The following is a 142502-nucleotide window of genomic DNA, read 5'->3' as shown; positions in this document are numbered from 1 at the left end:
CGGTGACACCAGCAAGGACCGTATAAAATCGGAGGAAGCTCACTTCTCCCTCTCTCGATCCGGCGTATTGTGAGCTTCCTAACCCTGGCACCGTCACATCCTGTCTGCAAAGGTGGTTGCCTCTCTCTAGCTGTGTGGAGCGTTAACTGTGCCTCTCTCTCTCTCTGTGCTCACCTGTAGCATGAGGGCCTCCCGGGGTTGCAGACACTGGCACTTAGTACTCAATACTGACCGTCTCTAAAGCTCCCGTTTGCATGGTATGAAGATTCTACACCGTGTGGAGCCAACCTTTCTTAGTGATGCTCCACACTAGCTGGGGTGTGGGCTAAGCCCACGAGCTACGTCTGTGGGAGGCCTGGGAGTCCCTCCGGTTTCCCGCTCTGTCTTCGGCACTGTCTCTCTCTCTATCACTCTGAGACACACGTCTTGGCTGAGAGTGACAATTCTGAGTGGGGTTGTGAGCAGCAGGTCCACCTGGGGATATCTGGTGAGAGTCACCAGGGGGAGGTTCTTTCGTGGACCCCGGATAATGTGGGGCCGGCCGAGCAAGCAGGCAGGGTCTGAAGAGGTCCAGTCAGGACCTGCACAGTTGGGCCTCCCAGCCCAGCCCACGGCGCTGCCAAGCCTGGTGTCCAGTGGTACAGCAAAGTGTAGAGGCCCCAGGCAGCGGAGACTACCAGGAGCATGTGACACACCCTATAACACCAAAACATCTCTGAACTGAGGACTTCCAGGTACCAAATCAAGACAGCTTGAGTTATGACAAGTGATGTGGGACCGTGCCCTCAATCCATTAGCACAAGTACTATGAAAACAAAGCAAAGCAGAAGGACATAAAGCCGCGAGCGCCGTGAAGACATGGGGGACTATAACCTCAGACACAGCGGATGAAGAAAAATGATGCGACCTCTGAACAGTATATTGGTTCCTCAGAATCAAGCCTCAAATGGCCATTTACTCCAGCTATGGGTCCAGAAGGTATACATGTTCACAGCTGAGTTATCACAAAATGTCTACCAACAGACAAGGGGACAAAGACGAAGTGTCTTGCCTACTAAGTGGCATAGTACTCAGCCTCATAAAGGAGAATAGGGGACAACATTAGCCTGTGCCCATTTCACAGATGGAGGAAACTGATGCTCAGAGGTGTGATGCCCTGTACCACATATCCTGTGAGAGGAAGTGCTTGGACTTGAACTCAGTGTTCACCTCATCCCAGAGACCCATTGTGTCTCATTTTGTAGGCTGATGTGGCCTGGTTCTGGAAAAACAGATGCCTATCTCAGGTCATAATGGTCCTGGGGTTTCCAGGCTCAGTGCGTATCCTTCACCAGAGCTCTGGGCATGGGGGCAACTGTCATATGACCAGATGTCTCAGGCACAGGCCACTGGCCAGGGTCTTCCATGCCCACCACCATGGTGGGAGAACACAGCATTCCACAGGCACCGTCCCTCCCGTTAGCAAGATGAGTTCCCCCCCCCAGCTGATGTTTTCCCCTAGTCCCATTTTCTCTGCTTTGCTGTGTCTCTTTACATACCCCCCCTCCCGTGTCACCTTATGATTAGAATGTGGAAGGCTCTTTGTCCTATATAAATTTGTGACCAGGAACACACAAGAGAAGCTTCATTCAGTGCGGGGAAAGCACGCCCCCTTGTGGAGAGTGTCTATAATGGGCTCCAGCCTCAGCTGGCCCAGGATGAATGAAGGGCAAAGGCTTTGCCAGAGTGAGCCAGACTTTTATGTTGCCTTTCCACCAGAGCTGGGAAGAGCCACAGGGCATTCATCTGGAGCCAGAACTCCTGGGAAATACGTCCCAGCAGCCCACTCCACTTAGCTGCCTAGATCTGGATCCTGGGTGGTTATTAGTGCCCGCTGGAGATATTTAAATATGACACCACAGGCCGTGGAATGGGCTTGATGAGAATTCTAGCTCTGCATACATGTGTTTGAATTCCCAGTGACCGTGTGAAATGCCAAACATCATCGTGGGTGCCTGTAACCTCAGCATGCAGGGAGACATAGGGCAGAGACACCGGGAGAGTCCTAGGTCAGGAAGACGATTCTGAATAATTTGGGCTTGATGGATCCATGCCCTTGAGCTTCTGTGGAACACAGTGTGTCAACATCAGCCCCTCAGGAGGAGTAAGTGTGCTCACTATTGCAAGATGTCAATAACTAAGAAGGCTGAAGGTGCATGGTTTATGGGAGACTGGACTCTTCCTGCTTATTTTTCTGTAAACTTAAATCGCCCCCCTCCAAATACCTAAATAAATAAAATAGGATGTGTGGGACACGGAAAAACAGGTAAGAGAGCTGCCACTCTTGGGGGATTCCCCACCCCATCTCACGGTTTTCTCGCTGTTCTGGGGGAACTCAATGAGCCAGGAACTTGCTTCCATGGAGCCCAGGAGGTCCGGACACAGGGTTTGTGTGGTGAGATCGCCACCTTCTGGCCAGGAAAGGAATAGCCGCTTGTGCCCAGTGTCCTTAGCTGGGAGTTCGATTGGGGGAGGGGGTGGCGCTCAGGGTGCTTCCACCTCCTGTATACGCCCTGTGTGTCACATCTGATTCTGTCACCAGTAAAGACCTGGAAAAAGATAAGACTCTCGTGGCTTTATTATAGAAAAGTCTCAAAGTGTGGGGCACAGCCAGGCCTGGGCTACCTGGAGGATTGGTCCCTGGGTCTGGAGCAGACGGGGAGGCACTTGCTGGTGAGGCTCTGAAGGTCAGAGATGTAGGAGCTCTGGCTGCCTGCCACCAGACACCTCTGTGTTACGACAGCCTTACACTGTCCGTCACTAACAGTTCAGACTCAGCTCTCAGCACCCTCCCCGTCCCGAACACAATTGGAGGTAAGTTATAATACAATCCTTGCTTGTTTTACATTCAAGGAATAGTAGACACAGAGTAGCTAGGTCACTTTCCCAAAGACACACAGCCAGTGCAGTGCAGACCAAGGCTCTGCCCCGACAGTCCATGCCCTACTGTGAAGCCACCTTTGTCTCCTGGTTCCTTCATCTGAAAAGTAGACATGCTGTCCTACTCTGACTTTGCTGCCTGTCTGGTCTAGAAGAAGAGCCAGGTATGACCGTATTGACTCAAAGTAAGCATCTAGCAGGAGGCTCAGACAGGGACTCCCCGCAGAGCCATGTGTGACTAGGGCTGCAGCTCATACTGGCCCTCTGTGGCTGTGTAGAAGTCCTCCAGCACCGACTGCAGAAACTCGAAGGTGGGTCTCTCCTCTGGCCGGCCTCGCCAGCACTCAGTGATGATGTCATGGTACAACTCCGGTGGACATGTCTCTGGGCACGGCATACGATAGCCATGCTCTAGGCTGCGGATGACCTCAGGGTTGCTCATTCCTGCAGGAGGGTGGACAGGGTGCTTCAGAGCAGATGGTACCCCAGGGGGGCAGTCACTGGCCCTGGGGGCAGTAAACCAGCACTAGATGGGAGAGAGCAGGCTCTGATACACTATGGCCAGTCTAACTCTGGAAGGTCACATAGATGTTGGGGTTGCACCACTTTGTTTTTGTAGACAGGGTTTTCTCATATAGCCCAGGTTAGCCTTGAACTCAGGATCTATCTGTCTCAGCCTCCCAAGTGCTGGGATCACAAGCTTGAGCCATTATGTCCAGCTGTGGGGCCATCTAATTTCTTTTTCCTAATCTGTGTGTGTGAGTGAGAGCAGAAAATGGGCAGAGGGCAAACTTGCAATGTCAATCGTTGCTTTCATTCCTGTTTGAGACGGGGTCTCTTCATGTTATTTACCACTGCAAACTCCAGGCTAGGTGACCCTTGAGCTTCTGGGGCCTCTTCCATTTCCCCCCCATCTCACTGTATGAGTGCCAGGATTGCAGACCTGCTCTGCTGAGCCCAGCGCTACCCCTGGGTTCAGGGAAACCAGGATTAGGTCCTCCATGCTTGCCTAGCGCTTGCCTAGCAAGTGTTTTACACACACACACACACACACACACACGTGCGCACACGCACACACACACACACACACACACACACACACACACCTGAGCCATCTCTTCAGCCTTGGTGGCTGGAAAGATGTGGTGACCTATTTAAGGTTGACTTTTGCTTTCCACTGTTTGGGGAAGAGCTGGGAGGGAGCTGTGGGATTTCCAGTGATCATTTCAGCTTCTCCTGGGTGTGACCTAGGTAAATATTCACTGGAGGGGATGCTGTGGAAAACACCCATCCACAGCTGCTGCCTGGGCTCTCCTGACTTGGGCAGGAGTCTAGGCAGGTCCTCACCTCAGGACAGAGCTTTGGAGATCCCACCCTGAGGGCTGGGGGAAGCTGAAAATCTCGTCCTCAACCTACCAGCTGTCTCCTTGCATTTACTGTGCTTGCTCCTGGGGATCTATATGAGCTCTGTGGGAGGAAAGGATGAAGCCCCATGGTCCTGAGCAATGCTAGCAAGGAGACGGAAGCCCACAACCAAAATGCAGGTCTGGGCCTCGGTCCCTGTGACAGGACCCGGCCCTGACCAGTACATGGTACCTGGAGGCACTGAGCCTGGGGAGTTGCCATCAGGAGGTTCCAGAAGGGTGGTGAGAAATCCAGGCACAGTACCTACCTGGGTAGGGAACGCGCCCATATGTGATGATCTCCATCAGCAGGACTCCGAAGGACCATACATCAGCCTTGATGGTGAACACACCGAAGTGGATGGCCTCTGGGGCAGTCCACTTGATGGGGAACTTGGCCCCTGCCAGGAAAGGGCATTAGTTCCAGGGACGTCGGACTCTCCACCCTCATCCCACAGCAGCCCGGCTGTGTGGGATATTTGTACACTGTGTGTAAATGCATTGATTGCTGTGACTTGGTGTAATAGATGAACGGCCAATAGTTAGGCAGAAGGTACAGGTGCGACTTCCGGACAGAGAGAGGAAGCAGGAGGAAATAATCGAGGAGCAGAGGAGACACCAACAAGACATGGAGGGAGTTGGACATCCGGAATGAAAGAAGGGTAACAAGCTACATGGTAAAATGTGCGTTAATAAAAGCAGGTTAATGCAAGTTATAAGAGCTGGTGGGACAAGCCTAAGCTAAGGCTGAGCTTTCATAAGTTAATAAGTCTCTGTGTCATTATTTGTGAGTTGGCTGCCCAAAGAAAAATCTGATTACACCGGGCACCTTCCTATATTCCCCCTGGGGATCTTTCAGGATCTGGTTACACAAGGATATAGGAAGACACAGTTGCTTGCCACTATCCTAGGAATCTTTAAAACCAGTGTCAACCCTCTGGATTACCAACACATGCTTCCATCAGGTTTTGTTTTGTTTGGTTTGGTGTTTTGGACATAGGGTCTTGTGTATCCCAGGCTGGCTTCAAACTTGATAGTAGCCAAAGATAACCTTGAACTCCTGATTCTCCTACTGCCACCTTCTGAGAGCTGGGATTACAGCTATGCACCACCATGCCCTGTTTCTACCGTGCTGGACATGATACCAAGGGCTCTGTACATGCCGGGGCAGTATCCTGCTAACCAAGCTATGAGTGCAGCCCTGAGCATCTCCATCTGGGAGGGAAGGGTCCTTTCCTATCTCACATGGCCTTGTTTAGTGGCAGGGACCATGGCATGGGTGAGCCATTTTAACCGGTCTGTGCTTCTGTCAGTCCTTTCCTGGAAAGGAAAACCTGACACACAGATGCACCTCTGAGGGTCACTGGGGTCTCCAGGCCATTGTGAATGAAGACTCCCAAGGTGCTCCTGTGTCTGAGGTGCTTCTCTGCCTACCCCATCCCATCCAGGGAAAGAAGTGCTGAACTAGCCGGAAAAGGGCCAGCATTGCAGCATACACAAGGCCTTGGGTCTCTCTACTCATATCCAGCGCCCAGGAGCCGTTCAGGGGGCCAGGGATTTGAGAAAGTGAAAGGCCTTCCCGTGTGTCAGGGGAGAGTCTGCTCACCCTCTTGAGCAGTGTATTCACTGTCGATGATCCTGGCCAAGCCAAAGTCGGCGATTTTGCAGCACAAGGTCTCAGACACCAGGATGTTGGCTGCCCGCAGGTCACGGTGGATGGAATTCATACGCTCTATGTAAGCCATGCCTTCTGCAATCTGAGGGGACAGGCCACACGGTGAAAGGCAGCAAGGATACAGCCCAGCAACCTGCACGAGGGGCCAGCCTCTCATCCCCCAGGCGATGAGGGACAAGGCTGGATGGGGGGAGAGAAAGCACCCCTCTTCCCCATGAGACCCGCCCAGAGACCAGGGCAACAGAGAAGGTGTCATCAAACAGCTAGGCTGACATCCCCACCCCTGTCCTCCCTTTCCAGGCAATGTCTCCAAGGTTCTGCAGGCCAGGAATAGCAGAAGAAGCCTGGAGCTATGGGAGAGGGAGAAGAGGGGATGGGCAGTGTGTAGATCAGTGGACACTTCTCTCAGAGGAGCCAAGCATGCTTGGAGTCACTAATGTCCAAGAGGGTGTGTCACTTCCTTGGGAGCAGGTGTCACAGTTCTGACTTGGAACTTGACAAGTCATCTCTTGGACACAGAGTTTGGATCAGTGCTGGATGAGCTGATTGTGACAGAGGCCCTGAACCTGCACCTACCCCAGGTGAGCACTTGGGGGCAGGTAAAGAGTGGAATCCAGGAATGGAGGTTCTCATAGAGGAGCACCCTTGTCTGCCCCAGGCACCTGCACCCAGTCATTAAGGCTTTAGTTCTCACTGATGACGGACCAAGTGACCTCAGCTCTCATCCATTCCCGCAGGCTGCTGGCCTCAGAACGGATCCTCTTTGTCCAGGAACTCAGCTGCATACACTCACAACTTCTCTGCTACTGAGCCACACCCCAGCCCCCGGCCCACATCTTCCGTTTTCACATGCTTCATGCACGAGTCTCCTCGTTTACTCCCTTGGGAAGCCACTCAGTCAGTCAGTATGTATGTGCTGGCGTGAGGCCGTGAGGGCTGGGAAGCCAGAGACCAAGCAGCTTCTATCAAGTCAGCACTGGTGGTGCTCACATTGTTAACTAACCCTGATTGGTCGTTTAAAATAAAAACCACTTGAGCACAGAAGACAGTAGGCCAATCTGCTTCTGTGGAAAAGAAGTTACAGGAGAGGGGGAGCCAGGGTTCTCTGGTAGCCCTCTTCTCTGGTGTTTTGTACCCAAGGGCACTAAAAAGGCTCCTTTATCCGTTAATGAGCCCAGGAGCAGAGTCAATGACCCCTCTTGTCCAGGAAAGCCTTGGCAGACACGACCTCTGACAAGGGCGGGTCCTAGGCACTGAATGGGAATCTTCAGACAGGCAGAGTCCAGGGCAGTCTGCACAGAATAGACGGGGGGATGACTGGGTGCTGAACAGACACTGTCCTTGTGGAAGCAGAGCCACATGGAGAGGGCCATTTTTCCTCGGGGGCGTGGCTTTATGCAGTGGGGTTAAAAGAGAATGGGCAAGGAGAAACAAGGGAGAGGAATGACAGGCTGCCAAGCATGAAGTGCCTGCCTCAAAGCCAGTGCCAGGGTTCACTCTCTGCGCCCATCCTACCGGCTGCCTCAGTAGGTCTCTGCTACCCCAGTGGAAAAAAAAAGGCACCGTGACCTCAGTTCCTGAGTTTGATACCAGGTGCGGAAAACACGGGGCAGTGTAGGAAGTCAGAGTGGGCAAGCGGGCATGTGGGTTAAAGCATGGGCAAGAAGGCTCCCTTCACAGCTCCGTATGTGTTGACAGTGTGTCGCACGGGCTGACCACAGACCACAGCCTTCTTGCTGAGAGCTCCAGTTTTAACTGCGGCACTCGGAGCCACCAGATGTGTCTTCCTGCCAGTTAGACCCCCCAGCTAGAATCCCCAGGGGAGGAAGATACTGCCCCCATCTTGATTCTGCCCTCACCTACGGAAGCTGAAGAGTTCTATACAAGAACCCAGAGGGAACCAAAGACCAGGACAGCTGAGGTCTGGAATTCCCTGCTCTCTCTCTCTCTCTCTCTCTCTCTCTCTCTCTCTCTCTCTCTCTCTCTCTCTCTCTCTCTCTCTCTCTCTCTCTCTGTGTGTGTGTGTAGTCAGTTATGTCTTTTGTACTCTGAGTGCCTCATGCCTGCCCATCAGGCTAGGGCCAGTTACAGGGCTGCATTAAGACTTATGGGCTCTGGGACAGGATGTATTGAGGGACAAAGTCATAGCAAAGCATATGTCCCTATTTACTAAACAGAATTCTTGCCTATTCCCTGGCTTTCCAACATCGCTTGCCATTTCTACCTTCCTAATATCCCATCATGGCTGCCCAGAATTGGAACTACATTTCCCAGACCACCTTGCAGCCAAGTAGTCATTGAGGCAAGTGGAGTGGGGAGGCAAGTATGTCCCTAGAAGGAAGAAGGTGGGATTTTATCCCATCCCCATCTTGCTAGCTAAGAAGAGACAGGGCTGGGTGGTAAAGCCAGCAAGCCACCTGGCATAGAAGACACCAGTGGGCAGAGCCTCTCATCGCCCACCTCTAGGTGCTTATACATTTAGTACTTCAGGGTCCTGTCCTTCACAACCCAGCCCACATCTGACCATCAGTCTCTCACCAGGGAATTCAGTGTAGTCAGAAAGCACAGAGGGTGTCATTGCTCCAGGCTGCCCCTGCTTCATAGCTCACCCACCTGGGCTGACATGTCAATCAGTCTGGGAAGGGACAATCTGTTACCTTCCTCCGTCTTCAGAAAATCCAGCAAGCATCCTAGGAAAAGAGAGACAGTAACTGCACAGTGACTAGACTCTGGCTCTGCTGTCCTGGTTTATGCAGCGTCTGCCTATGGCTGAAGAGCCTCATACTTCATGGAAACACTCTTCCCTAGACTTCCAAAAGTTAGTTCTCCATCAAGCTCAGGGGCTTGTCTGGAGTCTCTTGGATCAGCAGAGCTGGAGTTGAATGCCAGCTCTGGGCCCAAGGTCCTTTCCAAGCATGATGTCCCCACGTGCCTTCTTCCTTGATGGAGACTTCCCTGAGGGAAGCATTATCAAGAAGACACCAGAAGGGAGGGCTGGGGGCAGGTTAAAAAACGCGACTCCTCCCTGCCTGGTAGTTGGTCTTGAAAACTCAGCCTGGAGTCAGGCACCCAGAACAGTCTCTGATGCCGTCTCCCTTGGTGACAATTATTATAATAATATGGTCACAGAGGACCCACAGGAAGCAAGGTGATATCAGGGCCATAGGAGGGGCAAGATTCCTTAAGTAGAAGTCAGAGACAGGTCTGATCCCTGGCCAACTGTCCCCTGAGGAGACACTGCAGAGCTGCCAGGCCCCATCATCCTTGTCACCCCTACTGTGAAATGCTCACAGGCTTGCCCAAGTTCCCGTAGCTGGGAAGAGGTGGAGCTGGGTTATTAGATCCACTTTTAGATGCCCAGCTGACAGCTCTTCCTACTGTGCAAGGCTCTGTCCATCATACTGGTGACCACAGCATGACGTGTGTGCTGCAGAAACAAAACCAAGGCTCTCGAAACAGGGCCTGCTCTGGGCATGGAGAACACACTCCTGAAGCAAAACCCATGCTCTGGAAGGCTGAGCTTCCCCTCATCTGAGAACACAGCTCCGTGAAAATGATTCAACCTTGTTTCTCAGCCTCCCCTCTAAGATAAAGCTTACAGATTCCCCTAGAAACTCCCAGACCAGACAAACCCACCGCCATGTTCCACTGTTGTTTCCGCCCTCTAATCTCTGTCCTGCGGAGAGAGGGAGGGCCCCACCTCTGGCCATGTACTCAGTGACAATGTAGATGGGCTCTCTGGTGACCACAGCATAGAGACGGACCAGCCTCTCGTGCTGCAGGGTTTTCATCACATTGGCCTCGCCCAGGAAAGCTTCTGGAGACATAGTTCCCTCCTTCAGGGTCTTGACGGCCACCTTCACATTGTTTTTGTAATAACCTGATGGGGCAGGAGAATGAAGAAACCACCCAGACGTTGAGGAAAGACCTTCGCCACAGATTCAAGCCCTACTCTATGTGGGTCCAAGGTCCAAGCTGGGACATACAGTCCCTGAGCACACGTCTTGTGTAAGACGCCAGTCTGTCTGTGCAAAACCCACGATGGATCCTCAGAGGCTGTGGTCAGATTCATGCAGTCTGAGGGACTCGGACGACACCCACCAAAGGGTATAAAGCAATGGCTGGGCCTTGCTCTACCCAGGGTACTGAGTCTTTTGAGGGCCAGGTCTGTAGCTCCCACTAGAGGTGCCTCAGTTCTGGGTGGGAGACTTGGAGGCATCAGAATGGGACTTTGAAGTTGTGCCCTGGAGACATGGGCCAGGGCAGAATAAGACAAAGAGTCTGTGCTATGCTGGGACACTGATGTAAGTAAGCAGCCATGCGCAGCAATTACGATGGAATGGAGTGGGCACGGGGGCCTGAGCTACCACAGTCACACACCAGCAAGGGTGGCTTCTGCACAGACCCTGGAGCGCCTGCCTCCTGGCTCTTGGCTCCCAGTGTCTGATGGATGGCTTCTGTCTGGAGAGTTGGAGTAAAGAAGACCCAGCAAAATGGTCGAGTACACGTAAGTCAGCCACAAAGTAGCATCCAGCTGAGAATGAATAGTAATTGTCTTCAAATTAGGGAGAGCTGGATTCAATTCTCTTCTACTACAAGGATAGAGCAACGATGTGAGTCCTTTGGCATCCGGGTCTTATTATCTGTAAAGGTCCACAGCTGTGCCTCTGTCCCTCAAGGCATCTCAGGGAAGGGGGTGTGCTGCCCACATGGCATTGTCCGCCTCCAAGGCCACTTCAGGCTCAGAACACAGAATAGAGAGAGGGAACCTGGGATACCACAACTCACCCATCCAGACTTCTCCAAACTGCCCAGACCCAAGCTTCCGGACCAGCTTGAGAGACTGTCTGGGAATTTCCCATTCATCTTGTGCCCAGGGATTCTTTGGGGCTGGGCTCACACAGGGTAGGGTCAACTTCTGGCACAAACCATCCCCTTTCTCTGTATCAGGGAAGAAAAGAGGAGCTAGAGGCCATCAGAGCAAACTTCCCTTAGGTACCACACTGTCTCCTCCCTCCCAATGTGGCTGGCAGGACATGGTATCTGGAACCCATACTCTCTGAGACTTCAGGTCCCTGCTACTTTTCAAGCAGCCCCATGTCAAGCATTAGGCCACTGACCTTGAATCATCAAGTCAAAACTTGGCAGTTCCTTAAGTCTGACTTGTTGGACCTCCACCCAACTGATTCATATGGTTTGGGATCATACAATAGAGAACCCAAGAGTTCCTCCGGGACCCTCCTGCCCCAAAACCTCTTACTGGAATAGTGCTGCACCAGGGCCTGGAGGGTGGGGAAGGTGATCCGAGGGGAGATGTAACAGCCGCCGTCATCTAGTGAGCGGATCTTATAGTGCTTGACCATTTCCCCCTGGGTGGTGACATCCTTCACTGACAGGGAAAAGGCACCTAGAGGGTTAATAGACGCGTGAGAAGTGAGGCAGGAATGTAAGCCCAGGACTGGGGGGGGGTCCTGTGATCTGAAAAAGGCACCTCCAATTCAACAAGAATTTCCTTTCCTTTTGTCTTTACTCTCCTATAACACACCCTATTGGCTGTCTGACCCAGACTTCCCCTCAAGTCCCCAAACTGCCAGGGAACGAGGAACTCTGGGGAAGACAGGACCATTTCTCAACTGTACATGGGCCTTCCGCTGAGGTGCCTTAGGTACTGAGAAATGGAGGGTTGCTAGGGGCTTGGAGTTTTAATATCTTTGACTTGAGGGCTGATGACTCCTTCCCCAGAGAAATGGCCAGTCAGGGCCTCCAGTTCCATGCCCTTCCCAGAAGCATAGCAAGCTATTCCCCAGAGGTCTTTCCAAATTAGCGCTGTCTTTTATAGTCCATGTTGACTTTTTTTTTTTTTTTTTTTTTGGTCTTTCCAGACAGGGTTTCTCTGTGGCTTTGGAGACTGTCCTGGAACTAGCTCTTGTGGACCAGGCTGGTCTTGAACTCACAGAGATCCACCTGCATCTGCCTCCCGAGTGCTGGGATTAAAGTCGTGGGCCACCACTGCCTGGCCTATGTTGACATTTTTTGTATAGACAAAGAACAGGTGGCCAGGGGTCAGTACACAAGAAGAGAGAATCTTCAGCTAAGAAACTTTTTCCTTGAGCCTTTATAAAATTCCTTGTCCTGTGGCTGCCGCCGAATCTCCCACTTTCAAACTCTTTATTCAGAGGTGGGGACAATGAATGGACGTCACTTGAACAGTTATCAGCAGGCTTGGGAGTGCAGGGGCACCCCGCCCTCCCTGTGTATACACCTTTGGGAAGCAGTCCCACCTTCCACCACAAGGGGTCAGGCCTGGACACCTCTCTGCACGAGGACCTAGATATTGTGCAGGGCTGATTGTTTTGGGTACTTTTCTGTCTCAAGCCCCTTCCCTGCTTGGGTCTTCCTTGGCCATTGTGTCCCTCACAGCCTACTTGTGACAGAAAGCCAAGAGGCTGCACTCCTATCCAACACACCCTGAGGTTGCCACAGCCCTTGCCCCTGGACCTTAGCCCTCCATCGGATACTGCAGACTTCCCCGCTCCATCTGGCTCGTGACAACCATGCCTCAGTCTCTAAGGCTCCAGAGCAGGCACTATTGAGTTCATTGTCTTCACACCAGCACAGTGAGGTCAAGAGCTTTTCTCACCGGGATGCTGCACCTGTGTGGGCACCTGGCTCTACGCTGCAGTATTCCTTTCTTTTCCTTCACTAGATGCAGCTTCTGAAGCTTGACGTCCTCCAAGGTCCTGCCTACCTTATGGTCCTGCCTACCTTATGACAACAAGATATTCTTAAAGAGCACCCCAATACTGTCAGCTCCATGTCCATGGGACCACCTGCCTTTGGGAATGTCTGGACTGCCTGGGGCATATGGAGAAGTATGGGTTTGTTTTTGTTTTTTTCCAAAGCAGGGTTTCTCTGTGTTTCCCTGGCTGTCCTGAAAATCACTCTATAGACCAGGCTGGCCTCGAGCTCAGAGCTCCATCTGCCTCTGCATGCTGGGATTAAAGGTATGCACCATTACACCTGACTTAGAATGGGTGCTTAAACATTTATTTTTATTGTATGTATATGAGTGTTTTGCCTTCTTGTATATTTGTGTACCAGGTGTGTGCAGGGCTCAGAGACCAGAAGAAGGTGTCAAATTTCCTGGGATTGGAGTTACAGACAGTTGTAAACTGCCACGTGGATGCTGGGAATTGAACCTGGTCCTCTGGAAGAGCAGCCAGTGCTCTTAACCACTGAGCTATCTCTGTAGCCCCACCGTTTCTTTTAAGACGTATTATTTCTATTCTTTTGACAGTTTTGACATTGTATAATGAGTCATAGTCATTTTCCCTCACCGCCACCCTCTCTCGTCTCTTACCCTCCCCCACAGAACCCTTTCCTTATAGACTCCTTAACGCTGAATACTCCATCTACCTTCAGCAAGACATTAGTGGGTCCTCACATAGAAACCAGATGCGTGAGAAGCTGAGGGGCATCCCAAGGGTCACACAGGACTCTGAGGCAGCTTCTTGCTTGGTTTGCAAATGAAGGCTGTGGCTTTGCAATGCAGGGTGGGATTCTGCTTCGGAATTATAAGGAGCATGGGTTTGCACCTGGAGCATCCCATGGTGCTGAATGAAAAACAGCTGTAGAAGGCTAATGGGGAACTAAAGCTTAAAGGAAAAGAAGGACTCCAGGTTGGAATTGACATGTGAAGCAACCTTGTTTCTAATTTAAATTTAAATTTAAAAATAAATAAAGAAAGAAAGGAAGAAAGAAAGAAAGAAAGAAAGAAAAAAAGGAAGGACTCCAGGCAAGCCAACCACCTCTCAGGGAAGAGGCCAGTGGAGGAGTGAGGGGCTCTTCTACATCTAGAATGTTCTGCCTTCTGGCTGTGGTTGCATGAGGGTTTTCTTAATTGCTCTGCATAATTTATAATCACTCACAGTTTTTGCATGCATTGTATATGCTTCCTATTTTATAATAAGAAGGGTATTAAGGAGCTGGGGGTGTAGTTCAGTTGGTGTAGTTCAGAGGGCTGGACTAGTGCTTAAGGGCCTGAGTTTGAGTCCCAGAACAACAAAAACACGTGAGACTTCCTAGTCTCTAAAATAAAAGATATTAGAAAGCAATGTCAGTTGGATGTGGTGTCACATGCCTGTAATCCCAGCTCCCAGCAGAGGCAAGTGGAGCAATGTAAGGTTAAGGTCAGCCTGTTCTACATGGCATGACTGTCTAAAAGTGCAAGAAATAAACAAGGAGAGGGATGGGGAGAATATTATTTAGAAAATGGCAGGGAGGAGGGCAGAAGGAAAAACAGTGACCTGAGGCTGGTGGCAGCAACTTAATCAGTCAGGCAGATTTGAATCTCCGAGTCTTGGGTGTTGGCACTGATTTTGTTGTTGTTGTTGTTGTTTGTTTATTTTTCAAGACCAGGTTTCTTTGTGTAACAGTCCTGGCTGTCCTGGAATTCATTTTGTAGACCAGCTGGCCTCCAGCCCACAGAGATCCACCTGTCTGTTCTGAGTGCTGGGATTAAAGGTGTGCACCACCACACTTCTAATTCACCAGCCACTGCCTCATCTACATGGAGACACAGGTCACTTCCCAACCTCCCGAGACCTGCCAGCCTCTGCCCCAGATGCCGGCTAAAGATTTGCTGAGCTTCTTGACTCTTTTTTATTACTATTATTATTTAAATTAGAAACAAGCTTGTTTCACATGTCAATCCCAGCTCCCTCTCTCTCTCCTCCAACCCCCTCCAACCTCTCCAATCCCCCACCCAATCCCCACTCCACTCTCCAGGGAGGGTGAGACCCTTCATGAGGGATCTCCAATGTCTGTCATATCATCCAGGGCAGGACCTAGGCCCTCCCCCAAGGAAACCTTCTAGTAGGGCTTCTACACAGCTAATGTGTGCGCATGTCCATCTGACTGAGGATTTTACACATGCCTGTAAACTCTGTTTGCAACAAAGCTGTGGCTTTGCATTAGCACCAAAACCAAGAGGATTTGATAACAGCGACTGCATCTGAAGTCTGGAACCTTACACACCACATGTCTTCCTGGTACATATTCCACATAACCTAGCTCTGAGTATTGAAAATTCATCAGGATTCTGGGAGGCTCTTTCAGCCCTTCCGTCATTGGTGAAAGCTACTTCCCAGACAGGCTGTTTCAATCTTGCTCCTATGTGTCTTTCTGTTTCTCCTTGCCTAGGTTCTTCATACACACACACACACACACACACACACACACACACACACACACACACACACACACACACGCCCTATCCTTCTTCTGTGTCCCCCACACTGCTCTTGACCCCCAAGATCCAGTCCAGACCCCAAGTAACAGCACTGTGTTCCTGAGAAGGTTGTATCCTAAGCAGTTTGAATGCTATAGCAATCATATCATGAACTAGACAGCTTACAGACAATAAGCATTTATTTCTCACTGTTCTGGAAGCTAACAGCCTAAACTCAGCATGACTCTTTTTTTAATATTATTATTTTTTATTTATTTTACATACCAACCACAGTCTCTCCCCCTCCCCTCCTCCTTCTACCCCCCACCCCTTCTTGACTCTTTGTTCTGGGGACAGAGAGCTATAATGTACACTCTTTTCTCAGCCCCCCCCCCCCACTGCACTAGTTTATGACCTCGGTGGCTTAGGGCTTTCCGCTACCCCTGCCATCCAGGTCCCAGTGAGTCTTGGGGCCAGGGAACAGTGGGTATGGACAGCCTCAAGGCCAGCTCCCAGGCAGGAACACAGGACAGAAGCCATCAGGATCCCTGCCCACTCCGGACTGAGGCCTCAGGGAGGGCTTCCCAGGGTCACACACAGCACGTGGGGCGGTGAGGCCGTCGGACTCACCTTTATTGCTCTCACTCTCTCTGATGAGAAAGGCACCAGCCTTGTTCATCGGAGCCAGCAGCTGCCTCTCAGCATCCTTTCGGCTGATGGTCCTGAAGAACCATCTGGAAAGCAGAGGGAGTGGGTAAGCCTCAGAGTTAGTGACACCTCCCGTCCAAGTCAATCCTGAGGTGGTCCTCACATCTCCTTCAGTTAGATGCCCCCAAGTCCCCGCAACCCCATTCCATCCCACCTCCCATCAACTTCTAGACTCACGTTTCCCATGACTGAAAGGAGAACCTGGGCTAGGTAGCCTCTATTAGTGTCGGCCTACAAAACCACACCCAATGCACTGCCTTCCCCCTGCACCAGATGTTGCCATTTTCTTGCCATTTGAGTGAATAACGGTACTGCCAGAGGTTTTCTGGATTCCTTCCAAGTCCCCTCTCTTCAGCATGGGGCTTTTGACATTTGTGGTTGGATGTAGAATATTCCCTACAGGCTCCTATGTTTGAGTATGAAGTCCCAAGCTAATGGTGCCATTTGGGGAGGTAGTGGAACCTTTGGGATATGAGGTCTAATCGGAGGCCGTGGGGGCTGACACTTGTGGCAACAAGCCAGCTCAGCTTCCCTGCTGGAGAGTCAGCTTCTTCCTGGTCCACTGAGATGTGAGAGGTCCCCGGTTGAACATTCCTACCACCAAGAATTCTATTAAGACTTCCCCATCATGATGGACTGTACTCTCTCAAACCATGACAAAAGACATAACAGACACAGCATGGTTCTGGAGAAACCCAGGGCCCACAGTGTGTGGGAAGAGAAGGAGGCAAGAGTCACCACTAGGAAGGGGTGGGTGCCCATGTCTCTGCACCATGTGAGGGAGTAGGTGAGTGGCCCAGGTGGGCCTTCCTGGTGTGTGGAAGCGGGAGAGGAGGATGCTGAAGAAGCCTCTGGAGACCATCCCTGGAGGTGGTGGGAGTAGGACATAGAACCTTGCTATGGATTCTGGAGGGGACCAGATGCTGGGGACAATCTCATCCAGAGAAGCCAGGAAGCAGGTGGCTCTGCTTTCAGATGGGAAGACAGGCTCCCTTGGCATCCCTGAGAGTTAGAAGAGATCCAGAACCTCTGATTCCCAACCCCTCATCAACAGTCACTATTAACTCACTTCCTGACCCTGCCATCCTCAGAGTGGCTAGAGCTTCCCTGGCAACACGACTTGAAGTAATTTATCCACCTACTTTTCTACTTCCAGGGTCTCCACTGGGGCCACAAAGTTGCTGGGCACATAGCCTTCTCTTCCAGTGATGAGTGATCTGGCCAACCACCAGTCTCCAGCGCTGGTGGGAAGACAGGGAGACAGGAAAATGACAGAGACCCACCCAAGACGTTTTGGTCAGCTCCCAGTACCCCACAACAGATCCCATTCTGGTAGGAGACCAGATGGCAGAGATGTCTAGGCAGCCTGGTGATCAGGAGGAACTGTGTGGGTGTCCATCCACTATGTGGAGCATGTGACAGACAGACGGGGTCATGGTGCAGAGTAGGAAAGGAAAATTTGTCCATACAGTCGACTGACCCAAGGACCATGTCCTCTACTAAGCAGGCCCTGTCTCAAAGGATGGGACATGTACTAAATTTATGGAATGAGTTGGGACTAGCTAAGGAAACAAAACCCAGAGGATTGCTGACAAGGGAAGTGAAAACCTATGTAGGGTCAAAGGTCAGGGCACGTACCGGTTCAGCTCAAACCCACTACAAGACTTTAGGAACAAAATCAGACCTTGGGGTTCTGTGGTGTAGGCTTAAAGGGTGGAGAGAGGGAGAGGGGGAGGGGAGAACACAAGCAGACACTGGAGGGTGTCCCGAGAAAGAACACAGGAAATAAGCCCGACGGAGGAGAAGACTGGAAGCAGAAATGACCTGGCCAGAAAGCTGTCGGGGGTGGGGTGGGGGGGCAGTAGAGAGGGGCGTGGCAATAGAGAAGAGCCTAAGGGTGCCCCAGGGATGGGGTGGGTGAATGAGGGGCGTGGACGATGGGGAGGGGTCCTTTCCTGACAGGGGACTGTAGTCTACAGATTTATGGCATGGGTGAACGAGGGGCGTGGATGATGGGGAGGGGTCCTTTCCTGACAGGGGACCGTAGTCTACGGATTTACCTCTTCACAACCTGGAGCTTCTCTCCCTTTAACACCTGCAGGTCCCTGTCATTCACCGCCGCATAGTCAAACAGGGCCACCACAAAACGTTCCTCTGAAAAGAACAAGGAAAAGATGGCTACCACTGGGGTCTGCAACAGGGGTGGAGGTCTGGGGGATTGTGTGGTGCAAGCCTTCTTCCAACTCCTAAGATAAATAGTGACAGGAAAGCCACACGAGGCTACTCCTCGGACAATGAAGGAGGAATTCTCGGGAAGTGACACCCAGACACATGCCCACTCTATAGGCTGGCCCTCACGACCTAGCTCGTTTTCCTTTCAGACCTAAGGCCGGGACAAAGATTTGAGAGGACAGTTACATGGAAGCAGCGATTGGCAGCTCTCAGAGGGCTGTAGGACCAAGTCTGGGAGCCAGTAGCTAACTGATCCTGCATCCTCTGAAGCATCCCCTCAGCATCCTTCCCCAGCCTCTATCCCGGAAGTCATGTGACCACTCTTGCCCTGTCCTCTCCATGGTGTTTGTGCCCAGAGCTCCCCAGTGACTCTCAATCACCTGTCCTTCTTGGAGGACTGTTGACATGCTGGAGGTCCTGAAGCAGCTTGGGAACACGGTAGACCACATTTCAAATGGTCACTGTTTGGCACCAGGGATCCCTGAGTACCTGGCAGAATCTCTTGGAGACTTGTAGATTGCAGACGACCTAACATTGTCTTGGATGAGTGATATGGCCAGAGGCTGGGACCTTCCCTTGGTGAGAGGAGGTTTGGCATGGATTACAGTTATCCCTCCCCAGCCTCCATTCTAAAGATGAGACGCCCCCTGCTAGAAAGTGAAAGATCACCTATCTGATGGGAAACATGGTGTCCCTAGTCGGGTAAGGGATACCAGGTGGCAACACTGACCAGTTCCAGCACTTTGCCCATAAAGATAACAAGCTGATCTCTCCCAGGGCAGGAGAAGTGTGTTCCCCACTGTGGCATCTTCCCCTGTCCTGGAATACGGTGGTCGGTGTGCTGCATGCTCCATATTCCCAGGGAGTGAGTGAGTGAGCGAGCGAGCGAGCGAGTGAGTGGAGTGAGTGGAGTGAGTGAGTGAGTGAGTGAGTGAGTGAGTGAGTGAGTGAAGGGATGGCTGGTGTGATTGGGGGATTGGGGATGTTATGGAGGTCAGTTCCATGGAGGCCTTCAAAGCCAGAGTCACAACCCAAGAGGAGGCTTGCTCAGTATGTGACCACCATAGAGCAGAGTGGAGCCTGGGATGGAGGACTTCCAGCACGTGGTCAGAAGGTTCCCAGTGGAGACTGGACATAGGCGGAAAGAGGGAGGTAAGAAGTTGTCCTCCACATGGACCAGGCCTCTCTCTGAGAGGGAAGGACACAGCAGCAGTCCTGCTGCCCTTTTGAGTCTGGGAGCTAGAGTCTCCAAGTCAGGCCTCGACGGTGCCAAATCCACTCCTGTAACTCCTTCCTTTGCCTCCTTTGTAGCATGCAGAGTGTTTTCTAAGCTCCCAGCTTCCCCTGCTCCTCTCAAGTCCTATAAGGCCCAACTGCTCTGGTTCTAACACAAGACGTTTCCTGGAGAGAAGCTTCAGTGCCCCATTCTTACCTTGACCTGGGTGCTGCTTAGGAGACGGAGGAGCAAGGTGGTTGAAGACAACCTTGGGCAGAAGTACACTGAGTTAGTGAACCGTCTGTAGGGAAGGGAGACTAAAGGTGGCTAGATTACCTGTGGGGACCCACTCTGAGGAAGGCGGGTGGCCACCACACGGGGGGTACTTAGATAAATTCTGTATACACTATCAACTCCTTGGAGTACCGTCGTCACCCCCAGGCCACCTGCCATCCTTGCTTTGACCATGCACAGAGATGCTGCAGCTTCAAAGGGGAAAAAGCCCGGTCACCTTGGTTAAAATTCTGGCTCTACCATTAAAGAAGTTGCAGACAGGCATTTACTGGTAAAGAAAAGTATCCTAAAATTTTGTTTCCCTAGAACTCGTTCAATATTCACTGATGTCTATCCAAAGGGTAGACTCCTGAACATTTGTGCCAGGACACAACACAAGGATATGCCTAGTTTAATAATAGTTACACGTAGAGCATTTTTTCATTATGGGAATAGCCCTTACAACCCGTGGCAGAACAATGAAATGATGCGCTATTATCTACAAATATCACAAACACCGTGCTGGGCATGGACTTTATCCTCCTGAAATGGGAGCCAGAGTAAACTCTTCTTGAAGCTGCCCCAGTCACAGTGTTTTACTGTGGCAACAGAGATGTAGCTAAGGCAGGTACAATAAGACCAGATGCCTCACACTCCTGATGCTGTGACTTGGCTATGATGGACTGTAACCTTGAGCCATGAACTAAATGGTTGAAGAAAGGGCCTTGGGGCAGGAGCTCAGGAGAGACGATTCTAAGTGTCTCTGGCAAGTGGGATTGTAAGGGACTGTCATCTTTCTAAAGTTAGTGTGCATTACACAGCCTTTAAATGTTAGGGTCTGAGGCCGGGCGGTGGTGGCCCACGCCTTTAATCCCAGCACTCAGGAGGCAGAGGCAGGCAGATTTCTGTGAGTTAGAGGCCGGGCTGGACCGACAGCCTCCAAAACAATACAGAGAAACCCTGTCTCGTAAAACCAAAAAAAAAATTCCTGATAGTGAACTTGATGTCTATAACCATCCTGGAGCCTTCATCCAGTGACTGATGGAAGCAGAGGCAAACACCCACAGTTAAACACTGAACTGAACCCAAGGAACCCAACGACAGAGAGAGAGAGGAGTGAAGAGCAAATTGGCAAAGAATGGGCTGGCAAAACCAGCAGAGACAGCTGATCCGAACAGGGGAGAGCTCTTGGACCCCAGACCAACAGCTGGGAGGTCCCAGCATGGGACCGATCCAGACCCCCCTGAATGTGAGAGTCAATGAGGAGGCCTGGGCTACCTATGGGGTCCTGAGCAGCGGATCAGTGTTTATCCCTCGAATACTAACAGACATCGTGTGTCCATAGCACAAAGAGCGATGCTCTCTCAGCCTGGACTCTTAGGGAAGTGCCTGGACCCTACCCTGAATGAAATGATAGACTCTAGATATCCCCTATGCGGAAGGAATTGGCAATAGGGTGGGAGGATGGGGGGTATGGCGGGGGGGTTGCGGGAGGAGGAGAAGGAGAGGGAACTGGGATTGACATGTAAAACAAGTTATTTAAAATAAAAAATATATATAAAAAACAAAAAAAGTTAGGGTCTGGGTTTCTGCTGGTTAGTATGTCACTTCAGGGAAATAACCTGACCTGTCTAAAAGTTTGAAGTTGTCTATATTCATTCATTTATCCATCCATCCATCCATCCATCCATCCATCCATCCATCCATCCATCCAATAAACATCTTACTGTGTGCACTTGGACACAGCTAGCAGAGAGGCCAGGGTTCATCTATAAAAGAGAGCCAGCAGTCTCTGCTAGAATCTTGGTAATCCCCACAGTGACAGACAGGGCAGGACATCAGACCAGGCATGGTTCCAGTTGCCCCTAAACTAGTAGACTGTGACCCAGCAGGAAATGGAATTAAACAGCCATCTAGACACCAAAGGGGCTGGTTCAGGGAGTCCCGCATGCCTTAAACCCTCTCCTGGAAGGGGCTGATCACTTACCAGGGGTGGCAGGGGTGGGGGGGCCTTGCTCTGGGCCTGGGCCTTCACGGGGCTCCATCCTTTTCCCTTCTCATTGCCAACCTGCCTCTTGCTGCTCAGGAGCCCCATCCTATAGGAGAGTACATGTCAGACAGTAACAAGAGACCCCAAGCCCCTGGGTCCCTGCACCCAACCTTCTTTTGGTTAGAAATAGAGCGTGGGAGAAGAGGCTGAAAGAGCTAAGCTGGTATCCATCTTTTTCCCAGTGACCCAGAGAGGGAAAATGGCTGTTTAGGACACAGACATCACCTGGCATGGGTTCCAGTTTCTCAGGGACAGGGGCCTGGGCAGAGGAGTCATCTTGATCCCACAGGAGCCTGACCCCGTTGTCTGGCGGTCTGGGTTTTAGTCTTATTTTGCCAGTGGGTCACTATGTCACTGGGAAGTCCCTCTTCTTCCCTGGGCTCGTGGGCCCTCTGCCAGTGCTGGGATTTCATTTGAGCATGTCTAATAGGGTGCTCTGTAGCTGGGGTTTTCAGGTGAGACGCCAAATGCAGAGGACAGACTGACAGCTAGCATGGCAGGCACTGAAGTCCAACCATAGTTGCCCAGTGACATTGGAAATGTTGTGAGATTACGATCAACATTGTAGCAGATGTGGAAAAGATTCAAATCCAGACAGCAAAATAATACATAATGTTTTCTCTGTTATTTTGATTACTGATGGGGTAAGGATGCAGATTTAAAAAAAACTAGAAAACAGAGGTATAAAAAAACAGAAAATTTTAAGACTGTGTATGTGTGGCTGTTAATGCAAAGCAATGCCCAGAAGAAGATATTTCTAGAATGTTAATAGTGTTACTGCAGACAGTAGGGCTTCATATGACTTTTGTTTTCTCCCATATAATTTCCTATATTCCCTGAACACTTCAAAAGTAAGTATACACTCTTGAAGAAGAAAAGTTAAGAGAACATCTTAATAATTTGCCTAGCAACAGTAGTACTTAGGACCTGGGAAAGAACAGTATTTGAATAGACAGCAAGAGACTGGGTCTCAAGCCTTTCCTAGCCTCCCCATCTCCCAGGCTCAATGACAAGTCAGTGGGCAGCAGGTTCTAGAACCTTCTCTGCCCTTGGAGATCTGCCCCTGTTCAGATGAACTCATTGTTGCTTTCCTCCAGCTAGGCAGCCACCAAATCTGAACTTTCTGGGACAACTTAACCAGCAAAATTGAATATTTAAAGACCCTGACAGAAAGTTCAGCTCATAACCCATTACTTACATTCTATGAACAACTGACTTTCCAGGGCTTCAGGGAATTCACCGGTTCTCAATGAAGACTAACTACAAACTAGTCACTCAGAAGACTGTGTGACAACTTTCTTTGTGACTGCAGATTCAGGGTAGTTGGAGACAGGAAGTGTGTAAGTCCACCTGAGCAGAGGGAGCACATGTAACTCTGGTGTTATTGGTTTCATCCAGTAGACAATGGCCTCCCATCCAAGAAAAGATGGGAGGACGGTGTGAGTCTACGTGTGTGTGTGTGTGTGTGTGTGTGTGTGTGCTTTGTGGGTTACCCAAAAGAGAACAGGAGACTTTTGCTGCTTAGAAACATACTTGACCACCATGCAGACTCTCACAAGAGCCAGGAGGTCCCTGCTTGCCCCTGGGGAAGTGCTCAAAGCTCGAAACCCAGCCTCAGCCCAACGGGATGTGGCGAAGGCAGCAGTTAAAATCAGAGAGCAGACACCACTTATTTACACCTGTGGTGTGTGTCATGGTTGAAAAGCATTCGACAGGTCTAGTTTTGATATTTGTGATAGCACCGGGGGCCGGGCTGCAATAGTCCTTGCATCTGAAGCCAGAGATCTAGGGAGGCTTTAAGGCAACATGGAAGGTGGCATCTCTGACCTGAGACCAGCTCACACAGGAAACAAGTGGACAGGTAACCCACCAGGACAGTTCCAGTCCAGATCCCTGCCTTCTCCCCTGCAAGGGATGCCACCTGCCCACAAAGCTTTCAAGGCCACTGCTTTCTCCCCATTGTTCCAGCAACACTAGCCAGGGGTTGGGTGACCAGAGCTCAGGACAGCCTGTTTTTGTGAACATGGGCAAACCATTTCAATTCTTTGAGTCTGTCTCCTTGTCAGTGGGAAGGTATGAGTCCATTCCTAGCACCACAGACAAAGCCTTCTGAAGGAGGTGCCCTTGAATGTGGCTGAGAAAGTTGAATAATTGACCTCTCATCTGGGATGGGGTCCAAGAGCTCTCTTTCTGCAGAATTAAACCAAGTACAAAATTCTCAATTCCATCTTGTCCATTTGGCTTGTCTCTGCAATCCATTTCCCAGCTGGTCACAAATACATTTTAATTATGCTTTCCTGTGACAGTTGGGTATGTCTATTTGTGTAAAATAAGGGGAAAGGGTACCAAAAACATTGAAACAATTGTGGGAAGACTGTTGCCTGGGTAAGAGCAGTTGTCTGGACATCACTGGCTGCAGTCCCAGGGCGGTTGTGACTACTCAGTCACTCCCTGACTGCTCCTGTCTGGGCTCAGGGCGCAGATGATTGGGCAAGCTGATGCATAAAGGGCAGATATGTAGGTTTAAAATTAAAGGCCAACAACTTATACATCATTAACAAATGCTGTTGCCCAGTGCACCCTATTCTCCTGCCCCAGCTTTGACTAGTTGCATTTCATTGGTTCGTAAAATACAAGTCCTATAGAATGTTCTGTATTTTGGACTTTGCTTCCTTGTTATGGTTTGTAGCTCCCCTTCCTCCATGCACCACTTTCTGTCTTTCTTATACAAAACCACAGGCTCTGTTTGATTCAGAAGCATCTTTTCCTAGCAGGGATGTTCCCTAAGGGTGACGTATGCTATATAGGAGGAACACATTGTAATGATGCTAAGATGGATCAAAGTTCAGGTGGTCTGTCCCCAACAATGTTCTCACCAACATTTCATCCGATTTTTCGTTGATAGATTAAAAAAAAACTAGCACTCAGATTTCATCATGGGTTTCACGTCTGTTATTCAGGAGTTGAGAGAAGAAATGGCCAGAACATGGGAACCCCAGAAAGACTGCCAATCATAATCCTACCACAGGCAGGTATTTTCCCAAGGACATTTGAGGCAGAAATGTGTTCAGAAATGAAGATCTTTCATTAACTGGATTGTAGAGTGTATATCAGAACTATTTACGGGAACACAGTACAAGTTGTATGCAATACTTTTTAAAGACTGCTAACTGCTAATTTGTGACTAGCAAGATCGCTCAACAGTTAAGAGTGCTGGCTGCACCTTTCAGAGAACTGTGGGTCAATTCTCAGTACCTAAATAGCAGCTCACAACAACCTGTAACTTTAGTCCCAGGGGATCTGATTCCCTCACCTGTGGTGCACAGACATACCTGCAGGCAGGGCACAGACAAACAAACAAACAAATATTTATTTTTAGAGAGCTGAATACTTCAGCTAGTTCAAAGTCATTTCCCATCAAGGGATTAACCACATGCACCGGTTAATTTTATGTCAACTTGACACAAGCTAAAGTCATCCAAAATGAGGGAACTTCAATTCAGAAAATGCCTCCATAAGACCAGGCTGTAGGGGCTGGAGAGATGGCTCAGAGGTTAAGAGCACTGACTGCTCTTCCAGAGGTCTTGAGTTCAATTCCCAGCAACCACATGGTGGCTCACAACCATCTACAATTCAATCTGGTGTATATGTAATAAATAAATAAATCTTAAAAAAAAAGACCAGGCTGTAGGTAAGCCTGAAGGGCATTTTCTTATTTAGTGATTGATGGATGAGGGTCTAGTCCATTGTGTGTGGTGGTGCCACCTAAGGGTGGGTGATCTTGAGTTCTGTAAGAAAGTAGGCTGGGCAAGGCATGGGTTGCAAGCCAGTAAGCAGCCCCCTCCATGGTCTCTGCATCAGGTTCCTGCCCTGTCTGAGCTCCTGTCCTGACTTCCTTCAGTGATGAACAATGATGGGGAAGTATAAGTGGAACACACCCTTTCCTCCCCAGCTTGCTTTTCGGGCATGATGTTTCGTCACAGCAATAGGAACCCCAACTAAGACACTGTATCTGACCCTACTTAGCTCCCAGTAGTTTATTTTCCCAACATGCGCCATGGGCTTGACAGAAGCATGTGGCTGAGTGAGTGAGGACCTCTGGGGCGTGTGTGGCTCCGTGTAAAGGGACAGGCTTACACGTGACTGAGGCACAGTGAGGAGGAGGCACTCCTGTTGCCACTTCCATTTCATAACACCCAATCATTTCTGCGGTGGAAATCCTCCCACCCCCTACTGTAGTAAATCTGCTAGAGAAGGTTTTCTGATGATAAACAATTTGAGGGTTCCGAGCAGAGCTTCAGGAGGGAAGCTGACCTTCTCATGAGGCTGCCTGGAATACGAGACATTCCTGCGATGCATCACCTATGTGACACTCTGACATATTGTGTGATTATGCGAATAAATAAAATCCCTTTGTGTGAATCAAAATTCTTCTTGGAGGGAAATCACATGCAAATTTATGTTAAAAATCCCCCATGGGTGATCATGGGAACATGTTAGTGATCTGTTCTTGTGTCAACGTAGCTTCGCTCGTATCTTGCATTAGTCGCATAAGGGTCATAATCTACTCTTCAGTGTTTAGTTCTTTGTAACTTTTAACAATTCAATGAAATATTAACTCTCAAGCTCATCACTTCTTAATGGAGTTCATTCTTTGGCTGGCAAAGGATTCTGGAAACCGGTTTTGTGCACTAAGCAGTTGACCTGAGCCCCCCAACAGTTCTGCCTCAAAGGTGGGGGTGGGCTCCAGGATCTGCATTTTAAGATCAGTGATCAGACTCATGCTACTTCACACAGATGCTCTTACCTGCTTTCACTTCCGGAGTATGATTGTAACAGGGACCGGTAGTCCCATAACCCTTCCTTTGATTTTGCCACAAAAAATGCTAATTGTCCTCTTGTCTGTCAGTGAAATGCCTCTTTTCTGTGGCATCCATACACATATTTCTTACATGGCACTGTGCTTCCTGCGTAGTTTGTGGCTGGGGAAACAGTTTTCCTTTCTGTACTTGCTCGGACCTCTGTGGTACTTTCTGGCTTGCAGAATGTTTTCCCTCTTACTTCTCCTCTTACCCCTTCTCAGCTGCTGACCTTTCTCTGAAATCACCCTGAGAAGGACATTCTTGAAAACAGAAAGTAAATGACTGAAAAACAAGATAGATACTGATGGTATGGATGGAGTTTGAATTCGTGATCTGAAACAGAAATCAGGCGAAAGCTAATCTAGACGACCAGACAGGCAGCAAGGGTGTCTACACTCACCAGTCTGATTCAGCATCATCTAAGAGTCCTAGCAATCAGACAAGAAAGGAAAGGAAACAGCATAAGGTCAGAAAGGAAAAAATAAAGATTGTCTTCATTCATGAGCAACTTGGTTCTCTGCATAAAGAAATTCCTAAGAATAACCAAAAAATGTCAATGTCTGGAGAGATGGCTCAGTGGGTGAGAGCACTTACCAAGACAGTGCCAAGAGCACGGTGGAAGGAGAGGACCGACTCCTGCAAGTTGTCCTCTGCCCCCCACGTGAGTGCTATGGCCCTTGTGAGTGTGTGTGCACACGTGTGCACTTGTGCATGCACACATACTAAACAAATGTCAATAAACATAAATAAGTAAATGTGAAAGCCTAAAAAATCCCCCCTAACTAATACATGTGTGTTTTCTATGTACTTGCAATGAACAATCTAAATTGAAATTAAACGAAGAGCACTCTCTACATTTACACTAAAATATCTACATGTGAGTATAAATCTAAGGAAATGTGTACTAAGTGTATATGAAGGAGTCTACACATCTCTGATAGCACACCTAAGGGCTGGAACTCTATTCGGCTCATGACTACCAAGGGTCAGTCTCTAACAACCGTTTCTTGAACATGGATGGAGTGCAACAAGGAGCGCAGCCAGCAAGTTACGGCTGTTAACAATGTGATTCTCAAATTGCCCTGGAGAGACAGGATCAGAAGAGCCAACATTACCTTAAAGGAAAAAAACAAAGTTGAGGGCCAATCCTTTCTGAGTGTGAACCTTACTCTCAAGACACAAAGTGGCATTATGAAAGAATGGACACCCGGGCCTGGGAACACCATAGAGAGCCTAGAAATACACTCTTACAAATACAGTCTGCTGCTCTTTGACAAATAACCAAGGAAATTCACCAGACCAAAGGGTGTTCTCTTTATATGTGGGAGCATTAACACCGCATGACAAAGGGAAAAAAACTCACTGCACATGGACAGAGAACATCTCTTTAAAAAGTAACCTAAAGCAGGCCGTGAAACTAACTATAAAATGCAAATCTATAAAACTCCTAGAAGACAACATGGGAGAAATTAGGGGACCTTGTGTTTGGTAATGTCTTTAAATTTTAAAAATTACATTTATTATTTATGTTGCCTGTATGTGTGTGAGTGCATGTACCTGTGTATGTACCTATGTGCATGTGTATGTGTGCACATCTGTGTGTATGTATGTATGCATACACATGCATATGCCTCTGTGTGTGTGAGTGTGCATGTGTGTATGAATGCATGTGCTTCTGTGTGTGCTGTATGTGTGCTCACGCACCTATGACACTTGTGTAAAGGTCAGAGGATGACCTGTGGGAGTCAGTTCTCTCCTTCAACCATGAGGGTCCCAGGAATAGAACTCAGGTCATCAGTGAACACCTTTACCTACTGAGCCATCTCTCCTGGCTTGTTAATGCCTTTTTAAAAGCAAATTTTTAAAATTAGTATTTTTAGTGTACAAAATAGTGAGTTTCACTGTGACATCTTCATTCATGCATATCATATTCTTATATTTACCTCCAACTGGCATTATCTATTTATTTGTCTATCTTATTCATGATGAGACAGGGTCTCATGAGAATCAATCAGTCATAGAACTCCTGACTGTCTTGCCTCCACTTCCCAAGTTCTGGGATTTGCAACCATGAGCTGTACCATCGAGCTTAGCGATGTCTTTTTAGATGGGACACTGACAGCAGGATTCATGAAGTAAGAAATTTGGTGTTGGATTTCCAGTTATCAAAGAGAAATGAAAAACAATGAATACAGAGAGCCTTGCACAAGCAGCATTACTCAAATTAGCTTTCAATAAAAACAAGGATATCCATTAACTATAAATGGATAAAAATTTTGGATGTAATGAGCCACTGACATCTCCAACAACACGAGTGAGTCTTCATGTTTTTTTTGTTTTGTTTTGTCTTTTTTTTGAGACAGGGTTTCTCTGTATTGTCTTGGAGGCTGCTCTGTAGACCAGGCTAACCTCTGCCTCCCGAGTGCTGGGATTAAAGGTGTGTGCCAACAACGCCCGGCTAACACAAGTGAGTCTTAAGAGCATTGTGCTGTGAGACAGAGGCTGAATATACAAAAACCCATATTCTCCCCCATGTATGAAGTGCTGGGTGTGACAGATCCATAACTGCCCAGGACAGGGGCAGTGAGAGGGACTAAGTGGAAAAGAGCTAAGGGAAACTTTTGGGGGTGATGGAAGTATTATGTGAGGAATGTTGCAGTGTGTTCGTCTTTACATTTTTTTGTATTTTAATTTTTGTTGTGTTTTTTTTGAGACAGATTCTCACTCAGTATCCCAATATCCTAGACAACAACTCTCCTGCTCAGCCTTCTAAATCCTGGGATTACAGACGTGGGCTCACATGCCTGATGAAGTGAATTTATTTTTCACTAGAAGTCATAACTGTACACGTAAGTGTGCTCATTTGTCTCTATGGAGACATCCCAAATAATACCAAGAAGTCAGGGGGAGAAAACTGCAAAGGGATGTAGCGAGGAAGACGGAGAATGCCACGTTCAGGACCAGTGTGAGATGGGAGAGATACTGGCCGTGGAATGAACCCTGAACACAGAAAGGGAAACAAAGATGCTTCATTAGAGCTCAACACTTGGTCGACTGTCCATCAGCTGAAAACTAAGATGTGCAGCTCAGAGTGGAGACTGGAGGTAGACGAGGTTGGAAGCTGAGACGTCAAGCCATCCACATTTAAATGTGTTACTTTAAACCATAAAATCAATCCTGAGAATAAGCAGTAACCAATGGAGATGGGAGATCGGGAGGGGAGAGACACAGCAGGGCAGAGGCCTCCATGCCTTTATGAATGGCTGCCACTGAGGCGTTGGGATTCACACTGATTTGCTTATTCACGTGCATGAGTATAGAGCATAGACTAGCTGCCATTCCTCAGCGGTATCCACTTTGTACAGCCTGGGTCCACTCACCAATCAGCTGAGGGGGACTGCCCAGCAAGCCCAGGGGATCCACCTGTTTGTCTTCCCAGGCCTAGGATTAAAAGCATTGTCGCTGCACCTAACTGATTTGGATGGTTCTGGGGATCGAACTCAGGTCCTCATGCTTATACACCACTTTATGGACTAAGCAATCTCCCCAGCCCCTCAGACTTACTGCAGTTCTAATTGTAGCAAAAGCAGGTTTAAAAACACATCTATCATCAATTTCTTCTGGGAGAGAACCCTAATGGTTACCTGGGAGGCACATGTTAAAAATGTTTTTAAAAAACCACGTATTCATGGATAATATATGCAATCACAATATATAGCTAAGTAACTAATGCACAGGTAAAAATTATCAAGCAAGATAGAGTTGAGTTATAAAGGTAAAACATCCAGAATATACTACTGCTAAGCAGAGGGAATTCCCAGGTGGTGTTTATTACACAATTGAGATGTGTGAAAGGAGATAAGAGGGCAGTCTGTAAGTATCTGAAGGTGCAAAGGAAAATATGTGGAAATCTACGGAGTAAAATCAAACTGCTAACATAGAAAGGGTTCAGGCCTCTGCCAGGGCCGTTAAAACCTGCCTAAACACCTTTTACACAGAGAAGCAAAACAAGGAAAAACAGGCAATCACTCAATTTTTAAAAGCAGAGTGTGTGTCCTGAACCCCATTTAAGAAAGGCGGAGGGACAGAAGGGAGGGAGGTGACATCCTGCCTCGGGCTAGTTCCATCCACTCTGGCACAATGAGGCCTATTACATATCAAATCAGTGTCCTTTCTCTTTTACACAGTGATTTGTTTTTACCACAGGAAATTCAGAAAATAACATGGGAGATAAAAATTATCCCCAACACTATCATTCAGAGACAGCCATTGTGAACACTCTGGTATGCAATTTTCCAAGACCATTTTATTTTTAAAAAGCAAAAATGGGATCATTATCTGCATCCTGTTTTGCGACCTGCTTTTGAAAGTGCGCATCCCAGTTGTCTTTCCCTGCTGCTATCTGCTTCGTCTTTCTTATTGCTCATTGGTCTATCACGCCTCTTACTAGAACTTCGTATTTTCTGTCTCTTCTATTACACACAGGTTTACTTCCAATGCCTTTTGCACTCCAGACTTCTTTGTTAAGCTGGCAATATATGCAGAAAATCTGAATATCTGGGGATTACACACATTAAAAAGTCCCTTAGAGCCCCAGCAGCAGACCGGAGACGTGGTCCCGGAGGTAGTTCTTGACTACCATGTTGAGCTCCACTGCCAGCAGCACACAAAGCCAAATAGTCCAGGCTCGTGACACGGCCGGTTGGGAGGTCAAGTCAGAGTGATCAGAAATGCAAAGCCATCCTCTGCTACATCAAGAGTTTAAGGCCAACCTGAGCTACATGAACCCTAGTCTCAAAATCCAGAAATAACCCCCCCAAAGACACTAAAACTGAGATCACAGTAAATAAAAATAGCTACACCAACGGAAAGACATTATAAATAGTTACCGTTAACATTACCAGGGCTTTTACACAGACATGCATACTTAAAATATCCAGACCACTTATCCTGTTTAATGAGTTGGTTATTTCCGTGAACATTATGCTGCGAATTATATTTATAAGTAAATACAATTTATTTATATTTAAGTAATTAAAAGTTAGGTAATTAAAAAATATAATCTGTAAGTAAGTAAATATAATTTTGACAAAAGATTATTAACTGCCATTCTACATATTTACCATTAATTTATATATTGGCCAAATATGCTATTTTCAATTTTTAGTAATTACAAATATATCTATTGTAAACAAACTTGTAAAATATATATTGAGTTGCATGTGCATTTAGAAGAATTGCAATTACATTTATTGATTAATAGATTGGTTGATCGTGTGTGTGTGTGTGTGTGTGTGTGTGTGTGTGTGTGTGTGTGTAGCACCTACCATGGCACATGTGTGGAGGTCAGAGGACAACTTGTAGGAGTTGGTTCTCTGCTTTCACCATGTGGGTCCCAGAGATCAAACTCAGATGGTCACACCTTTTGACAAGCTCCTTTACCCACTTGTCATCCTATCTGCCCTTGTGAATTTTCAAAGCTGTGATTCTATAAGTGAGATTCTGTGACAAAATTAGGCACAATTTTTAGGTTTCTGATCTGTGATGGCGAGACTGATTTACATTCTCAGCATTGAAGAAAAAGTTATTTTTTTTACTTCCTCATCAATGGGGAAAAAAGGATGGGAGGAAGCCAGTCTTGCCTACCTGTTAAATGAAAAGTGATAAATAAGACAGCTGTAACTTATATCTATTAAAATCTATCACATTTATTAACCACAGCTTCTGATGCTATGGTTTGGTTTCCTCAAAACACGCTAGAGATTTTTATATAAGACACATATTTTTAATACACACATCATTGTGTTGTATGTTGTTTATGGTTCTTCAATTTCGCTTTTGTATTTTTCCTTGGTTTGTGGTACACTACACACAGAGGCTGATTATTGTATCTGATCAGTTTATTGAAACTTGCTCACGATTAATGGTAAATTTAAAAAGGTTTTAATTTCATTTGCTATTATTGTGTATGAGCATGATGTGTGTGTAGAAGCAGGTGTTCAGAGATCTGAGGACAACTTTGTGGAGTTGGTTCTCGCCCTTTACTGTGTGGGTCCAGAATTCAGGTTGCTGGGCTTACACTGCAAGTACCTTTACCTGCTGGCCCATCTCACATACCACAGAGATTTAATTAGGATAACTATGGTACAGAGGTGAGCCTTCTCCTTTCAAAAGCCAAATGGATTTCCCATCAGTATTCCAACAGACATTTTACAAGATGTTTCTAAAACTTGGTGGATGAGAAAAACGCTCAAGAATAGAAAAATAAATAAATAAATAAAGATAGAAAAAGATAAAAAACTAAGATGGCAAAGAGGCCTCAGTAAAAGCTGCAGTGACTATGAGATGGCAAAGGAGTACACGGGTACACACAGGAAGAGACACAGACACAGAGACAGACAGACACAGACACAGACAGACTCAGACACAGACATAGACACAGACAGACACAGATAGACTCAGACACAGACACAGACAGACTCAGACACAGACACAGACACAGACAGACTCAGACAGACACAGACACAGACATAGACACAGACAGACACAGACACAGACAGACTCAGACAGACACAGACACAGACAGACACAGAAACAGACACAGACACAGACAGACAGACTCAGACACAGACAGACACAGACACAGACACAGACAGACACAGACACAGACACAGACAGACACAGACACAGACAGACACAGACAGACACAGACACAGACAGACACAGACACAGACAGACTCAGACAGACACAGACAGACACAGACACAGACAGACACAGACACAGACACAGACAGACTCAGACAGACACAGACAGACACAGACACAGACAGACACAGACAGACACAGACAGACACAGACACAGACAGACACAGACACAGACAGACACAGACACAGACAGACACAGACAGACACAGACAGACACAGACAGACTCAGACAGACACAGACAGACACAGACACAGACACAGACACAGACAGACTCAGACAGACACAGACAGACACAGACACAGACAGACTCACACACAGACACAGACACCACAAACACCATGCACCACACATACAGAAGCACACTAGATACCAGGTAGATATCTGCGGATCACCAGAAAGAAAGCCACTCAGTGGATGTCACCGTGACATCTGATTTTTCCAGAAAAATGTAAACTGTTCCCTCTCCTCACAACCATGTACAAATCTAAGTTGATGAGAGATTTACAATTAAAAGCAGACTTTAAAACTGTTAGAGGGGACAATAGACAACTAAATAAAGGTGATTATTGAATTGGAAAGTCAAGTATTATATAATAAAAGTTTTAAATACTGCATGTTTCTCATGCATGAAATTCTATCACACATTCTCAAGTCTATTCCTGGAGGCCCTGCACAGAACCACACATAGAAACTACCCCTCCACAGAAACCACGCAACTCCTTACCAAGACTTTATACCTCATTCCTTCTAATTTGGCTTTCAAAAATAATTTAACAATAATTTTGAGAAAAAAATCTGTGTCAATTATATTAGCATTACATTTATAATCATGCATTATGTTTGAAGAAGTGGCAAGGTTTGAATCATATTTATTTATGCGTGTATGTCATGTGCATGTACACACCCCAGCACAAGTATGGATATCAAGGACGATCTGTGGGTGTACATTCTATCCTTCCACCATGTGGGGTGGGGTTCAGGGATTGAACTCTGGTAATCAGGCTTGACCATAGGTGCCTTTACTCAGTGAGTCATCTTCCTGGCCCAACCTTTCTCTGGGTCACAAGAACCCTGTGCAGGACGTCTCCAGACCCTGTCTTTTCTCCTTTTGACTTGTTGATGACACAAATTAGTGGGCTTCTCTTTTCATTATGGGGGTGGGTCTCGGTGTGTGTGTGTGTGTGTGTGTGTGTGTGTGTGTGTGCGCGCGTGTGTGCACACATAGACACTAATAATAAATAAAAAGACATAGTCCCTTCTAAATTAACAGGGTAAGTTTATATAGAACCTCTCACTGTCTCTCAGTTTTAGACAGGCCCTTACTATGTAGGACACATTGGCTTCAAACTCACAATCCATCTGCCTCAGCTTTCTGAATGCTGGGATTACAGGCATGACCTCCCCATGTCTGGCTTGACAGCTGATTTCTTATACACAACTCAAAATTTCATCTGAAACAATACGCACTTAGTACAAAGAAGAATGCTAGCACTGGAAAATTATACAGAAAAGCATCGCCATGATTTTTACTATCCAGAGGCAGCCTCTTGATTATTTGAATTTTACTTATTCTACTTTGGGGGAAATGTGCAGGTTTTTAAATGGAATATGAATTAAGTGGAGTCTGTGAGAGGAGAGGTACTGATCCTTGTCCTGACATTACAGTTTGCAAGGTTTGCAAACTGTAGCCTGTTTGCCGGTGTCCTTATCTCCCAAAAGTCTCCTTCACTGCTTGGTGAAGTGCAGGTGACAATGACTAGTAGTTCACAGTGTCTCACAGAAGACTAGCTAACGGAGCTAAGTCTGACACAGACTCTAGTGGAGCACTGACTTACACTTCGCCTGTGAGACTTTGTTTCATCACTCAGTATTTTATCATAAGCTTCTTTCTTATCTTGCAGACTTGAACACACTTTTACAACTCTCTTTACTATGCATGTGTGTACAAGTATGAGTATTTGCATGTGTGAACTTACCTTCATCTGACACATGCATGTGAGTTGGTTACTATATCTCCCTGCACTTCAGAATATCTAGGTTTTCAGAAGGAAAACCAGTTTGGACTAGTTTCTGGAAGCTGTTTCAGGATCCCTGACACAAGCCTCCATGTTGCTTGCTAGAAATGCTGTGAAGGTGCCAGCTGCCTCCTGTGATGGCAGCATGGTCTCTACCACCCAAGACCATCCTGGAGGGAGATGCTCTGACCCCCCGGGAAAATCCCATCATCTCTCAACAAGTGCTTCCCTAACCCTGCATGTGGGTGAGTACTGGGCCTCAGAGATCTTGTGTTCAGAGTGACGAGGGAGGAGAGCCAACGCAAGGCAGTAGCAAACAAACAAATCACTGAGCAGGAATTCCCAGCAGAGGCCGGTGCTGTGGACAAAGTCTACCAACCATAGCATAGGGGCTGGACTGTTCAGATAAACCTCTTCCAAGGTTGGGTGAAAGTCATCATGCTTGGGTATGAATGGCAAGGAAGCATTGCTGGGGCAGGAGGCAGCAAGAGGCAAAGCCTGAGTGTGGGCTCAGCATCACCCAGGAGCATAAGGAACACTGGAATGCAAAGACGCAGGGATGGCGGAGGAAATGGGCATGAGCCTAGCAGGAGCTGGGATTCCATTGCTAATACCGGGATGGCCCATTGCATGCTTTTAAGAGCCAACATACCTTTTACAAAGATCACTGCAGCTGCTGCATGGAGAAGAGATTGGGGATGAGGCAGGGGTCCTAGGCAGGAGGAGAAGCAAGAGGCTATGGCTGGGCCATGGGTGCTGTCAGCACATATGGGGGCTTGGATGGAAACAGTGAGATGCCACCAACAGCTACAATGTGTGATGACTTTGTTGGAGGGGCGGGCTATCTGCAGTGGGAAGAACCCCACCTCAACCCTTCCGAAGGAGATTAGGATCTGTGCTCAGAATCAGAGTCCCATCTCCGGCAAACATCTGAAACCCCAACCACATTATGTAAACTCATGAAGGCGAATGTCCATCTAGGCAGCGTGAGCTCATATGCAAGCCATGTCTGAAGTGCAATTGAGTCAACATCTGGTCCCTGCAGGAAGCTGAGCTTAAGAATTTGTGCCTTGTGGATAAAGGTGGCTAGTGCCCCTGTGAGACTGAAGGCTGGGCTCTGAGCTCACCTGGGACCCAGGGCCCCAGTTCTATGCCAAATTAATGAAGCGATGGTTGGTACCTGAGTACTCCTCCTCCCAGCTTCTGTTTCTACATCTGCCGAGGGAACCCTCCTTGCAGTGGCTAGGTCATAGGGCTAGCCCAGCCCAAATTATCCTCTGATGACTCCTGAAGCCCTGACCTGCTTCAGACAGCAGATGCACTCTCTTCTCTGGCTTGACTCAAGCTCAACTGATTAGGGGTTTGGGTAACAGTGCTATCTGTACACAATGGGGCCAGAAGTCCTCATTGCAGGACTGAGGCTGGCAGGGCTTTCCAGACAGCTACTTGGCTGTGTCCTGAAGATCCAAGTTTGGCTAGGAAGGCTGTGTGGTCTTCAGAAGTATGGTCCCTGTTTGTCATGGCCCAGGCGGTCACCCCTTACATCCTAGAGGCTGCTATGTGAGAGGCTGGAAGGCCACAACACTCTTGAGGGGGAAAGGACCAGAGATGGGCCGTAGGACTCAGAGACCAGCTTAAAGTGTCAACCAGACTATTGATTCTGGTACTTCATGTGTGTGTGTGTGTGTGTGTGTGTGTGTGTGTGTGTGTGTGTGTTTTCACCTGTGTGTGGGTGCACATGTGTGCATGTCTGTGGAGACCAGAGGTCCACCTGAGTGTCATTCCTTAGAAACTGTCCACTTTTGTTTCTTGAGACAGGATTTCTCACTGGCCTAAGGCTCATTGATTCAGCTTGGCTGGCTGGCAGGCTACAGGAATTTGCCTGTCTCTGCCTCCCTGGTGCTGGCATGACAAGAATGTAGCATGAAATTTGGCTTTTAAAACATGAGTTCTGGGAGTCAAACTCAGGTCATCATGCTTGTTCAACAGGCACTTTACTATCTGGGCTCTCTCCTCAGCCCCACCTCTGAAACTTCTAGAAGATGACTCAGGCAGAAAATGGCCAGAACTACACTTCTGACATACTCATCACCCTGCTAGGCCCAGACCTTTCCCAATGCTATATCACCTTAGACAGTCACTCCATCTTCCTCCCTATAGCCATGCACAACTAATTTCTATTGGTATCATAGCGGCATAATTGGATGTCTTGTGTCCTCCATTCCTGGTTTTTTACTTGAGCTGAATTGTCTTACCCTCACTAAGACACCTGCAGGTGCCCCTCCCATGTACTCCAATCAGGCCTTCCCAAAGGGAACAAGTTATCCCCTGTACACAGACTTCATTCTGACCCAAGGTAGTTCCTAGCCTGACTGCCCCATTTTATAAGCAAGAAAACAGTGTAGACATATTGTCAAGGTCTTCCAGAGTTCCTTTAACTGAATGGGGGTGGGAGAGGACAAACACAGGTTTCCATAGTTCCAGGGTGACCTTTGGGACCTCAGGCCTCCATAGTCTCTATCCAGTGTTCCCAGTTATGTTTGTACAGGTACAGAGGGACGTGAGTGCCTCTTTCACGAGCAGACAGCTGCACTTCCCAAGTTGACCTCAAGGACAGATGGCAGCTCTCACTTTGGATGTGTGTTTCAGTGAGCTGGAATGGCTACCTGACTCAGCCATGGATGGCATGTGGTCAAGGTGATGAGGGACAGAGAACCTGAGAGCTTACACAGGCCCCATTCATTTAAAACCGGAGTTGACCCATAAGTTGTTGCCGGAGGTGCTGAAGTAAAATGGTCCTTGTAGCAGAAAGAGAAAGTGTGATTCTCGGTAGAGCCTCCCTCTTGCTCAACAGAACATGATGCTAGACTTGCTGTGACTCAGAACAGCCCTCAATATTTTTCTCCCTAAAGGAGGGCAGTGATCTGGAGTCTCTGCAAGGCAGACTTCTCCTGTTGCAGTGAACCTCCGAACCCACTGAGGCCAGCCCAGATCAGCCTTGCTGATCACATTCTCCTCATACAGTGCCCACTCAGAGTCCAGGATTTGAGGCTTGCTGGTAGAACATACTTAAATAGCATGCAATTGAACAATTCTCCGCCGTGGGTGCCAAAAACATGCTACATTGATCTTTCTGACCATTCTGAAGGTTCCGTGGGATGGTGAGACCTCCCTGGGCCACCTGGTATGAACCACTTCACCTTGGGGCTCTGTCTCCTCATCAGTGTAATAGGGGCTTTGACAGGTGAGCCCAAAGTAGCACCAACCCCACAGTTAGCAGTCCTATGCATTAAGTCTACTGCAGCTTAATGGAGGTGCCGAGGAGCAGTATAGTGTAAAGGGAACCTACATTATGCTCAGACCTGTCGAGACATGGGGTAAAACAACTCCATACTGCCAAAGTTTGGGGGTCCTATTCCTGGACTAACAACAGTGTGATCACGAGCCTACTCCTGAAACGGTGAGGGCCACATTGAAGATGAGCCTGGAGCCTTGTGTGCTCTACCAAGACTCAACACCAGAGAGCACACAGGTACCTGGTGTGGAAGAGAAGGATGGGGCATGAGGATAAAATGGCAAGAGTAAATATTTTTATTAGGCATGTGGAATTCAAGAGAATCTTGGTCTAGCCTTTGTTGTTTAAGTGACTGTTCTTAAAGACAATCATATTATGTTGCCCCAAACACCTTAAAGGTAGATTTGGACTCATGTATCCTAAGATAAGGCAAAGAACCAGCCTCGCTTTGAGCCCAAGAGAAAGCTAACATCTGTTTTCACCTTTGCATCTCAGAGCTCCTAGTGCTAGGAACATGGTACACACGGCACATCTTTCTCTTTTTTGAATGGATGAGGGAATCAGTCGATCAATTGGTCAATCAAAAAAAAACCCCAAGGATCAAAAACAGACACTCCCTCACCTCCCAAACACCCTGCTGCCACACAGAATGTGTACTTTAACTTACAAAGGTACAAAGACGTTGTTCCTCTCCAGTAGCATCTGTCTGTACACTGGCGGGGTCATTCGCTATTACTTGAGACGGACACGTTGACTCGGTATTCAGTGTTGCTCTACATGACCACATCGCAGACCCCCAAGATGCAAATACAACCTGCTACCTTGACAACAGGACTGCTTGCTGTATCTCAAGAAGTCTTTTCCCTTCAGTGAGGACTGCCTGATTTCAGTAGTAGCAACTGGGGAACTTAGCACAGACTTCTGGAGGGGCAAGAAGGGAAACTGAGTGTGTCTGTGCTTGGTGCCCCATTCACACACACTGTAAGGAGATCCAGGGTCCAGGACAAGATTACCGAGGAAGGAGGTCAGACACAGTTAAGAAGTCACTGGGTTTGAGGGTTTGCATACCTTTGTGGTTGCAAAAAAAAAAAAAAAAAAAAGTCTCCTGGCTACAGAATGGGACCGCAGAGTTTTTGTTAATAAAAACAGCTGTTTTAAAAGGAAGGAACTTACTGTTGCCTCAGGAAGTCAACAAACAAGCAGGCTGACATCTTCCACTGGGGCATTTGGTCTCTTGCATTTCAAAAGACCTCTTCAGCTGTAACTAAAAACATTGAACATGGGTGTATACAGCTCCCAGTGGGAAGAGCCATCATCCACAAGGCTGTTGAGCTGTTCTAACTCTCAGGAGGAAAATGTAAATGAAGCTGCTGTAATCTACTAGTCTAGAAACAACAGAATGTTTGCCTTAACTAAGAACCACACATATGGAGCTGCGGATGTAGTTCAGTCGATAGAATATTTGCATAAACACAAAACCCTGGGTTTGATCATCAGTATCTCATAAACTGGATATGGTGGCACACACTTGCAATCCCAGCACTCAGGAGTTGGAGGATCAGGAGTTCAAGTTCATCCTTAGCCTCATAGCAAGTTTTAGGCTATCCTGAGCTACCTGAGACTTTGGCTCCAAAAAATATTTTGGGGTTCATAGACTCCTTAGTGACTATGATGAACTTGAAAATATTGTCCCCAGAAAATATGCTTACCATAAACATGCTAGTTCTAAAAAGTGACTGCTTTTTATTTTTGAAATATAATGAGAGCTTACTTTTATTACCATTAAAATAACAATATTAAAACATTTTTTAAAATAGAAATTTAGAGTCAAGTGTGGTAGCACATGCCTTTAATCCCAGCACTCAGGAGGCAGAGGCAGGCAGATCTCTGAGTTCAAGACCAGCCTGGTCTACAGAGTAAGTTCCAGGACAGCCAGGGCTACACAGAGAAACTCTGTCTCAAAAAGCAACACACACACACACACACACACACAAATAGGGACTGAAAAAATGGCTTAGTAGTTAAGAGTACTTGCTGCTCTTGCAGAGAACTGAGTTCAGTTCCCATCATTCACATGGCAGCTCTCTACTTTCTGTAACTCTAGCTCTGGTCTGATGCCCTCTTCTAGCCTCTAAGGGCACACAAGTGGCATAGACCCCCACTGCACACTTGAGAGAGAGACAGAGACAGACAGAGACAGACAGAGACAGACACACACAGAGACAGAGACAGACGAGAGAGAGAGAGAGAGAGAGTTTATATATGCTAAATCTGGCACCCACTTTCAGGAACCCTTTTCCTGGCAGAGCCTACAACAGATTCACAGACTTGTGATTAAGAACAAACTAGCCTTAAGCTCTGGGGATTGTTTCCTTATGAGTCACTTCATTTCCCAGGCAGGAAAGTCTGTTCTCTGGCCAAAGACCACAACACAGCACTGGCCAGCAAATATGGTTGTCAAGGAGCCAGATGACAGAGGATAAAACTCTCAGCCACCATCGTCACCATTTACAATGCGGCTTGATGCCAACCCCATTCTGCCCCCCAATAAGCATCTTGTGTTCCCAATTAATTGCCATCCCTTGGAGGGATTAGAAAAAGACAGCCTTCAGTTACATGATGCAGTTCAGAATAGCTTTGCCTGTGTGCTATTTTGTTTTTGAATCACAGCTCTCTGTGTAATCATTTAAAAAGAATCAAAGCAAACTAGAAGTCTAGTATTTATGCAGGCATAAGGATGGTCATTGTGCCATAGAGTCACAAGGAGATCCTTAGATTTTGATGGAAAGAGAAAGAAAAAACAGAACCAAAGCAATGTCTCCCATGTGTCAGTGACAAACTGTGTCCAGGATAAACCAAAGCGAGCAGGTCTTAGGACCAAGGTCGGCAAAGTCAGCCTAATAGAATCTTGGTTCACGTCTGTTTTCAGCATTACCTTTGGGGTTACATAACGTTTACAGATTTGAAGTTAGGAGACAAATGATACATGTGTGTTAAATTAGCCTACCCTCCCAGTGGCTCTTCCTCTCTGGACCCAGAAGTCCTCTCCTGTGGCTTCCTTTGTGACTGGTTGGGGGTGCAAGGCCAGGGCAAAGCTAGCAGAGCCTCAGACGACCACAAACCCCAACCCTGGCATTTGGAAGAGCAGGGAAGACGGCATCAGCATTTCCAGCATCCATCCTGTTTCCCTTCAGACCCTTCCCTCCTAGTTTACGTCCTCAGAAAAGACTGGCTTCTGTGTACGGGGCTATGGGAGGAGGACTTCATGTTTAAATTCACGGGGTTTGTGGGGGTAGACATGTTGTTTTGTTTTTTTCATGCCATCGGAGACCATGTTCACATTCACATCACCCACAAATAGACTGACGTTTGGAGTCAGATGTAAATGGCTTGTCTGTGGTGACCAATTAGTGGTGAGAAACATTACAGCCCCTCAGCTGCCAAGACCCTGGCCTGGTCCAGCGTCTGCCTGGCATCTGCAGTCCTCATGTCGTCCCCATGAGAGTATGAAGTCAGCTACTCCCACGGCAGTTACCGAGAAGACTGTGGATAGTTTCCCACTGCAGAATCTGAGGGAAAGAGACAGCTCCAACATAAAAAGTCTCCATAAACTGATTATGGATCAAGTTCAGATCCGAGTGAACTGCCTACAGGTCTGCCCTCGGAGCCCTGCTGAACTCCTCTGGCGGGGCTCCCAGGAGACTCTAGTCACGGTCAGCCCTTCTTGAGGCTAGGAGAAGTGAGCAAGAGCCTAAGGGCCCTTCCTGCTTTCTGACCCCAGTGCTCTCTGGAGTCTGGACACACAAATGACCTGGCTTCCTTTTCTGCTTGATCAAAGCACTCTGCAGGACCGTGGGGACAGTTCCACAGTCCGATCACTTGGACTCCTGTTGGAATGAATGATTGACATGCAAGACTGACTTCCATAACCACGATCACTCACTTCTGTGCTCCTCAAGCCTGACACAGTGTCTTGACCTCTGACTGACCCAACATATAACTACTGAGGGGTGACAGAGGGTTGCAGAGCTGAGAGCCAAAGAGGAAGAGGAGTGTGGGGAGAACTTGACCGGAAATGTGGCAGGGTAGAAGGAGGGACCGATGCAGGGAAAGATCTAGCCAGGGAAGGTTACCACACTAACAGCCCACAGGGCACAGAAGCAGGCTTAACAGGATCATGTCCCCAGGCAAGCAGGCGCCAGCGTCTCTTGGGGGGTAGGAACTCCCTCAGTCAGAGATTGTAGGTCACTGCTTGTGGTCTTCTATGAGCATAGCTCAGAGTTCATTACATTCCAACCCCTGACCTCTCAGACTCTGTATACAGGTCATGTTCCCGCCTGTCCTCAGTCTTCACCTTCATAACCGTCTACCCCAGTCCTCCCCACAAGGACAAGAGCCTGAGTGTGCATCTCAACCCTATTCCTTCCCAGCTCTGGGCTCCTGGGCAGGTTCTGATGCTAAGACAGTGCTGCTGGGGAACCAGCTGAGACCAGAGCTTCCCGGTAGATTTGTAGGGACCTGAGACCTATCACTGTTTGACCTGGGTGAATCCTGTACCTATAGAGCCATCAAGGTCTGATGTAGTGTTAGAGAGGTAGCTTATCCTCACCCGCCCCCATCCCAAAAATCACAGTTGGAAACAGAGCTCAGAAAGAGGACTGCACCCAGCCAAGGTACCAGGCCAGGATTCCAGTCTAGAAATGCAGTCTCAGAAACAAATGAGCCTGGTAGGGCACCTTCCACGTCCCTTCTGGCTTTTCCTCCAGTATTAACCCCAGGCCACCACTTTGTCCTGTTCATATTATCAGCACCCTATGTTTGGCAGATCCTAGACTGTGGCTCTACTATCCGTCAACATGGACTTTGAAACCCCCCACTCTCATCCTAGGTCAGCTTCTAGAAAGTGCCTAACTTGTAAGTGTGCAGCTGCCTCTGATCTGAGCCTTGTAGTCCATTGGGGACAGTGGGCCTCTCACCTCCAGAGTCCCCTTACCCTAAACCTTTGCCGGACTTCTGACATTGGAACATGACTTTGTCATCTACAGAATTCATGCTCCAGAACTGTGAAACGAAGTTACAATAGATAGATAGATAGATAGATAGATAGATAGATAGATAGATAGATAGATAGAAAGAAGACCCCACTTCGGAATGCTTTAATTACATTTACGATTTTGTTTTGGGGATGCATTCATTTGGCCACAGGCTGAACATGCCTACTTTAGAACATTGATTTCCTCTAAAACTCGCACCTGAGGCAAGGTGGTGCCTTTACCTGCAGCCAGAGTGACCACACCTGCCCTTATCAGGGACAGTTACAGGTTCTTCACTCAACAATATCCATCAGCACCCATCTGTGTCTCGGCACTCTCGCAGGACCCAGCTAGATGCCACATATCTAAGACGGATCCCAGGGGCAAAACTGGAGCTAGGCGGGGGCATCAGACATTCTATCATCTATCTATCATATGTCTGTCTCTCTGTCTGTCTATCTGTCTGCCTATCCACCTTTCTATCTAATCTCTATATCTCTATCTCTTTTGAGATAAGAGTCTCACTATATTTCCTTGGCTGACTTGGAATTCTCTGACCATGAGCTCACAGAGCTCTGCCTTCCTCTGCTTCCTGAATGGTGGTATTAAGATGTGTGCTGCTGTGTCTGACTGCTTTCAGCTTTTAAAGATCCTACCCATCCTCCAGCTCTAACCATCTTATCAGTTATCCCTCCTCCACAGCCTGCCCATATCCTTCGTCCTGTTATGCCCCCATTCCAAGCCTGCACATGGGAATGGATTGCCAGGCCTGAGTTTCAGAGAGCGAGTGTCTCTGCCCATCTCAGATGTGAATGACACTCTTTTCCCTTCCAACAGAGCCATGCCATGCCAGAAATCCACCTGGACTCCTGCCTCCTACTGGCAGATGAACAAAGATCTTTGCAGAGAAGGTCTTCCTACAAGACCAGTGCAGGACAGAGCTAAGAACGGTCTCCCTCTGACCCAGAAACAAGTAGCAGGGCTGCACCCTGACCGTGGGAATTAAGCAGAAGTCATCCATTCCCCGATCACGTCAGCAGCCCAAACCTTGCTGCTTAAGAGTAGCCTACGCAAGCCCTATGGTTCTCTGTGCAAAAGTGCACACTGTAGCATAGATGACAACAGCCCCTAGAGGCCTCTCTCCTCATCCCTCATAGGCCCTTTCCTTCACTCAGAGCACTCAGTGGCTCCAGTAGACACACCAGGAACCCTGGTCTTGAAGGTCAGAAATGATTTACTCCAGGAAGCACAGACCATCTAAAGCCCTGTGGATACCACGGTGAATCTGGGGATGTAAGCATTCCTGTATTTGTTGTGCCAACCAGATGTATGTGTTTCTCCTGTTGGTCCTGGGGCATCATCCCAGGTGTCAGGTATACAGAGGCCAACAAGGTGGAGATGACAAGGTCTCCCAAGAACGTCTTGCCCCAGGGTTGGGGGATTAGCATCTTTTGGTGAGTGAGGGCTAGGGGCCCCAGTGTCACCTTGACATTGCAGTAGAAACTGCATTCCCTGTTGCAGTTCTGTTTAGCACCCGGATCTCTGCTTGGAGGGGCTGTGGCTACTGTTTGACACGGCCAGAAGCAGAATGCAGAGCCATTAGGCTACTGGCTCACTTCCCCTCATCTGGAAGGTTCCACAGCCATGTGTCTGTTCAGACCTCTGCACCCCACCACCTCAAGGGGAGTAGAATTTAGGGATGCCCCTTCTGAATGTACTGCTCCAGAGCCCACAGCACAGGCCATGTAGGCCATCATGGAGTTCACATGGTTAGTGATGACTGGAGCCCAGCCCTTCCTCCTCCTCCTCTCTTCCTCACAGCCTAACTTTCCATTGCACCCAGCATCTCATTGTTGCTTCTTTCACTCAAGAATGGCTTGTAAGCCTAGTGGTTAAGGCCTGGGATCCCAGTTACTCAGGAGGCTGAGGCTGGAGGGCTGAGTTTAGGTTCTGTCCCAAGTCAGGGAAAGGAAAGGGAATGAAGGGAAGGGAAGAGAGGGGAGAGAAGGGGAGAGAAGGGAGGGAAGGGAAGGGAGGGGAGGGGAAGGGAGGTAAGGGAGGAGAGGGAAAGGGAGGGAAGAGAAGGGAGGAGAGGGGAGGGAAAGGGAAGGGAAGGGAGGAGAGGGGAGAGAAGGGGAGAGAAGGGAGGGAAGGAAAGGGAAAGGGGAGAGAAGGGAGGGAAGGGAAGGGAAAGGGAAGAGAGGGGAGGGGAAGGGAGGTAAGGGAGGAGAGGGGAAAGGAGGGAAGAGAAGGGAGGAGAGGGGAGGGAAAGGGAAGGGAAAGGGAAGAGAGGGGAGGGGAAGGGAGGTAAGGGAGGAGAGGGGAAAGGAGGGAAGAGAAGGGAGGAGAGGGGAGGGAAAGGGAAGGGAAGGGAGGGAAGGGAAGGGAAAGGGAAGGGAGGGGAGGGGAAGAGAGGGAAGGGAGGAGAGGGGAAGGGAAAGGAGGGGAGGGGAAGGGGAGAAGAAGGGAGGGGAAGGGAAGGGAGGGGAGGAGAGGGGAAAGGAGGGGAGGGGAAGGGGGGCTTCTTCATGAGAAGGTATGGGGGGACTCATGGGTAACACAGCACAGCACAGCATAATGTAAGCCATGCTGGTGGGAAACGTCCTGAGGCTATGTTGCAACCACAGCTCTCTGTTTTGATTTTCATCTTGGTGCCATGATTCACATCTAGGCATCATCTTCCTGCAACATTATCAGCCTTTTTCTTCCTCCCCAGCTTCTGAGGCATCACTAAACTGACGGAGGCATCACTTTTGAGAAAAGTTCATCTGCTCGGCCAGGCCTGCTGAGGAAAAGCTGGGCTGCCCTGTCCTACAGCTCCACTCTGTACACCTGAACCTCAGCAGCAGGCCCCTGACTGCCGAGGGCAGCCTCTGTTCCCCGTGTTCAGCCATGGACTCCTGAGGGATAGTGGAACCCAAACACTGACTGACTCCATTTGGTAGAAAGGTACTCTGTGCAGGTCTGGGTGCCCCCTTGCCTCCTTCTAGAAGAATAGTTGGGCTTGAGAGGCTGAGTCTACCCTAGATAGTGAGCCACACAGAGCAGGGCAGGCTGAACTCAACACCACAGCCCCTGACAGCAGGGAGAGCTCAAAAATGTAAACCCAACAAAAAATAAACAGACAGAAGAAAAAATACAGCAAGGAGCAGGAAATACAATGTGGTCCTCTAATAAATGGGGGAGCAGAGAGAGTGGCCAAGGCCTCCTGTGTTCCAAAACTCCAAAGACAAGTTTCCCCAGGAGTACTCATCAAGTGACCACTTCTGCTCTGAGGCAAGATGAGTGCCATTCTTTTCTTCTTCTTCTTCTTCTTCTTCTTCTTCTTCTTCTTCTTCTTCTTCTTCTTCTTCTTCTTCTTCTTCTTCTTCTTTTTCTTGAACTTTTTATTTTGAAAAAAATCAAGGATTATAGAAAAATGGTGGTCACCATAGCTAAGATACTAACACTGGTAGTGGCACCAGGGGGACGCTGACCTGTAACTTTACCACCCATGCTTGTTTTTTGTGACCCTGGCAGTCTTAAAGACTGATACATTGGAGAATGCCCCTAGGTTTAGACCTCTATGGGCTTTTCTGTAATCGGGCTGTGTTGCAGGTTTGGGGAAGGAAGTGCATGGAGGCAAGAGTTCACAGCAACAACATGTCTTATCTCCGGTGCAGTGGATCTTGGTAACTTGGCTAAGAGGCAGTCTGTAAAGCCATCCTACAGTTACTGTTTCTGCCTCCCATACTCTAGGCCCCATCCCCCTCAGGGTCAGGGGAACCAGCCTTCCACCTGCAGACATGCCAAGAGAAATCCCCCCACAGTTCCAGCTCATGGTAACACTGGTTCTTCGCTGGTATGTACCAGTGAGTATGAAATCAATGACCAACTACAAAGTGAATAGAGATGCTTTGAAAGGTTTTAAAATTGTGTGTACACATGTTTGGGTGTTGTTCCTCAGGAGCTAACCACCTTGGGGTTTTTGTTTGTTTGTTTATTTTGACAGGATCACTGGAGTAAAGGTCATGGAGTAGGAGAGACTAGCTGGCCAATGAGCCTCAGGGATGCTTCTGTCTCCACCTTCCCAGGACTGAGATTACAAACTGGTGACACTATGCCCAAGTTTTCACATGTCTGCCAGGGTCAAGCTGTGCTTAGGCTTTCAAACAAGCACTTTACTGATTGAGTTATCTCACTAGCTCAGTCAAGACCATTGAAGTACAAGACCATTAAAACAATCCTTTCAAGAAAGCCTGACATGAGGATCCAATGAAAAAGTGGGCTACAGAACTAAATAGAGAATTCTCAATAGAGGACACTAAATCGGCTGAGAAACACTCACCATCCCTAGCAATCAGGGAAATGCAAATCAAAACAACTCTGAGATACTATCTTACTCCTGTCAGAATGGCTAAAATCAAAAACACCAATGACAGTTTATGATGGAGATAATGTGGTGAAAGGGGAACACTCCTCCACTGCTGGTGGGAGTGCTGACTCCACTATGACAGCCACTATGGAGATTCCTCAGGAAAATGGGAATCAGTCTACCACAAGACCCAGCAATTCCACTGTTAGGCATATACCCAAAACATGCACATTCATACAACAAGGACATCTGTTCCACTATGTTTATAACGGCACTATTTGTAATAGCCAGAACCTGGAAGCAACCTAGATGCTCCTCAACTGAAGAGTGGATAGAGAAAATGTGGTACATTTACACAATGGAATACTATTCAGCAGAAAAAAAACAATCGGATCTTGAAATTTTGCAGGCAAATGAATGGCATTAGAAGAAACCATCCTGAGTGAGGTAACCCAGTCACAAAAAGACAAACATGGTATGTACTCACTCATATATGGATTTTAGACATGAATCATGGGAGTCCTAGTCTACAATCCCACTGCCAGAGAGACAGAGAAACAGGAAGGACCCTAAGAGAAGGTACCCCAGAGAAGGTGGAATGAGGCAAGATCTTCTGAGCAGATTGGGAGTACAGGGTGGGGGAGGGGAAAGGGAGCCAGGAAAAAGAGATGGAGAGAAGAGGAAGGGAGAGGAGGACATGGGGGAGCAGGATAGTTGAGTTGGGGGAAGAATAGAGCAGGATGAGAGATACCATAATAGAGGGAGCCATTCTAGGTATGAGGGGAGATCTGGCACTAGTGAGAACTCCAGAGATCTACAAGGCTGACACCAACTGGCAAACTAAGCAGTAATGGAGAGGAGAGACTACACTAAATGCCCCTCCCTAATAATGATTTTGACGACTATCTTACATACCATCCTAGAACCTCCATCCAGTGACAGACGGAAGCAGAGGCAGACACCCACAGCTAAACACTGATCTGAACTCCTGGAACCCAGTGACAGAGAGGGAGGAATGATGAGCAAAGGGGTCAAGACTGGGCTGGTGAATTCCAGGGAAACAGCTGACCTGAACAAAGGGGATATCTTGGACCCCAGACTGATGGCTGAGAGGCCAGCATGGGACTGATCCAGACCCCCTGAATGTGGGTGTCGGTGAGGAGACTCAGGCAATCTATGGGGTTTTGGGGTAGTAGATCAGTATTTATCCCTGGCACACAAATGAACTTTGGGGACCCATCCCACAATGAGGCATGCTTTCTCAATCTGGACACTTTGGGGAAGGCCTGGGCCCTCCCCCAGAACAAAATGACACTCTAGATATCCCCCATGGAGGGCCTTACCCTCCCTGGGGAATGGAGTGAGGATTGGGTGGTGGGTTGGGGGAGCTGGGGGGAGGGAATGGGCATGGAGGGGAGGGAGAGGGAGCTGGGACTGACATGGGAAGCAAGCTTGGTTCTAATTTAAATATATAATAAAAAAGTATTAAAAAAAAGCCTGACATGGTGGCACAGGCCTTTAATCCCAGAACTCTGGAGGCAGAGGCAGGCAGATCTTTGAGTTCAAAGTCAGCATGGCCTCCAAAGTGAGTTCCAGGACGGCCAGGGCTACACAGAGAAACCTACTTGGAAAACCGAAAGCCAAACAAAACAAAATAAAAGAGTTCTCCTAAAACATACTATCAACTACTTACTCTTTCCTCAGTTTGCCTTTACTAACAAAACACTATCTTGGCCAAAAAGATCATTATGAAATCAGTTCTGTTGTATCCCCACCCCTGAATACCTGAAAAGCTGGACAAACTCATTCAAAAACAAAGTAAGAGACAGCAACAAGCAGGTACTGACCTTGAGCCAGATGGAGCACATATTACTGCCATTCTCACTGGGCTCTGCATAGTGGCTCCAGCTGCGTCCTTTCTGGGGCACTTGCCTCTACCTCCACATCTGGTCTGCATGTCCCCATCCACCTCCTCCCACAGCCCAGGCCCTCTGTGGGACCATCACTAACCTTCCCATCATGGAGCCTCAGACACATGATCTACCCTGGATAGATGAACTTTTATAAATCCAATGGCTTCTCAGCGGGGTGCCTTATCCATGGCCACAGCACGGAGCACGAGAATTCCGTCGGTAACACCCACAACAGCATCCCTGCCCATTCGATTATCCCGGAGGCCTCAGAGCACTGCCCACACCGCGTAGAGAATGAACTACTCAGAACACAGCAGACAGACCTACCTTTCAGGGTTTCAACAGCTTCTTACCATGGCTCTTCAGATCCCAGGGTGCATGCGATTGAGGAACCTTCTAGCAGTAACCAGAAGCTCTGGAGCCAGCTAAGAGAAGTCAATCCCATCCCCAGAGAGATGCTTCTCATCTCAGTCAGCTTTGGTTGCTCGTGGCTTCCTGCCAGCAGCACAGAGAGGTGACTGTGTGCCCCTGTTGTGACCAGACTTCTATCAGCTGCCCCAAGGAGCAGCTCAATGTGGGCTCCACCCTCCAGCCAAGTCTACTGGGCACCTCTGGCTCCTCAGTCCCAGAGGTGCTCCTGAGGACGTTCCCTGCACACCTAGCCTTCAGCCATGCCGGTCATGATGTCCCTCTGCCTCCCCAAAGTTTTCTCATGGCGTGTGGTTTCACCACGTGGCGGGTGTTTTCCCTCAGATGGTACGGCATGGTTAACCCACCTCCAGCTAACTCTAGGAAGTATTTTTTTCAGTGGACTCTGTCTGGGCCACCTGTGGGAACTAGGGTGGTGTCCTCTCGGTCCATTGGTTTTGCTTTGCTTTTAAATGGTGAGGTCACAGGATGCTGTGGCCGGTCAGTGGCAGAATGGGTGTGACTAGAGTGTATGGAATCGATGCTCAGTAAGTACAAATGCCCCACGTTTGACAGTGCTGCCACCTGTTCGTGACTCTGACCTCAAAGGTTCTTCAGCTGACCACGCTGCTTGACAATGAAGCCCAGAGAACAGAGAGTGAGGTAACACCATGGTTGGGCATATCCTTCCCCACATCAGGCAAACTGAACCAAGAAGGTTGCTGAGAGGACCTGCTGGCCCAGCAGACGTCATGAGTCGATGATCACCTGCTCATCCAGGCATCAAAGGGAGCCAGTGGGCAGATCTTTGCTTCTCTTTATGGTCTGGGAGCTTTGATGAAGTGTGTTATCAATCTGCCACTTTCTACACCACAGCCCATGGTCTGTCTCCATGTGGAGCTTCCTTCCTAGGGGTTTCGGGCTACGACAGTGTTCACTGCAGGCCCTTGTAGGAAAGAGCTAGCAAAAGTTCTTTGCAGCAGTGTCAGAGTTCCAAGCACCGCTGCTTGTCCCCAAAGGTTTGAGTGGGGGGGACGCTGACTTCAGGTCTAAATGTTCCTATCACAGTATTTAGGACAGAGTGAACAGCTGGAGTGTTCAGCTGCAACAAATAGCACATGTGTGTGGAAGCCAGGGGAACAGCTGAGAAATCACTCCTCAGGTGTCTTTTTTTTTCTTTTTAAGGCAAGGTTTCTCATTGGCTTTAAACTTGATAAACAGGATAAGATGGCTGGCCACTGAGCCCCAGGAATCATCCTGTCTCCGCTTTCTTCAGGCGGGGATCATAACCACACACCAGCTTTTGTTTTAAAGTGGGTTCTAAGGACTAGCCTTGAATTCTTCATGTTGCAAAGAAAGCACTTTACCAACTGGACAGAGTATGTTTGGACAGCTTTTGAACCTGAGGTTAGAATACAAAGGGAAGTCAGGATCTCCCTACCTCTAACACTGTTCATCTACCCAGAGACAGAGTGGGGAGAGTTTGCTGAGAGATTCCAATTATGGCCCTTGCTTTGGTTTAGCCTGAGAAAAACCCACCCTCTGCCACAAAAAGAGGTTGGACACACACACAAACACACACACACACACACACACACACACTCCAGCAGCCACTCAGAAAAGAACAAGGAAATGATGTTGGTGCTGGCTTTAGATGTCTGAGCAGAAGTGAAAGCTGACTAAGAACGCCGGTGGGGAGAGTTCTCGGAGGAGAGATGGTGGTAAAGGGTTAGGGTTAGACGGGCTGTCCTTTGTCAGACACTGTAGGAAATCAGGGAGACTCTGAGAGGTCTTTCCGGGCCAGGACTGAGACCAGACCCTAACTCTGACTCTCCCAGCTCTGTGCTCTGTCTGACTGTCTCCCTCGGTCACTATCCCCCATTTATTTTTATGAATTTGAGGTGACTTATGCAAAACACAGAGCTCTCTTTCCATGACCACATCAACCTCCTGGTAAGCTCAAAAGATGTGAGCAGTAGAATAGTCGAGTGGAAAATACATTAAGATAATCTAACCCAAGAGTCACCTCGGAGGTGGTGGTGTGAGACCTTAGATAGTTCCCCTTTAATGGCAACAAGTATAATATCAGACAAAAATCGTCAACAGAATATGAAAAACAGCCACTCAGATCACTGGGAAGTGACCCATCATTAAGAACTTCTATTGTGCCCGGATGGCCACTAGTCTGTGGCCTTATTGTGCATTCTTTCATACAATGTGCTATCTTAGATAAGGAAAATCATAGATTTGCTACTACCTGTGGTGGGTTTGGTCCAAAGGCCAATGGAAACCAGTGGCTGTGGCAGTTAGAGGGAGATTTGGTCTGGCGGGTGGGTGGAGAAGAAAATCTGAAGTTTGTAGGTTAAAGGTTATATATTCAGTTGTAGAGAAGTGGGAAAGACTACCGTTTTCCCAGCTTAAGTTCTAGCTTTGGTCCAGGGTAGAAACTCAGCCCGATTTAGAAGATCCTTCAGGAAACATGGTGATGATGAAGTCCAGATAATAAAATCTCTACACACACCCAGTGGATTGCTAACACGAGCCTGAGTGAGGTGGTGGTGGTGGTGAGACCGAAGAGAGTTCAGCCAAAAGTAAGATCAAAAGGAGATGGGGGAGGTTGCTGTACAGCTGTTTCTCCAGCCACACCCAGCTTGGGCAGCAGAGTGTGGAGGGCTTCTTGTTCAAGATATTTGAGCATGCTCTCTGTTCAAATGATTATCTTGCAGTGTAGAAAAAGACCAGACCCTTGGAGAATTCTGACTAATAAGCAGAGTAAACGGGCTGGAAAGATGGCTCAGTGCCTATGTGTACTTGCTGCTCTCGCAGAGGACCCAAGTTTGGTTCCCAGCACCCATGTCCGGTGGCTCCCAACTGCCTGTAACTACAGCTCCAGAGGGATTCAAGACTTCGGGCCTCCGCAGGCACCTGCATACACACATACATACAGACACACATAAAGATAATTGAAAACAATAAAAATAAATCTTAAAAATTTAAAGCAAATGCTAACACTACCCTGTGCAGGGATGCATCATGTAGGAGGCTCATTTTGTAAACCAAGTTCAGATAAATTCCTAAAAGCAAACACCAAACTTTCAGGAGAATCAAGAAAAACCAGAACCATTGGAACACAATGACCAGTTTTCAACAAAAGTTACCAGACGTGAGGAAAAAACAAAACAAGAAAGTGACCAGAAAACAAGACAAAGCCATAAAAAAGTGTAAGAATACTTCAAAGCAGTTACTATAGACATGTTCAAGGAATTAAAGGAAGATAGTCTCAAAGACATAAAATTATATTTTATGTTAAGAATCAGAAAACAGGTAGTCAACACATAAATGGAAATTATAATAAATAAATAATAAATAGGCTGAGGATATAGCTCAATGGTTAAAGAATTTTCCTAGCATACACAGGCCCTGGGCTTGACTCCCAGTACTATAAAAAAGAACAAATAATACAGAGATTTTCTGGTGCTGTGAATTGCCAAAACTAAACTGGGAAGCCATGAGGGAAGCCTGTGCCTACACCTGAAAGATTGAAAACTGACATAAAATCCCATTATCTGTAGAAATACAGGTCAGTCTCAGAGACACAGCTCAGGGTGTGCACCTCAGGGACCAGGAATGGTAACGGGTGGAAAGTTAAGAGGATTCTTAGCTGCAGTGTGCTTTCCAAGAGAAAGAACAGCAGGGCCCCCCCCCCACTGTAGCAAGGGCACTCCTGGTGTCACAGAGACAAGGCAAGTCGGGGACACGACCTGAGGAAATCTCCATACTACCGAGCCTAACTTCAACAGCCATCCTTGAGTCTTGTTCCTAGGCCTTGGAACCTCCACCAGGGAGCAAACATGTTTCTCAGAATTCCCTGAGTTCAAAACCGGGAGGGCACGGAGGACTGCCACTCCCTAAGATTCACAGTGAGGAAAGGCTAACGCTTTGGGCGCATGGTTTTGGCATGGTGGTGGTGGGAGTGGTCTAGTCTATGGTGATGTCAGCATGTGTGCTATAGACCAAAATGCTGAGAGAGCAAGGCACAATCATGACAGGGAGTAGGGTTGCTGAGTCAGAAGCAAAAGGGCTGGACAGAAGGCTCAGTAGATGAAAGTGCTTTCCACGGAGCCAGAGGATCTGAGACTGATCCCTGGGACCCAACTCCTGCATGTTGTTTTCTGACCTCCACACATGATGTAGCAGGAACTCCCCGCCACATACATGCATGTGCACGCACCAGAAAAATGAATACGTGTATATAAAGACAAAAGTTAGTTCAAGGGACATTGTTTAGTTTCATGCATTTGTGAAATTTCTGTTTTTGTACAGACTTCCGGTTCTAGTCCATTGTTTTCAGATGGTACTTGGCACTGTTTTGAATTTTATTAAGCTTATTTAACTTTCTGAGACCTAACAAATGATCCATTCTGAAGCTTTTCTGTGTGCTCCTGTCATTGCTCAGCAAACCCTGAATATATGTCTTCGAAGGCTCAAAAATATGTTTACAAATTTCCCATCTGATGCTCTAGCCGATTTTGAGGGTAGGCTATCAAGGCCTTCAACTAGTACTATATTGCTTTCCATTTCCTTCTCCAGTACTATGCATATGTCCTTTATACATTTAGATGCTCTGATCTTAGATACAGATACAGTCATATTCCTTACATTTTCCTGTCATTATGTATGACTTTGTTTTATCTAAAACCACTTTCATTTTACATACACTGACACCTGCTTTCTCTTGGTTACTTCTTGCCTGGGTTTTTTTTTGCCCCCATTTCTATTCCTTCATTCCATCCTATAAATAATCCTTCAGTTTGAAGTATTTAACAGTCATGCTTGGTCCTTTGACTGTGTCATCTCAGTCTCCTAGGCTGAAAAGTTTCTACTAAGAAGTATGCTTATAGCATCACAAGGCTCCTAGGCTGCTAAGTTTCTACTAAGAATTATGTTTAGAGTGCCACAGGGCTCCCAGAAGGGACAGTGAGAGCTTCACTTCTAAGGAACCACAATGAGGTGGGTTCTGGGCAACCCTATCAGCTTGGGGTTAACATTGACCTTCAGTGGCAAAAGCTGTGAGTGACCATGACAGTACAAGGGTGATAGGGATCCCCAGTGGATCCCAGCACATCTTCTTCAACTATGGGAGAAAGCCACAGCCAAGGAGAAGCCTCTCAGCACTGAGCGGCTTTACTGGTCTGGGACTGGGACAATGACCCAGAATGCAGCCAGTCCCAAGTCACGCGCTCCACTGCGGGTCTGCAGCCTCCTAATTGCACTCCAGAGCTCTCCAGGACCTATTTTCATCTGTGGTTGTTGTGAAATCACTGTTTTTGTGGATAAACAAAGGGTGGGAACTCCCAGCCTGCCATCTTGTTGACATCATCCCCCCTCTGTTTCATTTCCTAAATGTCAGCTTTGCCAAATAAGCTGATTTTCAATACTTTTCAAGCCACGGCCCCCATGGAGCAAAACCTCCATCCCCGTGTGGAGTTTCTGGAAAAACTCAGGAGGCAGCTGACTCCAAGGGGGAGGCAACAGGCCTCAGTGCCGTGCATGCAGGTTAAAGCTGGGGTCCCAGTTTATAAACTGGCCAGCTGTGAGAGTCCCACTGTGTCTTCAATTTCTCCATCTTTAGCATTAAGAGAACAAAACCCAGGTCTTGGGGTTCTTGTGACAACATATCTATTAAGTAGCTGGTCCCTAAATGCACCCGGAAAATGTTCATTACTTCTTTTTTGAATAACACAAACCCTTACACATGAGACCTGATGCGCTTCTTGGTGCCTAATACCTTGGAGATGCCTAGTCTGCTTGAAGCACATTTCCTTGCCTTAAGATGTGGATGATGTTAACATCTATCTTCTAAGGTTTTCAGGTCCCTAACATGGTGTCCCCTCAATGTCCCCTCACCTGGGTCCCATCTCTCTGCGGCTGCAGGCTCTGGTAAGACTGCTTTCTTGCAGAGTTCTGCCAGTCTGCTCTCTGCGGCTGCAGGCTCTGGTAAGACTGCTTTCTTGCAGAGTTCTGCCAGTCTGCTCTCTGCGGCTGCAGGCTCTGGTAAGACTGCTTTCTTGCAGAGTTCTGCCAGTCTGCTCTCTGCGGCTGCAGGCTCTGGTAAGACTGCTTTCTTGCAGAGTTCTGCCAGTCTGCTCTCTGCGGCTGCAGGCTCTGGTAAGACTGCTTTCTTGCAGAGTTCTGCCAGTCTGCTCTCTGCGGCTGCAGGCTCTGGTAAGACTGCTTTCTTGCAGAGTTCTGCCAGTCTGCTCTCTGCGGCTGCAGGCTCTGGTAAGACTGCTTTCTTGCAGAGTTCTGCCAGTCTGCTCTCTGCGGCTGCAGGCTCTGGTAAGACTGCTTTCTTGCAGAGTTCTGCCAGTCTGCTCTCTGCGGCTGCAGGCTCTGGTAAGACTGCTTTCTTGCAGAGTTCTGCCAGTCTGCTCTCTGCGGCTGCAGGCTCTGGTAAGACTGCTTTCTTGCAGAGTTCTGCCAGTCTGCTCTCTGCGGCTGCAGGCTCTGGTAAGACTGCTTTCTTGCAGAGTTCTGCCAGTCTGCTCTCTGCGGCTGCAGGCTCTGGTAAGACTGCTTTCTTGCAGAGTTCTGCCAGTCTGCTCTCTGCGGCTGCAGGCTCTGGTAAGACTGCTTTCTTGCAGAGTTCTGCCAGTCTGCTCTCTGCGGCTGCAGGCTCTGGTAAGACTGCTTTCTTGCAGAGTTCTGCCAGTCTGCTCTCTGCGGCTGCAGGCTCTGGTAAGACTGCTTTCTTGCAGAGTTCTGCCAGTCTGCTCTCTGCGGCTGCAGGCTCTGGTAAGACTGCTTTCTTGCAGAGCTCTGCCAGTCTGCTCTCTGCGGCTGCAGGCTCTGGTAAGACTGCTTTCTTGCAGAGTTCTGCCAGTCTGCTCTCTGCGGCTGCAGGCTCTGGTAAGACTGCTTTCTTGCAGAGTTCTGCCAGTCTGCTCTCTGCGGCTGCAGGCTCTGGTAAGACTGCTTTCTTGCAGAGTTCTGCCAGTCTGCTCTCTGCGGCTGCAGGCTCTGGTAAGACTGCTTTCTTGCAGAGTTCTGCCAGTCTGCTCTCTGCGGCTGCAGGCTCTGGTAAGACTGCTTTCTTGCAGAGTTCTGCCAGTCTGCTCTCTGCGGCTGCAGGCTCTGGTAAGACTGCTTTCTTGCAGAGTTCTGCCAGTCTGCTCTCTGCGGCTGCAGCAGGCTCTGGTAAGACTGCTTTCTTGCAGAGTTCTGCCAGTCTGCTCTCTGCGGCTGCAGGCTCTGGTAAGACTGCTTTCTTGCAGAGTTCTGCCAGTCTGCTCTCTGCGGCTGCAGGCTCTGGTAAGACTGCTTTCTTGCAGAGTTCTGCCAGTCTGCTCTCTGCGGCTGCAGGCTCTGGTAAGACTGCTTTCTTGCAGAGTTCTGCCAGTCTGCTCTCTGCGGCTGCAGGCTCTGGTAAGACTGCTTTCTTGCAGAGTTCTGCCAGTCTGCTCTCTGCGGCTGCAGGCTCTGGTAAGACTGCTTTCTTGCAGAGCTCTGCCAGTCTGCTCTCTGCGGCTGCAGGCTCTGGTAAGACTGCTTTCTTGCAGAGTTCTGCCAGTCTGCTCTCTGCGGCTGCAGGCTCTGGTAAGACTGCTTTCTTGCAGAGTTCTGCCAGTCTGCTCTCTGCGGCTGCAGGCTCTGGTAAGACTGCTTTCTTGCAGAGTTCTGCCAGTCTGCTCTCTGCGGCTGCAGGCTCTGGTAAGACTGCTTTCTTGCAGAGTTCTGCCAGTCTGCTCTCTGCGGCTGCAGGCTCTGGTAAGACTGCTTTCTTGCAGAGTTCTGCCAGTCTGCTCTCTGCGGCTGCAGGCTCTGGTAAGACTGCTTTCTTGCAGAGCTCTGCCAGTCTGCTCTCTGCGGCTGCAGGCTCTGGTAAGACTGCTTTCTTGCAGAGTTCTGCCAGTCTGCTCTCTGCGGCTGCAGGCTCTGGTAAGACTGCTTTCTTGCAGAGTTCTGCCAGTCTGCTCTCTGCGGCTGCAGGCTCTGGTAAGACTGCTTTCTTGCAGAGTTCTGCCAGTCTGCTCTCTGCGGCTGCAGGCTCTGGTAAGACTGCTTTCTTGCAGAGTTCTGCCAGTCTGCTCTCTGCGGCTGCAGGCTCTGGTAAGACTGCTTTCTTGCAGAGTTCTGCCAGTCTGCTCTCTGCGGCTGCAGCAGGCTCTGGTAAGACTGCTTTCTTGCAGAGTTCTGCCAGTCTGCTCTCTGCGGCTGCAGGCTCTGGTAAGACTGCTTTCTTGCAGAGTTCTGCCAGTCTGCTCTCTGCGGCTGCAGGCTCTGGTAAGACTGCTTTCTTGCAGAGTTCTGCCAGTCTGCTCTCTTTCAGCTGCCATTAGTCACCAAGCAGAGGCTCTTCCTGGCCAGGACAACTGTCTGTCCTCACATAGAACTCCAACTGAGTAGTAAAGGTCTCAGAATCTATATTTTGTCCTCCCACCTTACCTCAAGTCTTCCCAGGGAATTTCCTGTGTGTATACTACTCCAGACCTCAGGCTCCATCACCAACCTCACTTGGGAGGACCAGCCTATATCCTGAAGGACAATCACAGCATCAGAACAGTGTGAGTCCTCTCCACTCCTTCCCCTAGGCAACAGAACCCATGAGTCCCTCTGTAACAAGATATGTGTGGACCCATTTCTAGGTCGGGGCATTGGTGGCCTAGACAGTCACCTCTGACCAATTCCAATGCTCTTCTTGTCTCCTGTGACCGCTATTTTGTTTTCTTGATTGTCCTTGTCAGTCCCTAGAAGCTCATTGGCTTGTTTGATTGCTGTTACCTGCCTTCACACACTAGAATAAAGGGCAGTAGCCTCCAAGAGTCACAATTGTCAGTGATGGAAGGAGTTGTCATATCTGGGTCTCATCATCCCATTTTACAGGGTAAAGGAAGGGACTGCTTTTGCTTCAAGTTAAAAGCCAGGGAACAGTTGCAAGAGACTGAATTCCAGGTTTTCCCATCTGCAGTCCACTCTTCTTTCCTTTCCAACATGTGCTTCTTGGAAAACCCTTCCCAGAACTTCATTCCATGATCCCGCTAATGATGGGTTTTAGAGCAGCGGTGCTGGGTGCTTCCAATCCAGAAGGCTGTGCAGCCTGCCACAAACTAAGCTTTCTGAGTAACTCAAAGGTCAGAAGCCTTTACAGTTCAGCCACTGTAAACCCCCTGAGACCCCAGAGGACACCCTGGCAAGTGGTGGTCGCCACCAGCTCTTACAGGTCTTGGTGCCCAGGAGGTCATCCCACAGGAGGTCATCCCACAGCATCTGTAGATGGTGGTGGTGATTCAGGCTCACTCCACATGACACCAAGCACAGAGAGGAACAAGATGGACCAGGGACTGGGCTGGGCAAGCACAGTGGCTGCAGGAGTTGGCATTGGTGGGTTCTCTCTAGGGAAGAGGAGACTACTTCTTCATTAAGGCAGGACTCCAGGGTGCCCCGGCAGCAACTGGTACCTGCTGACTATCTGCATGGGCTCTAGATCCTTCCAATCTGTCAGAATGTTTTCACCTTTACTTCTCATTCCTGGGCTGAGTTGTTGCTTTGTTCCCTAACAAACTTCCCTGCACAACACACCAAACAGCACATTTCTAAGAAGGATGGAGTTGAGGGAACAAAGGGGGAAATAAGAGTGAAAAGATTAAGAAGTATGGAAGATAATGGCAAGAGGCAGCAGCCTCCTGGAAAACATCTCTGCTTAACCAGGGGACACTCCTAGCTCTGGATCTTTTAGATCCCAGTGTGGAGCACGCACAGGCTGAGAAGTGAGTATCTGGAAGCAAATTAGCACCTTCAGAGACCTAGTTCTCCTGAGGTTGAGACAAGGAGATCATCCACCCAGTGTTCCTAAGTGCTTAGTGGGTGTTTCTTGCTGGAGACAGGGTAGATATAGCCTTTTCAATCCTGATGGCAAGGCTGAGGAACAAGGCTCCTTGACCATTTCCTAGTACACAATAACTGCATGCTGCAGGGTAGCAGGGACTGTGTGTGTGTGGGGGGGGGAATAAGAGCAGTCAAGAGGTGTGACCCTGTGTAAAATACCTTTTCTGCTTTGGGGACTTGGTGAGGCAGGCTGTGGGCAAATCATTTTAACCCCTAGATTCAGTTTTCCCATCCATGGAAAGCAAACAAAATTGCCATCATGCTTAGCAAAATGTGTGGCTGTTGATGGGTTATGAAGTTATAGTTAAAGTGATGCTGACTAACTTAGAACAGCCAGATCCATATAAATGAATAGAATGATCCGCTCTTATACTAAAATAAGTTAAAATGTTGGCATTTTAAACTAGTGGAGAAAGGAAAAACAACTCTGAAAAGAATGGTGAGGAACTTGAACATTTGTACAAAAACAATGAAGTATTATATGTTGAGATGTTGTGGAATATTATTTTAAGACATGTTACATTTGTTTATGTTGTGGAACATTTGTTTTAGTGGTGCAAAGATGTGTTGCATTCCTTATGTTGCATTTATTAATTCTGTAAAGTAGTGTTACTTTCCTGTCTAAAACACCTATTTGTTCTAATAAAGAGCTAAACAGCCAATAGTTTGGCATTAGAAAGGCTAGGTGGGGCTGGCAGGAAGAGAGAATGAAGAGGAGGAGAAGAGATCAAGGCAGAGCAAGAAAAGGAGTGTGTGTTTGTACTCGTGTGTGTGTGTGTGTGTGTGTGTGTGTGTGTGTGTGTGTGTGTGTGTGTGTGTGTGTCTGTGTCCACACATAAATGCAGATGCCCATGTAGGCCAGAAGAGGGATTAAAATTCCTTGGAGATATAGTTACATATGGGTGGTTATGAGTCACACAGAACCAAACTCTGGTCTTCTGGAAGAATAGCAAGCCCTCTTAACTGCTGAGTCACTTCTCCATGCCTTTAAAGACTTTATTCTAATTTTAATTATGTGTATGCAAGGAGAGGGGGTGCAGTGTGTGCGCATGAGTACAGGTGCCCGCAGAGAAGCCAGAGGTGTTAGATTCCCCTGGAGTTGAAGCCATGTCAGCTGTAAACTGCCAGATGCAAGTTCTAGGAATTGAACTCAAGTCTCCTGGAAAAAAACAGCATGTGCTCTTAAAAATGGAGCCATCTCTCCAGCCTGTAGCATGCTTTTTAAAACGGTGTTCATTAGGGAAACACATGAAAAAAATATGAATGACAGTTCACTATGGATGGCCGGAATGTGAATGATTGTTACTTTTGGGGCAGGGACACTGGCTTCATTTAAAATTTTTTTCCTACACCTAAAAGTAAAACACACACACACACACACACACACACACACACACACACACACACACACACACAAAATCAAAGGTTCAAAGTTAAAAATTGAAATGCTTGGGACCAGCAGAGTGACTCAAAGCAGGCAAGGGTTAGCTGTGAGCCAATGGTAGCTATGGTCGTTAGGGGCGGGGTGTGGGACCTGCCTACACCCTGAAGTCCCCCAGTTAGAGCCAGTAAGGTAAAGAAGCCTTTTCTTTGAAAAGGAATGTTCTAGAAGGGTCTAGGAAACCAGGGATGAGGGGACAAAGGACTCTAAGGGTTCCATGCATGATGCTGGACAGGAGTGGCTGAGGATGTCCCCTTCAGCAAGGGACCACAGGGAAGCAAGGAGCCTCATCCCATGCCATTCTTCCTGCCTGCAGCTAGTTCTCCTCAGCCACAGACATTCTGCTGCCTGCTCACCCAGGCAGGAGGACAGCCAGCCTGCCCCTTCAGTTCCCTGGGTAGACACCTTTCATCCCTTGCCTGCCTTGGGAAACAGGCTCTGTGGAGACACAGGCTAGGCCTAGAGTTTGCACGTTTGGGGGTTTTCTTTATGTCTGAGTTAGGCTGTCTTTGGGCCCTTGGTTGCTCTAACTTCAGCTTTCCATGCTGCTGGGAACCCCAGTTTGTCTTCAGAGATCCCTCCCTTCCCATACCCCTATATCTTTTCTTCAAACCCTGGCCTCACCCTACCCCAGTCCAAAGCAGTTGTTCCCACACCAGCTCATGGAGACAGTGACTCAGGCCTAATCAGGGTTTCTGAGCCAGAGAGTACCTCAAGTCTCCTTCCCTCAGGCAAAAGTACCAGCCCATGAGGGATGATGTCAGGCCCAGGAAGTAAATGGACTGGCCCTGTGTTTCCTTCCTCAGCCTGGCTCAGTTCACAGGGTTCCAGAAGCCGGGTGCAAAGAGCTCCTCAGCCTAAGCCAGGAGGAGCAGGGAGTGAGTTGTGTTTTCCAAGTCATATCTACAGAGCAGAAACACTCCTTAGCCCCTTGCCTGAGTCTGAGCTTACAGCCAGGGGCGAATACGTGGGAGGGACAAGTCAACATGACTGCTGGGAGCTGGAGGGCAGCGAGGTGCATGGTGGCTTCCATGCCAGGCCGGAAGCACTGGCGAGGAGGCGATTCTCTAGCCTTGGCCTCTCCTTCTCTGACTGCGTCGTAGCTTACCCATTCCCAGTCTCCTGAATGCAGAGACAGTGGAATTCACAGCTCCCTTTTAGGCCCTAGAAAAGAGGGCAGCTCATGAAGGCCCATTAAGGAGAGGGGAGACATCTGTGTCTGGCTTCCTATAGTCGGTTCAAGGGTGGGGGCGTCTAGCTTTCATTCCACAGCAGAGGTGAGTAAGATAGACCCAGAAAGCTCCTCACTGCTTCCCTGGGCCTCTCTCTCACCCCATTTCATTCCTAGCATAGAAGACAAAAGGCCCAGTTTACCCTCTACCCACCTCATTGGTAAATGCTCTTCCAAGAACATTCCTGCAAGTGGGTCAGCCCATCTCCCCAGCTCTCCTCTCTTAAACATCATCAATAAAGCTCACTGCTCCACCCCAGCCCCACTCCTCTACAAAGGCATGGAGGCGCCGTAAGCCCATCCCCTTCTTCTGGGGGGTCTGTGAGAGGAGATGCTCAGTGTTGGGGGCTGATTTGGGACGGGGACTCTGTGGTAGTTTGGAAGAACCAAAGGGAGCGGCACTATTAGGAGGTGTGTGACATTATTGGAGGACATTATTGGACACTGTGGAGGTGGGCTTTGAGGTCTCTTTTGCTCGTTTCCCTGGGGCCGGGGGTTGACAACCAGTGACTTCTTGTTGCCTGTAGCTTCAGCACCACATCTGCCTGTGATGCCAAGCTCTGGACTGAACCTCTGAAACTATAAGCGAGCGGTCCCCATTAAATGTTTTCTTTATTAGAGTTGCTGAGGTCATGGTGTCTCTTCACAGACAGACTCCTCGGATGGGCGGTGGAGACACATGCCTTTAATTCCAGCACTTGGGAGGCAGAGGCCGGTGAATCTCTGTGAGTTCAAGACCAGCCTGGTCTACAAGAGTTAGTTCCAGGAAAGCCACAGAGAAGCCCTGTCTTGAAAAAACAAACAAACAAAAGACAGACTCCTCAGCAGCTGAGAGCTTCTCATCATTCTCATGTTCTTCTTACTCTGTGGAAGCCACAGAGACCACGAGGTCCACTACCTTGTTGCTGTAGCCAATTACAAAGTTGTCATTGAGAGCCATGCCAGCTCCAGCATCAAAGGTGAAAGAGTGGGTATCACATTTAAAGTCGCAGGAGACAACCTGGTCCTCAGTGTAGCCAAGGATGCCCTTTAAGAGGGTTCTCCAATGCCTGCTTCATCACCTTCTTGATGTTATCATACTTGGTAGCTTTCTCCAGGCACCATGTCAGATCCATAACAGACAGACTTAGGGTAAGAACAGGGATGGCCATGCCTGGGAGCCTCCTGCTCAGCTCAGGGATGACCTTGCCCACAGCCTTGGCAGCACCAGTTCTGGGCAGCCCCATGGCCATCACACCACAGCTTCCCAGAGGGGCCATTCACAGTCTTCTTGGTGGAAGTGATGACACAGACTGTGGACATGAGACGCTCTACAATACTACAATACTAAAATTGTCACAGATGACCTTGGCCAGGGGGCTAAGCAGTTGGTAGTCCAGGGAGCATTGCTGACAATCTTAAGTGAATTGTCACATTTCTCATGGTTCACACCCACCACAAGCATGCGGGCATCAGCAGAAGGGGCAGAGATGTTGACCCTTTATGTCCTACCCTTCAAGTGGGCCCCAGCCTTCTCCATGGTGGTGACGATACCAGACTCCACAACATATTGGGCACCAGCATCACTTCATTTGATGATTGTGGTATCTTTCTCCTGGAAGATGGTGATGGACTTCCCACTGATGACAAGCTTCCCATTCTCAGCCTTGACTGTGCCGTTGAAGATGTCTGTGAGTAGAGTCACACTAGAACATATAGACCATACAATTGAAGTCAATGAAGGAGTAAGTGATGACAACAATGCCCACTTTTCCAGAATTGAAGGAAGCCCTGGTAGCCGGGTGCCCAATACAGCCAATTCTGTTCATTCCGACCTTCATCATCACGTCTCAGGCATGAGGCTGGTACTTCATAAGAAGACATGGATGTTTCTGGAACAGAGAGGAGCAGAGAGCCATCCATGCCTTATTTAGTGGAATAAAACAGAGACAGGTGATAAGAATACAAACTATTCATGCACCACTTCACCTACACAGCATCTTTCACATTCCAACCCTGTGCTGGGCCCCATGAACATTCCAGAGCTCAAGTGAATACACCACCATCCCAAAACTCACAGAACTTGAAATATTCCAAGAAAGCAGATGAGAGAGGAATGACCACAGGGATATGTCTCAGTATCAGCTTGTCCTGGGTGATAGGGAAAACAGGTCATCCAGGGTTAGTAATGTGTGTGTGTGTGTGTGTGTGTGTGTGTGTAGACTAGAGAATGCATGCATTCCAGTATCTGCAAATAGTAACATCTGACTAGATTTATAAAGTCTAGTCACACAGCTGACTATAGATGCATTCATGTATGTTTGGTTGTGAGTGAGTTGTGCAAATGACAAGAAGTCTTTTGGAGAAAGAGGTTCAAAACAAGAGTTTTAAAGAACTTTAATTTGTTATTTTAAGGTGTGTGTGTGTGTGTGTGTGTGTGTGTGTGTTAGGAATTGTGCACAAAATTTAGATACTTCAGAGGCCATAAGAGGGCATCAGAGTCCCAAGAGGTTGGTTGTAAATCTCCCTCCATCAATAATAGGAACTCAAAACAGGTTCTCTGTAAGAGCAGTATACTCTCTTAATGGTTCAGTCACACCTACAGCCCCAGAACATGTGTTTTAATCTTAGCCACTGCCTGGCTTCTGTGTGTGTGTGTGTGTGTGTGTGTGTGTGTGTGTGTGTGTGTGTGTGTTTATGTTTGTTGTTTGTCCGAGTCTAATTCTGCAGACTCTGAGCTCTCATAGACTTGAGTACTTGACATGGTTGGACTCTGGGGCTGGGGTGGCTGGTTGGAGAGAGTAGGGGCTAAGAGGAGTGTTTACCATCACACAGAGGCACTGCCAACAAATTGCTTTTTCACCCTTGGAAAGCTTCAAAGACAATCCAACCCCTTCCATACCATGGGCATATTTGTATATGGGTGCAGAAATATCTACAGAAGTGTCTGGGGAAACTGAGGTTGGAATGGGGGAGAATAGTGAGAGGGCAGATACTGTAGAAGGGGGGCTTCCCCGTCTTTTCCCCCTTTCTTTCCTCCTCTTCCTCACTTTCTCTGACCCCTTTCAGAAGGACCATGTGCAAGGAAGGCTGACTTTGTGCTGGGACGGAACATTAGCTGGAGGTGACTCCTGACGGCCCCTGCTAAGGTGACTCCTCTTTGTGCTTCTTAGTGTCTCTGTAGTCTCCAGGATGATAAGCAAGCCCATCCCTGTGTGTCTTGATCCCACTTTTATGACTCCAGGTCTCTGTGAAGCAGAAACAAAGGCAGGCTCCTTACTATGAGTCAGTGCAATGGCAGCTGACCCTTACTAGACTATCAGCTGCTGCATTCTTAGCCAGGAAGAGCTTCATGCTCTATACCCCAAAACTGTGGCATGTCTGTTAGCACCTCATTCTATACCGTTCTGTGTTTCTAGTGCCTGATCCAAACAGGCCCGCCTCAGGCCTGGACAAAGAAGACCGCTAAGGCATTCTCTACTTTGCCAGCTAAGGGAGTATTTGCTTGTTAGACATTAACCTAGACTGAGAAAAAGCCACACCCCTTCTCAGGTGGCCTTCATGGCAGACAAGATAAAGAACACTATTTGTGTGCCTGTGTCCAGTCAACCGATACACTAAGCATTTCTAACCACTGATTCTAATTCTCACACCTTATGATTATCGGAAGACAGGCAGCCTTAGTGTTTAGATGTAGATACTGAGGCATAAAGACTGACAGGTTTGCTCAAGACAGCCCATTTGAAAGAGGCAGGTGCAGAGCCAGCATGGAGTAGCTATCTCCACAGGCAGGGCCACACCCTCCCCAGAACTCAGGGTTGAAGATGAAGATGCACAGAACCTTTCCCCCAGACTCCCTCCTGCTCCACATGATATGGGCAAACACTTCACATCTCTTACCATCTGGTCTCCACCCTGCTCTGAATCCCCTGATGATGTCTAGATTTTCTTGGTGACAGAATGATTAGGTTGATCCATCATATTAGGCAACAATTTCTCCCCTCACCCACCTCAAACCCATTATTGGGGACTGACTGATGAAATCAACTCATCAGACCCATACCTGCCAGCACTGATCAGCTGCTGGCTCTGTGTAAGGACAGGAGTGAAACTGAGAAGTCACTGGGTCCCCCTGACCTGGATTGCATAAAGGTAGTGTTCCACTGTAGGCTCTAGACTCGTCCTGCTTGTGTAAGTTATCTGACTGTGAGCTTAAAGCACTGGGCTGGACAAGCAATGTTTGGGTTTAAATGTGAATTGACTTGGTCCCCAGCTGGTGGGGCTGGGAAGGTTGACTACTTAGATGGCCTTTGGAGTTAGGTTGCTATGGACAGGCTTTGAGAATAATAGCCTATTGCTGCTGTGAGAACCAGCCTTCAGCAGCTCAGGGATTGAGGAAGATCCACACAGTCAGTGAATGAATCAATCTACTTGACTTTTCTGTCTCGGGGAGTAAAACTTAATTCTCTGGGGCTAGAGAGGGAGGCTAAACTTAACTCTCTTGGCCAGTAAAAAAGGGAAACACACACACACACACACACACACACACACACACACACACACACCCTCCAACATGTCAGGATCTTACCTAGGGCGCTTTCAGCAGGTCAGAGAAACTGAAGAGGAGATGCAGAGGAGGTGAACTACTAGACAGACAGACACACAAGGACTTTTGTGAAGGCCAAAGCTTAGTTCTTTACTTCATTATTCTTCCTGTTGGTTGCGCTGTGTTCTTTTTCTGTTTTATTTTTTCTTCTCTGATGTTTCCCATCTGTCTCTCTCTTGACGCATTCCTTCTAACTTTCCTTCTACATCTTTCTTGGTGTTTTCCTTCTCTTGTATCTGTTTCCCCCGCCCCTGAAAAATCTTCCTATATACCTCAGAAAAATCTCATTAAGCCCCAGCAAATCTTTCAAGCAGTGTAAAAATTACTATGTGGTTACATTCTATTTTTAAGTGAATGATTACAATAGATACAAGTAAAAAAATCAGCATGTTTTCCATATCCCTTACATGATTAAATATTTTACGTATTACAGGTGAAAAATGAGTTGTCCCAAGAACCCACATACATCCATACTCAAGCAACTTGTTCTAGATTAACAGAGTGTAAGCAAGCATGGTATTTTTCTCAGCCAGTTCTTTTGCTGGCAGGCTGCATTTTGCAGTTACAAAGAAAGGATCAATCACTTTATTATTTATCTCAAAAGGTAATTTTATAGGAAATCTTAAAAGAGTCAAAAATCTAAAGTTTATATATGAAAGAAATCAGTCAGCTCTACTTAAAATCCTCAGGGTGCATAACCACTATACAGTTTTTTATATCAGAAAGCTGAAGTCAGAAATGGGTACAAGGAATTAATTATAACCTTTCATCACCAACCCATCCTAGCAAGAAAGGTATGCCAGCTAACAATAGCCAGGCTGCCACTGTTCTTGTTTCTTGACCTCAAGAAGTCCTTCAATCAACTATGTGACTTTCTAAACTCTAAATTGTTCCCCAAGATTTTCTACCCCAAAGCCATGAACAAAAACACCTTGACCTAACCTTACTAACAATTCTACACATCTAAATTCTTTCTGAGGGTGGTGGCTGAATCATTAATCTTCTCCAGCAGCAATGCTTGGAAAAAGTCAATCTCTAGTATTCTGAGTACCAGCAACACTGCCCAGTGAGGGCCTAAAAACCCCTTGAGAATTCTCATACAACCCATAGATTATGAGGGGTGTGGGGACTGTAAAGACGACAGTCAGAGCTGTGCTCAATAACACTATGAGGTCGTCAGGACACATAGTCCTTGGGGCTTTGCCTTTCCAAGGCTCACTCAGGTGTGGCTTTGCCGGTCATCCGGCCGTGTTCCATGAGTTCTAGTGCTGCCTGTTTGTCCCCTTGTATGGTCACCGACAATAACCCAGCTCCATTTCAGGTCTAAGCTCATGACTTTCTTGTTCCTGCCACTCCAGAAGTCAATGCTGTAAGCTCTTGTTACCACCTCTGACTGGCACACTCTTGGCACCATGCCTTTCCATCATGATGGACTGTAATTCTCTGAATCATAAGTCCAGATAAATCCTTCCTCCCTGAAGTTCTGGATTCAGTCACCAAGATGAAGACAGCAACTACGATATGCAGGCTTTCCCAGTCCTACCTCCTGCTTTGCTCAGTAGTGTCTCAAATCAAATGCTCACATGGGCCTCACCACATGGTTTCTCTTCATCAGAACTCCTGGGCCTCTTGTTGGTCCAGATTTACACTGTCCATCAAAAGCATCCTGCTGTGAGGGTTTTCAGCACTACCTCCTGCCCCTTTGAAGGTGATGGATCCTAGGTAGTGGGTGCTGAATATCACAGAACTGGGGTCAGAGGAGGCCAGAGTAGAAATCAATTGTTCCAGATGCAAAAAGGGCTAACCTAATTAGCGACAGTGTTGGGACTGGAATCTGGATCTCTTGGTTCCTTCCCAGGATTCATTATGCTGTGATTATGCACAATGTCTGGAAGGCTTCCCCTGTCCATCAAGGATGAACAGCACTATTGGCAGCAGTGACTGCTGATCTCTTTCTAATGTTGTATGTGCTGGGGAGAGCTCTGTGCAGTTGCCAGTACCAGACCTAGAAACACTTTCTCAATTTCCATTCTTACAAGGGTTCACAGGAGAGAAGAATAAGCTCCAAGAGGCCGGAAGGGAGGATAGTGACAGCCCAGGCTTGTGCACAGGGTGCTGTGTCATCTGTTCCTTAAACAAACGAGCAACACAGGCTGGAATCACGCCTACCCCTGACATTTGAGAGGCCCAAAGCAAACGCAATGAAGGAGGCCCACGCGCCATGTGTCTAAATATTTGAACATTATAAATCAAACTAATAAACTTTGAAATAAGGTTTGTTCTTCCCTCCTGCCTTGACAAATATACATTTATAAGAACCTCAAAGGCCAGACTCCCTCTGCTTTCACATCGTGTGGGGTCCATACAGTCTTAGACCATGGAACTCAGAGGGACAGGGGAAATAAGGCAAACTCTCTCCTCTCTCTTTTCCCAACCTGGGGAGTTAAATTGGGCAAAGGAACTCCCCAGTTTTGCTTTTCAGCCTCCATCTGAGTCTTTAGAGACCAGATAAGAGGCCAGGCAGGGGAATAGCCAAACACACACACACACACACACACACACACACACACACACACACAGAGGTTTTTGTTTTTTGTTTGTTTTACAGGTTCTGGTGTTTGAACCCAGGAGCTCCTTCTTATAAGCAAGAACATTACAGACTGAGCCATCTCCCCAGTCACAAACACAACTGTTTCCCCAGGAACTGCCTGGGTCTTGCTGCCCAGAAGGTAGGGCAAAAAGGAGATGGGGGCTGTGAGAGGCACCTCATGAGCCTGCAGTCACTTGATCTGGAGTTGGCCCAGGATAGTGCTACCATGTGCACCCTGGGAGTTCTCTTACCCACAAATCAACATCAAGGAAATCATTTCCATTCACCCACAAAGCCACTGCCTATCAAAGGACTTTGGTGACTGCTCCCACACACCAAACACTAGCAGGGCCAAGACATGACCCAGGTGCTCCTAACTCCTGAATCCTTGTTGAGTCCCTCCTCTCTGCCACCCTGTTGGCATCTTCAACTCAGGAAAAACAAAGGTGACACTGTCTTCGCCCCCATCAGAACCTTGCATGTCCTTTGCTTTGTTCCTCCTTTGAAGAGAAAGTCACCTGATCACAGGCCTCCTGTCTCACTACTCCTAAAGCAAAAGCTGTGACCTCCCTTTTTAATCCTGCTGTCCTGGGGACTGTGCCACAAACCACAGCTCAGCCCCTGACACCTATACTCTGACCTCAGTCAAACTGTTCTTCTTCTGTGTGTAACTAGTTTCTTCTCGTTCTCTCCAGTTCTCCTTCCCACCCCCAGCACTCCATGAAGCCTTCTCACCTTCTTACCTGGGCTGGGAAGGCATCTGTCCCTTTTTTGACCCCAGCAACAAAGTGAATGTTTGGTCAATTATCTCCCTAGCAACAAGTTGTATGCACCATGCCTAGGATTGCTGGCCTCTAAGTGGACCTAATGGGCTCCCTAGAGAATAGGAGCCAGCCTTGTTGCTGAACAGATCGCTCTGAGAGATAAGGAGGAAAGCACCAATGGCAGCCACCTCCTAGCTCGTCTTGAGAGCCATAGTATCATTTGGTGGGAAAAGTCTCTTCCAGGAGCAGCTGGCAGAAGCTGATAGACTCTGGTCCAGGACTTGGCATCCTAATTGCCCTGTGGAGAGGAGAGGGGTGTCACCACCCACCTCAGTAGCCTGACAAGGTCAAGGTCTTTTATCTAAGGTGGCCCTCATGAGCCAAAAGCCTTGTATTTACAAGATATTAATATGTCTTTATTGGATTGGTGGAAAGCCAATCCAGGAAAAGGGTGAGAGGCAGGACATTTTGTGTTTCAATTTTAAAACCTCAAAAGTAAAGGGTGGAGTTTCTCCTGGTTGCCTCACTGTAGATACAAATGGCAAATATGAAAGGGTGATCCTCAGATAGCAGTGGGAAGTTAAGGCTCCTATCTTATACCCTTCTGGGTTCTGGATATGCGGCAGACCACTGATGGGCTGCTTCTTCCATGAGGCTCTCAGCGTACACTGAGCTCAAACAAGTCCGCTAACACCTATCCGCCATCATTTGCTGACATACAAGGCGCACTCCCGTGACAGATGTGGCACCTAGCTAACTAGCTACTTGATACTCTTCATACTGCTGTCCACACTCATAACCCAGTCTTCCCAGAGTGCTGACGAGTGGTGAGTGGGGAGAGGTATGCCGGGTATTGAAGGTCATACCTAAAGTGAGTGCTTCTATAGCCAGCAGGAAAGGGCAAAGCTCATCCCCTAAAAACCACACCAACATGACTCGAGAGAGAATGAGGTACAAGTGGCTAATGGGGCAAATGTCAGACCCAGCGGCATTACCCACAGATCTTTCCCCTTAACATTCTGGACTCTGTTTTCTCATTTGAGAGCTAAGCCAGAGCTGCCCGCAAATGCCCACCCAGCAAGAGTCCCGTGATGGTGTGACATGTGCGAACCCGTGGCAGTTGGTCTGGCTTGGTGGCTGGGGCTGGGATCAAGAACCCAAGCCTTTCGTGGGTGGAGTGCAGCCGGGTTTCCCTGCCCACTCCCTCAGCGAACTGCTGACAGTGGCAAAGCCACGTTGCCATGCTTGGGGGTGGAGGTGGGGGGCTAAGCGAGACGGGACACAACTCTCTTGGCTTTGGTCTTAATGGAAAAAAAATTAATGTTTGGGTTTGATTTCGTCTGAGGCTTCTCGAGAACATCTAGCTGGAATGGGCCCTGCACAGGGAGGGAGAATAGGGGGTCTTTAGGACCCGGGCACGTTCGGACCAGCGGTACTGGGAGGCCAACCTGCCGGGCTTGAATGGGAGGCGGGCGGCGGCGCCGAGAGGCTGGCGGCGGAATAGCTCTGTGGTCGCCAGGCAACCGCCCTGACGCAATGCAAAAGAACGTCCCTTCAAAAAAGAACCGTGCGGTGAATTCGCCGTGCTTGGGAGCTCGGAAGGCGGGAGCCGAGAGCGCCGAGGGTAGGCGCGGGCTGGCTGCGGGAACCACGACAGCTCTGGCGACGCGACTGGGGCGCAAGAGGTGGGTTCGCGGCGGTGCGGGTTGGTCCGGAGCTCGGGCGCCCAGGTCTTCAGGGCGGGCAGTAGGAGGCTCTGGATCCCACAGCCCTGAAGGGGAGACACCGCCATAAGACTGCGTGGTCTCTTCCCATTTGCTCCTGGGGTCTCAGGCCTCTTTGGAAGGCGTGGAGGAGCCAAGTGTGGACTTCATGCCTCGGGTCCCAGCTCTCTGTTGACCCTTGTAGGGCTATGATTCCCAGTGGGGATTTGAGAGTCTCTAATCTGAGAGGGAGGAACCCCTTGGGACTCTGGTTCAGGACTACTCATCTAGGCTAGTGACCCCCGCCCCCCCCCACACACCTACACTTCTAAGGGATATGAGAGTTCTGGCTTGAAGGGTGCAATCCCCAACTCTGAAGTGAGCCAGGGTACTTAGCTCTGTGGTACTCCAAGAGTGAAGCCAGGGAGACCCAAGGGTACTGCCGCCCACCCTAATGCTGCTCAGAGAATGAGCACTTCAGCAATGAAGCTGGACACCTGGATGGCCAGAAAGAACAAGGGGGCTACGATGGGGTGGGCAGCTTTCTCCCAGATGTGGTTTCAGTATGCATCAGTTCTGTTGTGGTAAGACCTCCTGGGAACATCTGGGAAATGAATTGGCTCTAGGTTGGTGTCCCCAACTTCTGTCTTACACTCATAGCAGTGTCTGTCACCATCCCTCCCACCATCTGACTATCATTCCTGGAGAACCCTGGGTGACAATGGGTCCTTGTACAGAGTGCTCACGAGATGTGGCTCCAAAATAGCTTCCCTTCCACACCCCAGAGTTCTCCTCTCCTCTCCTCTCTCCTTCCTTCCTTTCTCCCCTCTCCTCCCCTCCCTATTCTTCTCTCTTCTTTTTCCTCTCTCCCTCTTCTCTCTCTCTTCTCCTACCAGGCTTGGGATTCACTGGTCAAAGTCCCAGCAAAGCCAAGGTATCCAAGGTACCTTGGATACCTACCCTCATCCTTGGGATGGGGGATCCTGCTAGAGTGGTTTTCAAGAGCTTGGCCAAGCAACATGCTCTACTTCAAGCAATAGAAACTGACAGTGCCTCTTTCCTGAGTGCCTCAACAGATCTCATTGCTGAGAACCCATCACATCCTTGGTCACTTGACCTTACAATTATCCTTTGAGGAGACAGTGTGAGTCTTGGTTTGGAGTCTGAGAAGCAAAGATACTTGGAGCAGTTTGTGTGACTTTGGAAAGTGGCAGGATATCCATGTGCCTAATTTCCTGCACTCCAGAACTGGTTGTAGAGAAAGATCGCTTCAGGAGGCCAGGGAATCCACCATGGCCCAGAGACAGGAAGAGACCATGCACGCCCACATGAAATCACAGTTTGCAGGGGCTTGTCTCATGGCCTGAGAAAGTCCCCTGCAGACAGGAAGACCTGCCTTTGTTGTCCAGCACTGCATAAACTGGGCTCCATGCCTGTAATCCTAGCACCTGGGAGTTGGAGGCAAGAAGATCAGAAGTTCAAGATCATCGTTTTCACTACCTAGCAAGTTTAAGGCCAGCTTGTGCTACATGAGACCATTTCTCACAAAAAGACAAAAGAAGCAACTAGAATCTCACACTCTGGTCAGTGAGGAGGAAGGAAGACAGCCATTATGAAGGAGACCTAGAAGGATGACACTGGCTGAGTTCATAGGAAACAAGAAGGGTAGACAAACAGGCTAGAGTTGAGCTGCAAGAGGCAGATGGGCCTTGCAAATCAGTCACTTGTAGCCGCTAAGCTTTCCATAAAGGCTGGGTTGACAGCATCTGGGGACCTGGGCCAGCTGTCCTGCCTCCTAAGGACCAATTCTCTCTCTAGTGACAGATCCCACTTCTCTCTAAGGAGAGAGCAAAGGAAAGGAGAGGGAGGAGGACAGTAGGGGTCAGAGATTATACTACCCTATCCCACCCTTCCTATCCTGTCCCCACCCTGTCCTCCTGAGTACCACACCCTCTCCCCTCTACCATGCCACCATGGCAGATCACCTGGGGGCAGGCAGCTCTGTGGATAGTAGCCCTGAGGCCCATGGGCATGGAGGGGGGCTGTTCACTAAGGCAGCTCTCCCTCATTGGGCCCTCTGCCTGCCTCAGCCTTTCCGAGAGGCCCCTGACAGGTGGTACGATCTTCAGACCTTCATGGAGGTGTTTCCAGGGTGCCACGGATGGGATAGGCTTCTAGTTCTCACCTCAGAGTGGTAGGCTGAGCCCCCCCTTCCTCACTGGGGCTATAAATTCTTCTCAGGATACCCTGATCCAAATGTGGGAACAGGTTGGTAGTGGGTCCCCAGAACTCCCTTCCAGGGTGTGTTACATGGGACCTGTAATCTCATTTTCCAGGTTGAAGGCCAAGACTTGCATGAGTCCAGGCTTCGGCCTATGCAGTGGCCACTGTCCCACTTCTTAAAGGCCAGCCTGGATTTCCTCATTCCAAGAAAGTCAGCAGAGCCTCTGATCAGTGCCTGGGGATTCCAGGGGACAGACAGCGGTAGCTGGAAGGTCCTGGCATGGGAAGGTGGGTGTAGAAACCTTGAGAAAGTTTTGGTGAGGACCTGTATGACCAGGTCTGGGAGCCTGGCTTTCCCTTATCTACCACCACGTCAGAAGTGACATCAAATGCCTAGCGTTTGAGCATGTACAGGTGCTGATCCCTGGGGACATAAGACAGTCATGAGTCTGACCAAACCAAGTAGTCAGAGAGGTAGACGCTTCAGGCTCAGAGATGGCTGTGCTGTCGCCTCATTGGTCTTCTTGATTGGTTGCTGAAAACATGGCAGAAGGTGGCTGCAAGCCTGTTACCCAGTTTGAATAAAAGCAAACCTGACAGCAAGTTCTGCCCACATGAAGGCATCTTTTGATGTGTTTACTTCCGAAGAGCTCCAGCAGCTCCTGGGAGCCTGTCCTGGAGGTTTTCTGACATACCAGCCATCTGCATCTTGGCACCCAGACCACCCGTCCTTGGAGTACCTGCTAGACACTTTTACCTTTCAAGTCCATCTGTCTCTCAGATTCATTCATCAACCCACCCCCCCTGGAATACCTCTGTCTTCAAAAAAGATCAGAAAAAGAGCATGCTTGCTTTGCTGATTGCTGTGTGCTCGTGCTACCAGAGAAAGCGCACCTGCACGGCTGCCACCAGGAGGGGTGGGGATTTCCCGTTCAGTGAGCCATGGGAGGAGCCGCCATTTGAATGCACTTGGGGCAGCTGGCCTGGTGAAAGCACCCAGAACACCTATCTCTCTATCTGCAAAGCCTTTTAGGACCAAGAACAGCATCATGTGGAGGATACTTGTAAAGGTGGGCTTACCCTCAAGGAGCAAAGAACCTGGTCAAGGCTGCTGAGGAGTTGATGTGATTTGCACAGAGTAAAGGGTGACATTAAGTTAGTTCTCTGCCCATCTTAGCACATACAGACTCTTTGTCATGTGTTAGTGTTTGGGAAGCTGCATTCCCAGGGGACAGGCCAAGGAGAACACCACCCAGGCCCAGTCAAGGGCAGGGGTGGCAGTCCAGTCTGAGGTGTCACTAGTAAAACACAGACACACAACACAGACACACACACACACACAATCCCCCCCCCCCACCATCAGGTTGGTTTTCCTATGATCCTGTTTTATGACCCTAAAGCCTGAGACGTTAGGAAAATCATCAACCATAACAGAGGTGGTTGGTGACCAGGCTCCACCATCTCTGCCTGCCCCATCCCTGACTGTCTTGTATCTATCTGAAGCACCAGATTCCCTCCTGAAGTGGCCCATCAGATGAAGCTTCTGATGACACAATAAGGTGCCGGGTCACACAACCCACATTCTCTTCTGCCTTCAGTCACTTAGAGCAAAGATTCTTTCCATACCCCAGTGTGGGCTCCTGCAAGCAGCTACAGGCCACCCTGGATATTTCCAGCCTGACTTAGACCAGACCAGCTGTAACCCCACTGCACCCTTCACTGTGTTCCATCCAAACTCAGAAAAAAAACCCAAAATAAAACAACAACAAAGCCTCAAGACCCTCCAACCCCTGAGCAGTCAGCATACCCAAATAGAGTGTACAGGTGTGGAGATACGACTGTGCACCAGGAATCCTCTTAAGAAATTCTAGCAAGTCCTTGGGAGCTTGCAGAATGAAACAGAAAACAAATAGAATGGATTCCCACTTGAACCAGACTTCGTTGATTTTGCTTATTTGAAGTTGGAGCCTGTTATCATGGATTTGAATAGGCCTAACTGCCTTGTTTGGGGGCCCAGGACAAATGGCACTTGGGACATTTTCTAGTGGGCCACCATGTCCTTAATTGTGAAGTGGTACGTGAGTTTCCTGGGACGCGTATGCTGCTCCTGTAGTTGGGATACACACCCAGCTGCCTTCTGCTTTTACAGCCACACATTGCTCCAGAGGCTGCTCTGCGTTTGCTTCCTTGGAGCCACTGTGGTCTTTGGAGAGAGTTCTGTGGTCACATGGGGCAGATGGCCGGGACAGTAACAGAATGCCTTATCAGTGATCCTCCTTCCAAGGAGGACCGCCTTCTTTCTCTTCATTTCTCAAGACTCCATTCCACCCCATTATTCTGCCTCTCCGGAATCTTCCTCTACTCTTGCCAGAGAGGCCCTAGCCCAGGGCTGTGAAGGGGACATAATGAGGAGTCTGGGTGTCCTCATGGACCCCCCTCCTCCTAGCAGTAACCCTATGCTTCCCACCCTCCCTCTAGGAATGATGTAAATTAGCTTTCTGGATCCTGGGAGCCATGGCCTCTCCCAGACACATAGGGAGACACATTTTTTTTGGCAGTTTTCTCAGCAACTTTTTTCCTTGGGCAAAATGAAAGCAAACTCATAAGCATCTTGCAGGAGGCCTGTGGAGCCCAAGCCTATTAGTGATTTAGGACTGACCTAGCACTTTGCATTTGCAAAGATCTTTGCAAGTATTTTTATAGATTCTTCCCTAATAGTGTCTCAGTGCGACTCCCCCCCCCCAAAAAAAAAGGTTTCCCATTTCTTAGACAATGGAAGCAGGACTCTGCTTAGAGTCCAAAGATTGAAGTTCAGGCAAGTCTAGCCAGCCCCACTAATGGAGCCATGTGACTCTGGGTCAATCTCATGACATCTCCAGTTTGGGGTTTCTATGGGGTCTTACACTTGGGAAGGTTTCTCTAGCCTGGACCACAGAAAAAAGTTTATATATAGCAGTGTGTTTTGAAAATGTTCATGGACGATCTTATTTCAGGTGTGCAGATAGAAGCACTGAATCCTGAGTGGAGGGGCAACCATTAAAACAGGACACTACAAACCAAGCCTTTCCAGGTGAAGGTCCCTGAGAGAACACAGGTAAGTGGGTTCTGTTGCCTGTGGCTCCAAAATGTGGTTGCCAGCCCATTGGCTGCTATAACCCGAGAAGCTGTCCCAGAAGGAAGCAGAGGCCAGTGAGACAGTCAGTGTGCCCACTGAGAGCTCAGTAGCAGCTCTTGGGCCACGTCGCTCCAGGCATTCGGGCTTGGAGCCTATGCCTTTCTCCCTATCCCCAAGCTGAGCCTGCCCCAGAGAGCTCTTATCTCCATCTCCCTCTGAAATGGTGGCATCCCAAGGGGAGAATGTGCCCATGCTGCTGCTGGAGCCTCACCTCCCCTGTGACTTATATTGAACCCTGTGCCATCGTCCTCTCCTCCCACACTGGAGGACTCGGGCCTAGCATCAGGACTGCCTCTTGGTCAGTCTCCTACACATAGGCACAAGTCAGCTCCTATACCCTACAAGTTCCAAGAGCCGTGTGGCTTGTCCAGGATGGCATGATGGGTGTGGCGGGACCATCCTTAAGCTCCAGTGTCCCCACAGCAATGCCTGATTACAGAGGAGGACCCCAGACCGGAGGTAGACACTAGCCTTTTTGGAAGGAAGGAACGGATTATCATGGTGCTTTGTTGCAGAAAGGAATTATCCAGGTAGCACCCACATGGCTACCCTGGGTAGACACCTTGTTCACTCACATTCAGTAGGGCCACCATACCCCCCTCCTGAGAGAGAGAGAGAGAGAGAGAGAGAGAGAGAGAGAGAGAAAGAGAGAGAGAAGTCCATTCACACACATGCATATAAATACAGAGACAATACAACAACAACAATACACACACACACACACACACACACCAGCACAATAGCTCCCTCCCTGCCCCTGTGGCCAGAGGCACCCCATTTCAGGTGCTCCCAACAACACTGACTAGGAACTGGAATAAAAATGGGCCTGGGAAGAGGAAAGATGACAGGCAGAGGGCCAGATCAGCGGGTGTCCCTCCTGCTTTGGTCACCATGGCAACTCCAAGGAGGAGGAAAAGGGCTCTGGGCAGTGCCCAGCTTGTGTGATTAGCTCCAGGGATAAGGGTGTGGGGGGGAGACTGTATCTCCTCCTCTCGTCCCCAGCTTGGCAGTGCTGAGGCACAGCTGCCAAGCATGGATGGCCATATTACAGACCACACCTCCAGCTTGAGTGAGGTGGGTAGGAGCGCCCCACCCCCATGTAAGATAAACATCAGGGTTATGATTAAACCTGGGCAGATAAGCCTGCCCGCCCCAGGAAGCCCAGACCTATGACTCTTCTGCCACCTGAGAAAACTGTAGAGTCCACTGAATGGATCTATGACAGCTTCATCCTCCGAGGAGCCCAGACCTGAATAAGAGACAGGACGGTGCGTGCAGGCTGTCCCACTTTGTCCTTCCCTCTGCAGCCTTGGAGACCCCTCAGAGTACAGCCTATTAGTAGAAACAGAAGGTGCTATGGGAGCTGCCTGCCCTAGTATGTTGATTAAGAGGCCAAAGACACTGTCCTTAGTCAGGTCACAACTTTCTGATGGAGTTTGCTGCTTGGTGACATGCAGGCACACTCATCCGAGGAGCAGTGACTTCCTTGTATACAATGTGAGCCTCTGTCCACTGGCCAAGCCTGGCCTGGCTCCTGCAGTAGAGTGTTGGGCACCCCGACAATGTTGGGGTGTGAAAGTCAGACTCACTGAAGACCTTCCTTATACCTGCCTTGCTAAGAAAAGTCAGCTTCCAAGGGAGCGTGATCCATAGTGTGGCCAGTTCTTCATTCCAGAAGCTTCTCTAAAATGTCTAAGTAATGCCTGCTGACGGAAAGTTTTCTACATGGGTGGGAGTCAGAAAGGAAGAAACCAACCCTGTCCAGATGGTATGTTCTAGAAAACAGCACAGCAGCCCCAAGGAATGTGGAAGAAGGCCGTGGGCTGTCACCTTAAGCAGGTCACTCAGTCCCCAACTCGCTTTGCCCAACAGTGTAGTCTAGACCTGACCAACCTTCCTTGTATCCAGATGGCCTATAGTCACAGTCAAGATGGTCCTCCAGATGGAGACAGCATCACTGGATAGCACAGATCTGGGACAGATTTAGCTATCTCCAGGACATTGTCTGCCATATGATATATGAGTCCTGTCCTGTTGAGCTATATAACGAGGGAGAGAGCCTAACCCTTGACTTCAGGCTCAGCCTTGTTGCCCTGCTGGTATTGCCCTCTTCACAGCTACCCAGTGCCAACCCGTGTCCTGCTAGTTCTTTCTCATCTCTGCGCCTCTGTTTCTTCATATAATGGGATGATCACACTATGCAGTCACGGGTCCTTGGGACTGTGAAATGCTCTGTCTTCAGAGTGCCTGGCTTGATAGGTATTGGTAGCTATTAGAAGCTTGACGGTGTGAATAAATAGTACCTAGAAGCATGGTTGCAAGGGCAGGAGCCAAAGTGTACTGAAGAAGATAAAGGATCACAACTAGTGGGGTCCCAGAGGAACATCCAAGGGCAAGGAAGGGGCCACTGAGGAGACTGTCTTAGGCCTAAGGTGAAGAGTGTCGAGGTATGAAGTATGGCAGGCATCAGGGAGTCAGGAGTGTTGGAGTATGGCAGGCATCAGTGGGGGAGGTGTGTCGGGGTACAATAGCCATTAGTGGGATGTTAGCAGAAAATACAGAACTTCCAGTTTTCCCCAGTAGGTCCCTGTTCCCAAGAACCAGCCTCTTCAGCCTTGGGAGACCCCGTAGAGTCAGATCAATTGAGGCTCAAATGTGTTAAAGTCTTGGGAACTATCATCTTTGATGTTTTGCTTGTCCTGAGCCTGGCACTCCTATCTGTTCCTATGTTCTCAATAATGTGCCTCTTTCCTTGAGTGACAATCACAGCCCATTGTCAGTGTTCCTGGACTGGGTTTTTGTGACACAGGTTTTTTGATATTGTTGTTTCCAACCTGTAAAGTCAACCTAGGGCACTAGGGGCATTGTACCTCTTTCAGGCAGCAGGAGAAGTTTTCAGGTGACATGAGGTGTTAATCTGAAGAATACCCTACTAGTGTGAGGCTGCAGGAGGCTCAAATCCTTGCTGACTAGCTACAGAAGGTGAACTGTAGCAGTAGGGCCACTTCTGGGCAAGTCTTGCTATGGGGATTGTCACCTTGCTGAGGTAGCATAGAGCGGCACACCTCCAAACAGCTGTCTAGGATGTCCAGACATACGAATGCTTGCCTCGGTTTGGACATCCTGCTGCTATCCATTAGGGAAGGCCCAGAGCATGTCCTCTTGCTCACAATGACCCCTGGGTGACATTTCTGTTAGAAGAAGTAGAAGTAGTGTAAAAAGCTACATATGGCGAACTGTTACCCTGTCCTCACCAAGTGCTGCTTGTGGTCGGCTGTAAATTTGGAAACAGCTCTGAATGCAGACAGACTCAGTAAGAATTTACTAAGAAGAAGGTGACAGCTCATCCTGTTAGCTCTCAACCGTGCCTCTCTCTAAGGGACACATAGAAATGTGGGTGGTCATAACATTTCGTAACATCGCTTGGCTCTCAATTGGATTTGTTGCCCATGCAAATGAGCTGAGCAGCCCTCACTCTAGCCAGGGCTCCTGAATGTAGGTGACAGAAAGCAGCACAGTTGGAGGGATATTGGGCAGTGGTCGTAGATGAGAGGAGGTAAAGGCCAAGGAAGGCATCAGGCAGATGCAGCGAAGAACAGAGGCCAACACCAGCCCCCTGCTTATTTAGTAGAGACCATTGACTAAGAGACCTCTGCATTTCACAACTGTCTTGGGACTGGCACCCGGGTGACCACCTGTGAATTCTCATCGGCTCTTCCTTTGGGCCTCACACACTCCAGATTTGGAGTCCAGGCCTGAGCTTCTGATTGGTCAAGCTCAAGTCACATGCTCAAATCTAATAGTCAGGGCCTTGGCAGAAGAAGGGAACTTGGGGCTGGTCCTGTGGTCCCAAACACAAAATGTGTCTGACTTGTTTCTGGTTCCACAAAACAGACAGCAAAGGAAGGCATAGAAACAAACAAAAGCTAAACACCAGCAAGCGTTTGCCATGTTTTTTTTTTTCCTTCCTTGCCCTAATATGTGCTTCTGCTATCCAGTTACAACTGTTAGTAATCTAGCGGGAAACAGGTCCCAGAGGAGAATCTAAAAGATTGTATCATCAAAGCCTAGGTTGTAGGTCCTGGGTAAGTGAACAAATGTCTGTCCTCCTTAGGTGAGGAACCAATGACAGACTAAAGAGATGAAGTTCCCAAGGCTAGCTTAGTGAACCAACGGCATTAGGTAACAATTGGAGTTACCTGTAGGAACATGGCCTCCTTCTACACCACAGAAGAAAATGCACGCCTCCCCTAGCAACTGTTAACTGCTTTTATGCCTCAGGAAAGGTGGGGCCTGGTGAGCTCCTTCCTCCCGCGAAGGGATATTAATGAGCCCGGTCTTGTATGGGTTCTGTGGGTAAGATCAGCTGCTTAGAATTCAAGAAGGCAGCAGTCTTGGCATGCCCTGAGTACAGTGTCCCACAACAGTTGGGCTCTTAACAAGGTCTAATTGGGGATCTCAAACTGTCTTGTGTGCTTGGGGTCATACCCTAGAAAAATGCTTTCCCTGGGATAGCAAGAGGCCCTTAGTAACCCCAGGCTGCTGGGAGTAGGGCCAGTTGGGGGTTGGGAGTGATCTCATTCACTTAGTGAAAGTAATGTGACTATACCTGAGGTTGAGAGGGACTGTCAGTGCCCTGGGAACTGGGAGATCAGGCTCCTCAAGGCAAAGTGGACCGGTCTTTCTGGAAGACAGAAGGTACCAGGTGAAAATGACCCCATACAATGCTGAGCATTAAGGAGGTCCCCTCTGTCAGTTCAGTCTCGGGACATGGCACAAGCTGAGTCTGCTCCTGCTGTCCTGGGGAAGGGGGTGGAGGAGGATGTGTCCAGGAGCACAGGTGTACACACATAGTTCCATACGGGTGCTTACCAGTCGGGGCAGGGAAGGGGTAGGTGTGGCATCTCCTGAGGACAGGTAGTGTCCACAGGAAGCCCAGGAGCCGCACCTCTGCTTCTCTGAGCCCATTCAACTGGCACACATGTGAGCAAGTGCAGACCACAGAGACGGGGTCTGCTCTCTGTGCCTGAGGTGATATATTACTTATGATTTATTAAAGCTTGCCTGAGGGTTCAGAATGCAAGGCCAGCCATACTAGTTAGCTATAGAAGCTAGGCGGTGGTGGTACACACCTTTAATCCTAGGACTCAGGATTAAGAGGTAGATGGATCTCTGTTATTCCAAGGCCACACTGACTACACAAAATCAATACAGTCCTAAAAGAAACAGCTCACACAAAGGTGATTTCAGACCTGGGATCACATGCCTTTAATCCCAGCACTAGGGAGATGGAGACAGGAGTGATATCATTGGACAGAGAAAGGAATAAAAGGCAGGAGGAGACAGGAACTGAGAGCTTTTGCCTCTGGGGATTCATGGAGACAGGATTGCCATTTCAGCTGGATAGAGGTAAGATCTACTCGCTTGGCTGCTTTGCTTCTCTGATTTTCAGCTGGAAGCTTGAACTCCAAAATCTGTCTCTGGGTCTTTTTTTCCTGTTACAGTGCCCATTCATTCTGGGTTGATTACAGAGGGCAGCACTGTGCTAAGTTCTGGATTCAGGACCAAAGTACTGGTTCACATTGTAGACACCACAGTGCATGGAGGAGACTGTCATGAGGCCCTGGTATGGGCTGGAAAGATGGCTCAGTGGTTAAGAACACTGGCTGCTCTTCCAGAGGATCCAAGTTCAACTCCAAGCACCTGTATGGTTGCTAACGACTATAGTTCCACTCCCTGGAGATAGAACAACCTCTTCTGTCTTCCTCAGGCACTGCACACATGCAGACAAAGCACCCATGCACATAAAATACAAATAAGCCTTATAAAAAAGAAGAGCCTGATATAAATGTGATATTCTAAGAGGGGGCAAGAAGCCCAGCCATTAAGAGATAGCTTAGATGCAGACATGGAGGCTCCAGTCCCAACTTCACCACTGACTAGTTCTGTGACCTTAGGCAAGTGACACACCTAACTGGGCCTTCAGTCTCCCCATATGTACAATGGGAACAATAATTTGTGTATCATTGGCTTCTACATGCATTCCTGTGTCAGGACAGGCTTAGTTGTCAGAATGACTCCTGCTCTAGTTACCCTTAGTAAGTGTTAGCTAATCTTATGGTGACATCATTGTTTTCCTGTGTACTGTCGTCACCAGAACACACCACTCAGCCAGCAAAGATTAAAGAAGTTTTCTGGAAGAAGAAAGACCTCAAGTCCCTGAGAACTGAGGTAGAGAAGGGCGGGAGGAAGAAACAACTGAACAAAGTCATGGGATTTAAGGGGGCAGGAGAGACGGGGTGGGGGCGTTTAGGCTGTATCTCCTGAAGAGGAAATGATGGGTTCCAGAGGAATGAGTGGAGGAGAGCGTTAGCCAGCAGACCCCTAGTCTTCCTCTGCCCGGGAGCATATTGAGGAAGTGGGCTTAAAGGCTTTCCAGACGAACAAGTTAGCTCCTAATGAGACGAGGTGTTGGCTGACGGATGGAATTGTACCCACCCACCTCCTCCAGCAGCCTAGGAATTAGCTCACAGCTGGCAAAGCATCCTGTGCTATCCTGGAAACCAGGGAGCATGTTTGAACAGTATTCCTGTATGCAGAGTGTGTCCCCAGGCCCACACATCATTTCTTCAGGAAGGCGGGTACACCAGCAAGGCTTGTCCTGGCTATTAATGGGGTGTCCGCCATGTGCCTGGTGGGATTCTGGGAGTGTCTACTTTCTCCCGATGCCTTGGCCCCAGGTCTGAGAATGCCCTTTGGCTTTCTGCTTTGCTCTGGGCTTACCGCTCCAGGAGAATCTATGTTAGGTGTTGCCTGGCATGTCAGGGGGCTCTTCCTGAGCCCAGGCTCCAGAATACCCCAGTATATCAAGAAAGACAGGAGGGCCTTGCTGCCATTCTGCCCACTTCAAAGTTGCCCCAGGGATGGCACCTGCCGCAAACACCCATTCAGCATTTTGCTACCAGCTCAGGACAGAGTTAGCTAAGTGGGCAGTTGATGGGGAACCTCTCTCCTGGCACCTCCCCAGGCCTGTGTGGGTAACATTCCAGGCCAACTCCTATACCCGGTTATAGAGGAAAGAAGAAATCCTCTGGGCCTCTTCAGATACCGGGGTCATTTGGCTTCCAAGGAAAGGTTTGGAAAGAGCAGAGATGATTCAGGTCACCCAAAAGGTCAAGGGCCTACAGGTGATAGCTCAGTGAGGAGGTGAAACTGTGAATGTGGGCTTATCAGTATGTCCCATCCACTTTGCAACCTTTTAAATGTAGTTTTAACTAGGCCTCTTGTATGCTAGGTACAGTGCTAACAGCTGTTACCTTGTTTAAGCCTCAGATCCCCTCAGTGATCTACACACTTAACAGAGACCTTCACTTGTTAATACTCTGCAGTCACCACCCTGAAATGCTTAGGAACCTTTTCTTTTTAAAACCAAGAACCCAGTGTTTGCATTTTGCACTGAGCCCAGTCTGCAGATTTTGCAAGTTCTAGTGGTACCAACATCTCAGAAGAGGATGGAGAGGCTCAGGGCGGTCTTCAACCCATGGGGCCCAGAGCACAGACCTGACAGCTGCCTTCCATCTCTGAGCTGGGTAGAAAGAAACTGACTGTGTGCTCAGGTCCCAGCTGGCAGTGGCCTACAGCCAGCTCATGGGAGGACCTCACCTTCCCCATCTCTGTGTTTCCCATCTCCCTGCTCTCCTGCTTGCTTCTTGGAGGAGACTGAGGCTGGAGGGAGCCAGAGCGCATCCACTACTTCACATGAAGGGAGTGGATCAAAGGTTCCCCTAAGCTGAGTCATCTCACTGAGCTCTGTTCAGGCTTCCTCTGAGTCTATCCAGAGACAGTAATTAAAACAAAGCCACACGGTGAGACACAAGAGGCGACCTTGCAGCGTGACCCCCCCCCCAACCACTGCAGAGAAGCATGTAGGAGTAGGAAGAAGGCCTTTCCACCTGGGTTGTCCCTCCCACAACTTGGTGAGGAGGGCGCTGCTCATGGGCCTGTCTAAACGGGACTTTCTCCAAAAAGCTCTGCTGGTTGTGACGGGCGCTCGCTTGTCTGGGGAAGGAAGCTTTCTAGGGTTCAGATGTCCCACCAGGTTACTCAGAATGAAGGCTGGCACCTCAGCACAAAAAGCAGACAGCAGGCGCCTGGGAGGGGCTCCAGGAAGTCACTCCCAGGTTTTTATTCGTGGAGAGATCTGAAGAAGCTGACCACGAGAATCTGGAGAGGCAGAGTATCAAGAGTGCTGTGTCTTCCCAGCGCACCAACAGTCAGAGAGCATATATGAAAAGATGCATAGTATCAACCAACCCTTTTCTCAGGAAGGCAGACTGAGGCTCAGCTAGCCTGACAGCCTAGAGCTAGGGTCAGCATCTCTAAAGTGTCACAGCTACGTGCTTGGAGCTTCTGGGAAACTGAGGGGCTGCTGAGGGAGTCCCATGGCCCACGTAGTGAGCTGAGAATCCCTGGGAGGGGTCAAGTACCACTGCCCGGAGAAGGCAAGAAATGAGACTGGGTTTCTCTGTTGTCTGTGGGATGGAATGTTCTCATTCCCTAGTGATGCCCTAGCGAGGGAGGGCAGCCCTTGCTTCTCTGGTGAGCTCTCCCTGCAGCCTAGGCTTGCAGGAGTGGTCCTGAGCAGAAAGTTCTGCTCTTGCTTTCTTTGTGCCTGTCAGGAGACCATCCTCCTCAATGGCCAGCCTGCCAGTTTGCTCCTGCACCTCCCCCATCTTAAACCCGCATCTCTGTCTGCCTGTCACTGCAGTAAGTTATCACCTGAATTAATTTTTCTTTGATCAGGAATACATGGGGTTTTTTTTTACTTCTTTTACTGATTTTATTCATGACCACCAAAACGCAGAAACAGTTTCATGCATTCCAACAGGTGGAGAGACAAATTGTATTCCATCCATTCGCTAAGAAATGAAGCAGAATGAAACACTGATAAATGCAGCCGCACCTCAAATGTACGACACTAACGGCAAGAAGGCTGAGCCTATACGGTGTAACGATGGAGCACTCTCAGGAAGAAAATGTGTAGAAATAGAAAGCAGATCACCATCGAGGGTTAGGGGGCGTGGGGATGCTACCTGCGCAAAAGCGGCATGACCAATTTGTGTCCCCATGAAGTATGGGGTTTTCAAAGACACACAAAGTCAATAAACACCTCTCTTTCCTCCTCTTTCCACACAAGGCCAGCCCCAGCATGTGCTCCAACAGGCTGAACCTATAGCTTTCCATCTGAGCCTTATCTTGGATGCGGTCCCACCTCAGTTCATTCATGTATAGGACTCAGTACAGCTATGTGTCAAGCCCACGCTCAAGTCATGTGCCTTCTACTCTGATGGGCCATTGCCCGGATCTCCTGGGACATGAGATGCTAAAGCTGGAGGCTCAGGTCTGCTTCTCACTCGGCCAATTCTCTACTTACACTGCGGTGTGATAGGCTAACAGCCAATTCTCTACTTACACTGCGGTGTGATAGGCTAAGAGTCTTGGCTTACACCCATCACCAGAGACAAGGTGGTCATCTCAGAGCACAGACAGATCCCTCGAGAGGTGGTGCTGCCCTTTGAGCTCTCCAGGTAAACGTGAGAAACATCTTTCCAAAAGAGTGAGTCATGTGTCTCCTTCAGTTTCACAGCCCAGCTCCAGCCGCCAGCTTCTTTCCTGCCCAGGATGCCGTTTTATTTGCTTCCTCTGAAGAGGTGAGGTCAGGTGTTGTTGTTGGAGCCGGAAGCTGTGTGTGGATGGAAGGTGCAGCTGTGATGAGTGAGGGTGGTTAAGAGGCAGTAGACACCTGTCCTGAGTCTGTGCAGAGTCCCACTTGGTCAGTCAGCTGCTTCTGAGGACGTGCCCCGAGGAGAGACCTGTCCTGATATTCAGACCAGATGGCTTTGTCCCCTATTTCTCACTGAGGGATCTGTCTTGGTGAGTCACTTGGCCTCTTAGAGACTCAGGTTCTTCCTCTGTGTATTGGGTGTTAAAATCAAGCCTCTAAACTTGCTGCCAGGGCTTCCTTGGGCTCAGCCAGGGAGAGTGGTTTTACAAACAGTAAATCTCTATCGGTTCAATCAATTGCTCTGCATAAAGTCTGTGAAACTGCCTCACTTCTTTCCAAGAACTGGCAAGCAGACACCCTGTTCCCCTGGACCTCAGTTTTCCACCTTGGGGGGGTGAAGCCAGGGCTGATATGATTCTTTTCTGTCCTGCAGGCTCACTTCCCCCCAAAGAAGGCATTCCCATCACCTGCGACCTGCACACCTCTGGCAAGCATAGATAGATCCCGGAGGAGGCCGCCCCAAAGATTCCTGCTGATGCTTGTCTGATCCTGCCTTCTGTGAAGCATGGCCCCTCAGGATTACGGGACAAATCATAGACCCTGAGCCACACCTGCTCAGGGAGGCACACTTTACAGCCTTGCTTGGCTCCAGGTGCTGCCAAGCCTTGAGACTCACTCCCGTCCCAACAATGCCTTCAGGAGCCATGGCCACTGCTGTATGAGGCCCTTGCAGAGCAGGACTTGACCTTGCTACCCAGCAAGCCTCCCGAGTGGCCTCCACCACCTCCCATGTCTGGCTGCCAGGGCAGACTAGAGAATGTCTGTGCCGCGGATCCAAGTGGACGATGTGAGTGAGAAAGACAGGCCGGCAGGGCCAGCCGCACCTCCAGATGACCACCTCCTCAGCCTGAAGGCCCTCACTGAGAAACTGAGGCTAGAGACCCGAAGACCCTCCTACCTGGAATGGCAGGCCAGGCTGGAGGAGCAGACGTGGCCTTTCCCAAGGTCAGCAGCCCAGCAAGATGCAAGCTTGGAGCAGGGAGCCTGTGGAGGTGGAGAGCCTTCGATACCTCTAAGGGAGTCCAGAGGGCTTCTCCCACCTGCCAGGGGTGACAGCCAAGGCGACAGGCCACTGACCACGGGCAAGCTGGAAGGCTTCCAGAGTATCGATGAAGCTATAACCTGGCTCAGAAAGGAACTGGTGAGTGAGAAGCCCATACAGAAAGTGTGCCAAGCTTGTTATCTCTCTCCATCTTTCTGACGGTGTCTGCACTCCCCGTGTTTGCCCTTCCATGTCTTCCTGGTTTTTATTTGCACATCTATCTTCCAATTAGGCAAAGGGTAGATCCTATTTCTCAGTGGATACATGGGGCCTGGGTCAGGCAGCTCCTAATCAAAGATATGGAGGAAGAAAGTGTTCCCCAAGGATCTGAGGCCACATTAGGGTGTTCCTACCCTTTTCCCACCAGGAGCAGAGTCTCCTGCTCTGAGTCCTGGACAGCTGGGATTCTCTGACTTTGCCTGTACTGAGTTCTCTAAGAAACCCTCTCCCTGTCTACTACACTTGGCTACAGGTTGGGGACCACCACTCACTCAGCAAGCAGGCGGCCTCTTTCCCTGAGCTGGGAGTTGACATTATCTAGGTGGTGAAGTCTCCCTGGGTGAGAGACTTTGGGAAGGGCTCTCAGTCTGGGGGTTATAGGTGTAAGTACTGGGCTCAGTGTGGGAAGAGCTGTTTTGATAATTCAAGGTGTTCAAGAGCCGCCAGAAGGGGGTACAGGACTGATCACGCTTTGAGTGAGGACTTTGGCAAAGGATGTTGAGTAAGAGTCTGCCCAGAAGTCAGGGTGGGTCAGGCATTCCAGATGGGACGAGTGGGCAAAGGCAGAAGATGCCAGGTGGCACAGCAGCTGGATCCTTTTTCTGCCCACAGTTTCCCATCCTGCCTCGGGAAAACCACTAGGTCCCTCCATAATCGTGGCTTCTTAGCAGACTGGGACCTGAAACAAAGCCTCTCCTGAGCTTTAGCTGCTCCCCTGAGTCACCTGTAGGGCCAGCAGTCAAGGGCAGCTGCCTTCCAAAGCAGGTGGTAACTCCCCGGCCAACAGGAAAGCAGAGGCCGGCTTGGTTTGTTTTGCCGAGTCCTGCAAGACATCTCTCCACTAGAGCCTGAAATTCCTCTTGGGCTGAAATAAAGCATTGGGGTTCAGGGTGGTAGTAGCTCAGGAGGTTGGGCGTCTGATTAATTGTGAACCTCTTTAGTTGACATTGAGACTGCCCAGAACACATTATTCCATTGTGCATGCCGTTAGGGTCAAGCATGGGTGTGCTTGCTTGCACAGAAGACAGGGCACCTGTGAATTCTTGCTTTGTGACCACAGGGTGCTCACAAGAGCACGAGAGGTGGAGAGATGCACATGCAGGGCCAGAGGCAGACCCTGAAAGTGGTACCCTGGATTCCTGAGGCTAACCTGCTTTCATCTGTTTTTCTCAGAGGAACAAAAAATACTCCCCTTAGCCAAGGATGCAATTTGTTGGTTTTGAGTTCATTTGAGAGTCTATTGCTTATAGGGACAGAGTTGTTTTCTGTCTCAATGTGTTCACATTCCTTGTAGGCTTCCCCTTGAAGAGGGCAGTAGAGAAAATTTTCCTCTGAGTGAATGGAAAACAGTAGGGGCTTCCTTCAAACTTCCTAGATACCCCCATCATCCTTTAGACGGAAAAGTACCATGGGGAGCATTGGAAAGATCTCAAAGCCTCGGCCACACCGCAGACTATTGGAAAGAACACCTGGGGTGTGATGCTGAAGATCTAGAGACTTTAAGGGTTGGTTAAAGCTGCACGCAGCCTAGCTGAGCACACTGTCTGAGATCTGTGGGGCAAGCTTATGCCCATTGCCAGGACACGTCAAAATTAAGCACGGCAAGGTGCCCCACCCAGAGTGTGCTGGCTAAGTGGAGGCCAGCCATACTTAGGATCACTCAGACTGCAGGCTCCCAGGGCAGGGCAGTCATAGTCAGGACTAATTTGGTTGCCAAAGGCTGTCTGATGTGGGCACAAGAAATATGTGCATTAGTAACATGCCTTATATCTGCATAACATTTTCTATTCTCCGGGTGAGCAGGGGTGGGTAATGATGGTGACGGTGATGAGAGATGTGTCACAGGGCTCACTGTGTGCCAGGTACTTCACGGGAGTTACTCACTTCTCATTGCCATGTGACCTTGTCTTCCCAAACTCTCTTATTCAAGACCAAAAAGGCTCGGAGAGGAATGCAGCTGGGAATAAGAAAGCTGGTGTTTGCAGCCTGGGCCGTCAGGTCACTGTGCCAATGCTAGTCTTAGCTGCTGCCACAGAATACAGCATCCTGCATCTGCAGTTGACTTTCTTAAAACTGAGTTCACAGGGATGCCAGCAGTCAACAGAATGTGTGGGTTGGAGGCCCAGAGAAAACCAAGGTTGGATGAGAGTCCCTGCATTCCATTCCATCTTACAAAGGCCCTGGACACTTGCTGCGGCGTTCTCGTCGTGTAGATAAACTCTCTAAAGCTCCTGGGGGTCAGTGAACCTAGCTAGGAAGTGAGAGATCTGGGGCTCGAACTCACCCGTCACTTTTGAGAAATGCAGGAGGGAGTCTGCTGTGCTGGCCTTACTGGGGAAGGCCCAGCTGAACATTCTGGAAAAGCCATTTGGCCTCCAAACTCCAATGTGTGTATAGAGCCCCCTGAGTCTCTTGTAGAGTTGAATATTCTATCCTGTGGGTCTGAGATGGGGGTCTGTGGTTTGCAATTTCCAATACATTCTAAGGAACACTAAATGTCATATGCCATACCACACCTAGAGTACCATGGAAGGAAAAGAGGCCAAAGGGGCCATGGAAAGACTTCAGAGGGCAGATTCAGGAGTCCCCAAGCTTGGGCTCCACACCATGTCCCTACCTTATCTGTCCCACAAAGCCACATTCAGACGGCAAAGGGGTCTTAGTGAAGAACTCATCACTAAGCACTCCCACCCAGACCAATGATGCAGGAACCCCATCTGCTTAGAGATAGCCTCTTGGGGGCCAGCAGCAGCTCCAGTGCTGATCTGAGGACCCCCATGCCCCCTGTCAGAAATCAGACACAAGCAAACACTTAACTGGAAGCTGGGTTAGAATGCTTTCTTCTCTCTGTCTCAGTTAAGATAGCTCTGTGCTGCTTTTCTAATTCACCATGTGTTCACCATCAAGGTACCTTTAAATCTGCCCATTTTAAAGGCCCCAGTGAAAGTAGTTTGCATAAAACCTCATTATGCTGCGTTTGTTTAAATTTAGAATCAAACTTTATCTGTACCTGGGCACCCCTGCCCTCCCTGAACATTGTCAGACTCCTGTGCAAGTTTATACTTTCTCCCACGTGTCCAAGGAAACAGACTAAGACTCTAGTTCCAGTCAGTGTATGGACTTTCCCCTTCCATACTGCCAAACACCCAACTCGACAGAAGTTTGTTTGTAGTCCTGATGATTGAATTTAAAGACCTTCCTTGCCATGCTAGGCAAGTACCCTCCCGTGGAACTATATCCCCAAACCTCCTTCTAGTATGTCTTTTAGGACAAGGTCTTGCTAAGTTGCACAGTTTCTGGCCTTGAACTCACTCTATAGCCTAGGCAGGTTTTGAACTTGCAATCTTCATGCCTCAGCTTCTGATGCAATTAGGCCTCTGACTCAAGGCCCTGGTTTTAATGGATGTTTTGGTCCTAGCAGAGGGTGACCCACACTGTGCCTCCTGTCTACCAGGTAGTCCTCCAGGAAGACAGTTGTCAATGTGTCCTCATTCAGAGACAGGCTATGCAGGGACAGGAAGCACTGTCTACCCTCCCCTGCCTCCTCTAGGGCCAGCAGAGAGGGGTTGCAGGATCTGAACAGTTTCAAAGCAAAGGAAGGGCTGGAGGATCCCACTTGACATTCATTCCTGGCTTTCACCCCAAGATATGGGGTGTTTCTGGCAACATCCCCATTGACCTAAAGTCAAGTGACTTTTCCTTCAGATAATGTACCAGGGATATCAGGAAGCAAACCCTCAAAGGTCATGAGGCCATTTCTGAAGAAGTGTGGTTCCTGGACTTCTGGCCTGAGCAACCTCACTGTGACCCCTTTGCAGGCTGAGCCTTGGGCCGAATGTAGGTAGCTATGGCAGAAATAGGACCCACAACTTAAGCTTAGGGACCTCCCATCTGATATTCTTTCTTTCCCTTGGTTCCATCCTGGGTCTCCATTCATTCATTGATTCTCAAGCCATACATATTATATGACATCCAACTAAGGCCTAGCATCTGCTCCCACTAGATCAAGAGGCCATGTCACCACCCAACTGTGGCAGGCAGGGCCGCCTCTGTGCTTGGTGATTTGGGGCCACCTGATACCCCCAGGCTAAGATCCAACCTCATGGTTTTCAGGGTCTTAGAAAATAGCTATCATGTTCCTTTGCTGAGTCCAGACTGCTCTGGTTACCACAAGGTCACAACCCCCAACTCTACCCCTGCAGTGAAGACAGCCCAATGGGTGGTCTGGGATGAGATGGTAGCAGTTTGGAAGGGTGTGGTGGGAAGGCTATGGCCCTGGGTGGCAAGAGTCTGTCAGCTCCTTCCAGCTGAGTGTGGTAGTTCCATTTGGTCAAGGAACCAACTTCAGGCCTGGGTCTGGGACTGAGCCACCAACAGTCAGACGCCTGCCTTCTGTCTTGTCTCTGTGGTCTTGCTCAGAAGTGCCCATGACAGACATGATAAGAAACAGGGGCCAGAACACCTTCTGCTCTGTCAGTGGCAGACAGAAGTAAAAGCCTAACCTTGCAGGTCCCTGGTGCACTCTGTGGTGAGAACCCGGGAATCCACAACACCTACACTGTCTGTTAGTTTCCTGCAGGTGTTTGATCCCTGCAGGCAAAAGGTGTTTATAGTTGTTAGAAAACATAATAAGAAACCTGTTGGTACTCACCAGGCAGGACCTTTGTGTCAGAGCTGGAGATCCAGGCTCTGGTGGCGCCTTAGTTTGGTCACCAGCCAGAGTTCTCAGTGGTAAATCTAGGCAAACACATGGCTCCGGCACATACGACACTAGCTCCTATTATCCTTATCTGCTGGACGCCTAGACAGGTGACAGGTCACACTCACTGTGTGGGGTGGAGGTGTGTGACAATGGTGGAGAGAGGACTCTAAGACCCAGAACACTTTCATGCAGTGCTCCCAGAAGCTTGAGGCTGTTTGCTCTTCCCATTTTATAAAGGAGAAGACAGAGGTTGGGAAAGACCAAAAATTTTAGGGCCAAGGGGTTAAGTGGCAGCAAAGGATGTGGCTAAGCCTGTTAGGATGGCACCCGCCTGACTCAGGGTCCAGGAGTCTTTCCTGTTTCAGAGACCAATCACGTGTTCATGTCGTGGGTCACATGCTGTCGAAGGCCCACGTTCAAACCCTTATGGTTTCAGAAGAGGATGTTCCTAGAAGGTCCTGCAGAGTTGCATGCCATGCCTCAGAACGTGCCCCTGGGACCATTCTGTCTCAGGGAAGATGGTAAAGTGTTCAGAGGCAGCCAACTGGAGACCAGCAGAGTGGGCCTTCACTCACAAGAAACCCAGGCATTTGTCTGCCCAAGGCTTGTCTCCTCCACCTGTTAACAGCCAATTACATTCATTATATAGAATTCACTATATAGAACTTGGGCTATATAGAGAGTGTCAGGTCAGCCAGAGCTGCATAGCAAGGCCATGTCTCAAAACAAACAAACAAATAAGTAAATAAATAAGAGAGTTTATAGACAAAGGTATGGGAGACATCAGAGCAGTGGTGATCTTCATTTCTTCTTAGTAATATTATTTCTACTTTTCTGTAGTTTCCAGAAATTTCTAAAATAGAAACACTGTATATAACCAAGGAGAATGGGATTATTAAAAATAAAAGGTCAAAAAAAAGAGAAAAGTATTGGGTTCTTTTGTCTTGCCACTGCAATTGGAACTCATAGGAGTCTCCTAGACCGAGAGAGCTAAGGTCTTCTATCCCCAGACATGCCTCTGGGACCTGAGAGCTCTAGGAATTGTGACAATAGGCTGAAGTTGACCCCCATCCCAAGGCCCTGCCCACAGCCCTGTTCTTGACTGCAGTGTTAAGGGAACAAAGGAGTCTGTGTTTCACAGTTCGACAGGGGAGCGGCTCAGGGCAACTGGGCTGTGGAGCTGAGGTGGGTGGGATGGGGTCTGGTGTTCAGAGAGTCTCCCTCAAGTGAAGGCAGACATCACCTAGGGACCTGCAGGTAGAGTCCTGGTTTGGAGAGGGGAGACCAGCCAGGGTATTTGTGTAGGACAGATCCCTCCTGGCCTCTGTGGAAGTCCATACTGTAAATCTGGAGTGGTTTGGGGAGTTACTGAGTACCCACAGGTAACTGACTGTAAAGCGATTGGCCCAGTAACTGGGCATGGGTGGGGTGGGAGAAGCATCCATCTGCTATTAGAGTAGATTTCCTGTCTAGTTCTGCTGTATCCTACTTGCAGCTTACCTAATCTTCCCAGATTTTATCACTGTAAAACAGGGGTGACAAGTACCTGCCTGTCAGGGTGTTGGTAAAGGAAAATAAAGAGGGGGAACTACAGGCCAGGATCAGTAGTACTGTGTGTGCTTACTCCTGTCACCACTCATGATGCTCACAGCCACCTCCCAGGGTGGCCGCTGCTGATAGTATTACCACCCCCCCCTTTACAGACGAGAGAACTGATTATCAGCGTGGGGACCTGAATTCAGATCCACCCAGCCTCAAAACCGAATGGCTGCCGTATCCACTGCTCCTTCAAGCAGAGAGCATGGTGGTGCCTTCTGCTTCCTCAACACACCCTCTCAACTCCTGACGCTTTGCTGTGTTATTCTTCAAAGTCAACTCTGCTTTGTCTCCTCTTTCTAAGAATTTAATTATTTCAGTCAGTATGAGGAGGTGTCTTACACTAACACGGAGGCCAGCTATAGTGATCTCAAGTATCAAAAGGGTTAGTTCAGTCTGAAGCATGTCTATAGGCTGGATAATCCCTTTCTAACATATATATGCACACACACACACACACACATGTCTAGATATGTGTGTGTACATAGAGATGTGTATAATGTATATATAGAGATGTATATACATATATATTTAAATCAACATGTGTGGATCTATTGTGGGGTGTGGTAGTATAATTAGATACAGTGTGTGGTAGTTAAATCAAAGTTAGCATTTCCACTTTCTCAAGCACTACCCCTTTTGTTGTGGGAACACTCAAATTCCCCTTGAGTTATCCAAACTAGATACTAAATTGTTGTAGACTGTCTATCTGGGTATGATCAGACTAGTAGAACTGAGTTAGGACTGTAGTGCAGTGGTAGAGTGCTTGCCTCCCATTCATGAGGCCCTAGGTTCAATCCTCAGCACTACCTAAAGAATGCTAGGATGGGTTTCCCCTGTTTTCATACCCATTACCTTACCCAGTCTTTCTCATTTCCCCATCGCCTTCCAAGCCTCCAGGACTTCTTAGAGTACAACTTGTTTTTCAGCTTTCACAAGTGAGTAGGAACATGTGGTATTTGTCTTTCTGTGTGTGGCGTAGTTCACTTAACCCAGTGCTTTCTAGCTCTGTCTACGCTGCTGCAAACATGAAGGTTTCACAGTTTTATAGTCAGATAATAAATTATATTTTAAAAGGTCATTCCTCCCTTGGTGGATTTTCTAGTCAACTCCTGCAGTAAACATGGGAGTATGTTAACTTTTCAGATAGTCAAGGTAGGTAGGTCTGTTTACAGTGGTGTGTGTGTGGGGGGGTGTATGAGTTCAAATGTGTGTGGGAGTGTGTATGTATGTGGTATGTAGTTCTGTCTTATACCTTTACCAGGATTTTTATTTCCTGTCTCTTTGATAGTAGATATGATTACTGAGGTAGGTGATATCTTGATGTGGATTTTTTGTTGTTGTAGTTGTTTGGTTTTTTTTTTTTGTTCTTTGGAATAGGGTTTCACTCTGCATCTCAAGCTAGTCTAGAATTTATGACATAGCCTGGGCCAGCCTCGAACTCATGATCTGCCTGTCTCAACCTCCCAAGTGCTAGAATCACAGATGTGTGCCCTCACACCCAGCTTTGCTGTACTTCTGATTTGCTGTACTTCTGATTTGCATTTCCCCAGTGGTTTGAGACACCTTTCCCTAAATGTCCCTGCTACAGTGTAGTCTTCTTTTGAGTGTCAACTCAGGTCCCTACCAGTCCTCAACTCCTGACCTCTCCTGCTTCTCTCTGTTGTGGGCCCCTTCCAGGCACACCTCCCTGCTTCCTACCCCAGCTGCCATCTGATGAAGCAGGGGTGAGGGGCAGCCATCCCTTTCCCTTTTCTGCCAGGGTTTACACCTGCCCAGGGATGTTCCCCTAGTAAGGGGCTGTTTGGGGACTGGAAGCCAGAGCCCCTGGTAGCTCTGAAAGTCCAACCTCTCATAGAGAAGATAACAGCTTGGGGACTTTCCAAGTTTGAAAACCTCATCACATCTTGAGAGCTTCATGCTTGGGTAGAGTGGGGAATTCCCCAGGAGGGCTTGAAGGGTCCTAAGCTCTCTTTTTAACCCTGACTGTAGTCTGGCCTTCCCTGACTGTCTAACTTCCCTGACTCTGTCTGGCAATATAATGGTCTCATTCCTCCCTCCTGAACCAGCCCATGTGCCAAGATGCCAGCTCTCCACTCCACAGCCCAGGCCAGGGGCTACAGATAATAGGGTGCCCCGCTGTCAGGAGTGCCCACTCCTACCTATGTGGCCCAGCCGCCTCCTCTCAGAGACAACCTCTCCATGAAGCTTACTTCCACCTCCACCTGAGGCTGTATCTCCCCTGGAAACCAGTTCACAATGTGGAGCTGGCTTCTGGGAACCTTTGAGGTTTTCCTTCTACAGGTTCCCAGAAACTCAGATTTCCATTGAGCGAGACACCTTACCCATACCACCTGCCTCCACCCACCCTCATCAGTCTGGCTTTCTCGGAGGTCAAACTAAGGTTAAAGTGTCCTGTATTGTCTTGGTTCTACATGGACTCCAACACAATACTGGTCATAACAATGGCTGACATTATACATGTCCGATTATAACAATGGCTGACCTTTGGATGAAGCTAGACAAACACCAGAGCAGAATACAAAGAGTGTTTGCAAACCTCAACAATTAGGTCTCTGTTGTCCAACCATGTGGAAATGGAACGCATTCTGCCCCTTCACACGTGCTGAGACAGTTCCTGGCCCTCATACCACTTGTTTCTAGCATCCATCAGAGACAAATAGAGGTTCTCAGGCTGAAATGGTACCCACAGGAGCCCCACTGTTAAGGACTAGACAAATGGCTTCCACCTTGGTATTCTCTTTCTATCTGTGCTGGCTGTTAAACACTGATTCCCAACCCCCATGCCCTGGCAAACCCTTTGCTGTCTGTCACAGAATGTAATTGTTCTGCTGCTTCACATGCATGGGTCATATATTTGTCTCTTTGTCATTGGCTAATGTCACTTAGCACAATACCCCCAAATCCACATTGTGACATGTGTCCGAATTTCTCCCCCTTGCTAAGACTGGCTAGCATCCGGAGCATGGATTGACTGTGTTCATCTGTTGTGCAGTTGGGGTGTGCTGCTGTGAACATAGGCACAGGTCTCTGTTGGAGTCCTTGCCTCCACTTGTTTTGGAAGAAACCACTGGTCATGTGTATGGTAACCACTAAGCTTATTTAAGACATCCAGGGGATGTCTACAGCCATCATTCTCATTGCCCCCAGCCGAAGGCAGGCCCGAACTTCTCTTTTCTCCTCATGAAAGCACTTGGTGTGGTTGGTGATCTCTTCCCAGTAAGCAGGGACACATTCACCTGGGAGCTTTCTGTCTGGATTCTCTCAGCAGACTCTCCTCCCTGGCTTTCCCCCCTCAGCATCTCCATTACCTCTCCTACCCCACAGTGAGCTGGGAAGTTAGGAAATCTCTTCTCTTGCAGAGCCTTGTAATTACTGTTTAGTTAGCTAATCCCACCCTGGGGGCTTCGTCTTCTACCTGAAGAAACAGGCCGATTCTCCTAAGAGGCTTCTCGTTTGCCTCAAAACCACCAGTGTCCACAGGCAGCCGAGGAGTCTGAGCCGACAGCACTGGCTCTTTCAGAAAGGCTGCCTCCACTACCTCAGGTCTCTGGAGACCCTACAGTGCCCATAAGCCCCTGACCAGTGGCACCCTTTTACCAGGCGCTGTGCCCTGACTGTGGGAATCACTGGAACAGCAAACCACAGCTCTGAATCCAGCCTGTGCCTGCCTCCCCAGAGGTAGGGCAGGCCACCCTGGGGGTGGGGGTGGGGAAATAAATACATCCTACACTGAGCTTTAGAGGACAGTATTTGACCTGTGCTCAGTTGAGTTCCCTAGGTTGGAGTCTCAGGACCAGGGCACCAGCCTAGGTACTCCTGTGGGTCTCTTCCTGGCCGGAAGTGAAGCACGTGGCCACTGTCAGCCACTGCCTTAGGGTTACTATGCACAGTGTCTTGTCTGGTCTGGAGACTTCACCATCTCCTTCCTGAAGAAGTGTGGGTGGATATTCAGGAAGTGTTAGTGACTGGTTCAGCGAGCAGGTGTGGGGGGGGGCGCCTTGCAACAGGGTCTCCCAGAAAAGTCACCTCCAGTCCCTAGGAAAGCCACTGTTTGACCCAGAGGGATCTGAGTGCCACCATTCCCAGGAGGGCTGGGCCTGAGTTAGTTTCCTTGTCTGTAAGACATACATGTGATGCCTCTGGCCTGGGGTCAGGGAAGAGGCAGGAGCCAGCACAGATACAGTGCAGGGAGCCAGGGTTGGGGTACAGAGCTTGTCATTCTCGTTATCCACAGTGATCTGTGTCCTTTAGGCATTGCTAAGGAAAGTTCATTTAAAAAGCCTCTCAGCCATGTGAACCTGGAGAGCATGATGGGAAATGAAATAAGCCAGTCACACAAGCACAAACACTGTGGGAGCCTACTCGTGGTGACAGAGCAGGAGGGTGCTCTCTAGAACCATCGGGTCATTGACACAGTCGGTGGAGTGGGGTTGGGTTGTCAGGGGCTGGAGGAAGGGGTTGAGAATGTTTTTTTAGTGAACACATCTTTTGGTTGAGAACTATAGGACGATTCGGGCAGCAGTGGTTACACCAGCAATCATGTCTTTGACACTCCTGGACTGTGTGCTTCAAAATGATCAAGATGATACATTTTATGTTCTATAGATTTTACATTTTTTTTCAAATTTTAGAGTCTTACCTTTTCACATCCAAGAAAAAGGTTTATTATTGATGTGCTTTGTGTGTGTGTGAGGAAGAGAGAGAACATTGAATGCTCACTAGTGAAGTCACTAACATTCTCCATGGCATCGGGCTGTATTCCAAACCAATGGAGAGAAGGAGAATATCTGCTTTCATTTGCATAACGACGGGAGCATCCCTCCCGAATCTCAGGGCTCCTTTGTTTCCAGGCACCTGGAGAGCTAAGACTGAGGATGGAAAAGGTACTGAAACAATAGCCTTGCGGGGCGTAGGCAGAGTGAATGGCAAGATGGTATTGGGTCTCAGGTCAAGTAGTAACAGCTGGTGCCCTGTCTTAGTGACAAAGCTTTGTTAAAGGAACCCTGCCGCCCACAAAGTGAGATCACAGCTGCATTCTGTCTCTGCCTAGTCACAACTGTGAAGCTGAAGGGCACCTTGAAGTCCTCGGAATTCCAGTATCCTCACTTGAAAAATATAGACCTCCACTGCAGGTGTCTGGGGGGACTGTGAAGTCCACAGGCTCTGGGGTATAGATGTTGTTTTATTTTTTTCCAATTTATTTATTCATTTATTTTGTGTACAGTGTTCTACCTGTGTGCACACTAGAAGAGGGCACCAGATCTCATTACAGATAGTTGTGAGCAGCCATGTGGTCGCTGGGAATTGAACTCAGGACCTTTGGAAGAGCAGACAGTGCTCTTAACCCCTGAGCCGTCTCTCCAGCCCATAGATGGGTTTTGAAAAGCGCTGCTGAAAGAGGTTCTCAGTACATCCTAATAAGAAACAGACGTGCTAAAAACCATCAGAAACCCTCCCCAGGCTCTCCCAGCTTTGAGCAGCCCTATACCTTAGGATCCACTCTACTAAGAGCAGAATTGAGTTGTCAGACTCATGGGTACCCACAGTCTGAGCCCCTACCCCTGCTTTACCACCAAGGGCCTTTTGACAGTTGACTTCAACTTTCCCATCTGTGACTTGTGCCAAGCTAAGAATTTTACTCCATAGGCTATCATGAGGATTAACTCTAGTGTGTTAGCTATGCCTGGTTCATAGTAAATATCAGCTCATTTTTATGTTGACTCTTAGGAAACTTTGTTAAGATATGCATCCATATGTCATTGTAAGATGAATGAAGAAAGAGGCCGGGCGGTGGTGGCGCACGCCTTTAATCCCAGCACTCGGGAGGCAGAGGCAGGCAGATCTCTGTGAGTTCAAGGCTGGGCTGGACCGATAGCCTCCAAAACAATACAGAGAAACCCTGTCTCATAAAAACAAACAAAACAAAAAAAAAAGATGAATGAAGAAAGAAAAAATAGACTGCAGAGTGAGGGAGAGTCACATGACCACTGCTAGGGCCCTACAACCCAGCAGATGGCCCACACCCATGTGTGTATGGACAGCACTGACTGGACTCAGAGTTATAAATTTCTTTTTTAAAGGAAGTCAAGAATTTGAAAGTTGGAGTGGGAAGGCATGTGGGAAAATTGGAGCATGGTAGTAGTAGGTGGATATGATGAAAATACAATATAAAGTAAGAATTTCCAAATAATAGGCATGTTATGCCAGCCCACACATGTGACCTAATCGAACTGTCCCAGTAGAAAGCCCTCATTGTCCTGCCCATCACATCCCTCCTTCCCACCCAGAAGCTATGCTTCCGAATCTGATGACTGTTGCTCTTCACAGTCTCACTCCACCTGCACATCTACTGAACACCCAAGAATGGGCATGAGCTAGAGGTGACCTTAAGCCAGGACTGGCCTGGAGAAGGATTTAGACATAGTTGCTAGCCTGGCAGAAAGCTTCATTGAGCGATGGCACCTTCCTGTGCCACCGGAGTGTCCTTTCTCCCCTCTGACCTAGGAAATATGCCTGCTGCCAAATGGACCTGTCCATGATCCATGACATCAGTTAGGATTCCTATTAATGGGTGTCCTCAGCAGAGCTCACCGAGCTACAGTCCCCACATACCCGGCTAACTCCCATCTGGCCTTTCCCCTGCAGGCAGAGATGCGGCTCCAGGACCAGCAGCTGGCCAGGCAGCTCATGCGCCTCCGTGGAGACATCAACAAGCTGAAGATTGAGCAGACCTGCCGCCTGCACCGGAGGATGCTCAACGATGCTGCCTATGAGCTGGAGGAGCGAGATGAGCTGTCTGACCTCTTTTGCGAGTCCCCTCTGGCATCCTCCTTCAGTCTTTCCACACCACTCAAGCTCATTGGTGTCACCAAAATGAACATCAACTCCAGAAGGTTCTCTCTCTGCTGAGAGGCTTTGGGATGGAAGAGGGACCAGAGCCAAGGGTGAGACAGAGAGGGGGCTCAAACCAAGTTACCCAAAGTGGGTCTCCCTGGGACCATGCTGGGGAATGGAAGGCCCCAGGACCTGGTGGTCATATACCAGGGGCTTCAGCTTTGCATACCTGGCTCTTCATGTTCAATACCCAAAGAGTCTGCAGATGCTATATAAGACAGAGGTCTCAGCAGGATCCCCATGGCCTGCCTTCCTCTGTGGCCTACATTCCTGTGTCCTAGAATCACTGGTGCTATGGTGTTGGATCACAAAGGTGACCCCCCTCCAAGCTTGTTCCTATAGAAAGCTGTCCTCTGGAGAAGCTGGGAAGATTAGATATGTAAGACACACTCATCTCTCATGTACTGTTACTAACCTCTTAGTTCTAGCTCTAATTGCCCCAAGTAGGTGACTCAGCAGCCTGGGCAGGGATGTGCTAGGACAGGAAAACCTAAAGGGATAACAAGATGGTACATGGGGACACAGGCTTCTCTTTGACGGCCACCAGCATCCCTGGGAAGGAGCTCTGCCCTGATGCTTTGAACTTCAGCCTTGGTGCTACAAGGCCATGCTATTTCCAGCTTGCTCTGTTTTGACATATGATGCATTCACCTTGTGTAGCTTTGGAAGAGGAACCCAGAGGCCCTGCTGTCTCCCCTAGCTCCAGCTATAACCACGTTGGTTATTTTGCTGCCACTCACATCTCCTGGAGAATACCTACCAGACCACTGGTGATTAAATGAGGCAGACAGGACACAGATTTCCCCCAAGTGAATTCTACTGTAGGGGACATGACAGGGGCATTTCTGGTGGGACTTGATGATGTCACCACATCACCTTATCCTCATCACCAAAGACCCCAGAGAGTCCAGAAGCCCATCCTGAGCCTCTCTCAAGACTGTGCCTGACCAAAACAATGAATTTTAATTGACCATGGCTGTTAACAAATGTGTTGCTAACTCGTTAATACCCGTCTGGTTCTTGTCCAAATGGAGAGCCAGTTGAGTAAGCCACACAGAGTTTGGGGTTTAGTTTTAAGTGTTTTTTCCTTAGCAGCAAGCTTGTGATCAGCATATTGTTAAGCTGATTGGTTCAGGGAAGATCTAGTACAGCACATCTGGCCACGTGTAATCCTGTTAACACAACTTTCTCAGGCATAGGGTGTGTCTGGTGAAGCCTGTTCATTAGCAGAGGGGCAAAGTGAAGCCAGGAAATAGAATGGCTTCCCTCAAGTAACCTGGCTGCTTAGTGGCAGTAAAATATTAAGGTGTGAAATTATTGTGAGTCAGGCCTAGATGGATCTCCTGTCAGTGAACTTCAACTCCAAAAGATGGTCCTGATTTTCTGCCAAATCCTTAAGTTGCCAACTTCTCTCTCCCTCCCTTTCAGGCTCCACCTCTTCTCCCCACTTTGCAATTTGAAGTATTGGGAGAGGGAGAGAAGCATGATGCCTGGATGGTGGGCCCTTGGCACTTACCACCTGTCACAGTCCTGTAGTCTACACCGACTGTTCTCTGTATATATTGTTTCCTTTCCCTGGTAATCCCCATGGGCTGTGTTCATACAAGCCACAGCACACCCAGGGAGAGAGTGGAATGGGAAGGTATAACTGACTGGTCATGTATGACTGAATGGTCTCTTCCTTGTGATTTCAAAGAGCCAGGAAGTTTGTGGGTTTTTTGTTTGTTTGTTTGTTTTACCATAATCAAGTGAGTTTCGTTCCAAAGATAGCTCAACATATACAAATCAACAGATGTAACATAGTACACAAATTAAGCATACTATAAATCACATGATAATCTAAACAGATGCAGAAAATACCTTGACAAAGTTCAATGTCTCTTCATGACAAATATCCCAAGGATACTATGAAAAAAGGAAGCTATACCAGCACAACAAAGGATATATTAATCTATGACCAATGTATATTAAATGGGGGATTTAGAGGTACAAAAGATCCTTGATAGACAGAGCGAGAGCTTTACTGATTTCAAACTGTATCAAATGCACATATGAACAAAAAAGCACAGCCCACATACCAACAGCAATGATTTAACACCTTGACTGAGCTATCCATTTTAAGTTACACTTGATCACAAGGACGAGCAAGCCTCTGTGACAGTTCATCCTGTTCCGTAGAAGCAACACTTATACCAGCAGACCTGTCTGACCCTGTGGAGGCTTGCTGTTGAGATAAAGGCTAGTTTCATCTGCCATTTCCTGAAGCAGCATATCCACTTGGTTCTGTGGTGAAGCATCCAGTGTTTCAAACTGATGTTCAAATTTGTCCATTAAGGCTGAAACCTTTCCAAGATTCCTACATCTCAATGTAGCATCCATAGATTTAACTACACCTGCCATGGATTTTGTCACCTTGCCCATTGTTACTGCAATTTGAACTCGGCTGCCATATCATCAACCCTATCCCTCATTTTCAAGAAATTGATTGCTTGGTTTTGGTTTTTGTTACAGGTTGCATTTTCAGCATGCATTCTTGCAACTTCTGGATTGCCTTTCTGAATGGCCATTTTTGTCTTGGCCTTTTCAGCTTTTCCTTTATCACATTTCTTGGCATTCCTATTCAGTTCTTTCGCAGCAATCTGCAAGTTAAATAAGTGTTTCTCCATGTTCAACATGATCTCATGAGTTCATGGCCGGGGAAGTGAGGGAAGGGGTTGCTAACACTAGGAACAGGACAGGGGTGGCCGCAGGTAATGGGTCACCACCGGTCTCTAGAGCACATGGAAAGCGGTAGTTGTACCCAGCTTCTGGAGTTTCTAGCCCACTTCCTCATGTTTCTTTTTTAAAAGGTAGAACCAGGTAGCCAAGATTTCTTAAAAGCCCTAAAGTCCAGAGGCCTTGACCCCAGTCCCTTCCTTAGAGACTACACAAAACACTGCCAGGTCCCAAGAGGCCTCATCACCTCCTGCCTCCAGTCACTCACACACCACGTCATAGAAACACATCCCATATTCTAAAAACAATGCCAAGCTGGTTGTAAGAAATCAATCATTAGCCATGCATGGTAGTGCACATCTTTAATCCCAGCACTCAGGAGGTGGAGGAAGGAGGAGCAGGAATTAGAAGACTAACCTATGATACATAGTCAGTTCTCCAGGCCAGCCTGGGCTACCTGAGACCATGTCTCAAAAAGATAAAAAAGGAAAAAGACATCAGTCATTACAGAAGATGACAGACACCCTTAGCTTAGAGCAAAGCAAAGTGGTCAAATTAGATGTGGTCAGTAACTAAATATGTGGTTGAGCAGTCTGTGCTCAGCTAACCCAGCATCATCTTCCTATTTTTGTTCTCTGAGGGACTTGGTCCCAGGCATGGGTTTAAATGAGTTAGATGTCTCAGCTTAAGCTGTTCATCTCAAGTTCATCCTAAGAGAATCTTATTCTGTGATGAGAGGGAAGGTGGGGAGTGGGGGAGGGGAAGCCACTTTGTTTTCTTACATGCAGTTAGTATCTGTTAGCTCCCTGCCTTTCATGGTGAGCTCAAGCCATTAACTGTTCATTCTGCTTGAAGAATCCATGCAGAAATGTCTGTAGGTCAGTGGCAATATTAGCAGCCTTTCATAGTGTTTCCTGACTTACCATACTATACAGTCCTGTTTGCGATTTCATCATTAACCATCTCCATGCCCCCTCAACTCCCTGTGAGACACAAAATATCCACTGTGCTGCCACAAGGTCATGTCCAATGCCTCTGTGGGCTTCGTAGCAATCACAGAGCCCTAGAGAGCCTGGGCAGGCCTGGCTATAACCTGGCATCATCCAAGATCTACCCCTGTAGCAATACCAAGTGCTATTACATAACCAACAGATAATTTACAGTTTTATTTTTATGATTATTTGTTTCTATATTACTGTTAGAAAAAAATGAAATAAAAGTATTTCAAAAGAAGATATCCAAATAGAGACATGTATTTCCTTTTTGCTTATCATGGTTACAGCATATACAAGACCAGGACCATAATTGGATAGATGGATGGATGAATGGATGGATAGATGGATGGATGGTTTGAACAATGAGATGAAGATTTAGGGGCAGCGGAGGGACAGAGGCACTCACAGGTGCTGACCAGACTAAGGAATGTGAATGTCATCTCTCAGAAGTGATGTAGACCTTTGTTCAGAAGCCCAGCTGCAGCTCCACTATGCTGGGCCAACCTGAGTGTGCTCTGGGGGCTTTGTTCCCAGCTCAACCTGCAGCCTTCACATTCCAGACCCTGAGTCTCACTGGCCACTGGCCATCTGGGTACTGGGGAATATGGATTGACTCCACAACTTTCCAGCTTTTCAATGGAGGTGGAGGATTCCCCTCCTGTTCTTTTTCCACATCAGAACCCTGTTATCTGTGGTGCAGTTTCCTCCCTCCCTCCCTCCCTCCTTCCCTCCCTCCTTCCCTCCTTCCCTCCCTCCTTCCCTCCCTCCCTCCCTCCCTCCCTCCCTCCCTCTCACTCCTGGTCCTTTAGCTGTCCATGTGGAGGTAAGCTGTGCCACTTCTCACACTTATTTGGTCAAAAAAAAAAAAAAAGACCTAGGGCCAAACATGACCTCAGAGGGGTGGTGAAGTACACAAGTAACCACCTCACAGCCATGAATATCCAAGTAGTTACAGACGGGCCCTCAGCCCGGGAGCAGACCCAGAATCTTCCATCAGCTGCAGCCACAAAGACTCTTTAGTGAGAGGATTTGATGTGTGCTATGTCAGCCCCTGGCAGGCAGCAGGACAATGTGTTTGAGTGTGGGAAGAAAAGATAGGCAGCTCCAGCTAGTGTTAACTTCTCCGACGAGATTTAGTGTGTGTAACATCGCTAGGGCAGCTCACTACATGATACGCGAATCGGGAGGACACACAAACCTTTTGGCTGAAAGACACAAGCATGCTGCCAGCCTTTGTCTGCAGATGTGGTGCTGGGTTGTGCCTGCTGTGGTCCTTGGCTGTGCTTGATGGGACAGGAGCCAAGACTCTGTTCTTCTGGGAGATGGCTCAGGCACATTCTGTTTGGCCGCAGCAGGAGGCGCCTGCATGCCTGTCCGTCTCCCAGGAAAAGGCAGAGCCCGGCTCTTCTACTCAGAGCTAAGCTCCACAGGCAGCCCTCTCCAGAAGCCCCAGAAAACCCAAGATAGGGGGGACAGGTGGGGGAGGGGAGGCCAAAGAACAGGAGCAAGAAAATGCCAAAGGCAGGAGGGAGGGGGCGTTCTGATGATGCCAACTGACCCCAAGTTCAGACCACGAACTAGGCTTTCGTGTTTCCTGTGCCATCTCCCCCTCCCTCCTGTAAACAACGTTCTGGTCAATTCTGAGAGGAGGGCCTAGAGGCCTCAGCTTCCGAGTTTGAGGTTCAAGGGGCAGTTCTGAATAGCAGATCCAGACGTCTAGCAGGAGACCCCAGGCCTGTGGGTTCCACCAGTCAGAGAGAGAGGCTTCTCTGACACCGCTGTCCCTGTGAAGCAGCACCCCAGCTTCAGTCATTGACACCCTCAGCCCCTACCCATCCCCTTAACCCAGCCTTCAGCAGGTCATTTCCTCCTACCCTGCTCTTCAGGGGGCCCAATGGGGCTCACAGCATCTCCTCCCATCCTCTGGTCTCCCTGATCACAGCTACCCTGATCTCCACACCTGCCGGTCTCAGGGAGAAGAAGCTGAGGCCACCACCATAAAAATGTGCCAGGGCATCCAGGGACACAAATCGGTTTCTTTCAAGGAAATGACGTTTCTGTTTAAAAGAGAATGACTACTTTTATTTCTAGAAGACAGTGACTGTCTCTGAGGCTTGGAGTTACAGCGTGTAAAACTTCAGTCTTACATTGATTCCACTGGTTTGCTGGGACACAGCCATTATAACCATGTATGCTGTCGGCACCAGTGGATATATAAAGAGGCAGTTGGGGTATAACTCATAATCATTACCAGATTGAGAACCGACACTATTGGCCTATTAACAGTCAACCGGCGTGGAGCCAGTGATGAGGTGGAGTCTCCTGGCTTCTTCCCTAGCTCGTCCCTCTGGCTTCCCACCTCCACGTGTTTCTTGCTCAAACAGCAGCAGAGAGAGAAGGTCTGAGGAGACAAATCCACCAACAAATGGCTTTCAGACTGTGGGTCTGCTACCCATCTCAGTTAGGAAAGCCTAAGGTGCCCTCTGCTGGAGAAACGAGAGATATATTTGTATGTCCATTTTGCCAGTTTGGCAACGCCAATAGCTTTACTGGTTTCCTTAGCATCTTTGATTATTAGAACTTACTGTTTGTTGGAATAACCTATATTTTGATACTGTTCTACATGGACCAAGTATGAAATCTCCAACTAAAGTAATATGTCAAGATTAAAAATCTACAGTGTGTGTGTGTGTGTGTGTGTGTAGTGTGTTGGTGGTGTGTGTGTGTGTGTAGTGTGTTGGTGGTGTGTGTGTGTGTAGTGTGTGTGTGTGTAGTGTGTTGGTGGTGTGTGTGTAGTGTGTTGGTGGTGTGTGTGTGTGTAGTGTGTTGGTGGTGTGTGTGTGTGTGTGTGTGTGTGTGTGTGTGTGTGTATGTGTGTAGGGGTGGGCATCTACTCTAAAAGGATGGATGCAAACCTTTTTGTCTGCTGTTCACCTGCTTGCCTCTCGCCAAAAAACCAGCACTCTGTTGGAGTTTTCTTATGCTACAAGTTCCTCTGAGGGCCTGAGCTCAAATACCTAGCACCCAGACACACAAATGTCCTGAAGCATTCTAACACACACACACACACCCCACCACCACCACCACCACCACCAACAACAACAACAGAAACTCCATGTAAGTCACCTGAGTCAGGGGTACAGACAACTCCTTGATAATCTGCCTCAACCTATTAAGTAGGGAGATTGACTCTGGTACCCAAAACCCAAGTTCCAGGCAACCTTGAGATAAGTCAGACAGCTGAATGAAGCTGGAGAAAGTGATGTCAATCACTTTCTCAGCTCGTGGTAGAGATACCTAGTTACCTGGAGTGTGCATTGATGCTCTTCAAAACTGCAAAACTTTGGGCACATGTCCCATCCTGCCCATGGTGACAGTGGGGCAGTGGTACCTGGCATGCTGATCCAAGCCAGCTTGGACTGCAGTCACTTCTATTTAGTTTTTCTTTATGTTCCCCTCCTCTCCCCCAGATTACACTATTCAGGGTCACTGGGACCACTTTCATGGAGCAATTCACAAAACTGAAAGATCTTTGTGTGCTTTGGTGACCTGTAGTGTTTCCAGAACTCATTCCCATCCCAGACACCAGCACTTGCCCAATGCACTGTACGCTCAGCTCTGGCAACACACACCAGCCCAGTGGTGCTGATGCTGGTGGGAGTCTTGTCTTCTGGACAGACAGACAGACAGACTTAGAAAAGGATAAACTACCTCAAGGACATGGAACTTCTACCAGATTTGTTTGTAGCAAGTTTGGTGACATCCTTGACGGCTAATTTAGCAGCGGTCCCTTCAATTTCAACAATTAAAACAGTGTAAATGAAGAAAAATGAGGCCCAGCTGGATTCAGGCATGGTAGAAACTAAATGGAAACATGAGCTGTCTTGAAACAAATATACAAGAGGAATTCTCTTTTTGGGTTGGGCTTTTAAAAAATACATTTTATGGGGAAAGGAACTGGGGAGAGAGGACGAAGGGATGGGAAACTGTGATTGGAATGGCAAAAAATTAACATAAAATTGGCATTACAAATGGTTGTGAGTCACTGTGTGGGTGCTAAGAATCGAACACAGGTCCCATGGAAGAGCAGCTAGTGCTCTTAACCACTAATCTATTTCTCCAGCCCCTATTTTATTTAATTTTACGTGTATAAGTGTTTTGCCTGTATGTATGCAGGTGCCCCATGTGCATATCTGGTGCCCTTGGAGGTCAGAAGGGGACATCCGATGTGATGATCAGAGGAGTGCTTTGAAGTGTTAGGAGGGCTGGGAAGGAGGTGGCTCACTGTGTAAAAGTGCCTGCTGTCAAGAGCTATAGCCTGAGTTTGGCCCTGGCACTCAAATGGTGGATGGGGAGAACCAGTTCCTGTAAATTGTCTCTGATGCCCACTTGTGCTCCTTTGCGTGTGGACACACAGACACTCTGTCTCCCCCAAAGAAAGGATGTTGTGAAGATAACAAGACAGTGAAAGCAGGGTATCGAGCCACCTCCCCTCTATACTGAGTCAAGGAAAGTTTGTGGTGTGACTTCTGCGGTACAAAATGACACGAAATGCACAAACCCACGGGGAGAGGAGAGATATGAATCTAAGTTTTGACTTGCTTAAATGTGCATTTTTATTTTACTTGTAAAATGTTTTATTTCCTACTGGGGGACATACCATGGCACAGGTGTGGAGGTTACAGGACAATTTATGGAGTTCTCTCTTGCCAACATGTGGGTCCTGGGAGCTGAACTTGGGTCACCAGGCTCTGCAGGAGGGAAGTGCATTTACCCTCGGCCATCTCTCCAGCCCAGATATGTATCTTTACAATTATGGAAAGGTGCATAAAAGACTACAGTTTACCTAGGGAGGTGTGGGAACTGGGCAGATGGAAGGTCAAGGCATGTGTGACTTGTCACAGTGTCCTTTAGTTGGTGCTTTATTTCTATATAAACGTTTCCCAGAGATTCAAAGCTGCTTATGGAAAAGCAGAAATTACCCCATTCAAAGGTTGCATAACGACCACAGGAACCCTCTCTTTCTGATAGGGTTTGCTCTGCCCTGTCACTGGCCAGCATGAACCACCAGGGCAAACCATGCAAGCATTTCTTCCCACTGAACTGGCTCTCCCTGGAGGAACTCCCTCTTGTTCTTGGATACAGCTATACTGGAGCCATAACTCCTGGGTGACCTGTCTGTCCAGCTCCTTATCTAGATGGAAGAGGTAAAGGCACCTCCCTCAAGCCTCTCCGTGTTCCCATGACTGCTGCCTATGGCTGCTCACACAAAGGGGTGAGGGCAGCCATCGGGAGACAGATTTAACTACAAAGCAACTGCTTTGTGTTTCTCCTTGTCCCTTCCCTGCTGGACAGAATCAACTTGAGCTCATGACCATGCTCCCCATTCCCAACCTTAGGGCTGTCCTGCATAGACAGTGCCTGCCCTCAGACACACTGAGGGTTTTGTTTGTTTGTTTGCTTGCTTATCTTAATTTTGTAAACATGTATATTTGTTGTACAGTGACATTATTATTGATCAATTTTCTCCTTTGACAATTTCATATATATAATATTATCATATATATATGATAATATTCTGGTTGCTCTCTCCCCACCACCTTCTCTTGTCTCCTTTCCACTCCTAACAACACCCCCACCATCCCTACCAGTCCATTTCCCAGATTCATGACTTTTGGGTTGGCTTTACTGACTCTTTTAGCTTAACCAGCGTCATTTAGTTCATATTGGATTAGAACTAGCTATTGTGCCTGGTGGGATCATCATTAGTTACACAACTAAAGGCAATGTCCCTCTTCCTGAATCCATTGGTACACTGGCATTTTTGCTCAGCTACATCATGAATTTCGACCATCCTCACTTCCCATTTCTCTTTCCTGTTCTCTCACCATGCCTCCTGTTCCTTCCCTTCTTCTTCTCAAATAATCTTCCTTCTCTTTTCATGTCATTATGTGTGTACATGTGTGTAGATAGATAGATGTTAGTGGGATGGACAGATGGATGATAGTTGGATGGACAGATGGATGGATGATAGAAGATAGATGATAGTTGGATGGACAGATGAATGGATGGATGATAGGTGATAGATAGATGATAGTTGGATGGACAGATGGATGGATGGATGATAAATGATAGATAGACAGACAGATAGATGATAGTTGGATGGGTAGATAGATGATACATAGGTAATAGTTGGATGTATAGACAGATAACAGTTGTTTATATTGATAGTGACAGATGAATGGCAGAAAGGTAGGCACACTGGGTTTGAGGCCTTGCTCTGTGCTTACTAGTTTTATGGTCCAGGGGAAATAATTAATCCACCTACTTCTCAATGTGCTCACATATAGATAAGAACACCCTCCTTGCAGGATGAGTGTAGATAGTATGTGTGCTGGCTCCTGGAAGGGTGCTGGCCTGCACAGGAAGCAGGCTCAGTTCCCTTCCCTGAACTACTCACCACTTAAGACTTTCATAACAAGCACAGCTTTTCCTCCCATCTGTGGTTGTAGGGGGTTTTGTTCCAGAACATCCACAGGTACCAAAGTCTGAGGATGTTCATGGTCAGTATATATAGTGGTTCACACTACTATATAATCTGTGCATTATTTAAATCATGTCTAGATGAATTCGAATATGTAACTCAGTTGTCATAGGGGATGGCAAAGAAAAATGTTTAGATGTTCGGTTCAGACACAGGATTTTCCACCTTGAATATTTCTTAACTGCATTTGACAGAACCCAAGAATACAGAAACACAAACACAGGTTCTGCCCTCATTAAGCTACATTCTTGTGTGTGTGTGTGTGTGTGTGTGTGTGTGTGTGTTGATGAGGCACTTTTCAGTTTATTTTTAGAAATTAGAGACTCCTGCAGCCTGCCTTCAGAAACTCAGTGCCAGCTGGCTATATCATCACCAGTCACGAAGCCCTTTAAAAGGTCCCCTCCATCACAGACCACTCCCTCATTGTTTCTCCACTAAATTCCTACATGGATGCAATACTCAGTGCTCATGGATAAGCACTAGGGAAACCAGGAATGCTAAGCATGCAGCATTGTCTCTTCAATAGGAGAGATGTATAACCTGTTTTCTACCCAGAATGTTAGGAATGGGGGTAGTTAATAGCTAGGTGATCTGTAGGGCCAGACCACACCTGGCTCCCCCCGAAGCGCCCATAAGCAGGACTGGAGACAGTTAATAATCTAGGTGATCTCTACACTATATGACCTGCATTGTATGATATTCATAAAAATGGTTTTAATAGTAAAGTCTTTAGCCGGGCGTTGGTGGCTCACGCCTTTAATCCCAGCACTCGGGAGGCAGAGGCAGGCGGATCTCTGTGAGTTCGAGGCCAGCCTGGTCTACAAGAGCTAGTTCCAGGACAGCCTCCAAAGCCATAGAGAAACCCTGTCTCGAAAAACCAAAAAAAAAATAGTAAAGTCTTTAAAGAGAGTGAAGTAATAAAAAAAAGCAAGTCATGTAAAGAAGGGAAATAATCGGGGTGTCTGGATCCTGTATGGGATTTTGTTGACTTTGAATTCTTAAATGCTAATGTAAGAAAATAGCTGTTGAGAGATGGTGGATTATGGAAACTGCTAAATTAAACCAGCCTACATATTTAAAAAATATTTTTACTTCAAAATGGAAGTTGGAAAATATGTTGCATTGGGGAAGAAATTATGACTTTGTCTCCATAGGAAACAAAAAGTTATGGTTCTCTTCAAAATTAATGAAGATCAGATTTTACTGGGGAAAACCTGCTGAATATCTTGACTCCAGATACAAAAAAAGCAAGAACAACTAGAGGACATATGGTGTATATGCTTATCCCTCTACATGGGAACAGCTCTGGGAATGGATGAGATATGATAAATCTTGTTGGCTACAGAGTCGTCATGACATTGTTGCATGCCATTCTTTCATATGACATGGATACAGGTTTGGTTATATAGTCCAAATGGATTTAAAATGTTGACAGATGACTTTTTACCTACTCATAGAACAAAAAAAAATCATTGTTAACTGACTGGCGCACACCACAATTCCATATTTGTGTTAATGCATTTTCAGAAAAAAGGGACCAGACACGAATGAAGACAAGTAGCCCAGATGATCCAGCCTCTCAGAATGCCTCTGTTACAGTGTCCTCAAAATTCTACATCCATAACAACTTCAAAGCTGCTAGCTGAGATGGTCTGGCCTCACAGACTATCCAGCCATACTTTAAATAAGCTCTACATTTTCCCATCACACAGAGAGTAAACAAAAAATAACACAGCTAGCCCTCCCAGGACTTGATATGTGGTTTTCAAAGACTTCAGAGACCTACAGAATATGGCATCTAAGATGTTTTAATAACATAAGGATTTTCATGACAGTGAGATGCTCCTGCTCCTGGCAATACCAACTTACTTCAAAAAAGGATGATGGGCATCAAAGAACTTCCACATGGAGTTCGTTTTCATTGTGGCAAAGTTAGCCACTGGGCAGGAAACTGCCCTTGCTTCAACTGTGTATGCTGTCCAAATTGGACAAGCAGAACACAAAAGAAAGCAGCTGCCAAACTTTGCTAAGACAAGGTAGGGCAGCCCTTCAAAATTCCTGCTTCACAGAAAAGTCTGTCAGATTTTCTAGGCCTGTAGGCTGAAGTTAAATGTCACAACATTACAGAAGGACCTTAGGTGACAGATGTCTCTGTTGTTTCTATAGTTCTGAAAGTTGCTTGCTCTGCACTTCCTCTTTGCTCAGGTAATATTATGTCCTTCTTGGGTCTCCAATAGGGATTGAAGACTAGATAGTGTACAGTTTTCCTTGTTACCAAATTCATAAAAGAACTTAACATAAAAGGTATAAAGCTTATAAGGTTGCCGGGCTTTGGTGGCACACGCCTTTAATCCCAGCACTTGGGAGGCAGAGGCAGGCGGATCTCTGTGAGTTCAAGGCCAGCCTGGTCTACAGAGCGAGTTCCAGGACAGCCTCCAAAACAATACAGAGAAACCCTGTCTCGAAAAACAAAACAAAACAAAACAAAAAACTTATAAGGTTGAGAAACAGAAAGGCCTAAGTTATTTATATAAGAAGATGTTTTTAGGCTTAAAAATATTTTTTAGGGTGGTAATACAAGTTATTATAGAAAATTGTTTAGTTGTAAAACTTTGGACTCACTAAAATAGGATAGATAACACAGCACTTTCTCCGAATTTGGCAAATACACAAGGACTGGACATTGTGACTGTAATTCTTACTTGATAATTGTTCTTATTGTATAAGGTTTTACTACGTTAGAGTTAAACCTTTTTTTTTTTAAGACAAAAAGGGGGGAAATGTTGTGGGTTATTTGTACACTGCATGAAAGTATATTGCTATTGATTGGTGTAATAAGAAGCTGAATGGCCAACAGCTAGGCAGGAGGTATGGGTGGGAAATAGGAGGAAGAATCTAGGCATGTAGGAAAAGCCAGGAGACACAGAGAGAAAACAGGAGGTACAAGATGAAAGTGAGGTAATACCACATGCTAGAACATAATTAATATAAATGGGCTAATATACATTATAAGAGCTAGTTAGGAATAAGCCTAAACTAAATGCTTGCTGAGTTTTCATAATTAATAAGGAGTCTCCATGTCATTATTTGTGAGCTGGCAACCCAAAGGAAAATCTACATGGAGGTAGACAGTGGACATATGATAGGACTCCTTTTCCTAGTGGAAATGGCCTGCCACCTGCTGCAGAGGCAAGGCAGGAGGAGGAGCTTCAGGAAGTGCGAAGCTCAAGGGACAGGGCAGCTGAGTCCTTGGTGGCGGCTGGGCTGGGGAAGCTGCACATTCTAATATTTGGTCAGTCATACATATCTGGCTTTTTGCAACTTCTCTATGTTGCATGTTTTATACAGTTTCAGAAAACAACTAGAACAAACAAACCATCCCCAAACAAAAATTCAACCTTTAAACAACATCAGGTGCTGAATTAAACACTAGTTATCCCCAGAGAACTGGCTCCCACCCTTCGTTTTTTTGTTTGTTTGTTTGTTTGGTTGGTTGGTTGGTTGGGTTTTTTTGGGGGTTTTTTTGTTTGTTTGTTTGTTTTTTCTGAGACAGAGTCTCTCTGTGGCTTTTGAAAGCTGTCCTGGAACTAGCTCTTGTAGACCAGGCTGGTCTTGAACTCACAGAGATCCACCTGCCTCTGCCTCCCGAGTGCTGGGATATAAGCCGTGCACCACCACCACCACCCAGCCCGTCCTTCTTTAAAATGGCCTTCACTCCTGCTATCTCCAGGGTCTTTCCTTTCCCAGCTGAGCAGCTCAAACGACTGATCTGAAACTGACACCACCATCCTCAGACCCCTCTCTTCCTAAAAGCTCATAGCTGTGCTTCAATGGAGAATGTATAGTTGGCTTCTAGCATGGGACCCTGTCTCCCACCAGTCCCTAAGGCCTGGACCATGGCTCCCACCAGCCATCCGTAGAGTGCCACCTTTCTCTACTGTGGAGTCTTACCCAACGACTGTAGTCAACCCTTTCCAGTGAACAAGCACACTCTCTGGATACAGTCCCAGGTGTCAGGTACCATGAGCCATAGGAAACAGTGACTCCTAGCCCTGCATAAGAGTTACCTGGAGGCTTCTAAAAACACCTACCCCTAAGCCCCGCCCCAGAGAATCTGCTAGAAAGGTAGTCAAGGAAGTCTTGTCTATCACACCTTCCAGGCACCAGACACTTCCCATACCATCACCCCATCAAATCCTCCTTCCAGTCATAAGCAGGTGCCTCCATGCTGCCCAATTTCCAGGGGGGAAACACAGGAGGCTCAGAGAAGCCGAGTGAGGGAGTCGATGCATACAACCAGGCCTGTGTGGCTCTGTCAGCCAACTTTGCCATGACGCTGTTGCTATCTTAGAGTTGTCCACCTAAACAAGTGACAGAGCGAAAATGGAGGATGACAGTGCTCTTTGGGGAAGAATCTGGGAGCTTTGCAACATGAAACACATTGTCACAAAGAGACAGAGCAAATGAAGACTCCTAAAGACAAAATGAGGACGCTTGCACAGGTTAATCTAGAATGATGCTCCTTGGCCATGAGCATCAGTGACAAAGCTGGTGCTCATCAGAAATTGGATGGTTACTGGACACTCATCCTCGCAGACGTTTCCTCTGTGTACAGCTGCAGTGATCTCACAGGCTGTGGTTCTCTTGGACTTTGGGACCTCTTCTTTTTTTAAATTATTTTTATTTCATGTGCATCCGTATTTTGCCTGCATACATGTCTGTATGAAAGTGTTGGATCCCTTGAAACTGAAGTTATGAGCTGCCATGTGGGTGCTGGGAATTGAACCCATGTCCTCTGGAAGAGCAGCCAGTGCTCTTAACCACTGAGCCATCACTCCAGCCCCAGGCCTGTTTTCTTCTTTTTACTTTTTTAAAAAATTTAAGTTAGAAACAAACTTATTTTACATGTCAATCCCAATTTCCTCTCCCTCCCCTCCTCCCCTGCCCCCCACTGACCCACTATCCCATCCCCTTTCTGCTCCCCAGGGAGGGTGAGGCCTTCCACAGGGGATCATCAAAATCTGTCACATCATGTGGAGCAGGGCCTAGGCCCTCCCCCATGTGTCTAGGATGAGAGAGTATCCCTCTATGTGGAGTGGGCTCCCAAAGTCCATTCGTGTACTAGGGATAAATACTGGTCCACTACCAGAAGCCGGGGCCTGTTCTTACAGAGCAGCGAGGAGTTGTATCCGGCAGACACAGGAAGGGTATGCTAGAGAAAAACCCCTCACACCATGTCTAGGAATCCACAAGTGACATAGGAAGGGGCCATGACCTAATATTCCCTTCAAGAACACATCCCCAGTAATTTTCTTTCCTCCCTGAAGCCTCACCTCCCAGAGGTTTGCCGCTTCCCAGTAGCACTGCAGGTAGGACTCCTGTTTACTACACAAGGCCTGTGGGGACATCTGAGGTCCAAAGCAGAGCAGATGTGCAAGTCACACTTCTTACCTCCAACTCTGCAAGCTGAGCCTGAAGAGAAGAGTCCTGATGTCATTGTAGACAAGGCCCCTCTTTCTCCCTTCTGCTGTCCCTAAGATTTGGGGGGAACTTTTAGGAGCTGGGGCTTATGGGAGAAAGTCGGGTGAGTAGGGGTGTGTCCTTGATAGGGATGTGAGGACTCCGGAGAGTTCTTCCTAGACACTGTGATGTGAACATCCCTTCTGGACCACTCACTCCCTGTGCCTGACTTATTACAGTCCTCAGAGCAATGAAGCCAGCCAATCGTGAGCTGAAGCCTCTGGAAAGACAAATACTACCCCCTTTCGGTTTGATTGTCTCATGTGGCTTGCCATGGTGGTGGAAAAGTGATGGACATCACTGCATGGAATCATCCTGCAAAGGTTGATTCATCTCTGTCCTTTGTCCTCCTCTGCATAGGAGCCCATCACAACTAGGGATAGTCACCCAAGGGTCCCGCCCACCCAGGAGCTGACTCTGCATTCTTGCACAACGGTTTCTAGAAGCATGGGGTCTCTGTTGGTGAAAGAAAGTATCAAGGTGCTAAAATTGAAGAATTGTAGCTTCTGACATAAATCTCCAAGAATCTGAGGCAGAGGAAAAAGGCCTTAATCTACTGTGAGTCCCTTATGGTCAAAATGACAGGGGTGGGAACCAACTGGACCTGTCATGGCCTGAACACACCTGCTCGCCAGGTGCCAATGTGGTGCTCTGCTCCCCTCCCTTACAGGGAAGGCTGCCAGCTTCACAGGCACAGAGCCCTGTTGACTCTGGCAAGAGGGGAGGATGCTATCAGCTTCCAAGGCCTGAGTTCACAAGGTCAAGACCAGAGCAGAGCAGCTGGTAAGCTAGTGGGATGGAAACTGTTTCAGTGCAAGTACGTGAGTGGCCTTGGATTCCTCTGGCACAAGCCCTGCTGGGCTCTAGAGGACTTCCCAGCGATACCTGCTACCTGGGCAGAGAATGCACCGAGGCAGCAAGCCTATGCCTCCCTACTAGAACTGGAAACACTAGATCCCACTCATGCTCATGCTGTGAGCTGAAGGGGACCCTTGAGAATCTGATCAAAAGCTACAGTCTTTCTCCTGAACCATGTGGTGTGGGGGTCATTGTGTGGTCAGATTTTGGATTCCTCAGAGACGAGACATCCCTCCTCCATGAGCATGCCACAATCCCCAAATCTCTGCAGCCACCCCAGTAGCTGCTGCCTGAAGCTCTCCTCTTCCTAACTGCTCTTTGAGGGTCTGTCTTCTAGGCCCCATATGCTGAGGACAGGGCTAGAGGACTCCACCTGAGCACGCTCTCCTCTTCCTGTATGTTCTCTTCCCTTTCCAGTGATCTCTCTGTCAGCTCTTCCCTCCCCTGTCACCTTCACAGGTGCCATCCCCAAGACACACTGAGAGATGGGTGCATCCTCAACCCATCATTTGTCTGATTTTTGTATCTGCAGCCCAGGCTTGCACACACTGTCTGGTTGCCTAACAGGAGAGGTGAGTACACTTTCTCCTGCCTCAGTGTGGCCTGGAAGCTTTGACTTCTGCAGAGTAAAGCCACATAAGCTGTCCCCAAACAGTGGAGCTGGACAGGGCATTAATGCCTTGCCAGTGGAACAGTCGTGTTTTCACTAGGCAGGAGCCTGGCTGCATGGGTGAGAGCTGGACAAGTTGTCGACACTGTTGTGGAGCAGAACAAAACAAATTCAGTCTCTGTGGAGTCCAGCTGGGCAGGGATGGCATTGCCTGCCGGTGCCCAGTGTGTCCTTTGGTGGTAGTTTTATTCGATTCCTTAAGGAAAGAATAAAATGTCACCCCTGGATCCCTGGAAGGGGAATCGAGCCAACAGAGAATCCAGTCTTCATACGCCATCATCTGTGTCTGGGCACTGTGAAGGACACTCACAAAAGCGGTCTCAATTATTTTCCTCCTCCTCCTCCTCTTCCTCTTCCTCTTCCTCAATTATTTTCCTCCTCCTCCTCTTCCTTCTCCCCCCCTTCTCCTTCCCCCTCCTCCTCCTCCTCCTCTGTTTCCTCCCTCTTCTTTTTGAAACAGGACCTTGACTATCCAAGACTGGCCTCAAACTCACTCACTATATAGCCATGAATGACCTTGTGATCCTCCCCTCCCAAGCACTAGGATGTAGGTGTAGGGCACCATGCAGACACATCCCCAACCCATCTCATTTCTTTGTCACAATTCTCTAAAAAAAAAGTGACTACACATATTCCATATCTATTTTTCCCCCAGCACTTAGGTCAGTAATGAACAAATGAAGTCTGAGCAGAGCTGAGTGCTCCTCCGCTGCTGGGAGAGCTTAGGCTTCCATGGGAGGGCGGACACATTAAACATCTGACACCCATCGCCTTTGTGGGAACATCAGGCTCTCTGAGCAGCAGAGGGATGAGCTGGGTGAGTAGTACTTCTCGAAGAGCCCAAGGAAAACCGGAAGCTCCCACTGTGTGGGGGAAGACTCTTCCAAAGAGCTGAGGAGTCAATGAGTTTGGGGATGGAGAGATGTTCTTTCGCAGAAAACCCAAATCTCAAGCGCACTTTTTCTGGTGTCACTATTGTATAGGTTCAACCACTCTGTTAACTTTTAGAACTCTACTGAGACATGAAGGGAGGACCGTAAGTGTGAGTCACAACTGTAACAGTCATTTTAGCAGAGGAGACCAGCTCATGGCCACATGTGACTCTGCATCCTACATCACCAACTAGTGCTTTCTAAAATAGTCACATAGCCACAGGATTCAGTCCTTCTGTAACACACAACTGAGATGCAAAATTATGTTTCAAAATCAATACTGTAAAAACACCTGGAGACTATCCATTAACTAACTGAAATGGATATCAAAATATTTAAAGTCACTAAAAGTGTGCATATACTTATAATTACTGTTAAAACAAAACATTTGCCAGTATGACAGAATTTAGTTGAATGTATTGCTTTGTATTTAATAATCTCAAATGTTATATAACAATAAATAATAAGATTTTACTTCTTATTAGATAGGGTCTGGAAGCTACATGTATCTCAGGCTGGCTTTAAGTGTCCAATATTCCTGCCTCAGTGTTGGAATTATAAGTGTGTCCCATCATGCTGGCAAATAATAACCTATTTGATGAATTTAGGATAAGTTTAGGAAACAAAGTGTGTTATTTGGGGTTGATGCAGCTCTGGGACCAGGCTGTCAGGAAGAATGCTCATTACATAATGGCGCCTGAGAAACCATATCAAACGGCCAACAGCTTCATAGTTAATATAGTGTCTTGTGTGTTATTTGGGTGCAGAGACAGCGGCAGGACCCAGGTAGCAGGCAGGAAAGAGCTTACAATGCTGTCGCCAATGTCCAGGGCTTCTCAATTGCTAGTTCTGACTTAATTATTAACCCATAATTACTAATATATATCTTATAAGGATTTATCTGTCCAAGGATGCCATCCTGACTTGTCCTCTCTTCCCGGGATCATATGGTAACTCCCTATTCTTGACTACATTTCCCAGAATTCTCCTTGACTCCTAGCCTATCTTGCTTCCCTATTGGCCAACAGTGCTTTATTTATCAACCAATCAAACAAATGTATACACAGATGGACTTCCACCATCACATGTTGATGTTCCATGGCTTTGGGATTCCTCTGGCCAGCAAGAAGTCAAGTTCAGGCACACAGAAGAATAGAGGCACATGTTCCAGTCAGTACAGCTTATCTTCCTCCACCATGGGATGGTCACAACAGTTAAAGATCTTGAGTAATTCAAATCCATCATATCAATGTAAGATGACACAAAGATTGATTTCATCTCATCAGTTAATGAGGGGACTAGTGAGATGTAGTTGACTCACAGAAAAATCCAAAAATAACATACTCATGCACACACACAGACACACACACACAGATGCACACAAGCACAAACGCACGCATGCATGCACACAATGTCAAGATGTCTCTACTACAAGGTGAAACTGGATTCTTGGTAAAGGGACTAATTTTGTCTCCATCAAACTAAACTCATTTGTGCTTCTAGGGAGGAGAAGCATTTGTATTGCTTTCAATTAACTCACAGAACTGTGAAATGGTCTAAAATTATTAAAGATTTTAAGTTAGCTCAGATAATCCAAATGAGGGTCTGGTAATCTTTGTTCCCATTTCAAATCCTTCACATGCTTTCCATTTCCAACAGATCTGCATTAGACAAGTCAAGTTCAAGGTGCAGAAACAGTCTTTCATGGAGAAGGCTTTCTTTTTATTTAGAACTTACCACAGTGTATCTTGGCTTGTTTTGTGGTTTGTTTTGTTTTGTTTATTTGTTTTTTTCTGTTTCTCCCTGACAGAGTCTTACACTGAGCGGAAGAAGGACTATTTATTTTGTAGTCAAAGTGTCCCAGCACCCAGAAGAGAGCGTGTAAGGGAGCAATGAAGATGGACAGGACCGAAACTGTGCTGTCCTCTCATTCTGAGATCCACCTGGGTGAGTGATGAAGATCCTGGCACTTCCACACCAGCACCATGATTCTGAGTGTGATAAGGCAGAGGCTGCAGAAACACTCCGGAATCATCAGACCTCTGGTATGCCAAGCCCACTCCAGAAACAAACACATAAAGGGTTTCTACTCATGACTGTTGTTCTAATCCACGTGAAAAAAGAAGTCATTCTTCCAAAGTTTCCCAGTTCTGAAACTCTGTGTGAGCAGAATAATGAAGCCTTCTCAGGATAACAGGGTTACAGAGAAATGCTTTGCCAACCTCTGCCCAAAGACAGAAAGAGCCAAGTTAGATTGATAATGAAAACACAGAGAATGAGAATGGAAGATTGAAAAGGGACTGAAGCCTGTGCACCAAGCATCATATTGAAAGTGTAGTTTCCTCTCACAAATGCTTGCTCCTGTAAACTGTAGGTTTAGAACAGTGATGACACATCGATGTAGATTCAGTTGCAACAAAAGTTTCTCTGCCATGTGGAGGGATGGGACTGCATGAGTTGTGCAGGTGTGTTGGCAGTGATGCCTTGAACCAAACTTGCTTTTAAAAAACATTCTGTTTAGGGCTCGGCAATCAAGAGCACTGACTGCTCTTCTAAAGGACCCAGGTTCAATTCCCAGCACCCATATGGTGGCTCACAACCATCTATAATTCCAGTTCCGGAGGATCAGATGCCTCTTGCTAACATCTTTGGGAACTCATGTGTATGATGCACAGACATACATTCAGGAGAAACACCTACAAACATAAAAATTAATTAAATTAAAATAGTCCACTTAGGGTAAAGGTGACTACCTCACAAGCCTAGCAGTCTGGGTCTGGTTGCAGAACCCACAATGAAAGGTACCAACCCTGACCTCTATTCACAAGCTGTTTGCACTCTGTTACATGCACACACATTCCCATGCATGCACTTACACACACACACACACACATGCACGCACGCAAGCACATGCAGATCAATGATGTTACCAAATGCACATATATTCTCACACACATGCACATTGATAGACACACACATACACAAGGAGATAGCAAATGAATTTCAATATTTTAAAAACCTGCCTGTTTAGGGGTTGGAGGGATAGCTCAGCAGTTAAGAGCACTGACTTCTCTTCCAGGGGATGCAGGTTCAATCCCCAACACCTACATGGCAGCTCACAACTGTCTGTTGCTCCAAGATCTGACATCCTCACATGCAGGTAAAACACCAATGCATATTAAAAAATAAGTAATTAAAAACAGCCTATGCCCCTTAAAATATTAAAAGTTAGCTCATACTTGAAAAGTTAGTGCAATGTACATAGAAATCAGGGGCTGAGTGTAGTTTAACATGTGCGAAGTCTCTGGCGTAAGAGGAACTGAACAACAAGAGACCCAGCACACTGAACTCCTAGACCACCCACTCACCAGGTGGTTCAAACTAAAAGCCCCAACAAAACCAAATGTTGGTAGGGACATGGAGCAGGTGCACACAGCTTGTGAGGAACAGGCAACAGGTGTGGAGCTAAACTCAGTCTGCCACACAGTGGATCACAGACCTAGGCAATGCCCAAGGGAAACCAACCTCACTCACAAGACACAAGAAAGAAGGCATGCAGCCTTCCTACGCCTAGAACGCCTAAGCAGGAAATGATTTAAATGCCCACCATACGTTCTAGCGTGCTGCTTCATCACACAGACACTGTGATACACAGCAGTTCTGGAAATGGGTAGCCTCCAGCTCTGTACGGCTGTGCGAGTGGATCTTACAAACATGACAGAGCAAAAAGAAACTGGCTGCAGCAGCACAAATATGGTTGATCTGGAATTCCAGATCAATAAAAAAAAAAAAACTGCTTAACATCGACAGGCCTAGGGATAGGAGTGACTTCCGCACAAAGTTAATGAGGTCGTTCTAGATTCTTTCTTGCTTTTCTAGGAAAAGTGACAGAAAAACAGAAATAGTATGAATGCATTAACATCCAGACAAAGGCACAATGTTTCTGCCTTATAGGATGCTCCCCAGGGAAGTGAGAACTGTCTTTATGGGGACAGACATATTTGAAAGTTTCTACACAACTATGGGAACCATCACATGATCACAATTCAGCATCAAAGGGAGCGCTTTTGAGAGATTCAGCTTCTTAGAAAGGGTTTCTTTCTTCCCAGCAGCTGCCCATCTGTTTCAAGATTGAACAAATAGGCCAGCATGAGGTTCATTTCTGGAAGTTAGTAAACACTGAGAAACCAGCTTCAAAGCATATGGCCAATATTTAGCAAATGTTTGAGCTTTTTTTCCCCTCCCCAAATAACAATATGACTTAACAGAAAACTAGGGACCAGGTGTGGTGGCTCACATCTTTAATTTCAGCACATGGGAAGCAGATGCAGGAAGACAACTGCCAGTTCAAGGCCAGCCTGAGCTACAGAGTGAGACACTGTTACACACACATACACACACACACACACACATACACACACACACACTAAAAATAACTAAAAGAAATATTTTTTAAAAATACATAACAAACTAGTGAGTAGAATTCTTTCTCTCCCATATGCACAAATCCAACCTCTATAACCAGATTTCCACAAGCACGTTCAAAGATGTGAGTGACATCCTGGTCACCCAGCATTTACAAAGCCACCAATCTACTGTGGGTTCCTTACATTGTGACGTGCCAAGGACCCAACATGGGCCCCCCACCCCCAGCTTCTTACCCTGTGAGTCAAAACCTGAATGTGAAAGTTTCAAAAATTTTGTTAACGGTGAAAGTTTTCTGAACAGGAAACAACCAAAAATCAATTCAAAATCAGATTTAGAATGAATTCATGGTGTTTCTGGCAGAGTTCACCCACACTCACAAAACTTCACCGTGGCTACCGTTCCAGATGGGTACGTGCCCTTTGCCTTATGTGGCCATCACTCCATGGGTGTCTTGCAAATGCTTCAGGAAACATGGCTCAGACTGAGGCTACCCAACCTCAGGAGTGGCAGCATGTGTCAGCCCATACAATGATTTTCTGCTGCTACAGAAACATAATGGTTTGATTACAAGAAACAAAACTTCTTACTGTCTTACTGCTATCATGCCTAGGTATGTTAAGTATCAGATTAGAAAATTTTCGGATTGGATCATGTTAGGAGATTTTTCTTTTCAAAACTGCTGTTTGGATTTGTGGTAGTACAAATTACGATTCATGGGATTGGGATGATGTAGGTTAGTTTTTTGGTTTTTATTTTGTTTTTTATTTTATGAGACAGGGTTTCTCTGTATTGTTTTGGAGGCTATCCGTCCAGCCCGGCCTCGAACTCACAGAGATCCGCCTGCCTCTGCCTCCTGAGTGCTGGGATTAAAGGCATGTGCCACCACCGCCCGGCTTGTAGGTTAGTTTTATTGGGAAGAAATCACTTACATGAGAAACCTATAACCCAGGGTCAGTATTTTGAGGTTCCAAGCTCAACTGCCCTCTGTGACCCAACTGGAACCCAGAGCAAGCCTGTCCCTGACCCCAGGCCAAAATCCCACATGCTTATGTAGGCACCTGTGACCACGGCCGTTTGGGCGTGATCAGCGCCACAGGTATGTAGTAAGATCTCTCACTACACCTCCTAATCTTCCCAAATGGCCCCACCAACTGGGAACCAAGCGTTCAAACTATCACAGATTCTAACCATACTCCTGCCATTTTATACTACTTAATTATGTGGGGAGGAATTCTCAGGATTGATGATTGCAAACTCTGAAAAGTGTTGAAGGTGCCCTGTATCCTCCAGTGTCAAATATCCAGTCAAGATTTAGTATTTTATGTAAAAATCAACAAGCCCATCATCTCATTAATGCACAGATTTGATTTCATCTTCAATTTCTATATAGTAAAAATTATATGTATATAAAAGATTTTTATAGATTTCTTCATGTTGTACTATCAGCAACCATTTGATACATAGGACTATTTCAAATACCTATATAGCGTGGCTCATACAAAATGAGGAGTTGTGGGTGGCAGATAATATTTGAGAAGCCCTGTCCAGGAGAAGGACCAAGAGAGGCAAGAGCTGTCCACAGCTGTGGTCTTGATGGCCGAGATGCCTGTGGATAGGAGCCAAAGGAAAGGGCTCCTGGAGGAAGGAGTGTGCATTTATGAATGGAAGTCCCACTTTCAAAGTAGTGTCGGGAGCAATCTTCCTGCCCTTTTGATCTCTCATCCTCTTCCTTATTACTTCTATTACTTGTGTTATCAATACAGCATTTGCGGTGAAGCATCTCTCTGCTGTTCTTATTATCCTTATCCTGATAATGCTTTGCTATTCTGTCCACACTGAGCTTCAAATGAGAAACTTTGGCAGGATGACTTTGCTTTGTTAATGTGCAGTAGAATGTAAACCGTGAATTTATACCCTACTAGTAATGAAATAAGGGCACTAGAAATGATAGTTTGTTCACTCCTAAATCAATTTCTGAACTATGAATGTGATTTAAGAAGGAGTAAGCCTTTAATTCCAGCATTCAGGAATCAGAGGCAAGCAGATACTAAGTTCAAGGCCAGCCTGGTCTACAGAGGGAGTTCCAGAACAGCCATAGCTACACAGAGAAACCCTGTATCAAAAGAATAAATAAACAAACAAGTGAACAAAAACTCCCAAATCAAAAGAAGGCCCAGAACTTGGGAGGCAGAGGCAGGTGGATTTCTGCCTTTGAGGCCAGCCTGGTCTACAGAGGGAGTTCCAGGACAACCAGGGCTACACAGAGAAGTCCTGTCTTGAAAAACAAAAAATGAAAACAAAGAAACAAAAAACAAAACAAATAAAACAAAAAAAAATTTAAAGGAAAAAGAAACATGCAATGTATACAGTGTGCTTGTACCAGGCAGATCTTTCACAAAGACATATAGGTAAATAACTCACAAAAAGCTCTTGGTATCAGCACTTTGTTTTAGGTAGGTTCTTCTTATTCACTTATTATGGTAGGGAAAAAAAGACACCACCCCATAAAAGTCTTAAGAGTTAGTTAGAGATGGGCACTGGTGGAGTATACCTTTAATCCCAGCACTTGGGAGGCAGAGGCAGGCAGAACTCTGAGTTCAAGGCCAGCATGGTCTATAGAGTGGGTTCCAGGACAACTAGGGCTGTTACACAGAAAAACTCTGTCTCTAAAAACCAACCAACCAACTAACCAACCAAACAAACAAGATTAAATAGAAAAATCGTTGGATGTAAAAACTGTGTATTTCAAAGTACCAGAATGAGATTTTGACCCTTTAAGACGATGAAAGTGAGATGTATTTGCAAAAATCTTTCTTACAGCACTATTTATGACAGTTAAGGATGGTTAAGTCCAAAAGTCCTGTTAAATTCTGTACAGCCAGGCAATGAAGGAGTATAGAGCCATTAAACAAACAAATGTGGCTGAAGATGTGGCTTAGTGGTAGAACACTTGCCTGGTGTGCATAGGCCCTGAGTTCCAACCCCAGCATCACACACACACACATGTAACCATGTCATGGTTACCTGTGTAGAGGGTGTGAGACATGCTTTTCTTTGCATTTATCCACTCGTGCTATTTGAGTTTCACCATGCATACAGATTTTTAAAATCACGCCATGAACTTTAGACTTACACTTCCCTACACAATCAAGAGAATGTGGTCTTAATCTGCTAGGTGACTCAAAAGGCAGCTTTAATATCAGGTGTGAACTTGAAGTTTGAGTAGCTATCGTGAAACATCGCTGTCTAACAGGTTAACAAATCTGAGGCCCTTCGATAATGAGTACGTTCCAGTTGTATATGATATTCAGAATCCCCCATCCAGAGTCACAGAATGATGGTGGTTGCTTCAGAGCGAGGGGAGTTACATGTAGTTTCTTTATTGCTCTCAAGTCTGTTACTCGTATATACTGGGAAACAATATCAATTTTAAGTTTTATTTATTTTTATGTGTATGAGTGTGTTGCCTACACGTGAGATGTGTGCACTGTGTACATGTAAGCATGCACTGTTGCTTACAGGTCAGAAAAGGAAGTCAGGTCCCCCGTGACTGGAGCTGCAGAAGGTTGTGAGCAACCATGTGGGTGCTAGGAACTGAACTCAGGTCCTCTACAAGAGCAGCAAGTACTCTTAATTGCTGAGCTGTTTCTCCAGATCCCAAATTATAATTTTATGGTATATGAACTATATCTCAACAAATCTATAGAGAGGATTTTCAGAAACAAAAATCTACAAATGTAAACTTAATTATACTAAGTGTGTGAGAGATAACCTATACTACTGTAGTTATTGAAACTCAATCATCTAAAAGTGCTCTAGTTAAAAAGATTCAAATTCAGGTAAGACTCCAAAAAATCATGACACAACCTAAGAGTTCAAAATGTAAACTTGTCGCCAGGCGGTGGTGGCGCACGCCTTTAATCCCAGCACTCAGGAGGCAGAGGCAGGTGGATCTCCGTGAGTTTGAGGCCGGGTTGGACGGATAGCCTCCAAAACAATACAGAGAAACCCTGTCTCGTAAAAACCAAAAAAAAAAAAAAAAAAAAAGTAAACTTGTAACAATTCATCATCACTAACCTATAGTATTAGTGGAGCTAATATTGACTATAGCTGTGGAACTGAAGCTCCCCTTGCTGGTGATTTCTGGAGGTAGCCAGGTGTGCCAGCAGGGTTTGGGCATCCTCTCTGGTGGTGGGTTACCTGCTGTCACAGGACTGCACTCTTTAGATGCTGTGCTTGGAACCTATGTTACAGAGTTGGGACATAGCCAGCTTACTCCACGTTGCTGGGTCAGTCTGAGGGGGTGAAGCCCAGAAATGTGCATTTCAACAATCTCTCTGGTGTTGTTATGTTACTATAGACATCACCAAGCTTTCTAGCAGCCCCTAAATGGAATAAAATGCCCTTTATGAACTGTATCATATTTCATATTTTTAATCGGCCAGATAAATCTTAGGTAAAAAGTTAGCTGCAAGTGATCATTTTTGATGAAGTTTGAAAGTCCTAAACACGAAGAACATCTTTGAAAATCCTTAAAATGTAATCTTTGGTCTCTGGTCAAGAAAGTCTCAGGAGTGATGCTTACATTGAATTTAATTAAATACAAATGTTGCAAATCCCAAGAGATAGCCAGCCACTAGCACTTAGGACTTCATTTCTGTGGCATGTGTGCTTGGGCAGTTAGGCACACAGTAAAGGCAATGAGTAAAGGAACCCCCCCCCCATGGGAGCTGCCAAAACCCAGTCCCATTAGTTCTCCAGCTTAGAGAATGTCATGTCCCTTGCACTGTGAGGACAGGGGAGCTGCTCCTCCCCTTTCAGTTGGCTTGAGTGATTCTGGTCCTGGCTCCGTGGAAGTTGATCATTGTAGCCACCAACTCAGGAAGATCAAAGTCGTGGTTCCAGCCCCAGTCTTTACGGGCGTTGCTGTCATCTAAGCTCATGGGCCAGCTCTCAGCTGGGGAAAGACGCGGGAAAGAACGCTGGTTATTCAAGCTCTGTATTTGTGAATGACTGGATGGATTTTATACAAAGGCACAGAAAAGGAAACCTGGTCTCTGACAGGAGCAGAACTAGTACTCTTCAAAAGACACGGGGCACCGGGCGGTGGTGGCGCTGGCCTTTAATCCCAAGACTGGGGAGGCAGAGGCAGGGCCACTCTGAATTTGAGGTCAGCCTGGTCTACAGAGTGAGTTCCAGGATCCTGTCTCAAAAAATCCTCCCCCCTCATCCCACGCAAAACCTAACACAGCTTTTTAAGGGAATATTCTTGTATCTCATATCTTGTATTGTCCTCTATGGGGCAATTACACCATACGAAGGCCGAAGCCTGTTTGCACACTGCCTTGATTTCTTCTGTTTCTCCCTGCTTTAATAAATTGTGCAAAAATGAAATGGTGCCCGACTGTTTCCTGAGCTGGAACCTTTCTCCCGAAGAGATGTCTCTCACACAGGAGCATTTGTGGGTGGACCACTGCAACTCCTCAGCCTTAAAGCCTCGCCCCGGGGATGGCGTGGGGACTCCCAAATCCGACTTCAAGCTAGAACGGATTGGCGTGGGGGCATACCTATGGCCTGTCGGAGGGGATCCACGCAGTACGTGATCTGGAAATCAGGCACATGCTTGCGGAGGGCCTGGGCCAGCTCCTCCGGGGTGAAGCTCATGGCACTGATGTTGTAGGTCCTCATGGAGAGGCGCTCTGCGGGGGCCTCCATGACTTCCAGGGTGGCCCTGAGGCAGTCGTTGATGTACATCATGGGGAGCCTGGTGTTGGCCTCGAGGTTGCACTCAAATGTGCCGTTCTTCACTGCAGCTTGGAAAATCTGGACTGCGTAGTCTGAAAGAGAATCCCGCCCATTGCAGCAGCAGGAGGGAGGAGATTCAGAACTGAGATGCCATCTCTCTTAATCTAGAACCTCTTTAGATATTAAAAATGGAAGGCTCCCCCAAAAGACCAGAATAGTATGGGCTATATCAAGATTTACTGTTATACACAGGTAACTGAAGAATTTCTTTTAGTTACTGCATTTTGGAGGCCAACGAGATTAAAATTAAAAAAAAAAAACTCCCTACTTTTCAATTTCTCTTGAAATACAGGGAAACCAAGGCAGCCAGTTTGTGAACTAAGCAAGAGAATTTAAGGGTGAAGGAGACTGGAGATAGTACTTACCGGTTGTTCCTCCTCCAGGCTGGGAATCTGCAGAAATGATTCCAGGATATCTCAGGCACCGGAAATCTAACCCATACCGGTAATAATAGTACTATGAAAAAGAAAGAGCTGGCTAAAAACCATAATAACCCTGTAGTTCAGATAAAACAAAGACATTGCTTTTCCCTAAAATATCACATGCAGCTAAATTAAAATGTTCCTCAAAAGAATAAGCATTTAGGACCTGCAGGATGGCTCCGTGGGTAAAGGCACTTGAGTTGAATCCTCAAAACCAAAATAAGGTGTGAGAACAGTTTCCACACTTGTTCCCTGACCTCCACACACATGCTGTGGCATATTCGTGTCTGCATGTACACACGCAACATACACAAACACAATGTTTAAAAGAAAGAAAATGGGATCTTCAGAATTGCCAAGTTTTTCACTTTTCTTTAATAACACTGTAATCCATCACTAAGGACGCTGAAACAGAATCCCGAAGGCTTAATGCCCACAAGCCTCGCCTGCTTGTTCCAGGTTCCAGTAAGAGATCTTGTCTCAAAATTTAAGACGGGGAGGAATTGAGGAAGACACCTAACTTCTGACCTCTGCACACATGAATACATACACTTGTGCCCCACATATATTCTCTCCTTCCCTTCCCCCGCCCCCATGTCTCTGTCTCTCTCTCATGCAGAAAAAGTTTTAGCACTCCCATCAGTAACTCTAGTTGAGAACCTTACAAACGAGTTAGGCAGGAGGCACAGATGAGTTTCAAGGCCAGGAGTGTTCAAAAGTACTGGGTATTACTATCATGGGTGTGGGAAAGCAGAAACCTATAGCTAAGGAATTGTTCAATGCCTGCAAGGGGCCTGCCACTTGATAAACAACCACAGTCATCTCTGGGGTGTAAATGTTTCCACATACAGTTTCAGAGGCAGAAAAAAAATGGGACTGGGCACATAGAATCATCTAGCCCTGAACATTTAGTAATCTTGCTGAGAAATGCTTACTTCTCCCATGAGCTCTGCGTGGACCTTGGATACCCCATAGATGGTCCTGGGCCTTTGAATACAGAGATCAGGTGCAGGGTTCTGAGGAGAGGTAGGTCCAAAAGCTCCAATCGTGCTGGGCACAAACAATCTCACATTGTGTTCGGCTGCAACATCTAGAATGTTATGCAGTCCTGAAATGGATAGACATTATGAAAATCTGAAAATAAAATTAAAAAAATCAAATTACTGAGAGCAGGAAAAACTGGCCTCTTTAGGTCAGAGTCAGCTGCTCACCAGTTATGTTCACATCTCTGGCCAAGGCCACATTTGCTTCTCCAACAGCACTTAGCAGAGCACTGTAGTGAAACAGCCAGCTGATACGGTGGTTCACCACGATCTCATGGAGCTTCTTGTCATCCAATATATCAGCGTAAACAAACGGGCCTGCAAGCAGAGTGAGAAGGGCAGCTGCAGCGAAGATAACCGGATTCCCTGTCCCCTGCCACTGACTTGAGAAAATCCCATTTTCATTGTCTCTTAGCCTCCCTCCCCCACCTTCCTTTTGGAGCAGAACCTGGCTCTGTGGCCTAAGCTGTACTGGAACCTTGTGGTTCTTCTCTCCCAGCCTTCAGAGTACTGCGTTAACAGCCATGCTCCGTCTTCCACACCTGGCTTTCTCACAATTCTTTGTTGCTTGTTGTTAGTTATGTATCTCTCTGTCTGTCTCTGTCTGTCTGTCTCTCTCTGTCTCTCTCTGTCTCCCTCCCTCCCTCCCTCCCTCCCTCCCTCCCTCCCTCCCTCCCTCCCTCCCTCTCTCTCTCTCTCTCTCTCTCTCTCTCTCTCTCTCTGTGTGTGTGTGTGTGTGTGTGTGTGTGTGTGTGTGTGTGTGTGATACCCACAGGGGGAAGAAGAGGGTGTGGAAATCATGGGAGGGGTTGCTTATGAGAGCAGGTACCTGGAGCCCAGACCACAGTCTTGAATCGTCTAGAGCTAGAGTTACAGGTGGTTGGGAGCCACCTGATATGGATGATGGGAACCAAACTTGGGTACTCCCTTCTCCATATTCATCAAGCTCTTTTTCCTCATCAAACTTACTTTTTGCTTGTGGGCTCTTTAAGTCAGCCAGATAACCAAAAACTCAAAAGATAGGAATCAAACTTTTTAGTCCAAAGACATTATTTGAAGTAATATTAAAACATATTATTCTAAAACTTCAGGTTCCACAGAACACTCCTGTTCTTTGTCATTTGAATGGAGCAGCATTGAGAATATACTTTTAAGCCAGGACCTTGCCAGAATCCCTCTTTGATTCACATATGGACTCCCTTGAGCTGCCTCTGTGGCTGCATTTTGAAAACTGAAACATCAAGGACTATCCATATCTTACCGCTATGGAAGACATGAGCAGGGGGCTTCTTTATGTCTGATAAAATCACATTGTCCTTCCCAAACCGTTTCCTGTAGGGAAAGAAAGTGCCCGGCCCCACAAGTCAGCAATGTCAAGAATACAAGTCTTAGATAACTGATTATTTCAAATAGGCACTGCAATTCCTGGGCCTTCTCCCGTCACCTTCTTCCTCGCTGTCACATACCCCTCAGCTTTGCCTCCCTAAGCTCAGACCTTTTCTTCCCACAGCCTGGTTCTCCTTCCCCCACTGCACCAGTCACCGATGCTCTCTCCATACCCTTGGCACTTCCTCTTCTCCCTCCTTCTTTTACCCTCCTACCTTCAACACCAGACGATTCCCTTCCACTCCTATAAGCACCGGGCCCTGCCCTCTGCTCCCCAACAACTGAAGGTAAGTGCTTCATTTGGGGTGATGAGTCTCACTGTACCCAAGTTAGGACTGAGAGCAAAGAGCTGGTGTTGTGACCAAGAGGCAAAACGAAATGTATTTTAAGTAGCTATTTCCATGTGATGTCTTAGAAGCAGAAAGAGTCCAGAAGCAAAAGAACAGATGTCAAATGTGGACAGAGACCACTGTACACCCATAAGAACCTGATTCTGAAGCTCTTACCTCAAAAGGCTAGCAAGTCCTACTCCCAGCTGGCCAAGACCCCCTAGGTGAAGAAGAAAACAAGATGAGACCTGAGTACAAATCTATTCTCAGAGCACAACAGTGGGATAAAACCCCTCCAGTTGTAGTGGGCTAAAGCCCAGGGCTGAGCTAATGCAATCGCTGCAGGCTCCTCTCAGCACTGCAGTGCTCTCAGAACATAGGAGAGCCACTGTCCATCATGGACCAGCTATCAATGCAGGTGAGAGTTTCACAGGCAGCACTTTCTGGCAAGGGGTGTCCAAGATCAAGAGGAAAGCAAGAACACAAGAAGAAAAATAACACGTGTGCTGGGCTCAGCTCCAAAGAGGGGAGAGAAAGAAGTCATTTGAAAAAGGACAGTGGACAAGCTAGTGTGTTAGTACACACCTTAATCCTAGAACTTGGGAGGCAGAGGTAGGTAGATCTCTTGAGTTCAAAGCCAGCCTATAACACAGCCAGAGCTACATAGTAGAGAGACCCTACCTCTAAAACAAAACAAACAAACAAAACAGAATCAAAGAGGAGCCACTAAGAAAGAAATGATGGTACCTTCCTGACTTGGAGGCTAAAGACACCATGGATAGGAAACCAGAACTATGGGGGCTAGGAACACATTCGGAGGACCACTGTAGATTTCACCAGAGACATTCATGTGGCAGGAAGATACAGCAGTGGGACTTCCTGTCAGTTAACACAGGAGTAAAACCCTAGAGACGCTTCTAGAGGAGACAGAGAATGAAAAGCACACGAGAACAAGATAGGAAGGGAGTGAAAACATGACAGAGGAGGGAGAAATGCAATGTGTCAATCAAGTGAGAGGTGGTCTCTGGCCGCTGGGAAGCACTCTGTCAGTCACAACATGGAATGCATGGTGAAGGGGGTGAGGCCAGGCACTGCATATTCCGGAGAAGGAGGATCGATGAGTAGAGTAGATCTGATGGGAAGAGCTCAACAGCAACAAGAAGCTTGGTTATATCCCATCTAACTCCCAGTTCAGTAACAGTTGGTGACAGGCAGTTCTGGATATAGGCTGGGGAATCTGGCCAAGGAAAGATGTGCCTAAGGAACATGTGTTCTAGAAATGGCATCCTCCCTATCATTGAGTTTTGTTGCCCTGACCTATTAACCTATAATAGTTATAGGTTATCAAGTTCCAGGAGAGCTGTTTAGCACCAAATACCTAGGTTCCTTCAAAAAACAAGGTTTTGTGGCTATGGATAAGGGAAGCCAAAGATAGAAGACGTCAGTCAGAACCACACCATCTTGTAATGCTTCTCCATTTTAGTTGAACTGCTAATTTCTGAAACTGGGCTCCCTGGTAGGCAGACAGACAGAAAGAGGGACCATGACCGGTAACAAAGATGGTGAATTTCTAAGATGGCTGACTTCTTCCTCCCCCTCTTGACCTCAGAGAAAAGCCTGGAAGCTTAACACAAAGGCCTTGGGGTTCTTTCTTCCCTCAGTAGGGCCAGTGAAGATGCACTGGCTCAGCAGAATCAAGTCTGGATCAGGAAACGACACACAGCAGCTGTGGGCCAATCAGCCTGGCTTTCTTCAAACTGACCAATCTTAAACCAGGGAAGGAAAGCTCCTCAGAGCCTTTAAGATCTCCAGCCCTCCAGAAGAGAATAGATGCTTGGCTGCCCAAGTTCCTCTTCTGTCCTCCCCACACTCCACCCCTGACACTGCAGTCGGTCTTTTTCTCTGTGTGCCTGCTGTATGTGTGTTTCCTCACTCAGAAAAGCCTTTCTGCAACTGTCAGCTCTTTGAGATTTCTCTGCTACTGTCAAGCTTGAGCATTTTCTTGCCTTTTTCTTGCCTTTCTTTGTGTGTGTGTGTGTGTGTGTGTGTGTGTGTGTGTGTGTGTGTGTGTGTGTGTGTGTGTGTGGTTTTTCGAGACAGGGTTTCTCTGTATTCTTTTGGAGGCTGTCCTGGAACTAGCTCTTGTAGATCAGACTGGTCTCAAACTCACCAAGATCCTCCTGCCTCTGCCTCCCAAGTGCTTGGATTAAAGGCATGTGCCACCAACGCCCAGCCCTGCGTTTAATTCTTAAATGGCAGAGAAAATGAACCCTATCAAGACCATTAGATAGGTCACTTGTTTTTCTGGATTCCTGATCTCCTCATCCTCACATAAGAGACACCTGGACTGCAGGTTCGTACTTCTGGCTGCTCATCAGGCACGTGATGTGACATAGGCCCTTTCCCATCCTCTGAAATCTGTAGGAAGAGACTCGCACTCTGCCCTTTGTGCCTGAACTTTCCTCAGAGCCCCTGCTATGCCTCTGTCTCCTTGTTGAGACAGTGTTAATGATTCTTCTGATAAATTCCTTAGCCCCCAAAACAACCCCTTTGAATTTAAAGGGATTTAAAAAAAAAAAAGCTGTGTCTGGCCAGAAAAGTGTTGCCATGGCAATGAAAAGTTATTTGTGATGGCATGCCTCACTCAGAGACCCTTTTCACAGTGCGACCATTAAACCTAGCTCCAGAGGTCTCCCGGAAGCCTGCTCGAATAGCACAGCACATACAAGAAGCAGCTCAGAGAAAGCAAGGCTCATGCCACAAACGAGGAGGAAACAAACCAACCTGTGATCAAGACCCGTGGAGGCTCTGCTTCGGAGAACGAGGTGGAGTGCAATTTGGCATCTTGCGGGAATCGATCAGGGGCACTGCCTAGAAACCTCAAGGGCAAGACAAGCTTCCAGCAGCTGGAGGCTTTGGTCTGTGCTGTCACACTGGCCACCTGTTTTAGCATCCCAAGGGCCAGCATCTGCTCTTCTGATACCCTGGGAGAGAGGAAGGACAGAGTCTGTTACTAACCTTACATCCATCCAGCCACTGGAAAGAGCTGCTCTCCTGAAATCACACCACAGTTGCCAGTTTGGGAGCAAAGCCTTCTTCAGTGATTGTGGAATGCACCAGACCCAACCAATGACTTGTCCATAGGAAGCTGGCTTTGAGCCAGGCCCAGGGACAAAAGGATATAAGTTCACACAAAGCCTAACCTGAGGTAATGCTGAAATCAAATGCCACACTCCAGTGGGGGTTAATGCACAACCAACAAGCACCAAACAACAACTACAACAACAACAGCAAAAAAAAAAAAAACCACCCAAACCAAAACAAGTCAGCAAACAGATCTGGTGAGGGCTTGCAATCTTGACTACAGTTGCTATCAACCTGTGCACACATCATCTGAGGGAACGAGCAGGTCCCAGACTAAATAGCCAAGCACTGGCCATCTGTGCTAACACTTCAGATGCTATCTTTAGGAGAACCGCCATTAACATATCCAGTAACCTTACAGGAAGTACCAAATAAAGGAGATTCTGTAAGGACTACTTGGAAGCCTGTGACAATGTTAGATTTAGGGAAATTCAAGGAAGCTGTAGTCTCATATGGCATCCGTTCACCATTTGTGAAGCAGACGATAAACATGTGGTCTGTTTGTAATAGGGTTATCTCTGTGGATTGGATAGATTTGATTAAAGCTCTCCTAGAGCCTGGGCCACAATTACAATGGACTTCCTGGTTCAGAGAAGAGGCTAAGAATATTGAACAAAAGGCTAAATCAAGAGGTATAGATAATCCGGGCGGTGGTGGCGCACACCTTTAATCCCAGCGCTCGGGAGGCAGAGGCAGGCGGACCTCTGTGAGTTCGAGGCCAGGCTGGACCGACAGCCTCGAAAACAATACAGAGAAACCCTGTCTCGTAAATACAAAAATAAATAAATAAATAAATAAATAAATAAATAAATAAATAAATAGGTATAGATATCTCCCAAGATAAAAATTCTTGGAGAAGGAGATTATGCTACGTTATAAAGGCAATGTCTATATGAATATCACCTCTTGGGTTTATGCCATGCAGCAGCTTTGAATGCTTGGGACAGAATTGGAGAAGCAGGGAAGAAAATTGAATCATTTACAAAAGTTATACAGGGCCCAAAGGAAGCATTCAGGGATTTCATACAAAGACTGTCATCAGCAGTAAATAGAATGATAACAGGTTCAGAAGCTAGAAAAATAATAACTGAAACTATGGTTTTTGAAAATACTAATGACCAATGCAAAGGATAATTAGGCCTTTAAAAGCAAGATCAGAACCTTTGGAGGATTGGATCATAAATACAATTAATATTGAAATTCATGACCATGATGATCATACAAGGATAGGAGAGATGATTTCAAGAGGATAAAAAAAAAATTGAAATGTCAAATGTTTTAATTGTGGCAGACAAGGTCACCTGAAAAGGGATTATAAACAGAGTGTTTCTGGAAATAATTCTTTTTATAAACATAATTCAAAGAGAATGCCCCTCCCTACTGGATTATGCAGAAGGTGTGGCAAGGGCAGGCATTGGGCAAAGGAATATAGGTCAACAAGGAATTATCAAGGTAATCCTTTGCCTTTGGGAAATGCCTCGAGGTGCCTCTCACAGGCTTCTGTGCCAAATTCTGTTCAGTCATTTCCTATAACCTTGAAGGAAATTCCTTCCCAGAGCAACTAAAGAACCTAGTGCCTACATTAAGAAACCATACCACTCTGGATGATAGAAGAGCTTTAGAAGAAAAAAACAAAATTTCAGGAGAAACCATAGATCAAAATTGATAAGGATTAGATTATGAACCTCCCCAAAGTTAGGTTTGGGGAAGGGTTTTGTTTTTGTCTTTACAGGAAAAGAAAAATCAACATCTTGAGGAATTTAAGATCTTTGGACAAATGAGCAGCCAAAAGAAGAAGGGAGAACTACCAAGAAGAATTACCAAGAAAATAAGTAATCTGACCTAATTCAATCACTGAAGTCTCCAAAAAGAATATGGAATCCCAGCAGGGCAGTGGAGGTCACACACACCTTTAATCCCACTACTTGGGAGGCAGATGCATGAGTTTGATCTCAATGAGCTTGACACCAACCTGATCTACAAAGTGAGTTTCAGTACATCCAGGACTATTAAAACAGAGAAACCATGTCTCAAAAAACAAAACAAGCAAAGAATATGGAACCCCACAGTGCCAATTTCACCAGGACTATAACACCATTAAGCTGAACAACTTCAGCTAAAGATCGACTTGGACTACAAACTGCTCAGATAATTTCGAGATGTCTAGCTGAGATGATCTAGTCTAACAAATTATTCTAGCCAGGACTTTTGACAAGCCCACACTTTCCCATTTTGGTTAGACTGGACAAAAGTGATACAGCTTGACAGCTAACCCAAATCTTTCTTTTCAGGATTCCCAAAAGATGCTGTCTCCCCCGGACAGCAGGAAGTAACTTTAAGAACATGCTGCCCACATTCCCAAGAAGTAGGGTGGGTGGTTTTTGGTCACTCTTTGGGTTATGGATATTTGTCATTGTTTAGGGGAATTGGTTACAAAATGTTGGTTATGGTCAGGAAGAAAGTTGAACAAAGGGAATTAGGTTCAAAGTTTTTGTTTTGAAAAAAAGGGAATACAGATATGATAGGATAAAAGGGGTAGATTATTGAATCTATTCTGAAAAGAAAGAAGGGAGGATATAGATATGATAAGGTAAAAAGGTAGATTATTGAATCTACTTTTAAATAGCAACTACTAGTCTATTTTACAATGGATTGGACATTTGTATATTGTATACAAATATTGTATATTGATGCAAATTTGAGATTAATTTTATTAAAACATACTGTACATACTTTTTAAATCTTGTTCAAGGTATTGTACCTATACAGTTCATTTAACAATGTAAAGTAATTTTCCAGCCCTTGAAAGTTATTACTATCAACTATATAGGATAATAAAGAAATACAGTTTAGTAATTAGACAACTATTACAATCAAACTTGTAGTCACATTAGGTACGTTTTCAAGGTCAAACGGAGACATATCTTAGAAACACAGGTCATCTTCAAACACTTCAGAGATCTAGAGAATATGGCATTTAAAATGTTTTAATAACATAGTTATTTTTTATGACAATGAGTCATGTCTGCTCCTAGCAACACCAATCTACTTCAAAGAACATGATGGGCATTGAAGAAACTCCATATGGAGTTTACTTTCTTTGTGGCAAAAGTTAGCCAGGGGGCAAGAAAGTGCCCTTGCCTCTACTGCTGACAGTATGTTGTCCAAATTAGACAAACAGGATGCAAGAGAGTGACTGCAAAACCTTGCCAAGACAAGGTGGGACAGCCCTTCAGAAAATCCTGATACACTAGGCCTGAAGGCCAAAGATGGATGCCTCAATGTAGCAAAGGAACCTTGGGTGAGTGTCCAGGCAGCCAACCGTTTTGTCATTCTCACATTTTTTTGAAAATCACTTGCTTTTGCTTCCTGATCACTTAGTTAATATCATTTCCTTCTCAGTTCTCTGAGGGAGTTGAAGACTAGATAGTATAGTTATAGTTTTCATTGTTTACCAGACTCAGAAAAGAAATTCACTAAAGAAATGTAAAATATATAAAGTTGAGAGACAGTAAAAGACAATTTTGAGTTGATAATGCAAATTAGAATAAAAAGCAAATTAGGTACAAGACTTTGCACTCACCAAGATAGGATAGATAATGAAGTATTTTCTCTGAATTTGTCAAATGCAAATGAACTAGATATTGTTAATGTAACTACTGCCTATATATATTGTACATACTTATTGTACTTATTGTGTATAATTTTTCTTATGTTAGTTGTAGCTCTCTTCTTAGACAAAAAAGGGGGAATTGTGGTAATATATTATTTATGATTTATTAAAGCTTGCCTGAGGATTCAGAAAACAAAGCCAGCCTCAAGCTGTAGAGATCAGGCAGTGGCCATACACATCTTTAATCCCAGGACTCAAGATTAAGAGGTAGATGGATCTCTGTTAGTTCAAGGCCACACTGATTACATGAAATTGATCCAGTCCTAAAAGAAACAGCTCACACAAAGTGTGAGCACACGCCTTTAATCCCAGCACTAGGAGGTGGAGACAGGAGAATATGGCTGGGCAGAGAAAGAAATACAAGGAGGAGACAGGAATTCAGAGCCTTTTGCCTCTGAGGATTCCTGGAGACAGGATTGCCATTTCAGCTGGTAAGATCTACTGGCTTGACTGCTTTGCTTCTCTGATCTTCAGCTTGAACCCCAATATCTGTCTCTGGGTCTATTATTATTTGTGTTACACACACACACCTTCATTCCCACTGGATTTACACACACCACAATCTCAGGCCTTCCATAAGAGGTAAGAAACAGTGAAGGCAGTCAGGGCTTTAAGCTGTAAGGGTAGGTACCATTGTAACAGTAAGGGTCCATGGAAAAGCTGAGCACTTCCTAACTACTGGGCTTTGTGAATCACCTGCTTTCCAGAATTCATATTTAACCCTACAGTTCTCCCTGAAGCTGGAGTCCTTTCCCTTTCCCATTTTTTAGGATTAAGAGTCCAAGGTAAGGTGGACATTCATGACCAAAGGAGGTGAGTCCCAAACCTTCTTGCCACCACTGAGTTCAGCTCCGTTTCAACTCCCCCCCCCCTCTCTCTCACACACACACACACACAGCCTGGATGGTCTGCATTCTTGTTCTCCCAAATCGAACAGAGTCACCGTATTGAGAGGGTTTACAGCAGGCAGACAACCTAGGAAAGGCACCTAGCAAAACGCTCCGTCCAAGTTAACCCGGTCCACGTCGTTTTTTAAAAAGTTTGGAATTTACATAGTGATCCCTGAAAACAAGAAAGCTTCAAGAGTGAGCTACAAAGGGTCTTAGAGGGAGGTCCGACTCACCAGTGTCCGCCCTTCACCTGTAGGGTTTGGGAAACCACCTCAGGAACCTGGGACAGACAGCCTCAATCTGCTCCCTGGTGAAAGGGTGTGGGTGGCCTTCTAACCCATCGTTCTCGGAGATAGCATCCCAGATTACCAGACAAACCTGTTTTCTGGGAACCGCGTGCCCACTCCTGTTGCTGTGAAGTTTAACAGGAGAAAGCAGTCCCCGCGCCCGCCTCTCTCCTCCGGGGCCAGCGAAGCACTAGCCCGGGCCCCCCACCCCGTCAGCGGGCTTCGCTGGTCATCCTGCGTCCCGATAGGGGGTCCAGCCCCCGAGGACAGGCGCCGCTGGGGACACGTCGGACCATCTCCAGCACTGACCTGCAGAAACGGAAGACTGGATGCTATGAACGCCACACTGGAGCCGAGCTGCACGTGCGGAGTCAGCGGTTGGTTCGGCCCTTTATCCTCTCTGGGTCTTGGACCTGCCTGGCGGCTTAGGATCCCCATCTCCACCCACACCCCTGGCTCCGCCCAGGCCTCTTGGAGCCTTGTTCCCCCCTTCCCCCCCCCCCCCGCCCACCCGCCACCTCACCTCCGCCACCCAGACGCCTGGGGCGAGCCCACACCCATACCTGGGATGGAGCTACCCTTACGACAGCACCAGGGGGCGGCCACTCCCCCTCCACAATTGACAGGGGTTAGAATTCGGGACTTGGAAGCC

At 47.6% G+C, this 142502-nt stretch overlaps 3 protein-coding genes, 1 long non-coding RNA gene and 1 pseudogene across 9 annotated transcripts; 1 reads left to right on the top strand and 4 right to left on the bottom strand.

Annotated features, from left to right (window-relative positions):
• Nucleotides 1–2599: 2599 nt before the first annotated feature.
• Nucleotides 2600–50674, bottom strand: Blk (BLK proto-oncogene, Src family tyrosine kinase). Of its 2 annotated transcripts, XM_013117245.3 has the most exons (13): nucleotides 50211–50674; nucleotides 21643–21751; nucleotides 19599–19650; nucleotides 17995–18088; nucleotides 17077–17175; nucleotides 15857–15960; nucleotides 11258–11404; nucleotides 10786–10938; nucleotides 9698–9877; nucleotides 8611–8687; nucleotides 5929–6079; nucleotides 4592–4723; nucleotides 2600–3363 (listed from the first exon to the last, which is right to left on the bottom strand). In XM_013117245.3, the coding sequence occupies exons 2-13, from the start codon at nucleotides 21748–21750 to the stop codon at nucleotides 3158–3160; spliced, it is 1503 nt and encodes a 500-aa protein (XP_012972699.2). In that variant the 5' UTR covers nucleotide 21751; nucleotides 50211–50674; the 3' UTR covers nucleotides 2600–3157. The 2 variants fall into 2 exon arrangements, with proteins under 2 accessions (XP_012972699.2, XP_040596638.1); XM_040740704.1 differs by lacking the exon at nucleotides 9698–9877.
• A 12773-nt stretch (nucleotides 50675–63447) lies between these two features.
• On the bottom strand, nucleotides 63448–72280 carry LOC121137854. The gene is made up of 4 exons (XR_005875125.1): nucleotides 72236–72280; nucleotides 70767–71085; nucleotides 67416–67473; nucleotides 63448–64719 (listed from the first exon to the last, which is right to left on the bottom strand). It is a non-coding gene; the product is annotated as an uncharacterized LOC121137854 (long non-coding RNA).
• Nucleotides 72281–72337: 57 nt separating this feature from the next.
• On the top strand, nucleotides 72338–106157 carry Fam167a (family with sequence similarity 167 member A). 4 transcript variants are annotated; one of them, XM_040740673.1, is made up of 5 exons: nucleotides 72357–72472; nucleotides 74827–75001; nucleotides 77707–77807; nucleotides 88106–88873; nucleotides 101961–106157. In XM_040740673.1, exons 4-5 carry the CDS (start codon nucleotides 88490–88492, stop codon nucleotides 102222–102224), a joined length of 648 nt encoding a protein of 215 aa, XP_040596607.1. In that variant the 5' UTR covers nucleotides 72357–72472; nucleotides 74827–75001; nucleotides 77707–77807; nucleotides 88106–88489; the 3' UTR covers nucleotides 102225–106157. The 4 variants fall into 4 exon arrangements, with proteins under 4 accessions (XP_012972657.1, XP_040596607.1, XP_040596606.1 ...); XM_013117203.3 differs by lacking the exon at nucleotides 74827–75001 and having other exon boundaries at nucleotides 72338–72472; XM_040740672.1 differs by lacking the exons at nucleotides 72357–72472; nucleotides 74827–75001; nucleotides 77707–77807 and adding an exon at nucleotides 87527–87598.
• Nucleotides 104332–104884, bottom strand: LOC121137853 (annotated as a pseudogene).
• Nucleotides 106158–129289: 23132 nt separating the features above from the next.
• Nucleotides 129290–142280, bottom strand: LOC101842078 (L-threonine 3-dehydrogenase, mitochondrial). 2 transcript variants are annotated; one of them, XM_040740716.1, is made up of 9 exons: nucleotides 142160–142280; nucleotides 136641–136840; nucleotides 134034–134076; nucleotides 133403–133473; nucleotides 132310–132459; nucleotides 132034–132206; nucleotides 131042–131132; nucleotides 130439–130708; nucleotides 129290–129828 (listed from the first exon to the last, which is right to left on the bottom strand). In XM_040740716.1, the coding sequence occupies exons 2-9, from the start codon at nucleotides 136822–136824 to the stop codon at nucleotides 129689–129691; spliced, it is 1122 nt and encodes a 373-aa protein (XP_040596650.1). In that variant the 5' UTR covers nucleotides 136825–136840; nucleotides 142160–142280; the 3' UTR covers nucleotides 129290–129688. The 2 variants fall into 2 exon arrangements, with proteins under 2 accessions (XP_040596650.1, XP_012972679.1); XM_013117225.3 differs by lacking the exon at nucleotides 142160–142280 and adding an exon at nucleotides 141797–141928.
• Nucleotides 142281–142502: the final 222 nt, after the last annotated feature.

The sequence above is a fragment of the Mesocricetus auratus genome, unplaced genomic scaffold, assembly GCF_017639785.1.
Source record: "Mesocricetus auratus isolate SY011 unplaced genomic scaffold, BCM_Maur_2.0 Super-Scaffold_100707, whole genome shotgun sequence".
Taxonomy (NCBI): domain Eukaryota; kingdom Metazoa; phylum Chordata; class Mammalia; order Rodentia; family Cricetidae; genus Mesocricetus; species Mesocricetus auratus.
This window is presented reverse-complemented; position numbering and strand designations above follow the sequence as displayed.

Excerpts from the sequence above, each read along its gene's own strand:
- Blk (XM_013117245.3), bottom strand. The coding sequence starts at position 21,750 with ATGGGGCTCCTGAGCAGCAAGAGGCAGGTTGGCAATGAGAAGGGAAAA. Across the intron at positions 19,651-21,642 it reads CCCCACCCCTGCCACCCCTG|GTTGTCTTCAACCACCTTGC; the intron begins GTAAGTGATCAG and ends CTTCTGCCCAAG. Across the intron at positions 15,961-17,076 it reads GAGACCCTGGAAGTAGAAAA|ATGGTTCTTCAGGACCATCA; the intron begins GTAGGTGGATAA and ends TCTGCTTTCCAG.
- Fam167a (XM_013117203.3), top strand. The coding sequence starts at position 88,490 with ATGTCTGTGCCGCGGATCCAAGTGGACGATGTGAGTGAGAAAGACAGG. Across the intron at positions 88,874-101,960 it reads CCTGGCTCAGAAAGGAACTG|GCAGAGATGCGGCTCCAGGA; the intron begins GTGAGTGAGAAG and ends TTTCCCCTGCAG.
- LOC101842078 (XM_040740716.1), bottom strand. The coding sequence starts at position 136,824 with ATGCTGGCCCTTGGGATGCTAAAACAGGTGGCCAGTGTGACAGCACAG. Across the intron at positions 134,077-136,640 it reads TCCACGGGTCTTGATCACAG|GGGGTCTTGGCCAGCTGGGA; the intron begins GTTGGTTTGTTT and ends TTCTTCACCTAG. Across the intron at positions 131,133-132,033 it reads ACGCAGAGCTCATGGGAGAA|TACTATTATTACCGGTATGG; the intron begins GTAAGCATTTCT and ends TCTTTTTCATAG.